The 144,179-nt window shown below is 38.8% G+C and overlaps 1 protein-coding gene across 1 annotated transcript; it reads left to right on the top strand.

The window, feature by feature from the left end:
* Positions 1-31,959: 31,959 nt before the first annotated feature.
* Positions 31,960-112,763, top strand: MINDY4 (MINDY lysine 48 deubiquitinase 4). Its single transcript, XM_005512416.4, has 18 exons — positions 31,960-32,242; positions 34,490-34,609; positions 35,861-36,066; positions 39,433-39,691; positions 40,770-41,188; positions 55,396-55,454; positions 55,792-55,901; positions 56,909-57,025; positions 61,141-61,229; positions 65,340-65,441; positions 66,193-66,256; positions 67,620-67,685; positions 67,948-68,015; positions 85,343-85,406; positions 87,433-87,594; positions 99,378-99,558; positions 104,749-104,821; positions 109,216-112,763. The coding sequence occupies exons 1-18, from the start codon at positions 32,180-32,182 to the stop codon at positions 109,262-109,264; spliced, it is 2,271 nt and encodes a 756-aa protein (XP_005512473.2). The 5' UTR covers positions 31,960-32,179; the 3' UTR covers positions 109,265-112,763.
* Positions 112,764-144,179: the final 31,416 nt, after the last annotated feature.

Genomic DNA, 144,179 nt, shown 5'->3' with positions numbered 1-144,179 from the left:
GGTAAAATAACCGATTTATCATCACCCAAAGCACAGAGGTGACATTGATCCTTCGGAAAGTGCTTCAACAAGGGCTACTTAGAAATTTCAATGCAATAAATAGCACATTTCCCTGGATAAGCCAGAGACTCCCCATTTCTGTGCTCACTCAACAAAAATCTGAATGTTTTTCACCCCAGCAACACTGGTCACCCAAGTTACGGTTGGACCTGATGATCCTGAGGGTCTTTTCCAGCTGAAATGATTCTATGATTCTATGATACACGGATTGACAAAACCTTTTTTTTGAAGTGAAAAATGTGGTCCCAACTAAAACAATTAACAAAAAGATGTGAAAAAGGAAACGCTTCTGCCACTGCTGTTGGCTGAAGGTCCCTTCCAAAGTGCCCTGCAAAATTAAACACTTTCAGAGAAGGTTGTGATGATTTCTCATCACACCCACTATTTCTAATAATTTTGTCAGCATCAGGGGTCTCAGTGAGATGAGGCTTTGTTATGCTAGTTGCTGTAGCATCCTTAAAAGAACAGTCTGGTGCCAAAAACTTGCAAACAAAGTAGAAAAGAATCAAGGAGAGTTAGAAAGGGACAGTTATTCTTGTTTAATACTGGAAGACTTGAGGGGAGAAATGATTAAATGGCTTCTGCAAAGGGTCACAAAAAAATCCATCTTGAGGCTGAGCAAAGTCCAGATGTCTTTGGTTTCTTTGGAGCACAGTGGCAGGCTGTGCTTGAGACCAACCTGTTAAAGCTTTTTACAGTATTTTTGCTCAAGTCAGACAGAAAATTCCCTCTTTTACCTCCGCACTATAGCCTGAAGCCTTCATACAATACGTCAAAGTGTACCACAGCCCCAACGTGCTGACTGCTCACCACCACAGTCACAGCAACGTTATTACACCAGCCCTACTCACGCACCAGCCGCAGACTCATCTAAAAGCCTTCTGTAGAAAGGAATGTCTGCCCACCCACCGAGTGACCATCCAAGTGTTCAGGAGGGCTTGAATAGCAAAGGAAGGGTTTATAACTGATTTGGTGCCAATCCAGTCACTAAATGCAAACTTCAATGGAATTAGTACCGGTAATTTTATCTACTTGTTACAGTTGTTGTTCTCAGAACAGCCTGAAATTTGATCTTCCAGATTTGATCATAAATTGGCCACCAATTCATCCTTGCAATATTTTTTTTCCCCCCGTTATTTCTTTTAATACAACTTGGGATTCATTACATTTCACATCTGCAAAATTTTACTGAAATTTGAGTTATAACGACCTATTTCCACAGAACCATACTAAACATCTGATTATTTTCTCCCTTATCAGCAATTACACTCAGGGCCTCCACAGGAGAACATTTAATTTGTGCCTTTGTGCAAATCCAGCCATTTATTTTCTACATCTACATTTCTACTCAAAAGTGACACACTAGCCCTACAGCAGAATGAAGGTCTCTGTGGTATCAAGAGAACAGTGCTAGACCAAACATTAACAACTCACTTGACCAGATCCCAACATAACATAATTAAAGTGTCCTTTTGTTTCAAACTCATATGACAAGTAGTTAATACGTATTATAACCCTGTCTATCAAGATACAAATTATACAGGAAATATGTATTTCACAAACACAAATGTCATATTTAGGGATGAAACACTTTATTACTGGGCAGCTAAAGAGAGTCACTTCTTTCCCCAATGTCATCAAGTCTCCTCTACTAATGCTGCCATAACCAAATCCTGAAGACGTGATCTGCTTTACAAGATAGTTGTGCCCTTGGTAACAGACAGGTGTGTTTTGGGCTTTTAAAAACTTTTTGGGTTTTTTTCAAGGATTATATCCTAATTTTGAGCTGCAAATTCCTCCCTTGCAGAAGTAAATTAGGAATAATCCACTGAAGTCAATGGGGTCAAACAAGTGACCAGTTGCCAAAATAATGGAAGAGCAGAAGAAGTTGGTGTTATTTGTACTGCAGAATTGTTACAAGTCTGTCCCCAGCCTGGAGTAGGCATAACACATGATAGAAAACATTTCCCCAAAAGCTTACATTTCAAGAGAGGGAGATGACAAAAAGATGAATGATAAAAGGATGAACAATAAAATGGAAACCTAGAGAGAAAACAAGTCCGACTGACCCAATATGACATCAGACACTTAACTTAAAACATCACCTTCTTTCCTTCTAAGCAATGTAGAGATACTGTCACATCCTGAGAATTAGTGTATCCTTCTGTTGACCACACAGACCTAATTTAAGTGTCCAACTTAGCTGTCTACATCAACTAGCAGAAAATCAGGCCAAATAACTCCCCCATATGTATAAAAACAAGCCACTAGCAGGATGACAGCAACCTCTGTCCAGTGGGTTGAAAACTTTCTGAACCGCCAAACTCAAAGGGTTGTGATCAGCAGCATGAAGTCCACTCGGAGGCCAGTCACTAGTGCTCTATCCCAGGGGATTGATACTGGGGCCAATACTGTTTAATCTATTAATCAGTTACTTGTGTGTTGAGATAGTGTGCCTTCAGCAGATTCATAGACAATACAGAACTGGGAGGAGCAAGGGATACACCAGGTGGTTGGTTGTGCTGCCATTCAGAGGGCCAGAGAAGTGGGCAAAGAGGAATCTCATGAACTTCAGCCAAGGGAAATGCAAATTCCATGCACTGGGATGGGCTGGGGACTGACCAATTAGAAAACAAGTTTGCAGAAAATGTCCTGAAGGTCCTGGGAGGCATCCAGGACCTTTGAAGGTCCCTTCCAACCCAAACTATTCTATGATTGTGTACCAAATTAGATTTTCACCAGCCTTTTTGTCCACTATGCTGGTAAGACTGAGGACATGTCCAGAAGCCTAACCCAGAAAACAACTCCCTTATCTAAAACGCCTTTTTCCCTCTCAGAAAAGGGCTTACACTCTTGTGCACAAATGGTACTGACAGGAAAACTTTACAGCCAAAGAGAACCGCTACAACCGTGATGAAGCCTTACATTTTGAAACATTAAGAATGTAATTTCAATAATTCATAACTTCCAAGAAACATATTTTTGTGTTTATGACAAAATTGTTCATAGTTATGCCTCACAAAGGAAGTAATTGATAGGATGAAATGGTTTTACTCCAAGTCATTGCTTTCAGTGGAGTGCTTGAAAATGAGATGACATCCTTCAAGACAAAAAATAAAATCATTACAGGGCAATGAAAGTGCACCTAAGTGGTTATTTACTATGAAAAATTTCAGTACTAATGACAGAATAAAAAAATTTTATTCAGAGTGAGAGACTTGCTACAGTCTACAATGGCATCCCCACTTCTGAGGTTTCTGAGGTTGCATGGGTTAACCTGCTGCTTTTTTATACATGTTGGTAGGCAAGGATGTGTAACAGATTTATGCAGGGAGAACAGCACTGGACACCAATGCCCTGTCACAAAGGACAGCTACAGACTTCAAAAACAACTAAACAGCTCTCCCAGATAAGCACCTGCATCAAAGATCGCCTACCTTCTCCAGGGTCAGTCTTGGCACTGTGTTCAGGGTGTCACACACCTCCCCCATGGTGGGCACGTCCCAAAGAGCAGGACTCAGAGAGATAATTGCTCCAGCCACAAAACCATCCAGGTCCCACACCTACCTCATTACCATGAGTGACAAGTGCAGTACGAAGAGTGTTTATTTTGAACACAAGGCTCATCAAGGCCAGCTAAGGTGACCGATTCTTCTCCCCCATTTCCCCTGCATATGGATGCATTTACACTCCAGTTAGTGTGAAAAACAATAAGCTTTCTCACCCTGGCACTGTCACTTGAGGTGAACAATTATATTTCTGAAGCCTCCCATGGCCTGCACAGCCTCCCAGAGACTCTGTGGTACAGAGCACTGATGGGTTTGGGGGAAACAGAGGCATAAGTGACAAAGTGACCCAAGTGACAAAGCTATCCTAAGCTCGGCTCAGAGGAGAGCAGGATGGCAAGTGGAGAAAGAAAGAGACCAACTGACTGTATTTTGATAGCCTGTGGTCCTTGCAGGTCCTTAAATGGGCTGAGGAGCATCTTTCTACATCCTGTCCAAGCTCCAGTGAAAGTGACAGTGCAGCATCCATTCCGCTCTGCTCTGGCAAGCTGCATGTTAGAAGAAACTTCATTTAATAGATTTTTCTTTCTGCCTTTTTCTCTTTGTTCCACCTGAAATGTCATCAGAAGGGCAAGGGAGCATAATCCACAGCATGACTTTCTCATGCAGGACTGAGAACTGCTCCACCAGTGAAATCTAATCTTACAATTTCTAGTCCGCTGTGCCATATCACAGTTTGAGAGAGTGATAAAGAAGTGCAGGACTCAAGGAGAGAGACTTTGTACATAAGTTAGTGTATCTGAGGCTGTTTTATTCTTGTTTTTACTTATTCTTTTCAATTTGTTTCCTTCCACCTCCTTCAGTTCCCATTGTGATCAATGTGCACAACTGTCAGCTCCATGGGACATGTAGTCCTGAGTCTGGGCAGTTTTCACACCAAATAACAACACATCGAGAATGAGAACATGGTTCCTGAGGCAGCAACTCTTTTCTGTGTCAGGCCCTCCTGGAGCTTCTCACCAGGGCAGAGATTGGAAATTCTTTGTCATATCAGTCCCAATTATTACAAAAAAGTGGCAGAGGGAGGAAGGCGAATTCTGATAACTAAGTCAGGTGAGCAGAAAAAGTAGCTGCTCTGAGTAATTTATCATCTCAGATCACTGGTGCAATCCTTTCCAAATTAAATCACAGCTAATTAAAAACAATTCTCCCTTCTGAGTTGATCACTTACAGTTCCAAGCTACAGTTAAATCCTGCTGTAACCATGACCATAAAAACTAACACTCTAAGGAAAGCTGCAAGGTTTGCTACTGACGCAATGCTCGGGTTGTACCAGAACATATTTAGTTGGTAGCTCTCTGGTGATACAGGGAATTGACAATTAACTAATCAACACTTAAAAAACTAACACTTAAGTAACCCTACCCCACATCACTAAAGACACTTAGAAAGCTAACCCTTTAACCCACATCATTATTGCCTAGCCTTGCTTAGCTCTATGTAACTTATTGTACGAAAAACAGGACTTCACTCATGCCTTGCAAAGATAATAATCCTTGGGTGCATTCTTGGTGCATCTTTGGGTGAACTAGATAACAGAAACTTGGGCACAGGACAGGAGATATGCCAGTTTTAACCAACTCAGCATTCTGAGACCTAACCAACTCATCACACTGGACCAAAGGTGACCGTGTACAGAGAAGAGGACCCGGGGTCACGATTACTGCGCAGCTGCAACCAGGAGGAGCCAGAGGTGGAGACTATGGAAATGGTCTCCCAGAACTCATTGTAAGAAGAAACGCTTTCTTGGGGACAGGTTATGAATATGTACAGGCGTTCCTAAAACTTTCATGAATATGTAACACTTTACTGCATTTAACCAAGCTCACACCTACTGTAATTTTACACAGGTATTAGGTGAAATGATTCCCTGTGTGTCCAGCCTCGTAAATAAATATATACTTTCCTTATAACTTCAAGGGTTGTAAGGTCATTCTATGCCTCACTGGCATGCTGGTTGGTTTTGTGTAAAGCAAGACTGAATTGCAGTCTTGAGTATCTTAATTTTTCTCCTTTTATCTTACGTGTCTGCCCAGTTGACGTTGGGTTGCCCAGGAGCAGCAGAGCTTAAGAAATTGCAGTTGCACTTCACACACAGCTTCACTTAGAATTACATTATCTCATTTGTAAAGAAGTGGTGTTCTGGCTCCTGTCCACTCATTTTTTTAGGTCTGGCACTAGCAGACATAAGGATACATTATTATTAGCACACACTTAGTCTGAGGTCAAGTTCTGGTGACCAGCTCCAGCATTTGGTCTGGATAAAATGCTCTGTACAGCCAGCAATCTTCCTCTGACATTTGGAATGCATATAAAGCTGCTTGTTAGAATAATAAAAGTAAAAAAAAGAGATAGCAATTTTGAGCCATAGGCTCAATTCTGGAAAGGGTTTTAAAAGCCAAGCATCAATTTTTCTTGCAGAGCATTCAGTAGGATTCTCATCCAGCTGTCAGGAGTTAGATGTTCATATTCTTCTATCAATCACTTTAAAACAAAGGCTCAGGAAACAGCTACAAGACATAAAGCACCTTCCTCTTCTTACTGCCCCATGGCAGTAAGTGCTTAACTCCTGGGACTCTCTATTAGCAATTATTTTATCCTGTTATCTGGATAATAAAGCAAGTGCTTACACAGCTTTTACTGACAAGATCAACTGCAGGATTTGCAGTAGCAGAACAAAGTCACTGTTTGCTTTCAAACTGCCAAGGTCAACACAAGCCAGAACATCAGTCACAGCAAGTGGATCACACACAGGAAATACGTAGTTCAGGAGGGAAAAAATTTTCTGGTGTTTTTACCTTCAACTAAAGCAAGACTTGACAATGAGTGACCCTATTACAATATTTCATCACACAGGCTTCCGATCAGAGGCTGGTGATAATTTTCAGAGTGTATCACACCCTCTGTGTTCATATGGGCACAGAAACACAAGTCAAAAAATGTTATTTGCCTAGGAGGATTCATCACTCTCTGATATATCACCTCTTGAAAAGACCAGAATACTATACTTTGAAGAAAAACAGAATACCTAACTAGACCTCCAATCCAAGAAAATAACACTTAACAGGGGAAGAAATTTCCTCTGGCTCTTGTAGAGAACAGTTAAGCCATGTTGCACATGATGTAATTATCCACATTTTTATTACCTTTTGTGTCTTAATTACTATTACAGTATGCTTGGCAAACCGTGACTCAACAGCTTACAATCACAGTCTTTGACTACATTATTTCATTCATTAGATTATAAAAGCAGCCAAAGAAAACTGCAACACAGATGCTGGTTTCTGTCCAGCTACAATCCTCTAAGCTCACACAGCTGACTGTATGGGCAGGCTGTTTACTCATTTTAAATGAATTGCCCTTCAATTAGGCTGCATCTTTTTGGCACATTTCTACAACAGCTGAGAAACTGTATTAGTCCCTGGGTAGATGCTGCTCTCTCAATATTTGTTTTGTTAGGTTTAGTTTGTCTTGGTTTGGGGTTTTGTTGGTTTTTTGTTTTTTTTTTTTTTTTTGATTGGTTTGTTGGGTTTTTTGTGTATGTGTTTCAAAGATGGGAAGAGAAAGTTGCTGCACAATCTCAACATGTTGTGTCTTCACAGCAAACTTCCTCCCGAAAGAGAAACAGAAAAGTAGTCTGCAAGTAGAGGGTCACAGGAAACCTCATTCAGTATGATCTTTACATCTTCCATTCAGGTTGTCCCACTCCAAGCAAGGCTCAGCTCTGACCAAAGCTCTTCTGTCAGGATGTTTGTAGTGTTCCTCTCTCGTGTAGGCTCCCTTGAAGCCAGGGATGGAGCTGACCTCCCTCACAGCACTTGGGGTAACAACTGATGTGGGCTAGGTCCTTGCCACTGACCTTCACAGAATTTGTAGCAACGCTAAGGATTTCAGATCTCTTTCCTGCATTGTGTTCTAAATCACGTGATTCTACTAAGGATATCAAAGGTTAACTGACAGGAAACTTAAAAAAAGAAAAAAAAAGTTACCTTTCCCAAATTACATACCAAATATTGTAAAAATTGGAATCAAATTGAATGGAACAGGGTAGAGTAGAGTAGAGTAGAGTAGAGTAGAGTAGAGTAGAGTAGGGTAGAGTAGGGTAGAGTGGAATGGAATGGAATGGAATAGAATAGAATAGAATAGAATAGAATAGAATAGAATAGAATAGAATAGGAATAGAATATTTCCATTGGAAAGGACTTACAATGATCATCTAGTCCAGCTGCCTGACCAATTCAGGACTGACCAAATTAAAACACATTATTAAATGCATTGTGCAAATTCCTCTTACGCACTGACAGGCTTGGGGCATCGACCACCTCTCTAGGAATCCTGTTGCAGTCTTTGACCACCCTCCTGGTAAAGAAACGCTTCCTAACGTCCAGTCTAAACCTCCCCTGGTGCAGCTTTTAACCATAAATTACTACCTTTTCACTGAAAGAAGCATAATTCTTTCAAAAGACTTGAAAGTCTGTGACACGTATGGTCAAATGAGCTCTTCTCCTGCAATCATACCCATTTATCCATCCTCCAATTACTGGCAGTTTATTGTGGCGATGAAAAAAACAACAAAAAGAAATTCAGTCAATGTTGCTGCAATACAAAAAAGCATCACAAAATGAGCTTAAGCCCAAATTATCGTATTTCTAGAGTACAATGAAAAAGAAGATGGTGCCTAACTGCATCTTGCCTACTAAGTATTTAGAATCATGTTACTGAGACCCCTAGGAGTGGTGAGGTAAGGTAATCCAGAGAAGGACATAGGATCAGAATTTTGCAAGGTATTAAGCTCCCATGGCTGAATGTTTAACCAAGTTGCTGATACTACAAAATATTTTCATACCTCAGGTAGCAACCTCAGCTAACAGCTGATATGTGACCTAGGAAACACAAATGAAAAGAACACCCACACTTTCTGTCATAGATTTTTACACATCTCTACTGTCTTCATTCCAGAAATTGCTCAGTGAGTGATTTTATGTTTCCTTTTTTATTTTTTTGCATCATTTAACCAGGTGAAAGAAGGAAAGTGCAGAACAATGCCTGCCAGTTACACTGAGGTGGTGCAGTTTGGGACAGATAAGACTGGGAAGTCCCAAGCCTGCACCAGCTCATGGTTGTGACATCATGATGCAACTGCCTGCAGGCCACAAGCACTCAAGCCAACCTGTCGGTAGTTCAGAAGGTGAGAAGCCAATGGAAAAATTCCTAAGAAGTTATTATATGTTGGCATCTTTCAAAAGAGGTGAGAAACCCAGAGCAGTGGTCAATGAACAGACTGGCATTTCTAAATAGTTCACCCAGGTCCAGTGATGCCGGAGGTAGAACGGGTGGGATCTTTGTTACCTTTAAAAGTACATCTTTTCAAATTTAACTAAATAATATTTTGTCTATATTATATATTAACATACACCACCATTGTGGTATCTGAATGTGTTTCTCAAAAGCAGGAAAAAATCTGTCAAATCTTGTGTACTCCAAAATTCTGTACAAATATACTGCATCACTATAACGTTTACGGAGCATTACCCACTCTCTTAAAGTATCCGAATTAATATTTCCTAAATTAGTTTATTTCTTTACTTAGCACATCCTTGGTGGTGGTTGAGATAACACTCTCAGCAACACAACTGACCATAAGAAGAATAGTATTTATAAGAATGGCACAGCAATGTAAGCACGGGTGGGATATCTGCTGCTATGCATATGTCATTAGTTTATATTTTATTAATTTCTGTTGCTGGATGTAGTAACTTTTGTTGTTCAGAACAGTAAGTAGTAACAAGATGTTGTTCTTTCAGTGGACCAGCAGGTTCTTATCAGCAATTCAACAGCCAGATGAAACATCACTCTCCCAGGACACACTTGTGAGAAAGTTGTTGAATTCAGACTTACATAAATGTTCTTTCACAGTAATCATCTTGTTAAAAAGTTTTTCTTTTCTTATGGATTGAGCTTTACTACAAGCCCATTGGCATGTGTCTGATGTTGCCATTTAGATTTACGACACCCCTTGATGAGTGTATCTAATTTTGGATGGAGGAGTTGTTTCACTTTATAATGGATCTTAGAAATAGCTACTTCTTTCATTCTCTACCCATCTTCAAAGCATCACAGAAAGCTTCCTCCATTCCTCCCAGAAGATATTTTCACAGCAGACAAGGCTCTGTAAAATCAAATCAGAACATTTTTCCATTCTTTGTTCCAAACTGTGTTTAAGTATGGTATAAATTAATTTTCCAGTAAACATACAGGCTGCCGTCATTGCTTTACTGATTGGGCTGAAAACTAAAAGAGTTTGGAGTCATCAGTTTACAAGATGCATTTTCAGAATAGAGATTCACCTGTAAATAGGGAAATTTAATCAATTTTTCTTAACAAATAGTTGAGAAAAAAATCTGAAGTTATTGGTCTATTCACATGCTACAAATGATTGATTATGAATGGTAATGGTAGTTCATCTTCAGAGTTTCCATGGAGACACAAATCAGCTTTAATTAAAAGATGGTATGAAAAATCACTTGTTGAGCTATAAGTTTGTTAATAAAACAGTGATAAATTACATGGTGGATTTAATTGGAGAGAAAGTGCTTTATCACGCTTAGTTCAGGTCTATTTATTTTCACACAGTATGTCTACACTTAACGCATCTTAAGTATACCTCTGCTAAAATGATTTAAGGAAAGCGTAGCCTCAGTCTGTAATTCAGTGGTGGCATTCAGGCACTATGAGGTGATTTAAAGGACTTAAAGCAGGGCTGAGGAAGAACATCTAAAATGTAGTACTGTGTTTTAAAGGACTATAATTTTAGCAATAGAGCAGAATTTATACAAAGCGAGTCTTCTGTTTAAACGTTTGCAATTTAAAAAGCCTGAACACACCAAAAGGTGTCGGTTTAGTTTTTGTTGTTTTGGTTGATTGGTTTTGTGGTTTTTGTTTGGTTGGTTGGGCTTTTTTGCCTTTTTTGTTTGGTTGGTTGTTTTTTGTTGTTGTTTGGTTGTTGTTTTGTTTTGGTTTTCATGTTGCTGCTTCTATATTGCTAAATGTACAGACACCAGGGAGCAACTTCAGGCTCTCAGAGAAGCTCTTGCCAAATGGGTGAGTTCACTTCAGGAGTATTTGACTCAACTGTGTGGCACTACTGGGGCTGTTAGACAATTCCTGTTGTACTGAGCATCTTTTCACCACTCAAAATACTGATGGCAACAGACTACGCAGCAGACAACCAGATGTTTTCAAGATGTAAACTGGAGGACACATGATACAAGGTTGAGCAAGCAGAGTTTGCTGGGGCAGCACTGGAGGACAGGGGGAGCTCAGGCCTGTCTCTACTGACCATGGAAACCCTAGAATGAACCAAACCCAAGCTTCACACCAGGAGGAGCTGATTTTTGACTCCTACAAAGGGTCTGGGAATTAAATAACATAATAACACGGTAAGTCACAGACCCTGGAAAGCAGGGAGCCAAGTCAGTCAACACTGTAGACATGCCATAGATTAGTACAGTCAAGTCTGTAGTGATCTGTTTTCCAAGACAGTAAATTAGCCCAACAGGGACTGAGTGGCTTGTTGTCACTGCAAGTCAGTTCCCTCAGGGCATCTGGACATCTAGGATCTGTCATTTTGCCATCCGTGTTTTTCATATTAAATGCAATTTTTTTTCAGTTCATTCTGTTCTGAGACTGATAGCCCAAAAATATTCACGAGAAAGTATGCAGTTGAATTAATGAGGGTAAATAAACCTTTCTATGTTTGGGAAGAATTGCTTTTGTGCTTGATTTCTACTGCCATAGCAAATTGCAGTGGGATAGTTGGTACTGGGAAAAAAAAAAAACACTGTTTCAGCAGGGGGACTGCAACAGTAAGCAGTATTAAAAGACCAGCAATCTTAATGTCTAGATATATCAGCGCCCTGTATCAGAGCAAAAGCAAGAAGACATATGTGTTAATAATCAGATTGGTTAAATCAAAGCTTTTAACTTCTGCTTGTCTCCTCACCCTTCCTCACAAAAAGAGGGCTCTGCCCATGTTCATCAGCTGTCCTCATCTTCAGTGGGACTGAGCACAGATCAGGTTCTCTTTTTTCCACAGCCTTTTGAAAATTGCAGTGGTTGTTAGACCAGACCCCAAACAAACAAACAAACAAACAAAAACTTGTAATAAAGAGCAACAGTAGGAAGAAAATAAACAAACAAACGAAAATAAACCCAGCCAAAATACTATTTTCTTTTACAGGAGTTTGTCATTTTGAATTCACTGGTAAACAGTGAAAAAATGGTACGAACAGATACTGCAGACCTTAGTACTGTAAGTGCTACTAATCACTAATCAACATAAACACAATATCTTATTTGAATAAGACAGGAGACCAGGTGTCACTTTTACATCTGCAACAAGCTTACATTCTTCCTTTAACCTTCAGTGGAATATCTTGGGTTTTCTTTAATCCTTTAAGTGTTTGTTCCGACCCAAGTTTGCGAAGTAAACTAGAATGAGACCCAAGAAGGAAAAATTTCATTGAATTTCACTCCTCTGCTCAGTTGGCAGGTGAATCCGGCTACTGGGTCACAGCTGTTCTTCTAGACTCCCATTATCAGTAAACGGAGAAACGGGCATCTCCAGGAGGTGACTTGTTCCACCTATTTGAGATACTCCTCACTAAATGGCATCTTCCTCATGCACTGGCAAGGCAACCTAGCTCAGCCACCCAGATCAGCATCTACTTCAAAACCAGATGATCCCTGCTGCAAGAATAAATTAATCCAGCTCCTTAAGTTATCTGATATATTGTGGTGTCCCCAATCCATTCACTTTAAAGAGAAAGTGCAGCACTTGCTCTCATGGTAGAAGCTCTTAGTATAAAAACCCTCTTATTTTGAAGGCAGCTTTTTTTTTTTCTTATGGTGCAGATTTAGTGAATGTGCAGAAGAGCCCATTATTAGCTCTCCCAGCATCTCCATTCTACAAACAACATAGAAAAGTGCCTGTGAAGTGTTTAAATACAATAAAATTATAATAACACTGACTCAAAGCTAAAGCTGCCTGCCTCCAGAATTCATTTCAGTGTGTTGAAAACAGTACTAAAGACAGTAAGAAATGTAGCTAGGCACTGCTCTGGCTTGGTATCATTGTGAGGGGACAAAATACCACACATAACTGGGACTTCTTACTTGCAAATCTGATTTCCCAGGAAGGAACAGATTGACCAAAAACCCACTGTTTGATTTACAACTGCAGTTATGACATTGTACAGTTGGGAGGAGAGTCAGAAAAATGCTTGAGCAGAGTGTGACAATGACAGGAGACAAACACCCTATAATTTTGGTTTGTGTTTTTTTTCTTTTTCTAATATAGGTACTTCTTCTAATATAGGTACTCTAATATATAGGATTTCTAATATAGGTACTCTACCCTAGTGCTTTAATAGTCCAAAAGTGCTGCCAGTCAATATGAGAGAGGACAGAATGCCTTGCACTAGCTACAGCAGATCAAACTCATCTCAGGGTCGATACTGCTGGAATGAACAGAGCTGTTTTCAACGAGTAGAAGTGAAGAAAAAATAGAAATAGAAAAAAAAAAGGCTGATTTAAATTGAACTCAGCACGCTGACTGGCATGAAGGATTTATCAAGGTCTTTTCATCAGGTTTTCTGTACATGTGTCCCCTCAGTAGTCCTCCTCTTCCCTTATCTCCTTCTCTGTATACCAAGGGCTCTCATGCTTTGTGCATCTCCAGTTCCTCTGTGATGCTTCTCAAGAGCTGGAGTGTCCAGATGCTAAACTGGCTCTTCCAGTGACTCACTGGACCTTAGACAGTGTATTTCTCGGCTGCTATTCAAACACATTCAGCAGGACTTTTCAATCCATGATTTAGATCAAGTTTTCAGTAGTGCTGTATCATAAAATTAGGCAATTACTCTTGTAAAACTGTCAGGGCTCTAAGTAATTATCTAATTTAGAGCATTTAAAATCAAACGCAGGAAAAGTCTGCTCTCTTGTATGTGTTGCTTAAATGAATTAGCCTGGGGGATACGGGCATACTGCTGAAGTCTATTCTATTGGGTGAGTTGGGTCAGCAGTCAAAAATGTTCATGAATATATGGTCATCTTAATATGACTTTTCCTTTAGCTGTATTGATCCTTCTTTTCTGTTTCAATTGCACTGAGTAAGAAGGGTTATTGCAACGAATCAAATTTCTGCCTTGACTTATTTAGTGGAAGGTTATAGGGAAGACAAAACCAGACTATCCTCAGAGGTTTGAGCTGAAAGGACAAGAGGCAAAGGACACAAACTGCAGCAAAGGGAATTTCAGGAGGACATGAATAAACACCTTTTTGAACATGAGACTGGTGCAGCACTGGGACAGGTGCCTGGAGTGTTTGTGGAATCCCTGTCCTTGGGGATTTTCAGCACTCAGCTGATGAAAACCTCAAGCTGCATGATCTGACTTGGAAATGGTTCCTGCTTGGAATAGAGAGCTCGAGAGATCCCTTCCAACCTAAAAGATTCTATAATTCTGTATTTCCAACAACCTTGCCAAGTAGAGGCAAGATTGGCTCAAGCAAGATCACTTCCCCCTGTCAAGCTGAAACGACGTGAACAGGGTCTCTAGTGCTGGGATCATAGAAGTTCCTTTGGCATCAAGTGGGTGTAACCAAGGTGAAACCAACGATGAATCAGAATTTATTAAAAGCCTGGGTAGTGAAATTTTAGGCTCAAAGGCATTGTCCTCTAAAATTGCTGGAAAATGAGGAAGAATGACTAAAAAACTTTAAAACAAGTTATGCACACAACCATATTCTCCTTATTCCCCCCTCCCAGTGTTATATCACACAGAGGGGACGACACCTGGGCTCAAATCTTGCTGCAAATGCAGAATTTGACATCTCTGAGAGCTTGTCTTCAGCAGCGAAGCCTGCTGCTGCAGGAAAGCTGCTTTCTTTCCCACTCTTATCATGGAAGCGCCATGCCCAGCCCCACACTGCCTTCCACACATATTTCAAACCGTCCCCATTTTTCACAAAGCAGATGTACAGTTTCCCAGCCAGTTCTAGTTGAGAGAGTCCCTCTACCTCCCTCCATCTGCTCCCCAGGCCTGCACAGGCAACAAACCGTGCAACCTTGTAATGATGATCTTGGCTTTGTGCCTCCACAAGATAAAAAAATTCCTCCACTTCAGCTAGTTTTAGTATCTATAATTAGCTTCTATCAAAAAACATGAACATAAGACCGTAGATATTTTTGATAAAGTTTGAGTGATGAACCTAAAGAGAGCACAGGAATATTTCAGAGCCACGAATGTTTCAAAGCTACCTTATGGATGTTTGTAATTTATAACAAGCTTCTAATATTGCAGGCATGCCTTAAGTAAGAACGGAAACAGAACGATAAATGAATGCTAAGGCTGCTGGAAAGGCAAGATATAATACAATTTCCATTGGAATTTTACCTTTCCCTTCCCCATTAATGTTTCTCCAGAACAGCAAATTCCAGTATTTTGATGGCTGGACAGACCTCAAGGTCTTCATTCAAATTAGATGAACATGTGAAGTAGGAAGAGACCTCAGGCACAAAACATTTAAAATCCAAATTTAAAATACCTCCGAATTTTGAAGGAGATTCAAGGTTCAGGGACTGTCTGTCACAATAGGGAAGAAAACAACTGACATCGAATCAAAATACAAGTTTGATATTACAGAAGATGAACACTTAACATCCGAAAGTTTTAATTGTAGGTTAGCTGCAAATTACAGACTGTCTGAAGTGGAAAGATTTGACCTTACTTTTTCCACAAAAATCTCAATTAAAAATCATTTTTACTTCTCCCACGTTCTCCTGAATTTCACTGTGCCTAATTTCCATTGAATGTTCTCGTTGTAATCAATTATTTAATTCCTACACAACTTTCCAATCCATTGCCACTTCTATGAAGGTTTCCACCCAACAGTCCTGTAACACAAACAAAACCTCTCCACACATCTGGATAAATGCTGGGGGAAGCAGAGGCTCTAACAATTAGACATTATTATTAAACAACATAACACTAATGAGAACAACTGTTCAAAAAAGGAAAAGCATTGTTAGAGGGAAACGAATGCCCCAAAAAACAGAGCAATCAAAAGAACTGAAATGAAAAGATACATTAGCAACAACCATAACCTTATGGCCTTCTAGCCACACTGAAGTAAATAGATAATTGCTCATGCATAAACATAAGGGTTTAGGTCTCAGTAAGTAAAGGATTAAATTTTGAGAACATCCACAAACAATAGGACAAAATAAAAAGATGATAGACACCTCTTTGGAAGCAAGTATGTAGAACTATGCTCTGACCTTCTACACTTACAGCCCAGTTCTGTGAAGCCTCTATGGTTGAAAGCTGAAGATCCACCCGGCTTTCTCTCTCAGTCGGAATTTAAAACATGGGGAAAGTAATTGGTAAAATGGTACCATCCAAACTAATAATCTCTTCTTGAGGCTCATGTGTGCAGCAAAACCTGTGTAAGCAGGGCTGCTGCATGGGAGATGCTTCTTTTCCAATTAGAAAGAAACACTTGCCATTTATGGACTTCACTAAACCCCTTCCTTATGAAATTTCTGTGAATCTTTGCTTTTAAAATCTTTTAGGCATGGATGGATTTCCCCACCTTCAGAACCTGTTGATGTAAAAGGGAATCCAATCAAAGTGAGGTCTGCTGGGTGCCATTAACAATGTCTTCAGGAACAGAAGTAAGGTTTTGCCAGACCTGACCACTGCAGTTTTTCTTGTAACTTCTTTCGAAATATCCAGTATGGCCTAGACAGATTGAGTCTAAAAAACCCCACAATTTTATCCTCTTGGTACTCCAAATTATGGAATTACCTCCAAAAGCTGGACTCTAAACCCTGCGATAGGGTCTGGATCAGTTAATCCAATTCTGAATCACACATATTTATTAGAACAAGATTGTTTGGGAGTTTGCCATAATCCAGGGCTGTGGTGCAAATATATAGCACAGTTGCCTTGTGTTTGATGGTGGGAAACACTGAGAACTGAAAGAAATGGCCAGGACGGCAGCCAGAGAAACCATATAATTGTTCTTATATGCACATACATGACTCTTAAAGTAAATGCTTTCAAACCTATGTCTAACTTCAGCCTTATTTTTCAATCCAAACATAAACTATTTCCAATTATTGTGTACTTTCTGCAGATCTCAATAAACTTAATTTCTCACACATTCTGAGTACAAAACCCAAACAAGTTTCTGATCTGCTGGACTGGAATTGATCCAAATTACAGTGTAACAAATGCAACGAGGCTCGAATTCCTGCAGGACCTGGGGACAGACATCCTTTTACATTGGCTCTCAGCAAATACCCAAGCATTCCTTTTTTTAGCAGGAATACTTACAAGAAATTAGTTTCAAGATCTCATGGGTACATACTTGGGGCTCCAAAGACTATATCTGTACACACACAAGTATGTTATTCATGCCAGAACTGCTCATCCAATCAAGGAACGGAAACGCTATTATTGTTTGTGGTTCATTTACCCAAATGCTCCCGAAGACCACAACGGAAATTTAGAATAGCTGGGACCACTACGACAGAGAAAATATCCAAAAAATGCATGATAAAAATTCTAACATTACACTAAAAAAGCCTGTGCTGCCCTATAAGAAAACCCTGTATCGAATGGGTTCCAAAACACCTGGAACTGCTACTGTGAAAAAAGCAACCAAACCAAACCCAACGAAAATCCCCCAATCAAGCAAACAAGAAACCAAACCCAACCAAACCAAAGAAACCAAAACTGAAAACAACAACAACAACAACAAACAGTATTTGGATGAGAAATACATCCAAATGTGTTAAAAAAAAATAGAATTTTGTTAATTCATTATTGAAAATATTATTTAAGTCTTGTGTTACATGACACTTCAACCAATGAAAAAAAAAATTGCTACAACAGGGAGTAAAAAGCAACATTTTGTTTAAAGTTTCTCTTTTATTTATCATTCGGAAAACATAAGGAGGCTGGAAAAAAGAAACCATGAATCATGAGCTCACCCTAGTGTTTCAAAACCAGATTGCAGTGAGGAACTAAAAAAATCCTTCAAGTTATACTTCGCATTTTCATACATTTTCCTTATCTGCCTTTTCCATATTAAAGCAAAAAACTACTTGCCTAAACTCTGATTTCATGTGTTAGTATTTAACAAAGGCTTACTCATCCGAATCTCCAACAACAAACTGAACGTACTCCATATTCTGATGTGCATTTTGAATCCAATTAATCAATTAAGGTCGAAGTAGTAAATTACTGTTTATTTTGCAGACTATAAGCATTGCATTATTTATCAGGGAGAATCCCTAGCAACTTATTAGTTAAGAATTTTCTCTATAGTTTCAGCATAAGACAAAAGACAGAAAAAAAAAAGAGGGGGAAAAAGCACACACAAGCTAAAAATCCAAAGTATTTCACATGGGATTTATAAGAAGTTCCCAATTAATTCATGACCTGGTTTTCAGGAACTAGTCAATTTACATAAATAAAGGCTGCATGCAGCTACATGCTGTCTTTCTAATTTTTTCTCATCTTCCTGCCTTTTTAAATTTTCATTCCCAATAAAATAATGCATTTCAAGCATACAGTTTGACGCCATTAATGATGATGCACTTCAAGGAGGGATACAAAACCTTCTGCAGTTTGCTCAGGGCTGAAAAAAGCAAAGACAAACAAAAAACCCCAACAAACCAGCAAGAGCATGTTGCCCACAGCAGGTGAATTCCTTAATAGTTAGAAACTGGTTGCACATTTTAAGGGAAGAAAAGAGTGTTTTGCAGCATGCAGAGCACTATTCTCAAACAGCCACCTTGCAGAGATGGGGGGGGGGCAACACTGTGATTTCCCTGATAGAACTGTGCTTTAAAGACATGCAGTTATTCATTATTTATTACATTTTCCCTTAGGAAAAGCGATAATAGGATGACACGAAGAAGAAAAACTGCTTGACTGTGCCAATGTGACAGTGTCACTGTGTATAAAAGAAGCAGAACAGCAATGATTTGGTATGAGATGATGGTGATTAATTCATACCTGAAGTTAAAAAGCACTGCAAACACACAGCAGGAGGAGAAGCTTGAGATGGAGTGAGAAATTCGAGGGCAAAACTAAAGGAAGTAGAGTACTCCTGTTTGCTGTTAACAATTTTAAAGATGTCTGAAAAGATGCTACGGTGTCCTTCTGATTGCTCCATCTTCTTAAACCGTTCCTCAAATACCATCCTAAAGGAAAACAAAACAATAACAACAACAACAATAACAACAACAGGTGGGAATCTCAATCTCAACTCAAAATCCCTTATTTCAATCTCAATCACAGCAACTGGGTTCTGTAAGTAGTGACCGCTTGAAGGCAAAGGTTTCAGAGAGGAGATATAAGACCAAGGTTGGTCTGGAGGGGAAGCCCTACAGATTCCATAAAAGCAAGAAAAAGCGTGATAGGGTCAAGGCAATTATTTATTTTGCTGACAACAATATGCACAGAAAAATGAATAATCTCCTGCATTCTTTTGATTCATGTGCTTGCATTAAACACATGTTGTATCTGAAGGGAAAAAAATCTTTGAAATTTACGTTTGAAAACTGACTTGACAGTCAGAGCATGTATTTTGTTGCTGTAATTTTATTCTGCATTTTGTTTATTTCTCAGCCTATGTGCCAAAGCATACTATTGTTTACTACTGGTCTTGAGTTAATTATTTTCAAGACAATAGCGCCAATTCCTGTTTAAATAACAAAATATACTCATGATTTCCCACAGAGTCATATTGCTGTCACTAGAGATAATTCGGAAGCAGTGAAGTATTCCCACAAAGCTTAGCAGTTTCTCCGGATCTTTAAAAGGCAGAACTTTGTAGAAAAAGAAGTAAAATATGTGCAGCACCGAATTTACAGTGCTTCTGTTAAGGTCTGCAAGTTGACAACTGGGCACTGGCTTGAGGTTTAGTTAACTGAATAGACCATGAAAAAGTACTGGACATCAATTAGAAACTTCTGAATGCAACAGAGTGAAAAGCTGAAGAAACTTATAGATAGTGCTGTGAAGGATGGCTGAATGGAGGGGGATGGAGGGAGAGGTGTGTGAGAGATGGCCAAACTCCACAGGTAATCAGAGGGACCGTTTGGGGACCAGGATCTTACGAGGCAAACAGCACCCAGGTAATGTCACACCACTGTACTGGGTACTGGGGAGGTCAACCCTTGAATCCTGGGGTCAGTTTTGGGCCCCTCATGGCAAGAAAGCGCTTGAGGTGCTGGAGCCATTTCAGAGAAGGGAATGGAACTCGGGATGGGTCTTGAGGGTAGAGAGAGCACAGAGAGGTTTTCAGAAGGGTTGGAAATATGAATTTACTGAGAGTGCAGCAGCCACCTACATGAATATCCCCTCCTATGGACAAGAGGAATTGCTGTCTTTATATGTGTTGTTTCCATTGCCAAGAAAAATGGGCAATGTTTTAACATAATGCACTTCTTAATGGGCACTTGCAAACACCATGCAAGAGCTTCATACTTTCAAGATTCTAAGCAAGCCATCTAGGTTACTTCAGTATCAAGCCAATGGAGCTTGTTTCCATGGTAGTATAAGCTCAGGAGTGCCCACATGGGCTCAGGAGTGCTTTTATGCCCACACAAGTGCTCCAGCAAACAAAGAATGCGCATCACAACAAAAGAAAAGAGTTTAGTCAAAGTACAGTCATCTAAAATAGTGCAGTGAAGAGAGGCTGGTTGATGAAATGCAACCATCTGTGGCCTCTGTCTTCTCTCTCTTCTCCTGCTTTATAAGTTGTACAACAACAAGGCTCTGTACAAATCTCAGCAGACATCAGGACAGTTATCCGGCCAAACAAGATGAAATGAAAAGGGGAGAATACAAGAAAAATTGGCTATCAGTCACCACATAAACGAAGCACAAAGAATGAGCAACAAAGCCTACTGTTATCAAATGCTGCATGAATGTTCCAAGTACAGTCCCACTGTTAAGTTGTATTGCTTCCACATTTCCAACAGGATAATGACAAACATTCGTTTATAACTATTTTTCAAGAATGAAGGTAAGACTACTGTCTCTGACTCCTGCTGCTTAACATTTTGCATTAGTAAATAGTCCCAAAGCCTTTGACTAAATTCATTTTTAACTATTTCAAATGCAATATTCGCAGGAGTATGACAACCTGATATTAGGAAACTAATAGCAGAATTGTACCCAAAAGATACGCATGTCATTACACACACACATATAGTTAACAGTGAAGTATGCTTCAGGATTTCCAGCAGTCTCTTAACAACAGGGCTGGTGAAGAACACGGCATCCATCACACTCCTACATGAAATATTACAACACTAAAAATTACACAGCTGCTTACTCTCAAGGCCTCAGATGCAATTATAAAACTCAGTGGTAGAAAAGTACATATTGTTTGCTGTCATTAGTGTGCTTCTAAGAAATTTAATTCTTGCCTGTGTAGTTCATGCCTTTTCCATAACAGAACGCTGAGGTTCCCATTAAACCAGTATTCCTTTTTCAGAGAAGTAAGACAAAAAGATGGATGAAGTTCCAAATTGAAACAATGCTATAACTCACACTTCATGAGTTATACAAAGGATTACATGACAGTATTTCAAACTGTGTCTGGCATCTCTGTGATTACTTGCTCTATGTTTGTAACTCTGAAATATGCAGAAATGTACAAACCTTTACAGAAACAGCAAAGCTACCATGCAGTACAGAAATTAAGGCTTTTTGAAGGCTTTTGTTCCAGTTCCTCCTTAAATTGATGGGGAGTGAAGAATGATGAAAAAAAACCCACGGTCCCATTCTTTTCCTTTTATAAAATGAAACAGCTTTTCAATCCCACAACAAAAAAGTTCTTAAGAAAATATTAGCAAAACCACAATGGAGGAATCCAAACCATCTCCAACAAGACAGTTATTAAATCTTTTGATTTAATATGATTATTAAACAGTACATAGCAAGATAAACTTGTGCACCAAGCAGATTCCGCTGGTTTCAGTCAACAAAACAGCAGAAAGCTACCTTGATGCTGAAGTATTCAGAGAGTGGTAATTTTGTGTGTTGTTTTTTTTTTCCTAAGAGTGTATTCTTCATCTATAATTTTTGACAGGCTAATTTCTGCAGCTCTGATGTACAGCAGCAGCATTCCTGAGCAGAAAAGCAGCACAACAGCTTTTGAGCATCAGAGTTTAGCATCTCGCCCTTGAAAAGCTTTTCAAAATTTCTTGTACTTATTGTTTTTTAGTTATTTCTACTTTTGATTTCTATCAGATAAACGTTCTGATAAACACAGGCAACAAGAAGATATTTGTTTCAAGTATCTAAATGACAGATACTCAGGTGTCTAGAGGAAGATGACACTAACAGTCTCCCACCAGACCTGTTACTTACCCACAAACACAAAGGTGTACAAACAGGGACTAACTGGTTAGCATAGTAAGAGGACCAGAGGTGCAGCCCAAGAAGGTAAATCAGTGTGATGGTAATGTTCTGTGTGAATGGAAGAGGTCTTGAATTAGACAGGAGCCCATGAAGAAAGATGTGGTTGCATGGAGTGCTGGGTCCCCCTTCCCGAGTCCAGGGCTGGGACTGCAGCAGCCTCGATAAGGTAGATGTGCTCTGGTCAAATTATTGAATCTGGAGACCTGGTTGGGGGTCAAATGAAATGCTTGACGTCTAATGACTACCCTAATAGCAAGAGACATCCCAAAGACCCAGTGAAAACAGGGTCTTTCAACAATAGAAGTAAGTTATCAATTTTGCAAGAGTATCAGAGCCACATGTATGGTGGGTGTCTTCCAATATATTTTTTAAGAATGTATATGTTTTTAGTGTAACAGCATTGTCACGGGGGCACCCCGAGGTTAGTTTAAGGAACAGGATCCAAAACAACTTTTATTAAATTGGTGAGAAACAGGGTTTTAACACTCCAAAAGTGACTTAAATACAGGTTTGGATATCAGTTGAGGAAAATTAAGGGGCAGCAACTAATACAACATGCGGTCCACAGAGTGCATGCCCATGGTTTCACCCAAAACAATGCTGGAGCCGTCCCTGAGTCCTGGAGAAGTACATACTTGCCTAAACACGGTGTGGGATTATTTTAAAGGAATACACGTACTCGTAGTGAGTACGGAAAGTGTGCACTCGCAATTCCGTGAGGGTAAATTTATGATACGCTCACAATCCTGCGAGGCTTAATTTACTTACACGTGCAAATGTGCACGGAATATGACACGTGCTTATGTGGAAGCACGGGAGGAAAATACACTCGCGATTGTGTGAGGAAATAATTTATACACGTGCTCGTATTGAGCATGGAAAGTTACGCATGCAAATGTGCACAGAAAGTACACGTGCTTGTATTAAACACGGAAAGTACGCGTGCAAATGTGCACGGAAAGTTACACGTGCTTATGTGGAAGCATGGGAGGAAAATACACCCGCGATTCTGCGAGGATTAATTTTACACGTGCTCATATTGAGCACAGAAAGTTACACGTGCAAATGTGCATGGAAAGTACAAATATACTCGCAATCCTGTGAGAAGTTTTACTCACAGCCGTGGCAGTGAGGCAAGTGGAGTCTCCATCCCGGGGGGGCTCTCGGCAGCAGCATCTTGCTCGTGCTCCGAGAGACCCGCGACAACGGGCGGAGTCTCGACGAGAGTCCCGTTTTTCTATTGGCTGATCAGATCTGACTGTAGGCATTCCAGAAGCTTCTCTGCACCCCCACACTGGCTATGGGTGCCCCTGAAGCCTCCAAACATCCCCCACACTGGCCACAGGCGCCCAGCAGCTCAGTGGCACCTAGGCACTCCCTTCTAATGGCCCTGGCCAGGGGGCTCTGGGGCCAAACAAACAAAGCTGTTAGCCTCAAGTAGCAGAGAGAGAGGGAGATGTGCCTACTCCTTCCATAGTGAAGGAGGGAGCAGGGGAAAGGGGGGTTTGCATCCTACCACAAGCATGGAGATGTTACAGGAAAAGAGAAGCATGGAGGAATCTTGAGGTTAGGAATCCAATAAGCTAATTCCAGTTTAGCACTGGAACTGGATACTACTGAACCCCATCAGGGAAATGACAGTGATCACGAAATGCTGAGCAAACAAAAGGTACATTTTGGACCGGTAGCAATAGGACAAGTTAAATTACCTGCACACAAAATCGGTTGGTGATCCATCAGGAGATGCAGAAAGAAAACTCCTTGAAGAACCTGTATAAGAATCCACAGGAGAGACGCTATTTTGGGTTTAGGCCCAAGTGGTGCTTGGGAACCAGTTCAAGTGGAATTACTGAAAGAGATGCTCTTTATTGGTGATCACAGCACAATTAGGTTACTACAGAAAAGAGCAGGTGAGAGAAGAAAACACTGGATAAAATATGTGAAGAAACGGAACAAGGCTTTTAGTCAAGAAAAAGATTAAAATAACATCCCCAAAAGCAAGAAAAATTAAATCTACAAGCAATACAGAAGCTATACAGAATACTGCATTAGAAGCCCAGATAAAATATGGCTGAAAAGGGCAAAAAAGGAAAAACCAAAATGAAATTACTTCTTGCTTGGCTCCACGGGGAGTTAAGAAGGCTGTCAGAAGGAAAAGGTCAGAATTTAAAGAAATGGAAAGCTTGACCACATTCAGAGAATAGAAAAGCCATAAAGCATGGCAGGTTGAATGTAAACAAAAAATTAAGAGGATGGAAATTAATTCAACCAGCACCTTACAATGGATACTCAACTTCATAGTAAAAAGTTCTTTAAAAACATAGTAACTTCTCATTAATAGGCTACGTTGCCTCAGGGTTGGAAAGAAGATAACCAGGACTTGCCAACGAGCATGTTTTCTACTATGCATTTCAATACTTTTCCAGATATCAGCAGTTATTTCCTATATTCCTTCTCACAGCAGGTCTAGAATAGAACACAGTCAACACAAGCTACTTTACATTTTTAAATAAAATGTACAGTTGTAGATATGAAATGAAATTATTTCTAACAAATATCTGCACTAATGAGCCAAGTTCAAGCTAAATGCATCGTTTTGCTCAAACCCAAATTCTATAAATTGAAGTGGGTGTCGCAGCATTCAAGAGCTTAAGTGCTGCTTTGAAAGAATCTGTCAATTATTTAATAGAAATTCCTTCCTAGTACAATGTGGCTGATATATGTCTCACATCCAAGGTTAATTTAATGCTTTAAAAGTAGCATTTCAAGTACTGTTGCATGAAACAATTTGTCTTGGAAAAAATGTAGAGAACAAGGAAAGACAATTATTCATGTGAATAAAAGAACATGAATCACAAAAGAGAGAAGATTATACCTATATAATGGAGACATGTAAAGATCAATCCATTATGTTAGGTGACACAAAGAAAGGAGATTTAAATTGTAGGGTAAAATCATAGCTATGTACAGCACTGTTTTTTCTTTAAGTAGAAAGGAACCTGGTTTACCACTGGCAGGTGAAGGTATGGATCAGGGTCATTTGGGAAAGATTAGATATGTGAAAATAGAAAGGTAAGGAGTTAGAAAGGTCTGGATGCGTGTTTGCTGGTCAGTACCTTTATCTTTCTGCACTTCGCCAGCACAGTTTGTCTTGTCTCCTCATTAAACTCTATTTCTAATTGAAGTCCTGGGTAAGTGTATCTCTAATCTGCATCTATGTGTGTACAGACTTCTGAGTCATCTGTTTCCTTCTCGTGCTTTTAACTCATTTTTCCCCACACCTCTGGTTCGATTAAAGGCTGGGAAAAAAGAAAAAGACAGCAGAAAATGAAACAACAGTGGAGCTAAAAATGCTTCGGCAACAAGGAGCTCAACCAGCTTTCTTGATTAGCACCCCAAAAACCAGTCAGGTCCTTTCCTTTACAAAATAATCACTCCGCAAAAACCTTATTTAAGAGATGCCTTTTGTTCACAAAAAGTTTATGCATTTCACACTCAGAAAATCTTTATGCATCTGACTTTCTCCTTTAATAGACAACAAAATGTTTTACATTTTTACAAAAGAAACACAGGAACATGAACTAGACAAATAAAGATCATTTTGAACAGCATATAAGACATCAGGCTTAAGTGCAATTATGTTCTCCACAGCGCAGAGCAGAAAACAAAGGGAGTCAACAAACCACAGCACATACATAATTGCGTGCAATTGTACAAGTAATACATAACCTGTTCTAATCACTTTACACTGATATCAGACTCTTATTGTATTCCAAATTCTCTACCAAAAAGATATCAACTAACTCCAGCTGCCTTTCAAAAGCCAGATCTCATTGTGCATTACTCATTTTGGAAAATAATGGTATTTTTCAGGCACCACGATGCTCAAAGAATATTTTAAGAACCCTTTCCAGACCTCACGTTTGATGGACTGCTGAACCTGTCACTCACATTACTGTCAGTATTTCCCTTAGCCCCCAACCAGAAAAATGTTTCTAGACCGCATACAATCAGTACCTACTGGTGCTGAACCTGCCAAATTAAACTACACACCAGGCTACCCCAGCTGCTGTGCGAACAGTCAGTGAGCTCAACGTGCCTACTATGACTGTCACCAACTGGGATCCTGAAGCTGGGATAGTGATATTTGTGAGTCTGATGACTAATTAAAACCAGAAACCTGTAAGGCAGCCCCAGTTACTGTTGATTAACAGACCCGTACAGACAGGAGCGTCATTTCCCCGGAGTGTGACCACTCAGCAGCCCTTTACTCAGGCAGAGATGAAGAATATGTGGGAAATTTGCAGTTAACAGCCCCAGGAACCCCTCTGCAGCAGCTGTGGAGATGCTGGGAAACTGGAGCAGGTGGGATGCATCTGATGGCTAAGGAAAAAAGTAGTTAAGTGCACAGGAGGAAAGGTCAGAACTCAGTTAAACCATTGGGAGCTGGTGCCCCATCTGTAGGTTACACAGCTCCCTGCTGCCAAATTGGATTTGCTGCATTAGGAGGGGCTGCAGGTGATACTGATAATCATGCTTATGTGACTATGCAGATGAGGTGGCCAGGCACCCCTGTTCCTCAACAGCATCACACCCTGGCAGACAGTGTCACACAATGCAACCAAAAATCATTCTGAACTCCTTTTGGGAAAAGAAATCTGACACTATTGCTGTCTACAGCTGCCTGAAAGGAGCTTGGAGCATGGAGGCAGTTGGTCTCTTCTCCCAAGTAACAAGTGACAGGACAAGGGGAAATGGCCTCAAGTTGCACCAGGGGAGGTTTAGATTGGATATTAAGAAAAATTCTTCATGAAAGATTAGTCAGTTATTTGAACAGGCTGCCCAGAGCAGTGGTTGAGTCACCATCCCTGGTGGTATTTAAACAACATATAGACGTGGCACGGAGGTACATGGTTTAGTGGTGGACTTGGCAGTGTAGGGTTTATGATTGGACTTGATGATCTTAAATGTCTTTTTGAAACTAATTGATTCTGTTTTAGGATAATCTCTACAACCTAGATTAGGAGGGATGGAGTTTGCAGTGTTGTAGGCTGTAAGAAGGAGCAGGCCACAATAGTGGCCTCTGAGAGACGACATCACAAACCACTGTGTCTCAGGAAAAATTACTCCCAGGCTGCCCTAAAACAAATCAAACAACAGTGGAAAAATCCATTGTGTGCTCAAACTTAATCAAATTAGGGAAGTACTTGAGCTTAAAGATATTTAACAGAACATCTGGAAGTCTTTAGGGAACTCTAAAGAGGAAAGAATACACCATGGCAGGTCAGGTATGCTACTGAGAGAGCTCCAGCCTGTGGCTGGCACCATGCTGGAGCAAGAACCACTATACTTATTGCCTCAAACTTCCATATGGTCCATATTCATTGCAGAAATTTTGATGGACTGAATGCATCATTTGGCAAAAATAAGGTAATATGAGACTGGAAAATAGGAAGAAAAAAGTGTTTCTCTAATTGCTTTCTCTTCTCCTCACCCCACGTCCCCAAATTGTGATCAAAGAGTTGTGAACAACAAACGAGCTAAAGTAAAACATCCCAATTGATATCCACACCACGACCCATGTGTATGTAATGATTGTGTAACCCATGTGTATGTAAGCCATATGTATGTAACAATTACCTTGCGAATATAATAGGCCCAGGCAGGATAACTCAGCAAAGCATATTTATTAACAATTTTGCAAAACCGGGTGTTCTGCCTGAAGATAGACACAGAGAAACAGGCAAAAAGCCCCTATTTATCACCCCAAATCTCAGCTGCAAATTCCTTCCCCTGTTCCCCATGGGTTGGTACTGCAGGCTTACAGACTGCCCGACGCCTGCCTCAGTTTACCTGTCTCATTCATCTAATTCTAAGAACCCTCTCCCCTTATCAAATTATTTACAATACGGATTCCTGGCTCTTTCACTACCCTTCCCCCAGTTTAACTTTTTAAATGCGGTAGTCAGTTTGCATTCTGGGATTAGTTCAAAGAGACTTTTACATTAAGGATTCATAGTCTTATGTCTCTCAGTCCTTTCCCCACAACAGGGTCAGGTACCAAGTCTCTAGTTTTGTAAAAATAACATGCCTCCTTCAATGGCTCCTTACAGGTGGAGAACGCTGTGCTGGAGTGGGGAAAGGTGTGAAGGGTGAGGAGCAGCAGAGAAGCTGCTACGGACTGACTGCAACGCCCATTCCCCATCCACACTGTGCCACTAAATGAAGAGGACTTATAAAGGGGTCAGGAATGAAGGAGCTGAGTCTGGGAAGAAGGAGGGGGAGGGGAAGCATTTCTGTTTCTCACCATCATGATCTATTTTTTAAATTGAAAATAAATTACATTAAATTTCCCCAAGTTGAATGCGTTTTGTCCGTGACAGTAGTTGGTGTGTGATCTCTCTGTCTTTAATCTAGACCTACCCACCTTTGCTTCTCAATTGTTGTTAGCAAAACCATGTTCCAATTTCACTTTGCACTATAGTCTCCTGGAATGAAGGAGGAGACAGAGGCATGTATACCATAACAAGCATTCTTTCACAGGCCCCATCATGTTCTAGGAACACATAAAATGACACTGAGTTAATGCATGGCAGTCAACAAATACTGACAACAGTAAGGAACAGTCAGACCCTTTGCATGTCCAATTTTTTGAATAGATGGCAAATTACCTCCCCTGATATCCTGAAGGTACATGATAGTTAAAAACCACCACAAGGCTACTTTCTTTTCACCAGATATCCCCAAAAGACTTGGAGAAACTAACCAAAACTTTTTCAAAATAACGTTTCCTCAAGCACTCCAAGAGCCTGTCACAGCTCAAAACCTTCTGACCAGGTTCTTTGAGATATTCCACACACGGAGGGTATAATGTTTAATACCAAATGTACTTATTTGAAAGTATTTGGTGTTACATGAGATTTCTGATTTAGCAGAGTAATATACTAATGCCACGTTACAAAAGTAAGCAATTGCAATATGCAGTTCAATCACAATACTAGTATGACCCCCATTACAGGTCTGTATATGTTCATAGTTATGTACTGGGCATCCCCTGTAACTGAGAAAAAATAAGGGTGTTGAAGCCAGGTCAAGCCCGTTGCTCTCTTCAAAATCCTTTTGCTAAGTCGTTTAGTTTTTATAGTCCCTGTTGGGCTGATCCATGTATACATTCCCCTCCATGCTGGTCTGGGTAACTCAGGGAGACATTCACACTCTTTTCATGAACTCAGGGAGGAACACTCACACCACCAGCTGATCCACTTAGCTGTTGATAGCTCTTCATCTAAAACAAAGACCACCTGCCCCGGTCCCCTTTGTGTTGAGATAAAGTCAGCTTCTTTGCATTATTCCTTGAGCTTCATGGCCACATCTGCCTTACCCATCTCCACCCACCATTTTTCCATTGTAGAGGTTCATTCAGTGAGTCACATTCCACCCTTTGTCAGTCACAGAGCTGACATGCATGTGTGGCAGATTTAAACCTGAGATTTCAGCTGATGCCTTACCAAATAAAATTATACAAAAACCTGCTAGTTGTTCTTGCAGTTATTATACTATATGTTACCTCTGGACATGAAGCTAACCCATAAGCAAGCAAAACACATGGTCTGGAAGCAGCTAAAAAGAGCTTACCTGAATGGATGGATACAGGTTTTCAAGCAAAGAGACGCAGGGAAGAGGGGGAACTGTGCTGGATGCAAAGCAGCGGCCTGAATACACACAGACCTACTATGCAAAAAACTGATGAGCTTATGGGTCACGACCAAAAGGAAGGTCAACAAAAGAGCCATTGCTATGGAGATCTGCCATGGTCTGCCCCATAGAGAAGGAATGACAACTTCTTCAGAGAACTGGAAGAAGCACCACCATCACCAGGTTCTGCTTCTTATGGAGGAATTGAAGCACCTCAGCATCTCACAGAATAGAAATATGGCCTGGCGCAAGCAAACAAAGAGAATTCTGGAGTGTGTTGACAATAATGTCTTAAAGTCGTGTAGGCAAATCTGTGCATAGGGTTGCTCTGTTTGATCTGCATAAGGAAAAAACAATGGGTGACATGAAGGTCAAATGCAAAGTTCTGCAATAAGAATGAAATAAACCTCCACAATAGCACAGCCTAAGTGTGTTGGTTCTGAAGCAGCTTTGCAGGAAAGGATTGTGGAGAGCAGGTAGACAAGCTGAAAACGAGTCAGTAGGATGCACTTGCAGCAAAGGCATCTAGCTACATACTGGGCTGCACTAGTAAAAGCACAAAACCAGCACATCAAAAGAAGGGTTTATGCCCCTCTGTGAAGTACTCCGGAGGCTACATACATATACATACATTCCCCTACTACTCAGTTCAAGAGAGAGATTAATAAAGTGGACCAAGTACAGCAAGGCACCAGGGAGGCAATTAAGGTGTTGAAGCGCATGAGACAAGGGGAAACTGAGAGGGTAATGTATGATCAGATTTAAGATGAAAGGACCAGGTGAGGGTCTAGATGCTACACATACAATTATTGAAGGGGGTTTAAAGAAAAGATAGAACCAGACTCATCTCAGAGGGCACATTAAAGCGGTAAGAGTAAACAATCAGGAGCTGTAGCAGGGTAAGTTTTAACTAGTTAAGAAAAATAGGTAACCCACCTAAAAGTGGTCAGACAATGGAAAAGGTTACCCAAGTTGTGGAATGTCCATCCTTGGATAATATTCAGCTTTGAGCAGGGTGCTCTGCTACATGACCTCTCCAACCTAAATCAGATCTCCAAACCCGAAGTGTCACCACAACCCCTCCCGTCAGCGTATTGTGTAACTGGCTAACGTAGGTACAATCTGAAAGGGAAGATTCAGTTGATGAATACTTCCACTCCAGACACTGCTAGTGTGAGAGATCATGCTTAATTTAGCAGCTGCGTTTTTTGTTTGTTTGTCTTATAAAAGAGTGCAATTTTACTAAAGAAACATACAGCGTTAAAAGCTGCATGATATCACAGGAGTAATAGGTTGCAAATGTAAAGGGCCATTGAAGGAGGAATGTTGCTTTTACAAAACTGGGGACCTGGCACCTGACCCCGGAGTCAGGGGGGGAAGGGCCAAGAGACATCAGACTGTGAATCCTTAATGTAAAACAAAGTCTCTTTGAACTAACCCCGGAACACTAGGTTGCAAATGCAAGAAGCCATTGAGGGAGGAATGATGTTTTTACAGAACTGGGGACCTGGCACCTGACCCCAGAGTGGGGTGGAAGGACCGAGAGACATCAGACTGAGAATCCTCAGCGTAAAACAAAGTCTGTTCGAACTAACCCCGGAATGCTACCTGATTATTTAAAACCTTAAGCTAAGGGGAAGGGCGATGAAAGAGTCAGGAATCCATATTTTAAATAAATCAGTGAGGGGAGGGGGTTGTTAGTATTAGATGAATAAGACAGGTAAACTGAGGCAGGTTCGGTTGTCTGTAAACCTGCAGTGCCAACCAATGGGGAACAGGGGAAGGAATTTGTGGCCGTGGTTTGGGAGGCTATAAGCAGGGGCTGTTTGCCCTATTCCACATGTCTGCTTTCAGGTAGAACACCCGGTCTTGCAAAATTGTTAATAAATATACTTTGCTGAGAGATCCTGCCTGAGCCTATTGTATTGGCAAGATGATTGTCTTGTACAAAGTAAAAGTTGCATTATACCACAGGAGTAATTGGTTGTGAATAACTACGCTTCTTGAAAAAAAAATATAAGTTAGAAAATTGTCCCCTGTCTCAGATTTGGACATTGCTTTCTCAAAAATGTTCTCGTTTTAAAGCAACTCCCGACTTGCTTGCGGCAGCATTGCACCATGAGCTTCCTTCCCAGGGGGAGGAGTTCTCTCCGTTTCCGATGACATGGTCTCCACAGCAACATTCCTCCCGCAACTGGACTGCACACAACCGCTCCGCCACCGTCCAGCCACCGCCGCTTCAGGCCCGTGGTGCTCCAAAGCCACCCCGAAGAGCTGAAATGTCTGATTTGAATGATTTGTTAGGTGAAGCAGAGAATAACCCCCCTAAGCACGCTTTGGGCTAAAAAAAAAATGGACAACTCCTTTGTGGAAGAAGTGGCTGCATCACTGGTGAGGGAATTTCTCAGTAGAAAGGTAATTTGTCTTCATTTTCTCCAGCTAGTGCAAATGAGAATGACACGTGAAAAATGTAAAGCGCTGTAATGTTGAGGAATGCTGGGAGGGGGGGGACTTATTCCAGCTTTAAAGCAGCGAGAATTGAAGCGTGACGAGCCTGGCGGGTAAGTGTCTGCACTACATTTCCCACAATGCTTTTTTATTGCTGAATATAAACCCAGCTTCCTCCTCCTGTGAGAAATCCTGATTCTCACCCACACACCCCTGCAAAACCCAAGATTAAATGCAGTTTCTCATTAGCTACATGTCTTACTATTATCCTTGTTTTTACAAGAGGCACGCACAACTTTCCAGGAAAAACTCCTAAACCAATTTCTTTTTAAATTGTTTTTTTTTTTTCTGGTTTTCTGTAACAGCAGATTTATCTGGGGGGAAGAATTCAGGGAGAAGGGGAAGAAAGAGGTTATTGTACTTTTCACAAACTTAATGCTGTAAAGGAAACTTTGTCCCATGCGTAGGTGAGGGGGGCGTGAGATTGAGCAGTAGAAAAGGCACTTTCATGTTTCCAGGTGAAAGTACCTACCACTTTGTATTTACGTTCAGTCCTAAGGAAATATTGCTGATGTCCAGCCCAGTCAGTCCCCAAGTGTCAGGAATGAGCTTGTATCAGAAATTACACAGCCACTATCTTACGAAGTGCTACACAAACCTCAATTGTATTCATCTGTTTTGCATCCAGTCTCCAAATGCACATTTTCAATGTCTGTGAACAAAGCTGAAACATTTGCCAACAGAATTTCAGATGCGGAATTTATTATTTGCCGTTTACTGCCAGAAGTATGAGAGGCTCAAGTCTGTCAGTTCAACTGACTGCAAAGATTTTTCAAATTGAAGACATTTACATTTCTGATTTAGGTATCTATAAAGGTAAAACTGAATAAAAGCATAGAAAGAACGGAAATGCCTTGCTGGGAAAACAGACCGTACAGCTCATAATAGTAACTTATACTTGAATTGCCACATCTGTTTCATACTATATACTCAGGAGTTGAAACAAGGGGCACTGATAGTCCCTCATGCTTCTGTCCAAGTGCCCCCTGCTTCCCCCAAATCTTTAATGGACATCAGAGCCAACTGTGATAAAGACCTATTATTTACTACGGCTTGTCTCTAGTTCCCTAAATCTGAGCCAGACAATCCACCTGCAGATGTGACAATAACTGTTCATAGAAGGAAATGGGACTTTCTCCAAATGGTGGTTTGGTGTTGTACCACTTAAATTAGTTGTGGGAAACTGCAGCGGGTCTGTGGAATCCTTGACAGAAAGTATGGGAGTAGAGATCAGCCTTGAAGATACTAAGGTTTACCCTTGAGAAGGATGGGAGTAAAGAAGTATTCGGAGATATCAAGTTGTACCCGTGAGAGAGAAGGGATGTACCCGTGAGAGAGAAGAGAGTAGAAGAATAACATGGATGATAGCAAAATTAGCCAATGAGATGTTAGTGCTGTAACTTGTAACTAATAGTGAAAAGACACATGAACTGGTAGAATTGTATAAAAATGCACTTGTAGCAATAAATGGCATCTACTACTTTCATCCTGGAAGAATTTTGTCCATGTTGTTTGTCCGTCTCAACTGCGACAATTAGTTTGGGATCTGATTCTGACATTTCACAATGAATCAGTCTCTCCCTCCAAAAAGCGAGATGCTGACACATTTTGTCTCTGAAGCGGTAGAGTTTGGTTTTAGTTTAGTTAATGCTAGAGTTAGGTTTTAGTGCTAGAGTTAAGTTATGGTTTAATGCTAGAGAGCTAGAACACATCTGACGAATCGCCTTTGCAATCACCCAAGTCAGAATCACATTTATGAAAAGCTGTATCACATCTTAATGGAATAAGCAAACAGTGTTTCTGGAACTATTTGAACCAGAAGCCTCGGTATTAGCAGGGCCCTTCATACAGACCAGTCAGTCTTATGAGGCTGTTTAGCAGCTGAAGTCACCTGCATGAATGTCTTTTTTTTTTAAAGTTCAATAATTTCAACCTCACAGGCAACATTGACACCTTAATTACTTTCACATCTGTGGACTTTAGTAATGCAAGGTTACACCATTAAAGTACAGGTTCTGAGAATTAGCTTGTCATGAATTACGGTCATTTTAACGTATCCAGACATTTCATATTACATTCAAGAAGTCAAAAATAAAAGCTTTGGTAAGTTGTACTGTCTCAGGTATTCTGAATTCTGACACTTTTCCTTCTCAGGGTTTGAAGAAAACCATCACTACCATGGACCGAGAGCACCCACGTTCTGCACATAGCATCAATAACAGGAATGAACTTCGAAATGTCCTACATCTGCACTCCTTGTACAAACAGAACAAGGTAAGGAAAGGGATTGTGCTTCCCAAAATGTGCTATCAGATCCTATGAAACCAGGTCAAGACTGTGGTGCATGTAAAAGGGCAGAGAACTCTGCCCTTTGTCTGGTTCTGCATTGCTGTGGACACCCTGACACTTCTCTGAGGAACAGAGAGCTTGAAATTTAGGTGGCATTGCAGCTCATGGGACAAAGCTGAGAACCTGGCAGTTCATGAACCCTTGTTAAAAACCGCAACCTCCTCCAATAAACCAGGAGCAGTTATTCACTTTAACACCTTTTCCATCATTATGGCTAGATTATTCAATTTTGGGAGTGCTCCTGCATCCCTTCTTCTACTTGCAACTTTGTATAAGACCTGGTAGATAAAATTACACTTTTTAGCATTTATTCTTTGAAACATAATATAGACCACAATCTTTAATGTCAGGGAGATCAATGGATAATTTTGATTTAGTCCTTATACCCCATCTTGTCCACTCATGACTTAAGACATTTCAATTTTTTCGGTAAGCAGCAAAAGACTGTCCAGTAGTAAGTAACTTGTAAAACATCTCCCAGTGTAGTTATTTCACTATAGCAGACATTGTAGAATTTTCTTCTTAAGCTCTAAACTTTTATGGTGTTTGGTTTGATTTGGTGTGTGGGGTTTTGCTTGTTGGTTTGTTTGGCTGGTTTTTGTTTTGTTTTGTTGTTTTTTTCCAATTGAATGTTTATATACACAGGACACATTTTCCACCATACTGTTGAAAAACAGAAAAACAAGTGTTGTGGAGTATTGCCCTATAAGGAGCTATCTCATGCACATGACTAGAGTTCCAGACTCAATGCTTTTCACCAAGTTCTGATAAAACACAAGTACTGAAGTCAGGTACTAAAAATACTTGCAGTTCAGTCTACATTCTTCAGAAGTGACCAGGTTAACAGTAGAAAAGGTGTATTCTAGCACAGTTATGATACTTTGCAATGCTTATCTGAAACAAGAATAAGGAATGAGCAAAACAGGTTGTTTCTTCTGTATCGATGGCTACTTCATTTAACACACCTTTGAGCTCTTGACACTCCTTAGCTGACATCTTTGACCTTCCTATACTGTTTATGCAGTCACATTTAGGGTAAACCCTCAAGCTGCTATCTCTAGAAAGCAAATAACCTGTTCAGCTACTCCACAGCGTAAAATGAATATCGTATTTTAGGCTGCAGCAAGACTAACAAAGAGTTTCAATAGTCACCAAGAATGTTTTATTTTTGGATAGGCAAAGGAGAACCCACTGAAAACACTCCTTGAAATTATTACTAATTACTTCCTTGAGCACCGTGGGACTTCCAGAAACATCAGTTCAAGTTCTGCTCTGTCAGCTCCTCAAAGTAAGAGCTCAACATCTCGCCCACCCGACTTGGATGAAGATCATGTCCGTGGGAGTTCCATTGTGCCTAACGAGAGCGAAACTCAAGTTTACAGGTACAGTCCTATTTCCTTCTCTTTGCCCTGCCTAGTCACTACTTTTTAATTATAAAATAAGGGTACTAGTGTTAAAGTTTTATCATTTATGCCATCATCTACACCACCTTTTATTAGTTACCCTAGTAACACAAAGCTTACATCTCCAGATTATTAAAACAAACTATGCAAGCTACCAAAAATGCTTTTATGCTCCCTGCCAATTACAAAGTTTGATAATCTCAGTTGCCTCTTTCAGTCACTGAAGCACATAGAAATCTGAGTTTTATGCCTTGTAAATTGGAAAATAGTCAAATGGAAGTGTATTCTGATGAGAAAGTAACACCTGCACTCAAACTACAAGGATATTCATGCTTTACATAGCCAAAAGCAAGGCCTACTATCTTAAATTCACTATTGTTACAAACACTATAGGTTCAATTATTTCCATGCTGCAAAACGTCTGAAAGCAGCATGTAGCCAAGACTTTCAATTGCATTTATTAGTGCCTCAAGGTGGAGTAACAGCCCTGTGCTTCAACAGAAAGCCTTTAAAATGAACACAGAAGAGTAATTCACCTTCCCAGCTTTGACTCTTGGGGAATTAATCAAATTTTATTCCTCATCCTAAACACAGCATGCTTATAGTAGCTAAGTCTGAGAATCAGTGCTTGCAGCCCCAGAAACTCCTTCTTAATAGGAGAAGAAAACCAAGATTTTTGATGCTACCAACTGAGAAGCAACACTTGAAAAGGAGGCAGTGCAAAAGAAGAGTTATTTGCTTCTCTTTTTCAGATACAGGATTTTTTAGCATGTTGTCAGTGATCTCTTCCCCTGTCACTATCCCACCTCACGCTGCTGCCTCAGACCTGCCTTATTTTCTCCCTCTGCCCTACAAGACACTGCAAGTTGTCCCATTCCACCTTACAAACCCTTCTGGTGCCTGCAGACCTTTCTCACTACAGCAAAAAGCTTTTTCCTACAGAGCAATCCACTAACGCCCCCCTCTGACACTAAATACTGTTGTCCGAAAAAGTGGGATCATTACCCGGTGTGCAGATACCAATTCATACACAGGGTTGAGGCATTTGCTTTATCAGCACTTCTACACAGGAAAAGGTGCTAGGCAACCTTTCACAAAGCTAGCACACTAGAGGCAAACTGAGTTACATATTCATACATTTTAACTCTTATCCACTCCTAACATCTTAGACGTATTTATGCCTACTCAAAGTTTGTTGGTCTAAACTTTTTTCTCCTTGGTTTAAAAAGTACAGAAAACATAAAATATTCTACACACACTCACTGAGTAAGGGCCTTCTCCTGAAAGCAGGTAGCCTTTGATGTGGAGGTGTGCTTTTTGTATTAAAATGAGTGCATAATGAGCATAGTTCACTAAGTTCACAATATACAACTAGTCCTTGCCAAATTTCATGGTTTGTTACTCTGCATATTCTTTTGCTTTGTCTCTGGGTTTGTCCTTCAAGTTCCTCTCATAAGTAACGAATTCCTGTTCTGTTTGAATCATATTCTTTGTTTTATGGCCTGCTTTGACCTTCTGCAAAATTCTATTAAACTTAATAGAGCCGTCAGTACCATCACCCAGCAACGTTAACCCGCCTCCGCACTCCCCCTACTGACCTCCAACAAAATGGAGGCCCTGCCCACCTCCTGCAGCTCACAACAACCCCATGAGCGCTACAGGCTCGGGAGAAGAGCAGCTGGAAAGCTGCCTGGGGGAAAAATACCTGGGGGTGTTGATTGACAGCGGCTGATCATGAGCCAGCGTGTGCCCAGGTGGTCAAGATGGCCACCAGCATCCTGGCTGGTACCAGCACTGGTGTGGCCGGTAGGACCAGAGAAGTGACCATCCCCTGGACTGGGCACTGGTGAGGATGCCACTTGAATCCTGAGTTCAGTTTTTGGCCTTTCACTACCGAAAAGACCTTGAGGAGCTGGAGCGAGTTGAGAGAAGGGACATACATACACTCGTTATATACACATGCATGTACACACATGAGGCAAAATAAAGCCCCACACATGGAAGCAACATGTGTCGGTGATGGGAGAGGGTGGGTGCTGGTGTGGTGCTGTGAGGAAGAGCCCCTCACCAACATGGTGCAGGCACTGTCCCTAAGGGGGTGAAGTTTTCCCCTTTGCTGCCCCAGCCAGTGGGGCAAGAGGGAGCCGAAAATGGCAGATTAAAGGAAAATCAGAAAACAAAACCCAGAAGTGCCCAAATTTTTGTGTGTATGAGCTTGGAGATGTTACTCAGCCACACACTGAAAGCTGCCAGCTCTGGAGAGGGCAAAATCCCGTACTGACTTGCAGGTTTCCATTTAAATCCTGTGTGATTTTGTAGTAATTTTCATGCCTTTATATGCACCAAACTCATTGCTTACAGGCTACTTCAAAAAACAATTTTTACCTAGTTAAATAAGGAAATGTTTTTATGATTCAGGATGCTTCAAGTCACAGAATTGCTTCACTATGAAACAGGTTGGAGGAAAACAAGTTCAAGGACAGTTATCCTAAAGAAGGCCGGCATTTGCAGGTTACACAGGATATAGATTTATCAACTGACACAAGAGGTATCAGTGAAGTGCGAACTACTCAATAAAACTTCAGTTTAACAGTGATCTAATATTGTGCAGGGAGTGAAACAGATCCTGATGAAGAAAATTTACTTGTCATGATTTCTTATTGACACAAATTGTGACTTTTTTTGAGAAAAAAATGCACATTGTGGTGTACAAATGGAGTCACAGATCCAGGTGAATCTCACTTCCATTTCAGAAAAGCTTGTTTATAGCATTATATATGTGTAGAAAACAGATGCAATTAACTACACCTTGTGTTGCTACCTGGAGGACCATGCTCAAGAGGTCAAATGACAGCAATGTAGAAATGCATTAACAATGAAAAGCCCAAATACAAAAGTACCTTCCATTTTGAACTAAAATAAGTGTCCTACATTTGAATAAAGAGTGAAAGGGGTCAGTAGAGTCAATCTAAGTTACGCAATAACAGAGGATGTTGGCTAAAATGTTAACAAATTTTCAAACTGCTAACCAAGTAGATGGAGAAGGAATGGGAGCTGCTGGTGGTAGCTTAGGGTCTGTCTGGTATGATACATGTAGTATATATCAAAATAAGTAAGCATAAGATTAAAGTGTTACACATATTATAACCCATTGTGACACATAATAATAATATTGAAATAATGTCCTGAAGACCTACACATAGATATTTAAATGAATAGTGATTATATTTTATTGCCATCAGTAGATAATTGACAGCAGTGCTTTAATGAGTCAAGCAGCTGTTTTCATTAATTTCATTGTGCATTACTTTGCTGTTTGAAGTTTTACCTCTTTCTTTCTTGTAGATATGATGTTGAGAATCCACCAGATAAAATCCTTCCATCCAGAAAACATCAGCACAAAAGTGAAAAATGCCACACAGGGACAATACACAACAGCCACGTACCCTCTGATGGGGATAAGAAGTTAAAAGATAGTCAAGAAGATTTAAAAACAGCTATGACTTCTGAGGAGCTGAAATCCACAGTGAAGGAGAAGACCAAGCCCAGGTCTGGTCTTGTTGTCAGAGGAATGATGGCTGGACCAGTAACAAGTTCACCAGAGGTGATTTCCAACACTTACAAAATATTTGTCTTGGCTGTGGATTTTATATCTAACCTTCTGCAATAAAGTCATTTGCAAATAATATTAAAATGACTCCTGCATTCTAACCCATTAAATCTGTAGTCTGAAAAGATGTGGTAAGTTAGGGAAGTGGTTCTGGTTAATTCAGAAATTCAAATTGTTTCAGTTATAACCACTAAGTGAAATTTCCACTGCATGTCTGTTATCTTTGATCGCAGATTTTCTTTATAAATCTTGTCCATTCTTCATATCTCTTGACAGATGAGATTTTCCATTTTCCTAGGAAAATTGTTTTTTATTTTAGCACTATCTACAGCTTTCAAAGTTTCCTTAGCCATGGGTATATATTTTACTCAGGTTTTCCCAAAACCTCATATTTAATCATGAGTAGTTTGGAACTGAAAATCACTTTCAGTTAAAAATATGTTTCTCAGTTGATCTAATCAGACTATATTCCATGAATAAATGTTTTCAAAATGCAGTTCTGGAATTATTTCCTCTTTTTTTTTTCTTTTCCCTTCATGCTGCTTTTATATAGACAGGAATTTTCCCTGTGTAAAATTAAGCTTGCAATAATGAGAAATTAAAATATTTTATATGTATAATTTAGATAATACTAAAGAGAATATCGAAGTTAAATGAATTAGCTGGATTTTTCTAAATATCTCTTATTTGGAAATAAAGACCAAATACGTGTAGTAGGCCGCAGTCTTTCCAGTAGAAGGTCTTATATGTTTTGGTTTCCTGAGTTGGGTACAACCCAAAATGAAGCTTTTAGGACATATTTTGTTGATGTTCTTGAAAGCAAGCAAGCAAGCAAGCAGTTTTTAACCATATAGAGCATCTTTAATACTGTTCAAATTGTGAGGAAATGTATATGTCTGTGTTATTTATTATCAATTTAAAAAAAACCAAACTGATTTACTATATAACGTGATTACTAATAATGAACAAATTGCTTAGCTCAGAAATCAGTGACAGAGCTGTCCTTTGCTTTTCATGTTTATTTAAAGATGCTCAAATTTTAATCTATGGTTTTAATGGCCCTTATTTCTAGGATCTTCAAAAAAGGAGGCTTTCAAAACGATCCACTAGCACATGCAGCACTGCACAGTTCAAGGGTGAAGAACATGAAGAAAATGACCTGAGTGTCCCTAGTACTGATATTCAAGAAAGCAAAGGATCTTCAACACAAGTAGATACGGAATTTGCACCAAAGACTATGCCCAGCTCACGCACAAGTTCAACCTCTGAAAAACTAAGAAACATGCCCAAGGATACAGGTGACTCTTTTGCCAAACTGCTGTCTGAAAGAGAGAGGACCAGGACAGAAGAAAGAAAATCAGTTCCAAGCTTTGGTACAGACAGCAATGAAAAAAGCCTTAAAGTCAGCACCTCCCACAGGCACTCAGGGGCTGGAAGAGAGAAGAGAGAAAGATCTCTCAAGAAAAATGAGAGCCGGTTGTCAGGTCACAGGTAAGAATATTTTAAAGAATATTATACTAAACATTGAGAAAATCTCATGCAGGACTAGGGGTGACTGAGATAATACCTTCTGATTTTGTTGAGGGCAAATAGCTGGAAGAGGTGAAGATACAAAGAGAAGTTTTAAGCTTTAACTTGCTAACTTTTAACATCCCAAACTTCTCTAGACTCCTTTCTTGGTCAGTAGAGAGATCCTACAGGTGTTGGTTTCTCTTTGCTGCTTCAAAAGTTACTATTAACAGTTCAGATTTAGACCACTTAGACATCTAAGCAGCACAAGTGACTCCTACTTGTGGAGGTTATCTGCAGTGTTCCATGGAGATATTGCTTGCTCCTTCAGAAATATTCTCTCAATATTGCAGTAGTACATCCAGAAAACCTCAGAGAATAACAATTAAAGAACACTAGCCGCATGCATACATATCTCCATGTGGTTCAGTGTAGTGCTGTGTCGAGATGTCCAAGTCATATCCAAACAGGCTGGTTTAGTTACCAGCACAGGGCTGTGCCATGTGGAGACGCTGTGGTGTGTCTTTGAGGCAGGATGACCCCTCTCATTGCAGTATTTAGACTGAGTGTAATTAGTGTTCTGTCCACCACGATGCTGCAGCCACACAGCTCTTGTATATCAAAGTATTTCACTCAAATTTAGCTCCAATTTTTTTTTTTTTTTAAGTTGTGCTCCATTGCTTCACATCAATATAAAAGAATAGAAGAGCCTCCTTCTGTGAACTCCAAATATGCATTTTTGGCTTTTCTCTGACTTATCTTCTTAATTGATTATTTTTTGTTGTTTTTTTTTCTGTGCAGAATTTGATACGAGTGGAAGGCAGGGAATTTTGTTTATTTGGGGGGTTGGAATTCTGAACCACTAAAGATGCTCTAGGTTTGAGCAGTGCAGTACAACTCTGCGCCCCATTTTAAGGATAAGGAATAGCTGGAGGGAATCCAGCAGCAGGCTACAAAGATGCTGAGGGGTCTGGAGCATCTTTCTTACGAGGAGAGACTGAGAGATCTGGGGCTGTTCAGCTGGAGAAGAGAAGCTGAGAGGGGATCTCATCAGTGTTTATAAATATCTCAGGGATGGGTGTCAAGAGGATGGACCAGACTCTGTTCAGTGGTGCCCAATGACAGAATGAGGGGCAACGGGCACAGACTGAAACACAGGAGGTTCCATTTGAGTATGAGGAGAAACTTCTTTCTTTTGAGGTGCCAGAGCTGGACCAGGCTGCCCAGAGAGGTTGTGGAGTCTCCTTCTCTGGAGACATTCAAACCCAGCTGGACACATTCCTGTGTGATCTGCTCTGGTGGACCTGCTTTATCACGTGGGTTGGACTGGATGATCTCCAGAGATCCCTTCCAGCCCCAACCAGTCTGTGATTCTTTGATTCTGTGGTTCTGTCCATTCATATACAAAATCTGCATAATAAAAACTACCGCCTCATTATCTAGCACTTCTCATCAGCTGCTCTCAAACGACTTTAAGCAAGGGGTGAGTATCACTTTGCCCATGCCCCAGATTGGAAAATTGAAGCGGTTAGAGAGAAACCTGCATGCTACAGGTCACACAGCATGTTAACCGTAAAGTCATGCACAAGGCTCAGCACCCTGAGTGTTGGTCTTGTGGTGCACCCCCAGTGCCAGAGGTGAGCATGTGTCATAATTGGTGGAAACATTTTCAAGTTCGTATCACCTGCTGGTCCATAAACTAAGGTACATGCCCTTATCCCTTTCTGTGGGCCATGTGGTGTTTTTGTTTTACTACATTTAATAGCAGCCAGGTTTGTTGCTTCTTTTAAATTGCTGAAAAACCTCATTAATATGCTAAAACTAACCACAGATTTTTCTTTTGATTATTATTATTTTGTTTTCCTGTTTAATTTCTTATAAATCTTGAGCCGCAGTGTGTTGCAGCCCTATTGATTTCATGAGGAAGCAATGTTATATTAGGTCTCTCCACACTGATGTAAGGGCCGTGACATTTAACAAACTGGGGATTTACTGGAGTTGCAGGTGGGCCAAGAGTGGCACTTGATTCCTGTCTGGAACCAGAAAGCAGCTGAAAATAGCCATCAGCATTATGCAGTTATTTACCTGTGTTATCTAGCTTCATTTGTAGATTATTGAGTAACAGGCCAAAGTGCTGCAGTCTTAAATCTTAAAATCCACAGGAAATCAGTTCTCCATTATGTATTGTACTGGAAAGCTGAGCTATGTCAGATAGTGGCTGAACCCAGGCAATCCAGATTCAGTTGTTGCTGAACAGGTGCCTTCAGAGTCACCTTTGATATTCTGCTTCCAGAAGGATTTATGAAGTCTTGTGTGACTCTGTGTGAATGCAGACCCAGCTCATAAGCCACTTTGGAAGAAGAAGCAACTTCATAAAACTCCTTTTCCTATATCTCGACAGAGCGTGTAAGGCAGTGCTAACCCAGCACTTCATCCTTTCCAGTTTCAGGATTGAGTTAGAAAATACAGCTTCAGTGGGCTTTTGACAGCTCCCCAAATAAGCTGAGAAGAGTAAGTGTATTCCTGGTGTTTGATAATCAGTGAATATACATCATTTATGAGTGTCAAAGGCATATTGGACTGGATAAAATTCTTTGGGAAGACTGTTTGACCAAGAAATCTCTTGTGCCTATTTCACTCAGCTGGACGTGGTGACACTTTACAACCTTATGCAGTAATCGTGGAGTAAGAAGAAAAGGAGATGCTGGATTGAAAGGGGGCTGTCCCAGACCACCATTTAATGCAATGTACTGTGCTCCAGTGCTGTAGCAGGTGGTTTGAAATAGTTTCCTTCCTTCAGAGGGCTGGTTTTATTCTAGCAAGAACAGAAGAGGGAGCTATTTCCTAAGCTTAGCCCATGTAATCTGTTTCCAAAGCAAAACGGGGACATTCATGCCAGATGATTTGAGTTAAAGCCAGTAGAGCATTTGAATTCACGCTGAGCTTTGAGCTCCTGAAAACTCTCACTGAAATCAGCAGGACTGGTGATACTCCTGAAGTTAAGTGGAAGTAACAGTGTGTGAGACTCCAAATAAACATTCACTATTCCAATATAAGGCCTGGCTCTTACGAGACTGTTCTGTCCCTTTGGCCAAACCCTGCGGTGTTTCAGAGTCTTTCAGCATTTGACCAGAGTGCTCGAGCATTTTGAGGGATGAAAAATTACAAAGTAGGAGCAGAGATTTGTCTGGATCCTCTTCCATTCTCTGTTATTGCTACCTAACGGCTCTAAGTATTTAGATAAGTAGCTGAAAAGCTGTTTAAGATTAACCACAGCTAATTCATCCACAGGCATCTGCAATTCTTCTTTTGTTTCCCATGGAAAACTAAAGACATAAAAATCTTATTTTCCCTTTCCTTTGCTGTACTTTTTCATTCTTTTTTCTCGTATTAAAAAAATGCTGTTGTTGAATACCAGCTTCAGGCATCCATTGTCTACATACGAGAAAAAAATATGCAACAAAACCACTGCCACGCTTCAAAAGGCAAGCTGAATGTTATCGAATAAATGCTTACAAACTGAGCAGGCAGAAATACCTAGATATAAAAATATCCTGGGGAAATATAGATCCGCAGCATTTTGACTCATATGTTTTAATGAAAGAAAGTATCATGCTTTTTTTTTCATCAATTAATTCTTAGCTACTGCATGCAGTGTGCGCAGCAGGGAAACTGTGTTGACAGGCCAGGTTTGTGACTTGCTATTTCAATCTTACAGTATCAACATGAAGTTAGATCTCCAAGTACCATATTTCCCCATAAAAGTTTGTCCTCATTAGGAGCTGACAGTTCCGTCTTTGCTTAAATAGGTACCATTTTGCTATCTTGACAGTGAAGAAGCATTTGGATTTCTGTGATGATCCAAATTAAATGTTTACCTGCAAAAAGGGCTCTGTAATTCCAAAGGGAGCACTAAGTTTTCCAAAATGATAGACCAATGCACCCACCACAGATAGGAGGAAAAAAAATGCAAATTCATTTCTTTGCTATGCTATTGCTGCAATTCCTTGTTGCTTTTTAGAAAAATTGAATCAAGTTAGCTAATCAATCAGTTGGAGACTAATGATGCAGATGTAGTCTTTGTTTGTTTATGGAACTGCTAGTGCTGAAGTAACTAGCAATGGTTTAAAAGGCCAGTGCTTAACTGCAGTTATCACTTAATTGCTCATAACTGTAATAAAATACTGACTTTTAATAGAAAACCACATTTTTTTTTTTTTTCTGCATCCTCCAGGGTTAATATTTATCCCCTTACAGGCATAATGAGTGCACCACATTCCTTTAATCACAGAAAGGTAGAGGTGAAGAACAATTTGTTCACCTGCATCTTCATATATCTGCACAGTCCCTGGCATTATGATGTCTGAATTCTGCCACAGAAAATAATGATCACAAAGAATTAGAACAAAAGGATTATCTTCTTCCTTGTATTACAGGAGAATAGGAATTTTTGTTCTGTTGGGTCAATGACAGCTCCCTGTGTCATGATTGTATTCTGCTCCATGTCACTAGGAGTTGTTCCATAAAGAAAGTATAATATGTTGTACAATTTGCATACCTACTCAAATGTAATTGTGACTGCAATCTATATGCCTTTTTTTTTAATTCCTGTATTTTTAGTCTATCAAAAAAAAAATCAAAACAAAACAATATATAGGTGGCAGCAAATCTTCATTTATCCTCAGCTGTAAACAAACAGCAGCTAATTTAATTTCTTGATTCATCTTGGTTCTTTTATTGTACAGTATATATTCTGTTAGTAATGATAACCGTGCTGGTTGCTGGAAGCCCTAGGTACAGGAGGTTACTATAAGGACAGTATTCAATCTGAGGTTTAAATTTAATTTTCTCAGGAGTTTGACATCTGACTTTTCATATTCCATGGCTTTAGGTTGTAACAGTTTAGATGCTTCAGTGGCCACAGTACATTTCTTCTTTTCTACTTAAACTATAGAATAGTAGTTCAGTCATTGGTGTATCAATAAGGAAAAGTAAAGGTTTGCTTTGAAAGAGAAGTCATGCAGCAAAAGTAATTAACAGTGAATCTGTTTGTGGTACTTTCCTATGTGACTTTACCATGCAAAGGTAGATTGTTGATGAATTTTCTTGTTGTATAAACTCATACAACGTATACAGCACTCCTATTATTTTACTGTAGAACTTTCTATTTTAAGCAACTGAAAAATATTTATCCAAGAACATATGGAGACAAGTACATAATCCAGTATTTATATATTGATACCGAACTACTCACACACCTGTATACAGCATTATGTCAGTAATTCCTCCATGCCCCTTCATAGCAAATTTATTTAACTGAACAAATTCAAGAAGACACTTATGTCTCAGTGCCACTTGGAGAATTTGAAACCCCATCTGTCCTTTCAGGTTATTTTGTTGTTGTTGTTTATAGCTCATTCTCAAAGGTGTATTTCTCATTATTCTCCTTCTCGTTGAGTCCTTGTTCCTCTCAGCAGTGTTAGTTGAGTGCAGGGCACAAGCAAAACGTGGATGGCTCACTACTTTCTTTTTTTTTTTTGAATTTTGAGATTTACAATGGAATCTGAAATTATGTTTAAAAATACACAACCCAAGATCACAACTAAAAGGTTGGTGTGTCTGTAATTACGATTTCGTTAAAATGCTTCAAGTTCCACTGGAACTTGGGAGAGACTATGTTGAAGGAACATACTCAGATCAAAGGTAGTAAAATGTTGATGACTTTCCTGAGACTTTTAGACTGGTCAGAGCCTTGAATGGCGGTAATGAAAGGTTCTCTTCCACCTTTAATACCTTGAGGTAAGGCCAACCATCCCTTGAGCAGGGGGCTTGGACGAGAGGCCCTTCAGAGGTCCCTTCCAACCTCAGCCATTCTGTGATTGTCCTTTATGCTGAATCTCGTACAAGAAGGAAGTATTTATCACTAAACTGAACATGCAGGATAAACAATGAGGGTCTATAGTGGAATGGAATTCATGATCTTTAGGAACTGTAAAAAATAAATAGCTGTTGAAGTTTATGCCTGACCTTGATTACAATCTTTCTATTGCTTTTCCAGAAAAACCATCGCAAATAATGAGTTATTTGGAAAGGTGTATTTGACATTAGAAGGTCAAGATTTCACCATATTTCATGGTTTGAGCAAACAAAATTGGGGAAAGGCAAGCAAAAGCACTTCATAACGGTTGAGAAACAGTTCATCTCGGCTGCAGAGACGTACTAAAGTGGTTGCTTATGCAGCTTCTGAAGTTGAAGTGCTCTCCTAGTTTTCCATGCCCCTTAATTCTATCAGTGTAAGGTGTGGTAGTGATGTGGAAACCCTTCAGTTCTCAGCTGAATAGTTTCTATATGAGTAAATCTGAGCTGGCCACCTGGTTCTAACTGGGTGGTTCTGAAGTGTAGTAGAACCACCTTCTGCTGAGTGAGATGGGCAGATGCTGTCTACAGACCTCAGTTTCACTTCTGGTAGTTAAGAAAAACAACATATTGAGATTTTTGAACTTCTCATTTACTTGTATAAAACCAACTATGCAGTCCACCCCCCCAAAAAATAAATCCAAGAAAAATAGCATAGAAACTAAAATCAGAGAAGCAAAAGAATAAAAAAATGCAAAAACGGAATCAAAGACCCAAGGGAACAAAAGGATTTGGCATGCGGAACCTGAAGTTAAGGATATTATATCTTTCCTATTTCATAGAAACTGAAAGGGAATGTCTATCAGGCAAAAAGAAATGGTAATATCATTACATCAGAACAAAAATTTCTTCCTGCCATTAGTGAGCAGAAGGATACAGCAGTGGATCCCATTGTCCAAAGGCAGAGATCTACATTACAGTTCCAGGAGCAAGGAAGATAATTGATTCTCCACTCGTTCTTTCATTGTGAACAATCACCCTAATTATCCCGTTCTTCTAATTGTGTCTGCCGTACCCTCCCTTGCCTTGCCATCAGTCTTGGCTTCAAACTGAATGTGAGCTAGTGGTTTCCTCTCAGAAGTCTGCCAGTACAGATGGATATTTCAGACAGCAAGGACTGTTTTATGAGTGTGTAGCTTGGCTTCAGACGCCTTTTCCAACCAAACCCTCAGTATCTCTGGTGCACTTCATCTCCACCACCAGGAAAGCAAGTGCCAGTGAGTTTGGAGCCAGAATTTCTCTTCCCGCAATAGCCTCTCTACTGAGTTTGCCTTAGCTGGGCACTTTTTAGTGGTTTCCCAAAATATCACTCATTATTTGGTAATAAGCCTTTTTCTAGCAGTGCTCTGCATTCTAACACAAACAGGGTAGGGTTAGTGAATTGCCATAGATACCAAGTTCCTTAGTGGAACATTACTCATATTTCATAGAATCTTAGAAATTACACATGGAAAAGACTTTTTAAGGTCATTTGCTTCTATGGAAGATTATTTGTTACTATATATACATATTTGCTGTAACGCTTTTTCCAGGGTTTTGTCTAGTCCAGTCTTAAATGACTCAACCAACACCTCTACCCTGAGAATATATTCCAGTGTCTAACAGTCCTTACTCTTAGGAATTTTTGCCTTATGTTCTCCTTGCATTTGCTTTTTTCTGCCTTTTTATCCATAGCTGAAGCTGGTTTTGCTGATCTTTCAGTTCATTGCTACATATTGACCTCTATTAAAATACTTCTAAATATTTTTCGTGCTCCTTTAGGCATTTTTTCATCTAAAGCTTGTATTGTCTGCTCGTGTTTTTATCTTTCTTGCTCTGAAATTTTGCAGTTGTTTTTCTGTTAGGTTTCATTGATTTGTTTTATATTCCTTCCATGTGTCTAAGGACTGCTCTAACTTTGTCGCACTGAGACTCTCACTAATACAGGGTAAGAACAGTCACCTGCTGCTCATGGCATGATTCTCAGCATTATAAAATCACATTAGCCCATTTGTCACTGCAGTGCATCACTGGCATATGGCTTAGTTTCAGTTTCAAGCACGTAGAATGTTTCCTCAGTGGTTTAGTGTGTTTTCCTCCAAAATCACCTTTATAATATAATTATAAGCTCAGTCTAATCTTCTTTGGTAAGGCAATATGTGTCCCTATGTACTGATAGAAAAAATGCCTCCTTTCAGCTCCCTGCGTTTCTATGTAAGACTGACAAAGAGTGAATGGCTTTCTTTTGCTTTCTGAACCACCCATGGTTTTCTTCATCATGAACAGAGACCAGTACAGGTGAATCTATTGTGTTACTGAAAATTCCTGCCTTTTCCCTTTCACATGTTCCAATAAAAGACCCCTGAAAATGCACTTTTATGAAGCTAGGGCATCCTTAGATGAAAACAAAATATTAATCTTATTCAATAAATCCTTTAATTCCTGCAAAAATATATGTAGGGTTTTTTATATTCCTTTAGATATCTGAGACTTTCAAAATAATATTTGAAAGTGCAGTGGTCCTTAAAGGATTAGTACTCATGCTTTCTGTTATTAACAGGAATAAACCATCTTATTACCTATGTGAGGACCAAGCCCACACCTGTCAGTTATATGTGACTGAATGCTTAAAACTGCCAAGATCCTCTCAACACATTTTTCCTCTGCATCATTCCTGGCTACAAGCTGTGCTGATTTACATTAGAACTTTGGCAGAGAATGTTGGCCATGAGTTTCTGAGAAAGTTCAGAGCAGGATTTGACATTCCCCAAATCAGTATAAATAACAGAGGAGAAGGAGAAGGAGAAGGAGAAGGAGAAGGAGAAGGAGAAGGAGAAGGAGAAGGAGAAGGAGAAGGAGAAGGAGAAGGAGAAGGAGAAGGAGAAGGAGAAGGAGAAGAGGCAGGGCAACTCCCCTATTTAAATATGGGCTGTCACTGAAACAGGAAAATACAGTGCGTAATGAAGGTTAATAGATAAATGTCAGATTTCATAAAGAATACTAATCAACATTACAGTTTTAATTCTATTTTTTAAATAAAATTGAGTTTCCAACTCAAATGAAAAATAGTTCCAGCAAAGTTATTTAACATACATAATTTACCCAACAGGTATGATTGGCTTCAGTCTTCTCTGCTGTGCATTTTGGTGTAAAAATTGGTTTTCTAGGAGTATTTTTAAGTCTGTACTGCTTGCCCGGTGGGCTGTAATACTTCACTGTTATATACAAATTTGGCGTGTCAGATGAAATTGCTTTCTCTAAAATAATATCTGGCATTCTGGTAAGTAATAAAGTTTTGCTCCTATGAGATGTTGAGCAGTTCCTAAAAGTACTCATCACCTATTCTGTGTAATGAGGTCTGAGCTCAGATGGCCATGTTGTTATAAAGTAGAGCCTGTGTAAAATCAGTCAGAAAATCCCAACTGATTTCCGTATATGCAGCATACTCAGTGACAAGCAGCGTGAATGAGCAACGTCTGAAGAATTCATTAAATTTTTCCCACTATGAGAGGAAGAGGATGCATTGGGCAATAGTGCCATTTTTAGGAAATAGGAGTTAGTCAGAGTGCAACATTTCAGATAAAAGAATGGGAAGGAATGCAGAGTTGGAGCAGCCTAATGGTAAATTGCCTTTGCATGTTTCCTTCCATCTTTGTGATCTGTGCGTAGCATCAGGCGTTGTCCTTAAAAGCCACACGAAGAGGCACATGGCGTCATCTCAAGTTTTCGTCAAAGCTTCGGTGTGTCTTTGTAGACAGGAAGAACAGTAAGAATAGTGCAGTCGGTACCATCCCTAAGAGACCAACCAAACCTTCCTGGAGTGTGTTCGGCAGCCAGCCAGGGGATAACTCTTTATTTGACTCTTGCAATTGGCAATCAGAAGAATGGCTGCAAGAAAAATGGGGCCATCTTTGGGGAATATGAATTTAGCTAGCCCATATACAAAAGAGAGAGATTGTAGATGCCAAATCACTCAGCAGTGAAAAACTTCAAGTATCTAGGGTTGCATAACACCTTTTCTAACATAATGTTTGGACCGGAAAAAAGAACCTAAAATAAAAGTAGCTGTTGGGACTTTTGTTTTGTGCCAATGGATTTATGGCATCAGAGCCTTCGACATAACATCTGTGTGTGCTGCCATTTGCCCTTTTAGTATTTTTCCAGCACTCCATAGGAAGAAGCACTTTGCAATTACTGGAAATGGCAAATGGCATCTGTATCATCTCTTTATTTTTGGAAAGGACGCAAAACTGGAAATGTCCAGCTCATTGCGTAAAACACATTCAGTCAACTGAGACTTTGCCTTGTTCATGCAAACATAGAGGGACTCCAGATTTTCTCAAATGTCAAACAAGAACAGACAGCATACATCCTATTTTGCTGGTAGAGTTTCCCACCAGTTCCTTACACCGTGTCTACATATGAACATCTGGGGGAGCATAAGAAGCAGCGCAAGAAATTACCTGGTCCTTAAAACCAATCCATTGTTTGTAGGTAGCACAAGGAATTTCTGTCCCCCTATGTGTTACTCTAAGATTACTTTAGCAGGAGTGGTAAATCTGTACCTGTGTTCACCAATAGGCTGTTATCTGTATTCATATTTTTTTTTAAAAAAATAAGAGAACTACTCACTCCTCAGTGTAAGCTTTTGTCTTCTTCCAGTTTAACACTTGATATTAGCTTTCAGGAAGATAATCTATTTTGCTGAAATCTGTCAAGTAACAGTGATTTGGACTGTTGAAAATCTGAGCTTTCTGACAGGAAATGTAAGGCTGTGAATATTCCACATCCTTAAAAATAAATGGCCTAAACATTGAAGGCCAAAACCAGACAGAGTGGGTACTTTATGTAGGAAAAACAGAAAGGAGGGTTGTATTCATTGTTGTGAATTGATGGAATCTTGACATCTGGGAACCCTTCTCAGTGCTTTACGTAGTGTCTCGTAGCTGGTGTCGTGTAAACATCTTTATTTAATGGAATTTTATCTCCCTGTTTTATTTTACTGACATTTGTTTGGCTGGCAACTGTTTTGAGTTGCTGAATGTAATGGTCAGTTCACACAAGAGATACTGTGCTCCTCGAAAATGCCAGCGTGGGGGTGTTGCACCAAAAAATCTTTGATAGAGTACAATATGACTAAAGGGGCTATAGTTTTGTTATAGTAGGTTTGGTTTTATAGCTGGAGATAACCATTTATTACTTATGAGGCAGCATTCTGTTCAGATGAGCCCAACTCATCATGCAGTTCAAACCATCTTGTAGCTCAACCTGTGATTAACATATTTTTTTCATATACAAACCTTCCCAACAAAGATGTCATTTTCTCCTGAGTTGTCAGTAAAGTTATTATAAATCAGCAGGGCAAAAGCAGATTAATGTGTGAGCTTATTAGAAATAACCCTTTCAATGGCAATTTATTTTATATATATATATATATATATATCGGTCAATGAGCCATATGTTTATGAATTAGTTTTTCGTACTGCTAATGTGCCAATCAAACCCAATGCAGTGCTTAACTAAAAAGGAAGTTTGGAGAAAGTAAGTGCATGAGCTCTGTTACCTTTATCAACCAGGCTTGCAAACATGGCAGAATTTATATTAAATCTTCTTGACAAGGTCTTTTTCCCATCTAAATATATTGCCTGGTATTGATTATGATAATTTCCTTCACATCTTTACAACAGCTTTTAATAATTCTGTTTTTTGAATTTTGCCCCAAAACAGTGGCAAACGGCATCACATACACTGGCCTTGTTTACTCTTTTGCAAATAGTAACTTTCCTACTCACCAGTTCTTACTCACTATACCAAGAATATTATATATATCACTATATGGCATAACAGCTCACTTACATTTTGGCTTCTAGGCATCTTTCTGACACTAAATTGTTATACAGAAAAGATATATGTCCAGTAGAAAAGTTATTGCAGTCAGGCAGTGAAAATAAGTTTTACCAACACAGTCACCTTAAAGCCATTGGTGATCAGTGTTTATTTTTTCATCCTCTTTGTTTATTTGACCTTTTGTATATGGTACTATAAGTAGGAAACAGTGGAATGTACATGTGTTATTGTGCTGAGAAATGCTTTCTCTGCGAGTTCAGCTATTCTGCGTTAATTCAGTTTTCTGCAATGCATGAAGAGCAGATAGGAATGTTCAAATATTTAGAGAAAGTACTGTATAGTATGTTTATAATGAAAAATATTTTCTTCCTGTCCTGTTTTTCTGCCATGATGGATGCCTTCCCCCTTCCTAAGTGTTCTTACCGTATGGTTTTACATGTACAATAAATTTTCCTGGAACAGTAACTATCTGCTGAAATGGAAATTGCAATAAATGTCCTGACAGTGTTTTGAGAAACACAAATTCCCCTTAAGGAGGGAACTGACACCTGCGAAAATACCCCACTTAATGAGAAAACACCTACATCAATCTTTGATGTCAGCACTTCCCTCAGCTTGATGGGAATTTCCTTGTGCATTGAGAATTCAAAGCACTTTGCATCCTGGGCTTCGTTTTTCCTGGAGTGGGTGTAGAACCAAGATCTTTTAGACTTTCCAGGAAGCAATAATGTTACAAAAACTGGCTCCAGGTGAGCTATGTATGAATTGCACCATAGTTAACTTTATTTTCATGTGTAGATCTTTCAGATGAAACACTACTAAGGAGACTAAGTGTTTGGGACAATAATGAATCAAGGGAGAAATCTGAATGTAGGGAGAATCTGAATGTAGGGAGAAATCTGCATGCCTATACAGGGGCATATAGTGCTATTTGAGAGTCTAAGATATCCAAGACATCTCATAAGGTTGGGAGATATGATATGGTACGTATAGAAAATCCAAGCCCTTCTGAAGCAGCAACTAAGGGCGATGTTGCAACCCATGGTGCTGCATTCATAAGAGCTCTGTTTTTGCAAAACTAGATCAAAATGAGTTGGCCTAGGAAGAAACACATTAACCTCTAGGAAACAAGAGACAATAGGGTGCAATCTCAGGCAAAACAAAAATGTGGATTGGGATTAAGTCTAAGTGCAGTTAAGTGACATGAGTACTTGGCTGAAAAACATTTTATTGGGAAATTTAATATCATTGAGACCCTTTCCCTGAGCAAGAGGGATGAAAAATACTAGAAATCAGCTAGCTGAAAGAAATCTCAGCAGAAATTCAGTATTAGCAAAAAGCAAGGGGAGATCTGTTTGTATTTTAAAATGTACCACAGTCAACTATATTAAACTCTCTATCACAATAAAAGTACTGTTATATTGGGAGCTCAGTGCTACTTATGTCGCTATACAAATTTGATCTTGCTTCTCTTATTTATATTGACCTGCTGGGCATATGATTTATTTTTACATTAAGTTCCTAGTAATGTGGGTGATTCATTTCCATTATGTCTTTTCTGAATTGTGGCCATCCACATTTCATTGCATAAATCCTTTAAATTGTTTATAGAGAAAAAGGGAAGTGTTTCTTTTCTCATAGTATCGAATACTATCGGTGAGAAAGACACCAAAATGCTTTTAAACTGTAAGTCTTGAGCATGATATGTCTGTGTTCTGTTTTTATTCAACTTTCACACACTGAAAAAGGAAATTAAATTAATGGAAAGTATGTGATATGACAGTAGTTGTTGCTATAATAATATCATGCATACAAAGAGTGTTGCTGAGGAAATTATTCCCTACTATTTTTGAAAGGACTGTCAGTGCAATCCCTTTTTTCCAAAACCAAGCCCAATTCTGCAGTATTGCTCTTTTGAAAAAAAAATAGAAAAAAAAGAAAAAATATCATATTTTTACAGTAGTTATTTGAAACTTTTCCTTGGTTCTGAATTTATTTTGGTGTGAATTCAACAGGAAGAATAAACTCATCTCTGAAAATCTAACATTCTATTTAAGTTCTGAGTCAATTTCAGTGCATTGCTCAGTTCTGGCTGCTTTTCCTGGTGAATTCCTGAAGTTCAGCTTTCTTCCACTGAAAAGTTTTTGCTCTAACATCAATTATTTCTTTATACAAAGATGTTAGTGAGACTGAGATTCTGAGTACAGAACATTTTAAAAGCTAAAGGTGAAAGCCATTGAGTATGGTTTTTATCTATTTGCACCTTTTATTGTCTGTCTCTTACACACTCACTCCCTCCCGTATACATATATGTACAATTATATATATATACATACATAAAAAAATATATGTTTGTGGCCATATACCATATTTCTTCTTGTTTATTCAAAAAAACTTATTGAAAGTGAAGATTTGGTCATTCATTTTGTGATTAATGTTTAATGCAGGAAGTCTCCAACATCCACTTGCTGTAAAGAAGACCAGATGAAAGACGCCCTAGAATTACGTAAGTTATTTCAAGCTTCAGTTTGTTTTTTGCCATCATGGTCTTCAGAGCAGCTGTAGCCAAATATGAGTTGCTTCTTTTGTAACTCTTAGTTGATTTAGACCAATTGCATTTGCTATTAGCTTTTTGGGTAACACTGTCTAAAGAAGTCATTAAGAAGGAATCAAACAACGGGTGACTTGTGTATTATCTGTCCTTTCTGGCCAAAACTACATTTTCTTTTTTATAAAGATGGATGATAAGTGTTAATTGTCATACTTATGACCCCCTGGCACTGAGCCTGGGGGAAGCAATTTTTTACATCCACCACATTATATGATTTTCTTTTGTCCTTCAGTTGATATTGAGGATGAAGAAACAACTGGAGAAGTTAGAAGGAACCCAGATCTTTCAACATTGTGTATGCTTCAAGTTGAATCAAAAGCAATTGATTTTTCCCTTGCAAAAGTAAGACTAACTGTGATGCTAAATACCAATAGATGTGTGAGAATGTTATTTCAGATAAGTTACCCAAAGCTGCAATGGATTGCTCTGTGTTGTGTGTGATTCAAAATGTGACACATTCATTTCTGAGTAAATTCTCTATTAGGTAATCAGATGAAAAAGTAATGTAGGGATGCCTGTCCAAAATTGCAAAAACTACCAGAAGAGTATATCAGAATGCATCAGACCATTTAAAGCATTAATAATATTTTTCATTAACGAAGCTTGTGTTGTTTTATTAATGCTTCTAGTCAGTTATCCATGTGCTTATTCTCCATTGCTTTAAACTGACAATGGTTCAGAACAAGTTTATTATTCCACTATCACTGTTTCTAGACCAAAGAAGTCCAAGTAACTATACAAACACTGAGCAATCTGTTCTTATTTACTCAGCTTTACTTTAGCATGAATGCAATTTCTTTACTTTAGCTATTCCTGAATAGTAGTGGTCTGCAGTTGTTCAAGGTCAAAATCTGAATTTGGCATATGCTGATATTCCATCCGACACACAGCAGTGAAACATTTGAGTAACATTTGTCTCATAGCAGCAACTTTGATAGGCAAATCAGGCTGCCTTTTCTCCATACGGTGACCAGCAAAGTCCTTTTCTCCCTAATGTAACCATTAGTAGGCATTCCTCTTCTAGTTGTTAAATTTACGGCAATATTCTGTAATGATTTCATGGGAAACTGTGCCCCAGACAATCTGCATAAAGAGTTTCCTACCCTGAGGAGGACACAGCATTATGAGTTCAAGGAATATTGCAGGAAAAGGAAAAAATTGCTCCTTTTCATTTGAGTGTTGCTATTTACAGTATGTATAAAACAGAAAAGGGTAGTTACAGTGAGTTAGTCATTACTCTTCCACACTCCTCCTTTCCTTTCTACAAATTACTGCAAGAAAACATACCCGTGTTTTGGTTTTGTTGTTAAAATGAGAACGTCTTTCCTTCTTTCTCTTTTTTTTTATAGGAATTAAAAAACCTTTTGTTTGGCTCTAGTCTATGTTGCTTCAGTGAAGAATGGAAAATACAGAGTTTTACATTTAATAGCATACCACAGTTAAAATATGGCATTGTGCAAAAAAAGGTACTGTAAATTACTTCCTTAAAGTGATCTTTGCTTTTTACTGGGTTTACAAAGTCTATGTATTTCAGTAGGAGAAAAAAGAGAAAAGTCTTCTAAAGACTCTTCTCTTTAACTTTTCTGGTTACCACTGAATGATGTCACCTTGTCAAGTCTTCTAACAAGACTTGAGATGGATGGATTATTTCTGAGGGAAAATTAAAGTAGCTACAGAAAGTGTGCATAATGTGTGTGTGATGGGGAGTTAGAGGGAGGAACACAAACCACTTTCAGCCAAAAGCTGGTGATGGTAAAAGAATCAAAGGACATAAATCAAGGGTAGAGTTTAAGAGGAAAAGCATATGTGAGGGCAATGTTTAACAAGTTTAAGATGGAGCTTGATCTGTCTCAAAATGGGGGTAAATAGCAAGAATTGCCTGTAGTACCAGGGAAATCACAAGGAGACTTTTGCCTCTTAAAGATACAGAAGTCCGAGGGTGGGGCTCCTTCCTAAATTAAAAGGGATCACATGCACCTCCAGTGTTTCTTAGACGGCTGATGCATAGACTCAGACCAAGGACAACATGCAAGGCACAGGATATGTAGCTTTCTGCAAAATCAAACAGATCAACTATAAAAATGCGCCCTCCTCAGATGCACCTTAATGCTTTTGTCCCTGACCTGTGACGTGCTTCTGGGATATCCATGCATCAGGTCTCTTCTGAAAGCACAGATCTGAAGACACCCTCACAATATCCTTCTCTTTAAATTGGAGAGATATGGATTTAATGGATGAGGGATTGGCTGGATGGTCATGTCCAGAGTGGATGGACACCAGTGACAAGTGATATCCCTCAGCAGTCCATAGTGGGACCGGTACAGTTTAGTATCTTCATCAACGACGCAGTGGGATTGAGTGCACCCTCGGCAAGTTTGCAGATGACACCAAGCTGAGTGGTGCAGTTGACATGCCTGAGGGACAGGATGCCATCCAGAGGGACCTGGGCAAGCTCAAGAAGTGGGCCCATGTGAACCTCAGGAGGTTCAACAACTCCAGGTGCCAGGTCCTGCACCTGGGTGAGGGCAACCCCCTGTATCAGTCCAGGCTGGGGATGAAGGGATGGAGAACAGCCCTCTGAAGAAGAAATTAGGAGTACTGGTGGATGAAAGACTGGACATGAGCCAGCAATGTGCACTTGCAGCCCCGAAGCCAATGGTGTCTTAGGCCGCATCACAAGGACCAGGACCAGCAGGTCAAAGGAGGTGATTTTGCCCCTCTGCTCCACTCTGGTGGGACCCCTTTGCAATGCTGGTCCAGCTCTGGTTCCTCAGCACAGGACACACATGGACCTGCTGGAGAGGGGCCAGAGGAGCCACAGGAATGATCCGAGGCTGGAACAGCTCTGCTGGGAGGACAGGCTGAGAGAGTTGGGGTGTTCAGCCTGGAGAAGGCTCCAGGGGGACCTTATTGCAGCCTTTCTGTACTTAAAAGGGGCCGATGAAAAAGATGGGGACAGACTTTTTAGCAAAGCCTGTTGCAATAGGATAAGGGGTGATTGTTTTAAACTAAAAGGGGGAAGATTCATGTACATGTGGGGAGGAAATTACTCACCATGAGGATGATGAGGCCCTGGCCCAGGTTGGCCAGAGAGGTGGTGGATGCCCCATCCCTGGAGACATCCCAGGCCAGGCTGGACGGGGCTCTTGAGCAACCTGATCTGGTGAAGATGTCCCTGCTCATGGCAGGGGGGTTGGACTGGATGACCTTGAAGGTCTCTTCTAAGCCAAATTATGCTATGATTCTATGACTTCAGTTAAGAGTAGGGAGGAGTAAACTCCTCTTAACAAAACACTCATCAAGCTCATCAAGCTTCTGCACTGATGCAGAAAATCTTTATCTTGCCCGAGAGAAGCAGACCATTATGTACTATACAGAAATGAGAGGAAGAGAGACTTTGGGGCAAGGACAACGGCTAATAAACATATCATCAAGATGTTTAATCAACTTACCATGTCTTGTTAAATATTTTGTCTAATGATCTCAGAAGAAAGCCGCTTATGCTTAAATAAAACTTAGCAGAAAAAAAGATAATTAATTTTAAAAGTTAATTTAAACTTCAAAGGGAACCGTGGCAGTAATGTTCACTGGTCCACAGTAAATGTTACTTCGGTGTTTCCAGACCCTACTGCTAGAAAGAGAGTGTCTGATCACTTCTAGCAACTCACTGGCCATTAAATTCCCTGTCATAAATTACACAAGAGAAATGGTAAACCAGAGTGTTTTGTTTAGGTGTGTTTATTTCAGATAGTTAATATATTCCTCCTCACTCCCAAAGTTCATTTGATCTGAACAATTGTTTGGTTCTTCCCTATGTTAAATTTCTCTGCTGCTATAAGAAGATATTTAGAATGATTCCTTTAATTTTTTTTTTTTTTTGTCTGGGAGGCTTTCCCTGGTGGACTGAAATAAACCTGATTTTTTTCTTAATACATTTCAGGCTATTCACTCATTAGTTATGTAAGTAATTATAGAGAGGTAGTATGTGTGTAATATAAATGAGAAGATGGAAGGTATCAATATCTAAGCTGTTTTCTGACTACAGGACCTTTATTTTCAAGGCTGCATCCTCTGCACACTTCGTGTGCCTGCAGGTCCCATTCCTTTAGGTGTGATGCTGCACTTAGGACAAACTGAGAATTAAACTGATCACATTGCTATTTGAAAATAGCAATGCTGGCTGCACTTTTCATTCTCCTCTAGGGTTTTGAATGGAGTTTGACAGGTCCTGAACTGGTTCACCACAGCCTGGTTGTGATTTACAGAGGAAATCAGGGGTGCGACTGTAGCAGGTGACAGTAGTGTTATTCTGGGTTAATCTCATTCTATGGAGAGTAACAACAGCGTTTATTTGGCATGGGTTAAAATCAGGACACACGCTCTCCAGAAAACCGGCTGAGTGGTCCATATTTTCTTACCCTCAGTATTTTCTTACTTTACCTGGGTAGAAAAAGCTAGCACTCATACATCAACCTCTATTGGATGCTGTTTTAGGTATAACCTCTGTTAAAGTAGTGGATTTCCCAATGTTAAGAAAAAACCTGTTTCTGAGAATGGCAGCAGGAGCTGACAGACACATGGGACAGCATCTGTGGGATTTAATATGCTGAATCCTCTGTTTAGTTGCAGTAATTCCCAGTACTACCGATGTGACGTGTTGTATCTGTAATGTTAGTCCCATGTTCTGCGTAGCCTGCTGCATTCATGCGTAAATATTCCAAAGAAATGAAAGCTTTTCTCTGTCTCTTCAGCAAACTACTTGAGTAAATAATATAATATGAGCCACCTGGGGGAGAATCCAGTGATAAGGGAACGAGACTTATGCTGGATTAAGTTTTCTTGACAAGAAGAGGGTGTATGTTTTGCTTCTCAGGACAACTTGTGCAGCTATCTCTGCCATATAGTGAACCCATAGCAACAGGTCTTGGTCATGCAATGGGGTCAAGTGGCTAGTTGGCTGGGAATAAGCAAGGAAAAGGAAATACGTTACTACCCCATCCCACAGTCTTTCAAAACAGCTGTAAATCTATTTTCCATGAAGTTTAAAGTTAGCAAGGTATTTGTTGGTATTGCAATTTTTTTTCCAACATTAACATAATGTGAGACAGCTGCCTAGTGCAGAGGGCTATACATAAAACTGAAATCTTTGTTTAGTGATGTGAGTGGGAACATCAGGGGACACATAGTGCTCAGAGGAGGTAAAAGAGGACAGCTTATTTTCACCCTTTGGAAAACAGTCAGATTTGACTTCTCTCTGGAAGTTGAAGTAGACTATGGGTTGGTAGGGATCAGGAGATATTTCATTTGTTTGCATGATCACAGAACAGAACAGAACTTTCCTTGGATGTTATAGATGTCTAGGCATTTTCGGGAAAAAATGGGTGGGAAGCACAATAGCATTTGGTTTTCATTGGCTTGCAAAAAAAAATAGCAACACAGAACGCTACAAAGTCATGGATGGAAAGAAAGAGATGAAAGAATGGCTTAAGCCTGAATGGAAACACATGACTTGCGAAAGTTTTCACCAGCATCAAACAGTGCATATTGTATTGCTCATGGAGTGTCTCATTGTTCCCCTCAGGGTGGTCCATGTGGAGTTCTGGCTGCAGTTCAAGCTTGTGTTCTACAGAAGCTTATCTTTGCAGACAGTAACAGGAATAAAGACACTCGGTAAGTCAGCAATTGACATCAGAAATCAGTTGCATACAGAAGTAAAAATTTGTTTTCTCTGATGCAGCCACTCAGGAGCCTTTTGAGTTTAAAGTTATTGAACTTCTCTTTGTCTCTGAGAGAGAAAAAAAGTAGCATTTGATTTACTTGTATTTACTTCCCTTTCAACTGTAGGAATTTAGAGGCTGGTGTTTTATTTGTATAATTACTTGCTTGTGAATAATCCAAGAACTTCTAAAAAAATCCAACAGCTGAATTGAAGCCAATGAAAATTATTTAACCTTGAGATCCCATGGAGATATGATTTAAAAGAAAATGCAATCAAGGTTTGAAAGACCGTGAAATTCATGCAGGTTTTGACACTAACCATCTCAGGAAAAATGAAACATTTAAGTTACAGCTATAATGGTTTGGGTTTTTTTGTTTGTTGGGGTTTTATTGTCTTGTGTGTGTGTGTTTGGTTGGTTTTGTTTTGTTTTGTTGTGGGTTTTTTTTGCTGCTGTGTTTGATCTTTCAGACTTAAACTCCATAATAGAATTGGTATTTAAATTCTGTGTGTGTATTTTCTCCTTACTTTAAAGGAATATTGTATAATATTGCTAGTGTAAAGGAAAATTGCTTGGACTGCTGTAATATTAATGTACTTGTCATTATGCTAAAGAAAGAGCTTATTCAATCAAATGCTGGAAAATAATGTCTAAAAAAAAATCATTTTCTATTTACCTTTGGTTTTCAATAAGTAATTAAGTTCATTACAAAAGAATAATTTCAGAAAGCTTCCCTAGGCTTTATAGATATAGTTCGTTGAATAGGGATAACAGTGTTTTACTGCTTTATGCTGTCATCAACTTGTATTATTTGTGGGTGAAACACTCACTCCAGTTTAGTGAGAAGAAAAGCTTTTGTGCTGAGATTTTTCTTGAACTTCATTACCTTACAATGTAAAAATGTTCATCATGTATAAAAATTCGGCCTTAAATACACACTTTTCTGCTTGTGACTGTTTATGAAAACGACAGAGTCTCTGCTGATTTTCCTTAGTTTTGGCTACTGGCACTTAATGGAAATTCATTGTTCGGGCTATTTTCATCAACAAAGGAAAGAAAAAAGCACCTGTAGAACATCATTATTTGTCTTTAGCACCCAAGATGGGATGTGACAGTTAATCGAAGGATTACCAGGCCCTAGATGGTCCACTAAGGTGCTCAGGTCCAGTACATATTTAGATTTTATGACCAGGAATCTCTACAGAATTCACTGAAGAATTATTTCTGGTTGTGAAAACCAAGAATTTACTTCAGCTTGGAGAGCAGCCTTTGATCTTCAGCTCTTCATTGCCTTTGAGTCTCAGGTCATCCTTAGTAAAAAACAGAGATGTTAACCTTTTCCTATTTCAGCATGGTTCAGTGATCATTAATGTCATAAAATTATGTGACACACAAATAAATGGATTGCAGCCAGATTGTTTAAACTGTAAGTGTCCCAACTCAGGCCAACTACAACCTATCCTGCTTACTGGGCAATATTTGCCTCTCTTATTTTTCCCCTGCTATTATCCGCATGATCTTAAAAGATTTTGGTTTTATGTATTTATGTATATATGACAAATGCTGCTGAAGTCTCCAAGGAATTTCAGGTTAGCAGGTGAGCTCTTTATATTTATGCACAGAAATGCCAAGAGCCGCCAGGCTTCTAAAAATGAATAGCAAGATGGGCTATTTTATTCATGAGATAAATACGTTTTTCTCATGATATGTTTGCCATGGGCAGGAACTCTTAGTCAGGCAGAAGGGAAGGGAAGGGAAGTCTTGGAGCTTGAAATGAGAGGATTAATATTTCTTTCTAATTCTAACCTGATTTTTTGACTTATTAGCCACTTCACAGTAAGTGTCTGACTTCAGGCTTCAACATTCAAGAAATAATGTCCTGTCCCCTTGCTCCGCTGCCTCTCTCAGGCACATAAAGTGGTTGCTCTTCTTCCCATAAATTTTGGAGTGTCTGTATTAGAACAGAGGCAGAGATAAGAGAAAGTTGTGATTATATTTTTTTTTTACTTGAGAACTCTCACCAATTATTTCCCATATCTCACATCCTTCAGAGATGGAAACATTTGCTACATGAACATTATATTCAAGGCAGACATTGAACTTGAAAGTCTGTTTAATTTTTTGATGTTTGGTGTTTCTTGTTTAGTCTTTTGCGTTATTAGATCTTTTACTCAAATGCTGGGAACAGGTTCTGGCATCAACTCCCATGCTGGTAACACTCTAAAACTGATAAGATCTGAATTTCAAAGACTGCCATTCTTGAAGCCACTAGACGAAATTCCAGTTCTGTGCTTCCCAGGGGCATAGAGCTGTTGTCCACATCTTCAGGCTCATGGATGTGGGGTTTTAGTCTTAAATCTACCAGCTTTCCATGATGTGACTTTTGGCCTCATATTCCATTTTTTCTCAATTCACATCTTGGAAGTTAGAGGAACAGGAGGTATTAGAAGACTTCGCATAACACAACGTGTAGGAAATGTGTTGCCAGCATTGATTACATGTTTGGGATCAATAGATTCATGTAAACACTTCATAGTTTTGCACATCATTGTGTAAGTTCCAAGCCAAACATTTAAGTGAATTTTTTTCAGAAACAGTGGGGCTCCACAGACCAATACCATGTTAGTTACCATAATGTTTTATGTCACCACTTTGGGGCTCACCTCTTAAAAAGACTGCAAGCATAGTATTTATTGCAGATGATACTTCAGACAACGCTCATTAGTAGGTAAGAACATTGGGGTGTAGATTTGCAAGTTAAGAAAAAATAAGTATGAGGGTCTTTATAAACTGAAAATCATGTTCAATATAGAAAGCAATCCTGTTACAGAATCTTAAAACAATTTTGTTACAGATTCAAGGATGAATTAGTTTATCATGTCCATTATTAACCAATACAGTATTGTTTCCTAAAGTACATCTACCTGATTTTTGCTCAGTCAATTATACATTTGTATTCTGAGAGAACATCCACTATTTCTTTTAGAAGTTTAGTTTTCAGTGATCAGTTTCTGTTGTTGGTCATACCTCATTTAGTCCTTTCATGATTTTCATCCATTTTCACAATGAGAATAATAGTTTTAATTGTTCTCATTTAATCAGACACCATCTTTAGTATTAATCTTCTAGGAGTAGAGATTGTGCATGTCATCTCTTAAATTAATCTGTAGTACAAGGGTATTGCCATAGAACATACAGACATAGGCTAGCAAGATTAAAATTGCTCAGCTTATGTACCCATCACAACAGTCCAACCATCACCGTGAGCAACATAAGCTCATCCAGATCCCCCAAATGCAACTCACTGCTGTTTACACTTGACCTAGATGAATTTAAATTCCTGAAAATTTCCATGTTTGTTCTGATTGGAGAAGAGACCTACCCACTGTGCCCAGAGTTTGTTTTACTAGCAATCTAAAGGGGAAATTGTTCTAGATACAGCTCTATTGACTGGATCTGATTATCCTCAATAAGATCAAAGACCTTCTTAAATGCCTACTACAATGATATTTAAGGTGGTTCACCTCAAAGAATGGTTCCAGAAAGCCCAAATTTCAGTGGTGACTTCAGTTGCTTCTCCCTCTTAGACCTCTTTTGGTGCTCAATAGCAGCACCATGTCTTCTTACCACGTCTTCAGTCCAGTGCTGAGAACTCTTCATCCTGCCTGCCCAGTCAGTGTTCCCATGGCATTTCATCCAGATGCTTCATCCTCAGAGAAAGGTCAGATTCCTCTGTATCTTTATACCTGGTATGTCTTCTTGGTCACAATACTAGCTCCCTCTTCAACTCACAGTATATTTTTGAGATGGCCATCTAAGTTGTGTCTTTCTTGACTACAGAAGGAACTGAGATACCTAAATTATAATTTTCTGAGGCAACTTGCTGGAGCCTTGCTATTAGGCATTACGATATCTAAATTGTCTTTAAAAATATGCTTTTGTGCTTTTAGATACAAACCTGCTATGAATCTGTGCATGATATCTAATGAATGTCATATCTAATGAATAAACTCCCCAATACTCATTTTGGTACTCTCTGTTTCTTGCACTTCCCACACTGCAGTTGCCTTCAGCCTTCAGAAGCTCACAGGACCAAATGCCTCACCATGGCTATTGCAGACATATTGTGGCGTGCAGGGGGCAATGAAAAAGCAATTGTGGCACTGTAAGTAGAAGAAGCAGTTTTAGTTATCGTACAGTGCTCCTATACTTGTGTCTGTTACATGTGTACCTATTTTATAACATGAAAGTTTTGTAAGGTGCATTTATGCAATCTGAAATGGCTTAGGGAGAAACGCAAAACTGCCTGTACACAAGACATCTAAGTTTTAAATTGCTGACTTCGGCTATACTGGTTCCTGCATATTTTTAAGTGAGTCAGGTTTTGTGAGAATAGGTCATTTCTTTTATTAAATCAACTAAGATAGCTGAAAAATAACACAGAAGCCTTTGGGTGCAGAAGTCTTTCTTTGAACCTGAAATAGAAGCAGCACATTCAAAGACATTTGAGTGATATTTTACGTCCATAAAATGTTTCCTGTGATGATATGGTACATATGTTCTTCTACTTGCTTTAATGTCATTGCTCTAATATTATTTTCCATTAAAAGTTGTCATTAACATCTTAAAAATATATTTATCCTCTTTCTGTATAGAGAAACTTGAAGTTCATATTAAATACTCTGCAATAGCACAGCTAAAATATAAACTTAATTGATAAAAGTCTGTTTAATATTTAATATAAGCCTATTATGCTAGAGGTCCTTTTTTTAAAAAAAAAAAGTAGTTAAAAAAATAATACAAAGTCTTTGGCTCATCATTCAGTTAATATAACATGTTGATTTCTCTTTAATGCCATGATTTCTCTTTTTGTCCTTTTAACAAGATCTTTGGTTTTGTCTGAATCTCGTTTCCAGGCTGTCAGGAAGGCAACGGTTCACTCCCTTGGGAAAATACAAGGCAGATGGAATCTTAGAAACTGTAAGGCTCTGTGGGACTCACAGTAACGTTCTCCATATATCCTCTTTTTAGCTTTTCTTATTTCAGTGCAATTAATTTGATTTCCATTGCTCTCTGAGTGTTTTAAAATCTTTTATATCGAATTCATTAGTTGTGGTCCAAAAACCAATAGGAAATAACAAAATCCCATAGTCTGACTGGCTCTGACTCGTCCCAGTGTCTGTGGGCAATTGGGCTCTCTGAAGTTATTTTTGTTCCATCTACCTTTCAAGCTTATAAACTGTATCCGTTTTTATGGATATGCAGCAAAAGTGAATGTGGATCTTTTCAAGTTAACCATCATGGCCGTGAGCATCAAAAGAAACTATTTTCTTCTTGTCTTACACAGAATTCTTTGCCTTTTTTTTTTTTTTCTTCCTCTAGAAGCTCCAGATGGCAAAATACTTTCCAATTATGCCTTTATTTCCATCTCAAATGGCTTTGCAAACAGTGATGCCATAAGCCAGGCTTTACTGGTTTAAGGAAATATTACCGGCCACCTAAATAGAGGAATAGATGTGTTAAAAACTTTTCAGAACCAGACAGTTTTGAAACCTGTATAAATACGATAAATGCAGCATACAGCCTTGGTTATAATATACTTGGCTATAGACAGATTATTTAATTAATATGTTAACATAATTCTGAGCTTCTGGCTAGTTCAGAGTGCAACTAAAACCATTGTGCTGCTTCTGATCATCACTTGTCAAAGATCATGTGGATGTGGCCACAGTGAAAATATGATGGAAAGGAATACAATCCAGACTGCTTGATCTTTCCTCATATGGTATCTGCAAGACAATAATTTCTGTCAAAATCTGAAGATAGAAAAATTAAAAAAGGAATGTTGAAGTCAAGGCCTGGATCTGTGAACTCTCCTGTAATTTGTGTTAAATAGGAGTATTCAGGGGACAATTTATGAGTATGATAAGAAGTGCTCCTATACATGCCTGCTGTAGATTCCTCACCACATTGGTACAAACTCCTGAGCTACCTGCCCATTCTGTGTCCTTTAAAGCTACAGAATTCACGTGTTTGTTCTAGGAATTGTTTTTCATTGCATAAACAATGCTTAAAATTGAGCCACACTGTCTGTTCTATGAACTTAAAACCAAGAAGCAGTATTTAAAAGTTCAGAATATACGAGGTTCTGAGATTAAATACTATACTATACTGTAGCATGTAAGAACAATAAGGTAGATTTTGTTAAATCTTTACTCAATTTGTTACTTGAAATCTTTCCTATCAGATCTAAAGCTTTGGCTACATTAGTTCAGATTTCAGGTTATAAAAATTAGTTGTTACTGTTTCAGTTACTTATTTTCCTTCTTACTTTTCTCCCCAGCTAATACTACACAGTGTCACAAGATACGAAGATCTGATTGCGTTTCTTCAGCAGAATATTCACCAGGTACTGTGTATAGACAATGTACTAAACCTGTTACAGTTCAACTGTCAGTCTTTCTGTGCTTATCAGTCTCATATTATGTCTTCCGAGCATTGTTTCAAACACTTTGTGAACATGTCTCGCATTTTAACAAGCAAAGCAACAAAATCAGTGTTTAAGTAAATAAGAACAATTCTTTCTGCTTCCAGTTTGATTTGCTTTTTGTTAGATTTGGGCAAAAAATGTACAGGACAAACAAGATAAAACCAATCTTTTTCTTTTCCAGTTTGAAATTGGACCCTGTGGGTGCATCCTTCTGACTGTGTCTGTCATCTTATCAAGATCTATCAATCTGTGAGTGTCTTTGTATTCCCTTTTCATAAACTGCAAAGCAAACAAGCTCTACAAAGTGAGGAAACAAGCATGATGTACTTAAGTCTCTGTCCTTTTTAATCTATTTTGATGTTTACTCTGATAAGTATACAGAAGTTATGCAGATTTACTTACCTAATCTTGGCTTTCTTTTTGTTGCATACACATGCAGACACACATGCCTATATATATATATATATATGTATATATATTCTGTTAAAGTGATAGTGATCAGTCTACCATTTCTGATATAAATGACTCCATCTAAACATTAGGCATTGCTTATGCTCCCTGTCTTGATAGTGGAAAGCAAGACTTATTTAGAGGGTTATTTATTTCATATACTTCAGGTATCTGTCTTAAGTAGGGATGAGTAACTTGTTTGTGATGCTCCAATCTCCCCATCAATGATAATGATAAAAAAAAGCCTAGTATAAAAAGGAATAGACAGCTAATTTTAGATGTTTAAAAGTAAGGTGTGACAAATCTGGTCTCAGTTAATCGGTGTAATAAATATGCTGAGTTCTGGCTAAGCCTCACCAAGGCTTGCCCAAGCACAGTTGTGGTTAATTGTGCTTTTATACAGCTTAAATATATTCCCGTGGTACTGTGAATATCAGAGTGGGTCGGAATAGAAAAGCTTTCTTCATTTTGTCAAACTCCACCTTTATAAAAATCTCCTAGAGTTATCTGCAAGTGAAAAGAACTGTTCCCTGACAACTTGCAATAACAACTGACATGAAGAGAGCAGCTGCACTTGAAAGCAGCATGGGGTTGATTTGTGTAAGCTTTTATTTCTTACATCTCTGCATTGTCTTGAAAATAAGTAGTAACTTAGTCTGAAATTGTGATATTCATTTAGTAACCCACTGAGAATCCTATAAATGTGTACAGATTGGGGTTTTTTTGTTTGTTTTGTTGTCATTTCTTCCTTTCTTTTGCTTACAGTAACACTACAGGCTGCTGGCTTTACTCTGCTTCTGCACTCTAACAAGAATGATGTGATGATGATTTTATAACATGTCATTTATTCTCATTTTGCTGAGTTAGTTACAGTGGAGAGGTCCAGATTAGTAAAGGTATTTGAGCAAGTAACGACAGGTTTGGCATTTGGTAGGATCACCCAAAGCAGCAATGTTCCTAATTGCTATTGATTGCATTGCTTTGCTTGCTGTAAAATGGTCAACATTCCTTAATAAGATAAGCAAGGAGCTTGTTTTTTCCATCACCTCTCAGTTCTTAACAGATGGATTAAGACAAGGCAAATCAATCATCTCTGTTTGTATTTGAGGGAGCAAAGTGTCTAAAGTGAACATGAACATTCCTTGTGGTGCCTATTTGCATTTTTATGTCTCTAAATATTTTTACAATTCTGGTCTACAGTGTAAGAATTGTTTATAAAATGAAGCTCTATTTTGAGGAAGATTGATGACTTACTCACAGAACTTCATTTTAAAGTAGAGTTACTCTTCTTGACTAGTGTATAATACACTGCATCGGTACCTATCTTTTGTTTATAAGAAACAGGAATTTTTCTCTATCACTAGATACAGTGGAATGTGTTTCCAGATCTTTGTGTAAATTTTTTTAGAAGTGCCAACTAAATTTCTTTTATGCAATTTTCAGTAACAGATTTGAATGTCTCTGCCATAGTACTTCTCTTAGGTTATTACAAATATCAAGACAAATAACACACTGTTCATATTATCAAGAAATATGTACCATCTAGTGGGTGTTACAAGCATTGTAAGCAATTATTTACATAACTGGCATAGTTTTGGATGAATAGTTGAAGACAAATAAGAGTCATTTTATGTAATGGAATTTTCATCCAGTAATAGATCTCCCTGGGACTTTTTTTTGTCCCAGTTTCTAAGTTTTTATGCAGAAAATCAGTGGGTGTTTTGTGGTTTTGTTTTGGTTTGGTTTGTGGTTGTTGGTTGTTGTTGTTGTTGGGTTTTTTGTTGTGGTTGTTGTTGTTTGTTTTTTATAATATATATATATACATAAAAGAAAAATCCATGGAAGTTTCAATTGTGCTCATTTTTGTGTGCATATTCTACTGAAAAAACTAGATAGATTATTTAATTTTAGTTGAGAATTTGACATATTTCAGTTTCTGAAATCATGTTGAAATGCTTCTGTTTGGATCAGTTTTTCACCATATGCCCACAGTGCTGACTCTCTGGGTTCCCTCGGTAAATATCTCTTCTATAAATAATTGACATTTCTTGGAAGCAAGTTGAAGACGAAGGATGAAATAGTTTTGAACTGTGGTTATCAAAAACCAGCATTGTGTAAGATGCAGAGGTATGTCCAACAGAAGCAAATAAAAAAATTTACATTGGGTTAAACAGAGAGAAGACTGATATGTTAGAATCATAGAATCATAGAATCATTTTGGTTGGAAGAGACCCTCAGGATCATCGAGTCCAACCATGACCTAACCTAACTCTAGCACTAAACCATATCCCTAAGAATCTCATCTAAATACCTTTTAAACCCCTCCAGGGATGGTGACTCCACCACTGCCCTGGGCAGCCTGTTCCAATGCCTGACAACCCTTTCCGGGTTGATTGTTGATTAATGAATATTGAAATATTTTTTTCAAGCAAAAATATTCTTCCCAGTGTTTTCTGTTCCATAAGTAATTCCAGTGTTTATTGAAGCTTTCACTGCGGGATATGATTAGAAGACAATAATTATACCTTATTTATATGGTGGGGGAAGCATTAATTATAAAAGACTTTGAATGAGGACTAAATGATGAAGTCAATTAATTAATTGAAGAAGTACCACCACTGTACCAAGACCAGTGCAGTTCAACCCATCCAGAACTGATCTAGAAGGAGCACAGGATAATGAGACCATGAGGCTTAGAGACTTCCTCAGAGTAGTCCCAGCTGTGGACAGATGCTGCTCATGTCTGTCTTGATGGAAGATGCAGTTGTGACCACAACTCAGGAATGACAGCTGCTGTAGTTGATGTGATTCAGAATGATCATGACCTGTTAGCACCTTCTTAAATCTCTGACTAAGTTCTAGCAGTCTGGAGGCATCTCGTAGTGCCAAAAATGGAATAATCTCATCTGAGTTTTGCCTTCTAAAAATTACACCAAGTCTCAGCCCTCTCAGCTCTATAGTCAGTGAAAAGAGAGAAGCCATCCCATTTGAAAACAAGTGTCAAGAAAGGTGAGGAGAATTGCTGTGGGAAGTACCTATCATTTTTCTTTGATTTTGGAGAGAGAACTACGAGCTAAGACTCCTATTTCTTAGATGTTCACTACTTTGAGAGTGCTGATCTACCTTATTTATCTTTATTTACTTTCTATGGAAATATTTGTATCTAGGCTTTCTTTGTGCTCAAAAAAAAGAGAAAAACATCATGATTCATTTGACTTATTTTGAATATCTGCGTCCTGAAGCACCTCCTGAAATGGTTACTTATCTCCCCTATATAAAAAGAAAGTTTAAATGACCTACTAATTTAAATGATTTACACTGTAAACATCGAGTGGTGAAATGAATTCTGTCTTATAGTGGTTGGTCAATAAATGGGAGATGAAATGTTAATAATATGAAACATAATTCATGATTCATGATTCAGCTATACTTAATGTAGTGATGAGCTTTAAATAGGCTACTATAAAAAAGGAGACAAATTCTGGCACCACTACTAGTAATTTAATTATCTGAAGATATCAGTTCAAGTTTCTATGGCAGACAAAAAAGAAATAATATGTTGGAAGTTGTGGTGAAAAGAAACCAGAACAGAATAAAAACATGGTAATGTCTTTGTACATATATATATATATATATATGTATATATATATATATATATATATATACACATATATGATCTTCTCGTGTCTTTATCTTGCATGTAGTCTTGTCCTGCAGGTCAGTAAAGAGACATTAGAACTAGAACACACTGTTTCCCTTTAGTGTGGACTTGCTTCTGCATGGGCACAGATTAAATCTTTCTTCTTCAGCACTGAAGAGGAATAATTTGGATGTGACAAAAATTTAGACATCCATGATAACGTTGAATAAGGAGTCATTATACATTTTTTATCTAAACACTTGGGACCTGTCATGGAAATGCTCAGACTTTGGTTTTAAAACAAATGCCAGTACTTTTTTTCCACAGCATAAATAGCTTTCAGTGCTGGGAGACGAGGAGGCCAGAAGAATTAAGAGGTTCAAATAAATTTAGACAAATTACTGGAACATACATTCTTCAGTACCGTTAAACACACCTGTCTAGATGTAATCTCCTTGTGCCCTGTTTTTGTGTTCTGCTTTGATGTCTGCTGATGCTGTTGCTGACTGGATGCTGGGACAGGCTGACTTTTGATCTATTTGGCAGTTGTTCTAAACCACTGACCATCTGAGTATTTTTATTTAATGGGAATGCGTGCGAGGAAATGCAGGGGTTTGCACTGCTTTGTAGATTTTGGTAATGAGTTTATCATACTCCATGCACTAATGATCATCACTGGTAGAACTGATAACAAATGGCCAAAGAGGAGTGAGAATTCCTGAGGAAGTTGCCGAGAACGTGTTGTTGCTTCTGGTACAGGAAGGAGTGCTGGTCACTAACCATTGTAATATCTTTTTTTTTATTATTTTTTACAACCAGTGTCAAATTAAAAAAATAGTGGGTGTATTGTACTAGCTCAGGGGACTAATCTTCCTGAATGTGTACTAAAATCTTCATGTTTTTAAGAGCTACCAGATATTTTCCACGTACCTGGGAGAGACTGAACTTAAAGGTGGGCTGCAGGTCCCCGTGTGGGTCTCACCATTGCATGCGAGAATGGCGCATTGCATGTAGGAAAGTTGTGAATGCTCAGGAGTTTACACTAACTCAGTACTGGCAGATTCAGTAAACCCCCCAGTCTTGCCTAAGTTACAACACATGCTGGAACTGCAGCACAAACTTTCTCTGCTAGACGCTGTTTCATCACCTCCAACACTTTGCACCTTCCCCACTGTGCTTGCTCATGAAAACCGTTGCTATACTGGGATGTGGCTGATTCCGATCCATTCGTTGAAAAGCTGCCTTTAAATTTCAGCTTCTTACCAACCAGTCACACTGTCTTTTTTCATTGCTGTATTTTTCACAATCAGTGCAATAATTTTATTGCCTAAAACCATCATTACCAGAACCTCTTGTAGCAAATAACATGTTGAATAAGAAAATTCCTTAGGTCAAATTCCTTTGTGGAAAACCAGTGTATGGCTATTTTCAAACTACCCAGAGAACATAAATAGAGCCTCCTCCCAAAAACAGACTCATTGTGTAACTCACAAATTAGAATAGAACCGATAGAATTAAAACACCAGCATCTGCAATCTCTTTTGTCAACCTAGGGACACTTTATCACCCACTGATAACAGAGCACAAATGTAATTCTGCAGCCAATGTTGGTCATTCGGGTATATTTTCAATTTATTCCCTGAGGTGTTCTTGTGAGAATAAAGGAAACAATGGCTTTATCTGTGGAGAAAAAAAAAAAAAAAAGAAAAAAAGGAGAGTGATTTTTTATTTCCAAAAGCCATTGCCTTTTTATCAAAGGGAATAAATCACATTTTGATTCCTTATCAGTCTAGGACTTCTCACACCAAATAAGTCTGCCATTAGTTACAAGTAATTTGTCTAGTTCTCTGGAATCTTCTTCAATTAGCTAATGTTTACTAAGTGGAATAATACGATTAAAACAATGTTGTTCTGTGCCATGGAGGACTTATTCTTCATTCGTGAGGCACCATTTCACTGCACTAGGGCAGTTAACTTTCCTTCATCTTTCATTCTAATCCATCCTTGAAATAAACACACACAAGCATCAAATCATGTTAATACCTTTCTAGTATAGCTATTCCATCTCAAAAATCATCTTTCCATAATAAATTAAGCTGAGCTACACTTGGCATATTATAGGGGAGAGAAGTTTTGACATGTTTGAACTTGGTGTGAGAGGAAAGCCTGATCAGATAGGCAAAAGGACCAGTGGCTTCAATCCCACTCTGGCTATGAAGAGCGTCTACCTTCAACATATATATCCACATGTCAACTTGGTTTTACTTCTGTAATTATTTGATTGCAAGCCATATTGCAAGAATCTTCCTGCTTTGGTCCACTGGCAAACTATTTTTGTCAATTTTTAAAAACACATAACAGTTCTGTCTTTACTTATCTCCATAGGACAGCATTTCTACTGTGAGACATACTGTTATACATGTACATTATCTATTTATAGTGCAGTAATACCTATGGACTGTAATAAAAATCAGAAGTTCTCCTTGCCAAAGAGTCAGAAAGAGTAAATCCCCATCCAGAGACACCTCAGCCTGCCACTGGCTGCTCCCCAATAGCTCTGACCATATGTGCATTGACGTATAGGGCAGAGAGATGTGTTCATCCTTGTTTCACACAGGAAAAAGTTATCTCTAAATTACTGCAGGGTAAGACAATGTATATATTCAATTACTGTGGGTCAGACTCTACCTGACCTCAAGATCAGCTGTTTGCCTATGCCACTCAATTCCTGCTATACAGAGTTTTCATAGAACAGGGGGGACATGTGACAAATGGGAAGCAGAAGCCTGTGGGAATTGATTTATCAAGGAGCTTCCAGATATGTATAATTTGTTGGGCATGTGCTATAAACACTTGAGCACATTGTTTTACTGTGGCTAGAACGAGGTGCCACAAACCAGAGAAGAGACTGTAAGCTGAATGCTGTACTTTGGCATCTCTAACCGTGATGTTACCTGCCTTTCAGACATGATTTGCTGGTCCATTTTCATCTGGATTATTTTATACTGCTGCAAGGATAGAATAAGCACTCTTAATTCACCGTACAATTCATTACAATTGATAATCTTATATAATCTCAAATAACAATATTAAAATGGTAAAATACTAGTGCAGTTAAAACATACTGAAAACCATGCTCTGGGAGGACTACCTTTACTCAATATAAGATTTTATTGAGATGTGTAAGATAATCATCATTTTAGTAACCTGTATCAAGTAATTTTCTTCTGTGTCCTTTTCTGTCTCATTTCTGTGTCCTTTTCTTTATCATTTACTGTAAAATAACTGTGATTCTGATGTATGACTTGATTTTAAGCTCTCAGTCACGTAGAACATTGAAAAGGAAAGTGATGCTCTGTTGACATATGAATTGTGGGTGGAACAATGGGTCCTCCACCCTCAGTTCACGTTTCTTAACTGACATCTCTTCCTCTTTCAGAGCTAATCGCTAATTTAGAGTTCCCATAAAATGCACCTACTCTACTCATGCCATTTGGCTGGTGAAGAAAAGGTTTCTGTGGAATAGCCATTTGGCTTGTCCAGCAGTAAAAGCAATTACAACTTCACATAAAAGATCCTATCACACGGAGCATACTTACTACTTAATGGAAATATATTTTTCTATGAGCCAGTTTTCTGGGAAAACTTTTTCAGATGTGGTTCCCCACACTTGAATACGCCTGGGAGACCAACAGCAAGGGGAAATTACGTGTTTGAGCAGGTTTCACTCAGTGTTTACAGTTATGCAATATAAATACATGTCATCACGTATTTTATGGCTTAGTCTTTTGGTGTTTGAAAAAGATAGGGAAGCAGCTATTTTTAAGGGGAAACAGCTGTCAACTACGTTACAGTGCTAAAAAATGGTCAGCTTGGCCTAACTGAAAAATCCACAATTGAGTCTCAGACCTCTCCAAGACCCATTTGTGATTTTACAACATGGAGGAAGCACAAGATTAGATTTACCCAAAACAGTAGGAGGAGAGCAAACAGGAGAGTTGTGTGGGATCCAGTGCCTGCTAGGGAAGAACTGAGTCCTTGTATGTTTGGGTAAGTGAATTTCTGTGGCTCCTCTTTGATAGGTTGCATGCAATTCATAACCTTCAGGATCTTTGTCTTTGAGGCTCTGTTGTGTGAATTAGGCAGAGGCCCTTCTAGTTGGAGTGTTCACTGGGCAAAAATTGCTTGCTACATTGATAATTATATGAATAAACATAGAACCTTAATGAAGCACAGATTGCAGCTTCAGCTGCTAAGAGGCAATAAAGAAGAGAATTTGCCTGAAATAAGTGAATGGTTTTCCTTCAAAGAAAGACAAGAATAATGAGACAGTCTTAGCAATATTTGGAGGAGGATGTGAAACTAAGGTTTGAAACTATGAGGTTTATATTCTTTCAAAAGTGGATATGCAGTGGAATATATTGATATATAAAACATCAGCTTATAACACTTGAGAAAGAGGGGACCCAGGGACAGAAGATTAAAGCTAGAGATGATGGTAGAATGGGATTTTGAAGACAAGATACAGGAAAGGAGAGTAAGGTCTGACATAACACAAATATGTAGGCATCTAATGAATAAGATATGAAGATAAGGAAGATACACAGGCTGCTAGATAACGAATGTGACCCAAGTGGAAACATAACCACAAAGGCAAGGAAGAGGAAGAGCTGAATTAGGTTTGAAGAAATTATTGCACAGAAGAACAAGAAATAAAGTTTAGTCATAAAGGAAACAAAACCAACAACAGCAAAAAAGAAACCAAACTCTGCAAAAAAAGAAAGAATCAAGAAAACGAAGAGGTCGTTACAGTGATTCTGTTTGACATCTTCCTAGGTAAGGGATTGGTATATTGGGAAATAATGAAAAAAAAGGTGGGAGAGGGGAGAACAACTGGGATTTGCACAAGTAATGGAGAGAGATGTGTCACCATTGTCTCTCTGTTGAGAGAATTCAGGAAGCCTGTTACTGGCAGACAAGCAGATTATATTCTGGGTGATAGGAAATTTCTTATGAGTATGTACCAGAAAGATTTTTTATGACAACGGGAAAAAATCCAGATTGTTCTCCTGGCACATCCAGTTCCTTCTAGAACAGATCTGGATAAATCATAATGCTGGGGAACATGCCTGAAATTAAGGAAGGCTATTAGCTCATTCTCTGGAGAATTTTCTGATCTCCAAAGACAGAGTGCAATGAAATGAGAAAAGTGTGGTGGGGAATGAAGAGCTCTAGCACTAGTGGTCTGAGTCTTGGTGTTGGAAAACAAGGAAAAAATGCGATTCAGATGAGGTCAGACCCAGACCTTGAGTCACAGAAATAAATAACAAGCAATTTCCTTATCGTATCAATAAAAAGATATCAGGAAAAGAAGTGACGTGGATGTGGCTGATAATGAGGAATAATGTAAATATTGTTTCAAATCTAAATTCTGCCTTATATTTCAAATGAGGAGAACAATGTGGTGCGAAGTCATTATGGATAATTGGAAACTATGCATAGAAATTGAATTAATTTTGTAGGAGGTAGAACTGAACCTGAAAAAGTGGTGGCTACACAATATGAAGGAAAAAATAAACCAGGTATCATTTTGCCTAGATCTCATTCCTGAAATTATGCAAGACTTTCTGAGCTCTCTTTTGCTTTGTCAGACTTTATGGACTTGATCCTAAAAGCTTACATGCTTTGTCATACTATAGCACTTGCCCCATTGAAACATATAATAAACTTGCATCTCTGATGCAGTAAGTCTGGAAAAATTGATGCTCTCCATCTCCAAATACTGAAATAACTAACATCACAGATATAATGACAATGATGCTTAATACTTCTTCACGATAGAAGGCATCATATAACAGTTTAATAGCAAACAATATTATATTTAAGAGAGATGGAAAAGCAGACCAAACAGCCTTTAGTCTCAGCAGGTTGAAAAGCCGTAGGCAAACTTCTGAAAAGTGAGTAACTAACTACAGAGGTAAATGGAGAACGGCAGGGAATGCACTCTGATTCTAGAGAAGTTATGCAAGACTGAACTAATATTCTTCTTTGAGAGGAGAACAGCTTTTTCAAATTGGGAAATGAAATACATGAATACTATCTGAACTTCACTAAAGCGTGTAATTATAGTAGTGAACAGACAATTGCTAGCTGAACTGAAAAAAAACAAACTCCTTAGAATAAAATTAGTTAATGGAGAGGTAATAACAGGTTTTTGTAATTGATATCATGCAAAATGAGAAGTCATTTGCTAATGTGAAAATAAGAGATCTTTTAAGAATTGTAAAGGTGATATAGGAAAGGGAAAAGCATTGTCAGTGTGGGGAAGGTTACTGATAGAGTTCCTCAGTGATCAGCCTGGGATTAAATTTAGTTTTTATTCCCTCCAGTAATGCTGGAAAAAGGGAGTGGTGTGCTAATGAAATGTACTGATGAGTCGAAAGTTGAAAGGCACCGTCAATACAGAGAATAAATCATGTTGTACAAAAAGCGTTGGCTCAGCTCCAGGATGAGGGTGATAAAAAAAGGAATTTATTTTAACTGCAGAAACTACAAGGTCATGCATAGACTACTCACTAGTGTACTGTGGGGGTTCATAAGTTGTAAATGGCAGGATGAAGAGATGAGAAGAGTAGTGGAGCACACAGTGATTCTGAGACAGCGATATAAAATAACATTGGACCTGTTCTTAGTGTGTATCAGCATAAATATTTTTAAGAGGTAAAGAAATATTAATAGATTGTGCAAGGCACTAAGATGTCCTGGTTGAAATGCCATGTCAAATTGAGTTTGCCCATTAAAACTGGAGAAGTGAAGGGAAAGAGAAGACCAAAGGAAAGAGAAATCTGTCTTATAAAAGAATAACAGAAGTTTTTATCTTTCCTAGCCTAAAGAACAATTTCTGAGAAGGCGCATAACTATTTTCTAAAAAACTGGAGGGTAGCAGTTGTAATTAAACAAGAAGGACTGAGAAGAGCTACTTAATTTAAAGGACAATATTAATACAAAATGAAAGTGTGTTAGTAAACTTACCCTGTGACTCAATAAACACACCCAAGTTAGGGCTAGATTTCAGGTTCTACCACTGTGAAAGGTATGGAAGCCAAAAAAACAATGGAGAAATGTAGTTTTCTATGAAAGAGCAACTGGGATGGCTGGATTTCACCTGCCAGATGCAGAGAACATCATCTTCCTTTCTTCCCCCTCTCCACAACTCAGCTTTATCCCTGTATGGGATGTGTCTGTAGTCCACACCATGGTTAATATAAATTCAGAGTGTTGTTCTGAGAAGTATCTGAGATACATGGATTCAATTGCCCCTCCGTTCTTTAAGACTGTCTGTATAGGATCAAAGGAAAGGTCCATCTAACCTATTGGCCTGTTTTTGGTAGTGGAAAGCTGTGGCTGCTTGAAGGAAACTGCTTAAGAAGTGGGGTGAATATAGAGCAATTTTTGGCTGGTATATTCTCCATGTTTCCGATAGTCAGTAATTAAGAGACTTCCTAAGCTGGCAATTGTATCCGGACCACTGAGTTCATGAGCCCTTGATGAACCTATCCTCCATGAATTTTTCTAAAACCTTTTAGAACCCTTTAATTCTTTTGTCTTTCACAACATCCTGTGGCAATGGGTTCCCCAGTGCCCTTATGTGTTTTGCCAAGGAGTTTTTCCTTTTGTTTGCTTGAACTTTTTGCCCAATAAGTCTATTGAGTGTTGCCTGGTATATGTTATGAAAAGCAGGGAGTAAATCTGCTCCTTACCAATGAGGAGTTTTTGAACTTCGGTTGCAGTCCATCGGGCGTGCTCTTTTGCAGTGAAATGGTCCTTGTCTTTGCAGTTTCTTCTCATAGGAGAGGTGCTCCACCTCTTGACTGTGGCTTCTTCTGACCACCTGAGCTTCCTCTGATCCAACTACATCGAAATGCTCAAATCCTCTTACTTTTGAACTAAAACTTATAACAAAGTGACTGTTTGAAACTGGTATTCATGCATTGCTTTTAATTGCCTTGTGCAATTGAGGAGTCTTTTTTTCAAGGGTGGCTACAAGGTGTTGTAATTTCTATAGCAACCTTATTTCTCAGCTTGTAATCTACAAATATATATATATATTCTGCCTATCTGAAGTCCCCACATATTTGTGAGTGTAATTTATCTGTCCAGTCCCTGGTATATAACAATTACGTGGCTATGTCTGAGTCAGAGCAGACTCCCTTTGCCTTATGTTCTTCAGATGGAGAAAAGGCATTTTCCAGTAGTTTCTTCCTCTGCTCTGCAAATTATCTAAACAAAGTCATATAAATTACCTTTGGGATATACCAGTTTCTCTCCATGTACAAAAATGTAAAGAAGCCCAAAGTGGTTAGCTGATGTTTATGTGGCCATCTTTAGACATAAAAAAATATTGATGTGAAACCCATCCCTAAGTGATAGATTAGCTTTGTCTTCTTCCCAGTCTTGTTTTTTTGTTTTGTTTTGTTTGTTTTTTGTTTGTTTGTTTGTTTTGTTTCAATTTGTTGTTTTTGTTGTTGTTTTCTGTTTAGTTGGGTTTTGGTTTGGTTTTGGTTTTTTTCCCTTTCCGTCAGAAAATCAAAGCATTTCAGAAATGTCCTCTTTTGATTTTAGGGATATAAAGTATATTTATTAAAAAGACTCCAAAGATGTGAAAGAAGTGTCATTCTACTACAAAACAGAGCAGTAGCAAAAATGCTGTCATATTTTTGCCAATTTTCAGCCAGTGTACTACAATACTATATAGTATTCAGCTGTTTGCTGAATGTAAGGCCAACATGTTTAGGCAGATCCTGGTTTAGTGTCTTTGCTTAATGTGCTGAGCTCAGGAAGACTTATTGCATTCAATGAGAAAGATAATTTATTTTAAAAAATGAAACAGTGGATTGAATGTGCTCATAGATTAATCCCTTTTCACATCAGAACTGTCCTCCTGAAATATAAATACTTTCTAAAGTATGTTAGCACCCTGTAGAAACAGAGCTGGTATATTGAATGTGCATTATTACCTCAGTACATATACATTTTAAGATCTTTGTTAAATTAGCAGGTATGTGAAAGAAGTGATAAATGAAGAATGAAGCCACTTTCTTGCTTTCACTGGTTTGAATCCCAAACAGTATTTTTTTAATATATTTTCTCTTTCAAAAGGGCTCTTCCCTTATTTTTTGAACGTTCACTTGAAACCTTTGCAGTATGCCAGTATAAAAAAAAAAAAAAAAAAAAAAAAGGAAAATTATGGAACATTTACACAATAAGCCAGTCACCCATCCTGTCATTTTCCACATCCCCATTGTAATTATTTGAAATCCTTATGCTTGAAGACAAGTTTTTGTCCCTCCCAACCCAAATTCTATTTTTGGACTAGACTTGTAATTGTGTGTTTGTTAATATAGCTGTCTGTTGCCATGAACAAAATGAGGTCACCAATTTTTTATTACAGCCTTGCCACAGAGTTAAGAACTGTAAACCAGCTAGCCCTTACTTGAATACACCACGTTTTGTTTTATATTGTTTTATTTTCTTCTGCTATCAATCCAAACAATGTCTAGGGTAAATAACTGACATGAACCAACTCATATTTTGATGGTCTTGTGTCATTCCTAGCGCTACAGTTTGTATGTGATTTATATATTTAATATTCAATGCTCAGATGTTTTCCATTTAAGACTTGGCAAGATTTTTCCTGGAAATAAATTGAGAATTTAATGTGTATGAAGCATTTTTAAAATGTCTTATTTATCTAGCTCAGCGTTATTGGCTAAGAAAAAAGTTTGTCTGATTACAGATTATGCTGTATTGTAGCATCCAGTGCTTAAAATACTTACATTTTGTATTTATGCACTTTTAAAACTTTAGTAGAATCCATTCAGATCACTGTAGTTTATTTTGTTGATGCACCATCAGTGCTGAGGTTTATACTGCCATTACAGTTTCTTATAACTCTGGTATTTGTCCCTCTGTCTTAAACTCTCAGAATAGTTCAGGCTGCCCAGGGAGGTTGTGGAGTCTCCTTCTGTGCAGACATTCCAACCCGCCTGGACACCTTCCTGTGTAACCTCATCTGGGTGTTCCTGCTCCATGGGGGGATTGCACTGGATGAGCTTTCCAGGTCCCTTCCAATTCCTGACATTCTGTGTGTTAATTTGTACATCCCAGAATGGATGAATGAATTGAAAACATGGGGCAGATCCCTAATAACTGTCAAGTCTACCTTGAAGTCACCAGATTATGTCAGGATGGCTGTGACAATTCAGAGCAGTCAAAGGTTTGGCTCAGGACACCTATACATCTTCAGTGTTCTACATCCTTAATGTTACATTATTTGTAACTTGAAACTAACAGTTTTAACAAGGCTGAAGATTAACACAGAATCACCAACACGACCATGGAGAGAAAATGAGATTTTAAATATGGAATGATACTTTTTTGGAAAGGTTATTTCAGGTGTTCTTGCCTTAAAACCAGCACCATTAGAAAACGTGAAAAAATATGTATAATTCACACCAAATGTATTTTGCTGATTTCTGGCATGACAAGATTTCTCCACTTCCTAAAAGTAAATATTTGCCCTGAAGCCACCTTACACATCTTTTGATTTTGACACATAATTAAGTTCATTTTATGCAATAATAATATGAGAAAAAATGTTAGATTGCATGCTGAAGGAACAGACAGACGAGCTCTAGGATACAGGTATCTCACCCCGATCACCCTCTTATGGAAAAAATATAAATATTTTTTAAAAGAACAGTAGAAAAAATAATAATCTATATGGAGATGAGTTTTGCCATGTTATTTAGGTTCTGTGTGCATATAAAAATACCTCCACATTTTCTCAAGATATCAGAAAAGCTGGACTAAGCAATTCCAGCACAGCTGAATGGATAATTCAGCAATTCAAGGGTCTTGGGGCAAAAACTGAAACACAGCAGAAGTAGAAACTTTATGCACATTAGGAAGTATGTTAATCTGAAGGTATTTGCTGCTGAAGCCACAGCTCTACTCACTCCTTTCAGAATTCAAACTCTTTCCTCCCTGGTTTCAGTACAGACATAAGCAACATCATATTACACACAGCACAGCTAAAATTAAAATCAAGATGGGACATCTTAGAGTGATCTGAAATTTAACACATCTCACTGTCAACTTTTTAATTATATCAACTCAGGAAATTATTCCTGTGGAAGATTGTGCTTAAGCATATTGAAAACATGCTTAATTTTAATATTTGTTCAGGAGATGTTAAAAACCAGTGTCTTGCTCTCTGAATGAATTGTTTTGTTTTGTTTTTCACAGACTTTACAGTGTTACTAGGTGAGGCAAAACCCATCATTCTTCAAGTTCACTCTCCCGTTAGAATTATGTACTACCATGACACTGAAAAATACCAATACTATAGGATGAGGAAGAACTATTTACCATTAAAACTGTTCTCTTTGGTCATGTCTTTTTATTGACCTGTGATGTTGTCAAAGCAGCATGCAGAAGTAGGGATTCAGTAAAGTCAAGTCTTTAACTCATTGTCTGATGATGACAGGGATACCTAAAAAGTCCCTTGGCTTAAAATTAATGGGATTTTCTGTTTTAAAGTGATTTAAAGAGTATAAATGGAAAATTTCACTCAGGGATGAAATATTTCAGTAATAATGATTTATTCATTATGTCTGTTTTGACGTCTGATAGCCAAGACACCAGAATGAACAAATGCTTCAGATTTGCTTGTCATCAATTAATGCCTTCACAGCCTGGCAAAAAACAAAACATATAGTGCTATCTTTATCTGATATTTTTGCATTAAGTGTATTTGCACTTAGAAGGAGATGCCTTTTATTATAACACAATAAATACACCTGCACAGAGGCTGGTAAGTCTTTGGCAGGTATGAATAATAATCTTAAAACCATTTAGAATAGGTGTAAACCTCTTAACTATATACCTAATGTTTATTTCCTCATTAGCAGAGGTGATTTGAATGGCAGATGTTCCTCTTGAAAATCTGAGATACACCTCTGAACTCCCATATTGTTTGTACCTACAGATGAAATTAGAACTTCCTCCTATTGTCTTTGTCATACGTCCCATTGTCCCTAACTGACGCATATTGTATAGTCTACTCATTTCAAACAAGGCTATGGTGTTTTCAAGATGAAACTGTTTCTAAAACTGAAAAATGGCCAAAATCCAAAGATTATTATCACCTCATCCATTCCTTGCAATGTTGCATGAGAGAATTTTCCATATCGCAGGCACATTTTCCGTGGTCTTTTCTTTGATTTCACACTAGCAAGAGATGTTATTGTGGCCGTTTGTTATGACTGAGACTAAATTATCTTTAAAATAAAATTTTAAATAAGGGAATTGTGATTCAATGGTGGCCACTTGATTTAAATTATTATTACATTCTTATTTTAGCATTCAAAGAAAACCCATGAGAAACTAGTTATGTAAAGTTTGGGATGAAAACTGGTAATGTCCCAACTTTTTACTTAAGAAATAAATTTTGAACATAGCATATATAGCAGTGTTGAAGGGAAATTTCTAGCCAGTTGTACCCTAACCACACCAATTCAATTCTTATTTGTCACGAACAAATCTTTATGGGTTTTGTTTGTTTGTTTGTTTAATAATTGTGCTAATTGCAAGGAAACACGAACATTTGGGTGTGTTGAAGATATTACAAGTCAAATGGGAGTGAGAAGGCTAGGTATATGTAGAATAACTATTAATAATTCTTAATTGATGATCAATCAGGCATTGTCTCTCCCTTTGGAACAATGCCCAGAGAAGGATATAGCCAAAACAATTTAGATGAACTTATTTTATATTGAAGGGAAATAACTTTTTATGAACCATAGAATGAATCTGTAAGGTTTACTGCCATAGCTGTCCCGAATTATACTACACTATTTTTTCACAAAAAAATAGATTAGACATTTATTTATGTATAAAACATTTGCAATTACATTATATCTGCAGGATAAAAATTATTACACTTACAACCTTTATTTTTGAGGTCATCAACAAATTACTAATTAAATAGTTCCAGGAGTATGGGAGAGGGAACTTACTTTGGGGATATATTACTCCATATTCATCAGTAATGCAATTTCACAGACTTTTCTCTTTGATGTCATAAAATAGAAGAAGGGACGACACAGCAGTATTGTAAATGTGTACATGGTCTTTATATATATATATATATATATATATATTCTTCTTTGTTTCATGGACAAGTAGTCCGGTAGTTCTAATTTCTAAAGTTCTAACTAGTAGTGACAATGACTTCTTGTCTCCTCTAGAGCTATTTTCGTTAGTCTAGCTCTAACAAACTTTTGCTTGGCACAGGTTTAGTTGATATATACACTTCCATTTTGCCCTGCAAATAATGACCTTGAAAGAACTGTATTTATGGTCGGAAAACACTTTAACTGTATTCTCCACTCTTAATTTAATTGTATTCTCTACTCCTTTTCAGGGTGCGCAATGATTTTGATGTACTTACAAACCGATTGATTGGCAGCCACGGCTATTGTACTCAGGTAAGTTGAGTGTGCGATCTTGGGGATGTTCTGCAAGAAGAGCTGCAAACTGATCTCTGGGAAGAGATGGCGTATCTTATTTTAAGTTCCTTATTTTTCTTTTTCCCCTGTAATGTAAAAACCTTCATCCTTTTCTCTTTATCCTTGTGTTTCAGTATGTTGTTGCTTCTGCTTTTTGGCTTGGTTTTCTGGTCCACGTGTGTCTGTTCCTGTTTGACACTTAGGACCACAACTTTATGTAGTCTAAATTTCATCTCGTTTTCTGTACCAAACATCTCCCACTGGCTCTAGGACTGCAGAAGCAACCACGCAGTTGGAAACCCTTTGCCTTGGGTACATAGGTGGAATGTAGATCCTAAAATTCTGGGACATGGATTCCCCCAAATCTGGGACATGGGCAGTTTTGTGTTCTGAATATGGTCCACAGCTATTAAATATACTGCCATTTTGGCTGCAAAACACAAGCTTCATGTTACCACAGTATCACAGTATGTTTGGGATTGGAAGGGACCTCAAAAGATCATCTAGTCCAATCCCCCTGCTGGAGCAGGAATGCCTAGGTGAGGTCGCACAGGAACATGTCTAGGCAGGTTTTGAATGTCTCCAGAGAAGGAGACTCCACAACCCCCCTGGGCAGCCTGGTCCAGTGCTCTGTCATCCTCACTGAGAAGAAGTTTCTTCTCAAATTTAAGTGGAACCTCTTGTCTTCCAGCTTGATCCCATTACCCCTTGTCCTATCATTGTTTGCCACCGAGAAGAGCCTGGCTCCATCCTCGTGGCACTCACCTTTTATATATTTATAAGCATTAATAAGGTCACCCCTCAGTCTCCTCTTCTCCAAACTAAAGAGACCCAGCTCCCTCAGCCTTTCTTCATAAGGGAGGTGCTCCACTCCCTTAATCATCTTTGTTGCCCTAAACAAATGTTCTTCTCTTTTATACTGTGGTTACATGGTGATTCCCCAAGAAGGTGGTGGAACATCACTGGTGGGTTAGAAGTGCTAAAACACCAGTAAGAACCTATAAACTCCAGAGAATCCAGAAGAAACAAGTGGCTATAAATGTGCACAGTCATACATTACATACATCATACATTAGGTCCAAACTGGCAATACCAGTGTTATTCATGTCTTCAGGCATGGTAGTTTGGACTCATTTTTTCCTGGAAACTTTCTTATTATTATTTCACCTCAAATTTCTTGACACATGTTGTTTATTAGTAGCTAGGTGGTTCATTGCTGTAACGCAGTCTGCTGCTAGATATTGTTATGCGCTCTTACATCCTAGCTGGCCCTTGGAAGATCTTATGCCAAGCAAAATGTCTGATGGCTCTGCTCCTCTAACTTTAGCCACACTCACATGTGCACATGCAAACACACCCACTCTCTCACATGTATTTACCCTCTGACATACCCATGTTCTTGTTCAATCGGAGAGGAAACAATCAACAATCTGCTGCAGCAAGTATATTAGTGATATGGACCAGATGTGAAGCCATATGGTTGACTGTCTTACTGAATGAGACTTAAGTTCATCCAGAAATAATCAGTGAGAAAATAAAAAATCTTGTAACAACTCTTGTCCAACACTCAAAATACATCATCCAGCACATGCAGAAATATCAGATACTACTGTACAGGCTTTTAATTTCTATCATTCATGCTGTAACGTTCATTGTAGAGAAAAAGAGCTACCAAAATGTTTTAATTAAAAAAACACACAGCAACACTAAGGTTGAGAGAACATTGATTATCAGCAGTTTGTCTGTGGAAAAATGAACATTGAAAACCCTGCTAGTAATTCTTCAATTTACTTTGGGAGTAGACTTTCCCCAAAATATCCAGAGTTTTGTAAGCAATCCTAATCTTAACCCTAAACTTAAAGTCACCACATCAGTTTAGGATCTTATGTATGTGTAACTTTATCAATCCTGAATCAATCTTGTACTGACATCTTTAGAGACAAGTTGTTTAACTATGTGGTTTGTTTTTTGTTTTGTTTTATTTTTTTTTAAACGTCACAAACAGGAACTGGTGAACTTGTTTTTGACTGGCAAAGCTGTGTCCAATGTTTTCAACAATGTGATTGAGCTGGACTCTGGAAATGGCAATATCACGATTTTGAAAGGTATCACAAGTCGCAGTGACATTGGTTTACTATCCCTCTTCGAGCACTATGATGTTTGTCAGGTATGCTTTCCGTTCTTCTGATTTAAATTAAAAAGAAAACAAGCAAATTTAAATTTGGCTTGGAGTGAGTATAGCAGCTAGTAAATTATGGGCTTGATTCAGTTGCTTATTTGGAGGCATCTAGTGCTGGTGGGACACCGCAAGGCAGAGTGTTGTCTCCCTTTTGGATGCAGATTCTGGGTCACAATTGCCACCCCTTGGTAAATGACTTGGGTAGTCTACAGCATCTCAGATCTCACGTGCCTGTTTCATTTCCTGAGCGATCTCCTGAAGCAAAAGTCAGTTTACAGACTAACAAACTTCTGTCTAAGTGACTACTGCATAGATCTGTGTATATGAACTGCGCAACGAAATCTGTGGAGCTGAAAGCTGTTTGTCTGACTAAACATAACTGTCTACTCCACGCTGAGCTGAACAAGTTCCCCTGACTGTATTTGCTAGATCTCCACTGATTATAGTGAAGTTGAGACACCCAGCTCATATGTGGACACCTATATTTTAATTATGTATATATAAACAACTGAAGCTGGAGCTGAAACTCACTCTAAGTATTCAGTTTTCCATGGGTTCCTATGTGGTCGAGAGCCAGACTGATTGAATCCTGTACTCCCTGCTGTAGTGGTGGTCATATTTTATTAGCAGGAAAGAAAATAATAGACAACTAAAAAGCTTTCAATATAATGCGAGTGTTCCCTTTAACATCTTTGAAAATAGTATTTTAGTTGTAGTTATCATGAAAATTAAAAGAGAGATTAAAAATGTCCAAGGAGTGACAACCATTAATTTACCTCTGGAAAAACTTGTGTAAGGATTTCGCTGGTTCTCCATCAACAGACATTGTTGTCAAGCGGACATCTTTCCTGAAGGCATGTACTATCTTAAACAGACAATCCGGTTTGATGCCAAGATATTATTTGAAATTCTCTTGCTTGTGTTAGATGCAAGTGATAGAACAAGAGGAAATGGCCTTAAGTTGTGCCAGGGGAGGTTTAGATCGGATATTAGGAACAAATTCTTCACGGAAAGGGCTGTTGGCCATTGGAACAGGCTGCCCAGGGCAGTGGTGGTGTCTCCATCCCTGGAGGGGTTTAAAAGGTGTTTAGATGAGGTTCTCAGGGACTTGATTTAGTGCTAGACTTAGGTTAGGTTATGGTTGGACTCGATGATCCTGAGGGTCTCTTCCAACTGAAATGATTCTATGATTCTGTGCTAGATTAGATAATTGTAACAGTCCCATGTGGATTCTCAGTCAGTGCCTCTGTAAAAATTTGAAAGTGATTTGCAATGTATTCCTGTGTATGGGTCTAATATAAATGTGTCACTGGAAACAAAGCTTGATTTTAACAGTTTCCCATATGGCTAAAGTCAGTTACATTTTCCTACTGCTGAAAAATTGTAATTTTTGTTATTTTTAATTAACACAACTCTATACATTAGTCACAAGATAATAATAAGGCTTAAATTCAGTCAAGACAACACATCAGTGTATCCAAAACAGATTAATTTAGAACAAGCTGGGCTAAAAGTAAATTAGCTTCCGTGGCTAGTTCAACTCCATGTCCTTTTCTATAAAAAATGTAGCACTTAAAACCTCAAAAATGACTGTGCATCACTGTGGCATTTTTTTCCATTCTCTAGTAAGGAAAATGACTTTTAAGTAACAAAATGGCAAGCGAGGTCAGTGCAGGTAGCAGATATATTTCTTTCCCATCTGCCGTCTAAAGGGAAAATACAAAATCACCCAGAGAATCAGACACTGCCTTCCACTTATTCTGCAAATTATTCAGTGGATGGGATCTGTTTGTTCTACTACTGTGCTCTCGCATGGGATCTGTTTTCCAAGCCAATGACTTAATCAGTTACAGAAACTCCAGGAGATGTAGTTTCCTTTTTTTCAGTCTACACTATTTAGCCGTCTGATGCAAATTGTCTTGTTTTTTATTAAGAACATCTGTGAGTGCTCCGCATTTCAGTGCGTACGTCTTGATGCATTCTGCAACGCCTTAGGGCAAAAGTCAGATTCTGGTGGTCTTTGGGCTCACATCTGGGGAGTCTCCACTGTGGTTTCAGCATGATGGGCCAGATTCTGATTTCTGTTAGCAAAGGTACAAGTTTAGAACAATTCAGAAAAAGTAAAGGTCACGGGTAGTCTGCAGTAGTGGAACGGAGAATAGCATTTGCCTCTAAGTCTTTCAAAGTGACTCTTTTCTTCCTCTCAGTGTTTTGGTAAGTGGATGCAGCATCCAATTACATTGTGGCTATGAGGATGGCAACTACAACCAGTAATGGAAAAGGACTGTCATTTTTGATCATGTGGGTTGGTTTTTTTTGTTTCAAGGAGTAAGAAAATCCTGAGCGTGACATACAGTGAATCATAGACATTTGAGTTGGAAAACTCCTTTTAGGTCATATCCAGGCAATTTCTCAGGGGATAATTCAGGATATTTTTATATCCTGTTATATAGTAGTCTTTCTTTTAAAAATCCTTATCCATAAATTTTCTGCCTTTTTGTTCTGATGGCCATTTATTATTTAATTGTAGTGATCTTACCTTTTTTCTCAAATGTCTCAACTTTAAAATGTGAGGAAGTGCAAATACAGATTGGTAGATACCTCAAATGTGTAGATTTTAATATCTAATACACAGCTTGTGCTTTGAATATGCTAATATTAAATCTGACTGCTCATTTACTCAGTTTCCTCTAATTACCATTCTTACTTCTAATCCAACCCACCCCATAAACCATTCATCCCCATCCGCTAGACATTTGCAAGCTGATGTAAGAGTTCCTCCCTTTTTCATCAGAATATCCTGTCCAAAGCTTATTATTGTTGCTCTACTCTAAACTTCTTCCAAGTTACCAATGTATTTAGGAAGCTATATGCAAGATATCAGGCTAGACGAAGTAAATCCACATGGAGAAAGGTTTCTAGACCATTTTACCTTCTTTGTCTAATATGTGGTGTGTTTGTATATAATCCACAATTTCCTTGGCATATCTTCTGAGTTGAAAATATCATGAGGGTGTGAGAACTAAATTAATCCATCAAACTTCAACAGGAGCAAATCAAAACAAAATGATCAGTCCCATTTTCTTCAGTGGTTGCCTGAAGAATCCCTCTGTCACTGATCCATTGATCTCATTCAGTGGGTCATGTGTTATTTTTACTGATTAGAAAAATGTGTGCTTCATGTAATTGGCCTGGAATTGTTAATATCTAAGCATCACTTGTAGTCCTAACATATCACCACACTCAGTATATTTTTTTGTAGTGTAATTACTTGTCACAAATTGTTTCACAATGACAAATGGGTTAATTCAATCAATTTCATATGCAAATATTTAGTTTCATTGTGAGAGTCTGTATTGCAAAGCAAAAAAGCTGAAAGTCCAATTCTGTTACTTTTCAGTAGGCAAGTTAAGCGTCTTTGGATTTCTTTGTGCTAAAGCCATATTTAGGCTGTATTCCATTTGATCTCACACATTTAACTAAGAAGCCTGAGTTATGGTTTCCTGGGATTTCTTTAGAGCTCTTAAACAAAAGAAAAATTTCCAAAAGCTGATCAGTCCACATAAAATTGATACAGGTTTTCCTCTGTTTGCCGGGCTGCAGCATACAGCAGTTTAGCAGCAATCTCATGGGAACCAAATCATTTCTGCAGCAGGGACAAGACCTCAGAGTAAGGGGTGAGGAACAGAAGCGGGCAGGGCCATTTATAGCAGTCGTGAGTGAGAAATTCCCTGCATTTGAGTCAGAGTCTTTGGCCTAAATGCCACACTAAAATTACAAGGCAAAAAGCTTTGAATGATGAAATACTCTTTTCAAAACTTATTGCACGTTAAAAGCAGGAACAGATGGAAACAGATGTTCCTCATATTTATACCAGATCACTTAAGAGACTAACAGTGGCAAAAGGGAAAAATAATCTGCCTTGTCATCTGAAAAATTGAAAAGATGCTACTATTACCATGATTATAATCAAAATTATAATAACAATAGCAATCATAACATATAATATTGATATGTCATTTCCTACTAATCAATCTGTGCTTTGCAATAGAAGCAAGTGTCATTTTGATTTTATGGGCCGGGGGGGTAACAGATCACAGTATCACAGTATGTTTGGGATTGGAAGGCACCTCAAAAGATCATCTAGTCCAATCCCCCTGCTGGAGCAGGAACGCCTAGGTGAGGTTACACAGGAACAAGTCCAGGCGGGTTGGAATGTCTCCAGAGAAGGAGACTCCACAACCTCCCTGGGCAGCCTGGTCCAGTGCTCTGTCACCCTTACTGAGAAGAAGTTTTTTCTCAAATTTAAGTGGAACCTCTTGTGTTCCAGCTTGATCCCATTACCCCTTGTCCTGTCATTGTTTGCCACCGAGAAGAGCCTAGCTCCATCCTCATGACACTCACCCTTTATATATTTATAAGCATTAATAAGGTCACCCCTCAGTCTCCTCTTCTCCAAACTAAAGAGACCCAGCTCAGCTCCCTCAGCCTTTCTTCATAAGGGAGGTGCTCCACTCCCTTAATCATCTTTATTGCCCTACGCTGGACCCTTTCCAGCAGTTCCCTGTCCTTCTTGAACTGAGGGGCCCAGAACTGGACACAATATTCCAGATGTGGTCTCACCAGGGCGGAGTAGAGGGGAAGGAGGACCTCTCTCCATCTACTAACCACTCCCCTTGTAATACACCCAAGCATGCCATTGGCCTTCCTGGCCACAAGGGCACAGTGCTGGCTCATGGTCATCCTGTTGTGCACCAGGACCCCCAGGTCCCTTTCCCCTACACTGCTCTCTAATATGTAATTTCCCAACCTATACTGGAACCTGGGGTTGTTCCTGCCCAGATGCAGGACTCTAAACTTTCCATTGTTAAATTTCATTAGGTTATTCCCCGCCCAATTCTCCAGCCTGTCCAGGTCTCTGGATGGCAGCACAGCCTTCTGGCGTGTCAGCCACTCCTCCCAGCTTAGTGTCATTGGCAAACTTGCTGATAGTACACTCTATTCCCTCGTCCAAATCGTTAATGAATATATTGAATAGTATTGGCCCCAGTACTGACCCCTGAGGCGCTCCACTAGATACTGGCCTCCAACTGGACTCCGCACCATTGACTACCACTCTCTGGCTTCTCTCCTTAAGCCAGTTTGCAACCCACCTCACTACTCTATTGTCCAGACCACACCTCCTCAACTTAGCTGTGATGAACAAAAGTCCAAGTGCTTACCTAAATAAGTCATCCAGTGAGCTGGTGTCTGTACTGGGAAGAGAGAACAGATCTTCTGAATCTTTCCTTCTGTGTTAGTATGATACTTACTGGCTGGTGAATTTGGCCATCCTTCAGAAATGCTTTTTGAAACCACTTTGGGTATGTGCTGTTGTACATGAATTAATGGAAGTATTCAAGGTTACTTGTTTCTTTTGAACCTTGACTCTGATTCTTTGCCTTCACTGATTCTCTCCTGCTTTTAACTTCTCCTGCTACAGTAGTTAAACCTCCAAACACCTGACCTCCCAAACTCACCCTACTCTTGATTCTTGTCAATGTCCAAGTCTCTGCCCGAGCTGTCAGCATTTCAGGATACCAATGCTCTTTAGTTTTTGCATTTCTGAAAATGAAAAAAGAACATGGCATTGACAAAGAAGTTACACTCATTTTTCCTGTTTCCTTTCAAAAAGAGAGAGAAACATAAATAAACAGAATTTATTCATTAAAATTCCACAGATGGGAAATATTATCTTTGGTCCTTTTGATAAAACCAGCATGCTCTGTGCTATAACAAGACCTACTTGAATTATTAAATTCAGCACACGTACTCCATCTTCTGGCACCTCACCTGTTTATTTGCCTTGTGGAAAGTCCTTCCTGTAACCTTCTTCGCTGGGAAATATGTCTGTTAAACAGGCTCCTTCCCCAGTCAGATAGGCTGGATTTAAGCCAGGTCATTGGTGGGGTTGCAGAGGGGGAGGTTTAGAAAGAGGTTTTTTAACCATCTCGTTTAAGAAAACAACAAGAAAAATACACATGTGTAAAATAGAACCTGGTGGTTGGTTTTAATTTCCCACTTATTTTTCAGTAATGGCCGTGCAGTAGATATCACGTCATGTAGATGTGAGCGCCACTATGGGCAAAAAAACGTGATACATACAAGATTGACTGAAATAAGGCTGACAAAGCATTGGCCATTTAAAAAGATCTGTATTTCATTCCTTGTTTTTACATCTCTCTTTCTAGCCTGGAATTGAAATATTCTTTAATGAAGTCCTATTGTCCTCTTACTTATCCATGGACAGTTATTTTCCCAGAGGCCAGTCACTGTTGCTGGATATTGCCATTGCTTTCTTGTCAACGTCCTTCCAAATAAAACAGAACCACAGAGTTTTTATTTAAGACAATAAGAATAACAAACCCCACATGTTTAAAAGAAATCTGCATGCTTTGCAAACACACAAACCAGAAAATGGTAAGTCAAATATTTTCCATGTGTCTAGATTATCAATACCTGCATTTGGACCTGGATTTTTCCCATCTGACTTTAGGTCCTTCACAGACTGAAAATCCTCTGTGTAAGAGTCCAGCACTTTATAGCTGATGAACAGGGGGTCTAAATTTCTGACCTGTCAATACCCATCTCTGCCTTCTTTGATTTTATAGACAGTCAAAGCCTAGGGGCCAACCTAAGTTAGAGGGCCTAGAAATAGATGCTGACGAGTTAAGTGGACTGAATCTTGACGTTTGCCATCAAAGTAACACACTGAAATGAATTATAAACTCCTTCATGTGTATGGAGGGAATGGTAAAGTGCTGAAGTCTGAGTGAGGGTCTGAATCTCCCTCCACATTTCTTCACTTGATGGGACATAACAGAAAAGCAGCAGAATGGGACAAAGATAAAGATCCTGAGGGTATCTGGTGCTCTGATACCTATTTACTGCTATCTTCTTTTATCTTGTGGCACCCTCAGAGAACTTTAGTCAAAAGCCAGTGCTTTCCAGGAGTCCTTTCTTTGGTTTGATAGTTCTGGGATTGGACACACATCTCTTTCTATTCTTCCTCATTAATGTTGCTCCTTTTTTCACCCCAATTCATAATCAGAAAGACTTCCTTTTCTGCAACAAAAGGTCTTCAAAGCTTCAGAGAAATTATCTAGGGTTCCTGTGTAACAGTAGTGTTTTCTATGACAATTTATAAATATCTGACTAAAACCTCTTCAATTTCTGCCTAACCTGGCATAGTCATTAAATTCTGCATGCTCTGAATGTTAGATCTTGTGAGCATTAATTTTCTTTTTCATAATCTGAAATAAAGTACAGAACAATGGCAATAACTTTGCCCACACAGTGTCCCTTAACTATATGCAAATATAATAATAATGAGGCTGGCTTGCTGTTTTAATGGTGCTGGTGGAATTGGTGAACTGAGTCACCCAAGGGCTATTGCAAGGGTATCTGTTTTTACACCACTGACACATCAGTTTTAACACTGTTGGAACATTGTTTAATTTTAATTCAGTAAAGGTCATTGCAATTGCAGGGGGAAAACATTGACAATAGGCTGTGGGCTGTAACTGTGAAAGCTTTGTGTAATTATCCTTTTTTCTATCAATCCTATTGGATTCAGTGCAAGCAGCTATTACTCAGTTTGACAGAACCCAGACCTCTCTGGAATCGCATGGGTCTCAGTTCTGCACTCTATGATTACTTTAGAAAATAAGCATCTGTAACAGTTGTATTCAGCCAAACAAACATAAAGCAAGAAATGTGTGAATACAATTTTAATTTTTAAAAAATGAAGCCCAACAAGCAAGTAAGTGAAATTATATTAAGTGATAACAAAACTCCTGAAGGGAGATGTCATCACATTAGCTATATCCAGTGATCCCCTTGGTTTTGATATAATCTTTTCTTCTTTGAATCATGGTCACTGCATAGGAGTGATAACACAATGTTTGTTTCTGTTCAAGGTAAATTGTGTGATGGAGTCCAAGAAACAGCGAATTTTGGTTATAATTCTTACTTTTTTCTTTTAGTATACATATGGCAAAAGACAGCCTTGTTCAATGAGCATATGAAATCTCAGTAGTGAAGTACCATACACTCATTCTGGCAGATATATTGGAATAATTCTCCAGTAATAAATATTTGTCTGTAGATTTGATTTCACCATTGTGCGAATACACACTAAAGTCAGATGTGGAAAAAGACCACCCGTAGTGTTGAAAATGAGCCCTTTGAAGGTGCTTGGTTTTGAAAGGGCGACATTTTCCAAATATGAGAATTGTGTCCCTGAAATTTATGAGCATTCTTAAGGGATTTCTAAGGGAGAGGATTAGGTTAGTGAAGTCTCCATAGAAACAGAAAACATGCAGCATGAAAAGATGCCTAATTCATTCCCTCCTTACATTTTTTTTTTCTGAAGATTAATGAGCATGTTTGAAAACAAATATTTGAATAGTAATGCACTATTTTTAATGCATTATGATTTTGCAAGCAGAAAAGAAGAAAAAATATCCTTTTTATGTTCTGAAAAGTAGAAATACAACCGTTGAGCCCTTAACAAAAATAATAATATTATTTAATAATATAGATTCAAGTCACATACCCCTGATTTACTTTTGGAAGTCAGAGCCAGCATTCATAGGGCATTAAACAACAGCTGGAAAGAAGGGCCTCATTCTCTGGCAAGCCCTTTTTGGATGACTTTGAAGGGTTTCCTGAGGAGTCAGAACACTGGGTGTTCATGCTTGTTCTTCTCTGTCCTGCTTCAAGGTCCTGTTATATTCCAGGATCACTACCAGCGACCAACCTGGCCAGGCAATGGAAGAAGCACTCAGCAGGTGGACCAGTTAAATCAGGACATCCTTTTAGTCCACTCAACAATTGATGGTTGAAGAAGTGAGCAAAGGAATCCTCACAATGAGGATTGTCCTTACTTTGCCAGTAGCGTAGATGCTTATTTTATTTTGCAGAAAAACTCTAGACATATTTTGGGGAACACTATTGGAAAGGGAAGTTTCTTATAGGAAGTCTAGACAAAGTAATATGTTTAGGGAGAGGAAAGAATTTTAGCTTTGTAGATAGAAAACCTTCCAGGCTGCTTGAACTTAAAACTGGAGTGTCGGAACAACCTGAAGTATCTGGAGAACCAGAAGCTGCTGGAAGGTGATAATAGTGGGATGGAGTCAGCAGTAGTTTTGGGGAGAAACAAACCTGCAGTGATCAACCAACAGCTGGAACGCAACTTGAAATTAGAGGCAGCAGCTAATCTTCAACCAGTATAACTGATGCAACTGAAATGAACATTTTTTCCATTTTATGGGAGATGAGGATTTGACCTGCAATGTTTTTATGCTCTCCTTATTGTCTTAAAGTTCATACCCTCACCTTCTTCAGCAAGCATTTTAATTAAAAACTATACGTAACTGGAAAATGTTCCTACAGACCTTGCTCATCTGAACAATTTATTCTAACTTTAATAGGACTGTTCATGTGAGTAAGAATGGGAGTGAATGTGTGCTTTGAAACAGCTTTCTATCTCTCTCATCTTGTTTTGCCAAATGTTGTTTGATGAAGCTTGGGTGTTACTTTAGCAGACATATGTGGGAAAAACACGTTTTTAGGAGAAGACTAGCTGTTCCTTTTTGGCTTTGATCAATCTGCGTATTAAAATATGCATGTCTGTGAGACCGAATCTTTTCATCCATATCCCTCTAATTTGCCGTCTTTTGTTGCATCTGCGTATTTCCCTTTTGATAACTCTGTTATGAGTATTTTTGTAAGCTTGTAACAAAATTTCTTTACTTCTAAGCCAAGAATTCACATAAAAAGCAAAACTGTTGTATAAAAGGCCTGTCTTAAATAGATATTAGCAAAGTAATGAGTCAGGGAACAGTTACTTAATAGCTAGAGACTTGTTATCTAACATCAGAAGTAATTCTCATTAGGGAAGATAATTGATTTTGCACTCATATAACATTTCAAATATAAATTCTAAATCTTAGTAATAATAATAAAAAACAACACACTCTCCTTATCATTTAGGATACTGCTTAGATTTTTAATTATAACAGCATGTATTATATGTTGGTTTCTGCCTTTTATCAGTGTATTAGGTGACATTTGCACTGGTGTCCCCAAGGTGGAGAACTGAGGACTGCACTGTAGAATCTGTGTCTGTCAATCTATACCTGGAAAACATGTATAAGGTTTTTTCTGTTAAAAGTCTTCCAGTTTCCACTAGCACCTACCACACGTGCTGAAGCATCATTTAAATCTGATAGTGGTAAAGGTAGCAATAGGTAGAGATGATTTCTGTAGATTACTTGCATATTACTACACAAACCTCTTCAGAACTACTTGAGCCCCTAAATCAGCAAAATTTCTTTGATCCATGTGTCTATATTATGGAGACAGAAACTAATCAAGTGTACCTCTGGACACATATTTACACACTTGGCTGCCATTCCTTGTTTTGCAGATCGATAGCACACCAGCAGTGCATCATCTCTTTAGCAAAGGATACATAAATCCGGGGATAGAATAAAGATGGTTATATATAACATCCTGCATAATAGTGATTGTGTCTACCAGAATAATAAGCGCAGCTGTAGGCAGAAACATTCCACTGAAAACAGAAAGTTCTATTTTGGTTTTTAATTTACCAAAAATACAAAACCCAACAATTCAATGTGGGGAAAAAAAACAGTATTATTTTGAACTTAAAACACAGCTTTCAATGACAGCAATATAGCTAATATATGTATCTGTTGTAGCTAAATGTTAAAATCTTAGCTCAAAGAAATAAGATATCTTTGCTACATTAAGCAACTTAATCACTATTTTTACTCTGTTATTTACTACTCAAGTGGCTTTAAAGTAGATGCAGGCAATAGGAGGATGGGATCTGTCTCAGAACACGTTAGATTGAGGTGAAGAAAATAATACAAGATATTCACTGACATCAGGACATGCAGGAAACTTCCAGGACTCATTTTGTATCAGCATCTATTACATTTCAAAACCATAGAGACACTCTCCCAGGTATTAAAGCACACGTATGTCTGCCTTAAAGCAAAAATTCCATGAGAAATACTATATATGTGCTTACATATACTTAAACCTGGCCTCAATCTATTGCTGAACTTGAACCTTAAAGACTATGGGGTGAAGCAGCAGAAAAAAAGTTATAAAAATGATCAAAACAAGTGCTTCTGTTATTGCTTTCTTCCAGTAGATGAAAATATTTTATATATCTGGACTATGAAGCTAGAAGAAGATGCTAAAGTGAAGGGAATGTATTATATTCTTAAGTCAAGAAAATATTTTTGGCTCAGTTTAGTTGCCCACACGGGGGTGTCTCATGTCATCTAAGATCCTATGAAGTCTCTTGCTTGGCTCCCAGGCACTGTTGCATAAGAGCACGGTCTCCTATTGACCTAGTGTAGGATTCCTGACCTGCATCCACTGTGGTTTGATAGCTATTGCAGAGGAGAGAGCTCCTTTTGTTTCAGATCATCTGGTATGTGATCTTTTTACTCTGAGGATACTACAGCTGGATTTCACTAACTGCCTATAACTCAAGGACAAATATTTGCTTTATATGTTCTGTGACTTACCAGAGCTATCCTGGTCTGTTTGATGAGCAGTATACAATGAGCCATCATTAATGTTTGCAGACTGTAATAAATAGGTGATCTTATACATCTCATGTTTTCCATAATGATTCGTTTCTCCCTCTACCCCTCATGATGTCCTAATGTTTTGTATCTTTCTTTTAGGTTGGCTGTTACTTGAAAACCCCTAAATATCCCATTTGGTTGGTATGCAGTGAAAGCCACTTCAGTGTGCTGTTTTGTTTGGAGAAGGATTTACTAGGTGACTGGAAAACAGAGCGGAGATTTGATCTGTATTATTATGATGGCTTGGCCAACCAGGAAGAAGAAATACGGTTAACGGTTGGTATGTATGACTCAGTAACTCTGCGTTTTGTCTCTGGTGGTGGCAACAGCATGGCATCAGAAAGAATAATCCAATAATACAAGCAACGATGATCTCAGCCATTAAATAGGATATGTGTGTCTGTTTCCTAATTTCCATAATTAATTTTGGTGATTAATTGGGAAATTAGATTTCACAAGGAAATTCTGAGGATAAGTTCTTGAAAGTGTTGAAAGTGAGCATGTTCTGCTTTATACAGACTGGTAGACGTTTCAGTAACACTGATTTCCAAGGAGCGGATTGTGATCTGGCTGATTCATGCTCCCAGGACTATAACTCATATTTAACTACTCCCACCCTCCTTCACATCTCACATCATTTCTACAGACAGATAGTGCAAGTCTCTTGTTCCACAACCCTGCATGCCTGTAGTAAAATGAGCAGAGAGGGTGAGGAAGCACGAAATCCTTGCCTACAAAACCAGCTACTTCAGAAGAGAGCAGGAATCTGCTAACAGAATCTAGTCCCTTTATGTGCTTGTCAGCATACCTGGAAACACGGGCATGCAAAAGATCTGACTTGTTAAACTCATTCTTTCAGGAAATCATGCCAAGTTATGTGCCTGCTTTTACAGTAATCGCATATTTCTCCAACTCAAGGGCATGTAGACAAGGAGTATTCTGGTGCTTAGAGAGCTCTACTTATTGCCATATTAAGATACTCTTGACCACTAAATTCTTATTTGCTAATAATATACTACTTATCTTTTGTTTTCTTTCATTCAATATATTTATACAATCTAATCAAATTCCTTTTCAATCTTAAGGAGCCACAGTACTGTTATCCACTCCTTAAAAATAAGCTGTCTATATTCTTGTTTGAACCTACATTCTGGTTCTTGAACAGGATGAGTTATACATAGGTATTGTATGTTCTAATTGAGTCAATGTGGTAAAGCTGTTTGTATGGTAGGAGTGCTGGGGCCTTTAGCATCTCACAAGGTTTGGTAGTGAGTTCAATTGTCTTTCTGCCTGTTATTTATCCTCTTATTTTAACTGAAATCCCTGTCATTCTATTGAAGTGATCACATTATATATTATCTCAAAAAACTGCTTAACCTTTCCAGGACTATAGTTGCCAACTGATTCCCACATGGTCTGTCCCAGATAGAAGATAATTTGTAAGTGACAGATGATGTAGTTCAGCATAGGACTAGAGAGATCATGACACATTTTTTCTGTTGTGTTGTACCATGTAACATACAGTCCAAACCAGGTGTCCTTATCTATCTTTTCAACATTAATAAATCAGGAATCTTTCCAAAATCCACAGCTACCAAGCACTCTGAGAACCCTGGATGAGAAGGTTCTCCGAGTCTGTATAAATATCCCTGTTTACTGTTCAACCTGTCATGGCATATCTCTATATTTCTCCTTAAAGACTAAACTTGCATTGAACGGTAAATACCTTTTTCTTGTGGCTATAGCCTCTTCCAGGCATGTGTCCTAGTAAATCTTTTGTTATCTGTGAAATTCTAAAAAAGGCTGAGAAATGCAAATAATTTCAACATTCCAAGCAAACACTTTCCTACTTCTGGCTGTACAGTAATCCTTTGTTAGGTCAGGACAAAAACTGGAATTACTTTACATCCAAAAGGTAACATTGATCATGCATCTCAACCATGTATACAGTACCAGATGGAAATCTCAGAAGGATAAGTATTACTGGTATTTCCATTATGGAAAAACGAAGAAGCTGTGATAGTTAGGCACTGTTGTCTAAGGATACAATAGCAGCTTCTGTGTACTGCACAGACACATCTCACTGGTGCTGGTTAGCAAAGTTTGCTTTTCACTAGCACCAAGGTAAATTCCTTGAAGTGGGAATCTTGTTTATAGTTAGGAAGATTACAATCAAGGTGAGATTTCAGGAATAAATTACACTGGGCAAGAAAGGTGAAAAAGACAGAAAGAAATTACATTTTAGAGGTACTATCAATGGACACTTTATATTGAGAATTTGCCCTTCCTCTCATGCTCATAACTATTTGCTAAAATGTAGACAAGAAATATGGAGTCTCTTTGTAAAAGCAGGCAACGCCTGCTAGTGAATACAACACAGAACACTATCCTAAATACATAAAGGTTCTTCAGTCCTTTCCATTGGGGTAGGAATTTCTGATAGGCAGGAAAGGAAACAAGGCTGTGTATCTAAATTAATAACCTTCTCCAATTTGCTCTTCTTTTGTCAACTGTTTAGGGAGTGAGTGGAGATTCTGGGATTTTTGGTGGTTTTCACAGGGAGCACTTGTATGAAAGAGTGTGTTGTAGTGCTCAGAGAGACAATGCTCCTTCTTTCTAATATATACAGTTAACACCTTAATATTTACCATATATTTTCTCCAACTGAAGATGCAGGGAATTTTTGTACAATCTGTTTTAATAAATCATTCTCATATCTTCAACCCAATGTCCTTTTAAAAATGTTTTCAAAAAGCAGCTGAATAATTGCTGAGAGGAATGTAACTGAATTTCTCAGACGATTCTGCCAGTCATATGAACCATCCTCAGCTGCTTTGCAGAGCCCACAAAAGGCAGGGCAAAAAGTGGAATTAGCAGAGATCCAGATCGTGGAGGCAGCTTCTAGGGAAGGCTGGTATGTTGATTATGACTCTTTCATAACAGTTTTTTTCTTGCACCGTTAAGATGAGATTGTGCCACTGTACAAAAGTCTTCTGGAAAAGTAATTAATAAAGCATCCCTTCCTAAGGTTGCCATTTAAATTATGAGTACTATCACTTCTGTGAGTGATTGTCTGTACAGATTCCACTTTTCTGAACCTGTACTGATCATATCTCCGGAACAGAAAGTTTTCTGTAACTGTGGCGGCACTCAGTTTCTCCCTATGTTTAGCTTATGATATAAGGGAAGATATAAGAGATCATATTCACATCCTTTTTGTTGGTGATGACTCCAAGATGGAAGAGAGTAACTTCAATATTTCTTGCTCCACGTGAGCTGTATGAAACACTTTAACACAGTTTGTTAACTAACTTGGCTAATTGTTCCTTGCCTACTCCTGTAGGATACACCTTTAGTCATACTTTTTTTTTTCTTTTGTATGAAAAACCTCCATTCAAACCTTCTTGATGGAAGAACAGAAGCCTAAAAATGACTACATTCAGCAAGCTGGCAATGACTGGGAAAGGCAGCCAAGCCATATGTCTGTCCTCCTACCAGTACTACCACCAGGACAGTGGTTGGTTGTTCTTGCTATGAGAAGATCCAGAACATCGATATCAGGATTTCCTACAGGGATCGAAATACTGTAGGACACCTCTAATAAACTGTTATAAACTCTTCAATATTAGGATAAAAGACACCCTTTGAAACTTCAAAGATTCCTGTGTACCTCTAAGTTCCCAAGGATATAAAAGTAAACCACGAGTATTTCATGTGCTTGTAAATACTGTCCAATTCCTACTGCTCCAGCCCTTACAGTCATTTAGAGTTTTCTCCACGTATTTATACTGACTAGATCAGCAGCCAAGGGAGAGACAGGTTCTCTCTATGACACAAGGAAGCCAGATATCACTGGGACTGGCAGCTATGAATTTAAGAGCAATTGCCTCCCATCCTGTCTGCACCAGTCTCACTGAAGCAGATCCGTATCCTACACCCCATCTTGGCATCGTTTGTTGCTCACAACCTGCCTGTTGGCTGGATGACAGACAGAAAAGAAGAAAAAGAACAAACCCCCTGATCTACTGTGGTTTAAAGTATTTTACTCCAAAACAGGAAGCAGCTGAGCAGACTGACATCCAAGCTGGTCGCAGGATGTTTTTTCCCTGGGAAGTTCAGTGACTACTTTCGCTGTTGACAGATCCCGTGTCTGAGACACCGATCTCTCTGTTTGCCCCGGAACAGTGCAATTGCCTCTCTGTCCAAAAGGAATGCTCAGAGCCTATGGCAGCTCTCTTATATCTAACACAACTCAGTCTTCCCTGCCTGTGTGCTGCTTTCTTGACAGTCAAGGGACAATCTTCTTTTCCAGGGTGAAAGAATCTTAACCCAGTTTGGACTGGACTTGGGCTTTTATACTCAACTACTGCTGTCCTTATTATTTGAGGAATGAAAATTGCTTTATTGATAATTGTGACATCAATTGCACAAGAAAAACTTCATGACAAGCCTCCAGTATATTCTCTCACCTTCTCATCCATGTTTTGCTTGAAACTGTCTAAATTTTAGTAAACTGACATAGGTCAGGGCATGAGTTTGCACACTGCCCACAATCATTCTTACTGTTAAGTAGTCAGCACAATTCTGGGCAAGCTTCTGACCCAGAATATCTAATACTGGGCACTGTCTGGTGATCATTTCCAACAACAAGTTTGCATTCAGTTACTTTCTTTCAACCTTTAGCTTGCCATCACATGAACAGGCAGTAGACCCACGAGCTAAAAGGGTTTAAGAGATGGCAAAGAGGTGAGTGCCAGACTGTCCACTCTAAGGTCAGCCATAAGGCCCATGACAACCAATGGCAGGACAAAGGGTAATGGGTTCAAACCGAAACACAAGAGGTTCCACTTAAATTTGAGAAGAAACTTCTTCTCAGTAAGGGTAACAGAACACTGGACCAGGCTGTCCAGGGAGGTTGTGGAGTCTCCTTCTCTGCAGACATTCAAACCCGCCTGGACACCTTCCTGTGTAACCTCATCTCGGTGTTCCTGCTCCATGGGGGGATTGCACTGGATGAGCTTTCCAGGTCCCTTCCAACCCCTGACATTCTGTGATTCCATGACTCTGTGATATTTTCAAAGAGCTGTAGTTGTGGTATCTACTCTGGGCATTCCTGGTCCTGTCTAGGGCCACTTGGTTCCAGTGTGGGAACGAGATGTTGTTCAAGTGTCAGTGATGCTCATCTTCCAGGGTATTTCAATCACAAACCCGCCTGGACATGTTCCTGTGCGACCTCACTTAGGCGTTCCTGCTCCAGGAGGGGGATTGAACTAGATAATCTTTTGAGGTCCCTTCCAATCCCAAATATACTGTGATACTGTGATATGTGCCTAATGTAGTCTAGAAGATTTACAATGTGAGTGTTCACCCATTGCTTTAATGGGTGGAGTTCCTACAAGCTACTGTGGTATTCTATATGAACAGAGACGTAACCCAGCCACTAATTATTATATCTGATATGTCTCTGCAGACACGGCTCAGATGTGCACTGAAGATAAAGAAAATGATCTCACTCCTCCACTTGAGCACTGTATTAGGACCAAGTAAGTGAAACTACAGTTTTTGATCCAGATATATACAGTTATTGACATAAAGGATATATGTAAAGCTGGAATGTGGGAAAAAATATTGCAGCAAGTAATCTTACAAAATTACTGCTTAAAAATCAGAAAGGATCTGAATAAGCCAAGCTGTGGTACTTTGTATTACACATTTAAGTGTGTGTTATTGTAGTTAACATCAAACTGGCTAAGATGTTCACTTCATTCTTAAAGGAACCTTCATTACATGATGAAGAGCTGATTGAGCCAAATTCAGTTTGAGAGCACAACTTGATTTCCATAGATATAAATTTAAATTTCCGAAAGTGATTGATTCATATTGCAGAGGTATGGTGAGAAAAGGAAAAGATTTCTTCTATTTTCATCAGTGTTCTCTGAAAAATATGTTTGGACTGAGGTACTTGGATACCGTTCTCGATGCATGAAGGCCTGTCATCCATGGTCTCAGTTTTCTCAAACATGCCATGTGTCTATGAGCAGCACAGAGTTGCTTAAGATCACAGAACAGTGTGTTTTGTGAAATCATTCTTTACAGTTCTTGGGTCACGTTCTCTCCTTAAATACAAGGACAGTTCCTGCCATGTTAGGATTTTCACGACCATTTTCAGCTTCTATGCAATTTATCCAAGTCATACTGAACTTAAGGAGAACATTTTCAATTTAGTGATACATGAAAGAAGCAAAATGGAGAAATTTACTTGGGCAGAAAAATCAACTTTATATCAACTCCATCAGCATGACTTCTAAAGCTGTTTTCTGAATATCTTTGGAGCTATTGTCAAAGACCGTAGCATTTGTCAAATCAGCCAGACAAGCAGCTTCAGATTTCTCTTGTAATTTCCCTCCTATTATTGCCACAATTTGTCCTGTAAAAAAACACCAAAAAAAATAAGGCAAATGGCATGAAACAGTGTGTTCATGCAGGGCTGCCATTATAAAGTTACAGAAAACTAGAAGAGGCATCCTGTAACGTGACAGCAGTGACATTAGTCCAGGCTTCCCGCACATGTCGACTGTATTGATTCCTTTGATTCCTCTGCTCCACTGACACATAAGCATGGCTAAATACTAAAATAAATAATACGTAGCCTCAGAAACCCACACACGGCGTGTAAATAATGCATGCAACTACTTAAAATTGCTCTTAGAACATCTTGCATTCCTGGCATTTTATCAAAGTAATAGGTTTTTTTGTGATTGTGAGGTTTGTTTATTTTAAATTCCCTGCTTTGATCTACTGGAGAAGTAAATTACCAGCAAATTCCAGTGTCAATTTATTTTGTTTGTACCCTTCTCTGGGCCTGTCTGATTTACTCTGATCAGTCTGGTTCCTTGTTTTCAGTGTTCTCCATTTGTTTTGAGGGTATTTATTTAAGCATGGCCTTGCTGCTGAAGGTTTTTTGTGTTATATTTTTCCTTTTTGTTATAAGAAGCTTTTCTTTCAACTATGAAACAGTATGTAAGGAAAAGTAAAACCAAACCAAACTAACCAGTATTTTAACAAATTGGGAGATAAAAAAAGAAATGTTTTCTATTGTACATGCATAGAAAACAGTCCTAAACTAATTTTTAGTAAAGCAAGCAAGTTAGCAAAGAGCTATGACTTATTTTGACAAAACATGCATGATGAGGCTTCTTATCAAACCTTTCTCATCAAAAAATGCAGGAGAATTGCTTAGGCAGTGTGGAGAATTTCACAGTCTGAACAATCAGAACTGCTAAGTGTTGTTTCCAAATGTTGGTGGGAGTTTTTCCTTTCATTCACATGATTCAGTTCTGTTTTAATCCCTGAAAAGCCTTACCCATTGTTTACCCCAGTACCTGAACACCACCATCCTGCGATGCATTGCATTATATGCCTAACATCTGTCTGCTGTTTGTTCCCTTATCCTCTCCCAAAGGGAAAACTGCATATGTAATAGACTGTTTCTGTATTTAGGTTTTTTCATTATTATTATTATTATCAGAGGAGAAGGGTTGTTTTGTTTCTGCAGGACAGGGAAGCTCATGTTCTTAGTCCCTATTCTACAAAATGTCAGAAGAGCAAGATTTGAGGTTAGAGCAGGTAACACCTCAGACGGGTAGAACCTGCAGGGTCCCAGACACAGAGTCAGTACAAGTACATGTGATTTTATCGTGCCTTTCAGCCCTAGACATCTGTAGAAGCAGCCAGATTCTGACCAAGAGATGTCTGGAATGTGCATCCCTGGGTTGTTTGGGAGGTGCCGTGCAGACGTCTTGTCCCATTCTCCCCTGAAGAATACTCTTATATCACAGTCACGATCCTCAGCATCTCTTTGCACCGGCGGAAATAACTTCTATTAGCTCTGCCTGAGGGCAATAAAACTTTGATCTGATATTTTAATCCAAATTCAGTGGTATATTTTGTTAACCCTCTAGCATCAGCTTTCCTCTGTGGTAGTGGGGCTGTGTGACACATTAGTTCATCTGTTTGGCTTTGAAGTGAGACGTCCAGTGGAAATTTAGTGACTAAGAACAGAGGATTGGCATTTCATCCTGAGTTATTGGTGCGCTCTAAAACAATACCAAATGATTATTACAGGAGATAGATACACTCTGAATGTTATTCCAGACTGAGCATTGTTCAGGGTTTTAACTAGTTCCTCTTGGGTTCCCATTAAATGCATGGCCCTTGGGTGAGGTTGCAGTTGAACCAAATGCATGAAATGTGTTTGCTAATCTGGTAAATTATAACTGAATCAGCAGTTACCATCTGGGTTCCATTTGAATTTCACTGTGGTGGGATAGTTTAGGGAAATGATCACACTGAATTGTCCAGAAAGTTTTATTTCTGTCTGAAAAGAAAAGACTTGTTCATCAAGATAAGGGATGATTTGATGGCATCACCTGAAAAATCTGGAAAAAAAAATAAAATCAGAAGGTGGCAATTTCGCTTCTTACTTTCAATGATTTGTTCTGGGGCTGGTATTCTGAATCTCTGGCTCTCACCATTGGCAAATGCCAGACTAGGTCAAGTATCCCCAGCTAGAACATATTCTGTTTTTAGCTTAAGATGTGAGGCATCACAGTTGTGTACCCCTACTAAGTCCTGGGATGGGGAAAGTCTGTCTGTAGTTTGGTGTTTGTTTGTTTGTTTTAATTTTGATTTTCCAATAAAATAAAATTAAAAGAAAGGAAGGAAAGATTTCACAGCAGGCCTCAGATGGTCACTTCCTTTGAGACTTTGCGCTGAATACAGCATGAATTCAACTTTTGGTTTTGTTTTACACTTAATTGACTTGCTCAGCAGAAGGACTGAGCTGCCATACCCTTGCTGACACATTCTTTCCTCGGTGACAGGAAGAATGTGGCACTCTGGCAACTCGCTGTTGTCTCCACCCCCTCACCAACATCTTACTCCTGTGCACATGCACTCTGAGACAGATTTTCAAACTGAATGGAAATACTTGACACTGGGAATGCAATAGGGTAGTTCTCAGAAGATACGGACCATGAACTTCTGAACGTGAGCAATACCACAGATAAGGGTGCAATTCATGCAGTGAATGACTCTGACTGTACATTAAGTTGCCTCACTTCAACCCAATGAGCTCACTGGAGAGTATCATCCTGCTTTACCAACTCCTGGTTCAGATCTTTGTCTTGTGCTGTGATTGGAAGACATATTTTGATGCCAAATGCAGGACTGATTCCTTCTTTGCATTCAGGGTTGGACACATTCCTGCAGTGGGCAGCTGCAGCCAATGCAGAAACAGGAATTAAAAGCATAGAAGGTTTTTGTGTGTGGACTCATTTGGAAACACTGTTCTCAGTAGACATCGCACATGTTATTCTGAAGAAGGAATGAGGGCAGAGAAAAAAGAAAAACCTTTGCATAAGAAAAGCAAAACATTGCCATTAAAGTGAACCCCTGAATACTTCAAAGGCACCAAGGTCAGGAGCAAAAATTGCTCCTAAATGAAATGATCCAGTCTAAGGGTGAGTCACAGAGTTCCTAATCAGAGGCCTGCCTATACAGGAGTGTGCAGATTGTCTAGTACCAGCTGAGACTGAGCGTTCTGGTTATTTAGAGTTAATTCTGTACCCATCTTGGGGCTTCCCTACAGCCTTTGCAACACAAAAGTACTTGTTCTAAATCAGCAGCTGCTGCTGAGGACTCTGTTGCCTAGAAGCGATTGGAGGAAGGGTAAGGGAATTGGCCTCCAAACTTGGGCATCTAAAATCAGGGAGCAAAAGTACCTCACTTCCATTCCTTTCTGTCTGAGATGTGATTTGTTACCTGAAATGAGTCCATCCTACTTTCCATGAAGTTTGCCTGGTGGTTGGGTGGTGTTGGGTTACCTTTCCAATGACACGATTACCTGATGGATGTAAATGATTGCTTTCATTTATAGGTGGCAAGGAGCTGCTATTGACTGGAATGGCACAGAACCAATCTTGTGACTGACCTGACCTGCACTGACTGAATTAGCACATTCCTATTCCCACCAATACAGGAAACAGGGCAAGAGTTCTGCAGTTTATGATGAGGAAGAACGACATGTTTTGCAGGGTGGAAGAGTTTCACCTCAATCACCTCGTGCTTCAGATATTTGCTTATAATATAAACAACACTTACGTAAATTCCTTGTCACTGCCTTTAACATACAGCTTCTGAGAGCAGACTGAGTTCCCACCACCAAACCAAGGTTACAGATGAATCAGCGAAGTTGTCAACGTCCCCTTGAGGTCTCTTTCTGGATCCACTCTGTATCCTGCAATTGTTTCAAAAAATCTGATAAAAGACGCTGAACCCAGATTTCTGTCCCTGTTCATGCCTTCTCCATGCTGCCTAATTCTTCACCTACAAAACTCAAGTGCCAGTATAAGATATCATCCAATAAATCTATGTTCACTACTTTACTTGATATTAGTAAGTCTCATTTTGCACTGAACAGATTGGTAACCATATGGCCTTTCGGATAAAGTCTGACCTATACAAGTTTTTTGTTATGTCATAATATTTGCAGTAAGGATTGTGGTTTTGTGTTACCAGAATAATAACACTAGTACATTCCTTATACTGAGTGCAATTGGTGTGTGACAGTGCCTCATACTAATGTAGCTCATTTTTCTTTCTGGATGGGAGACAGCTGTATCAGTGTCTTTACATTTATACTATGGCAACTACTTATGTACTAGGGTTTATTTACACCAAAGTAATAGATAGGATCTGTGGTTTGCTTCTTCATAATTACCACAAAACAGAAGAGTTGTTAGGTTTGAAATTTAAATGGTGCCTATCTGTGACAGATATCATTTTTCATTATTAAATAAAGTGCATGTACTGAAATGATGCACTGTGAAGATGTATCACAAGGTACTGAAACAGCAGTTTGTGTTCTGAAATGAATTCTTTAAGTGACATATTTTGGCAACACTTTACCCTAATTGGAACAAGTTACTGAACTGAAGATTGGAAAAAATGGCTTGGAAAAAAAGGCGGATAAATGGTGTTTCTAGAATTATTTCTCTCTCTTGAGAGTGAGTATTTCATGAGAATTTAATAAAGAACTTCTACTTTCTGATATTTTTCATAGCACATTCTTCCTAGTCAGTACGCAAACTCCTCCGAGTCCTGATAAACTAGTTGCTCTTTCCAAAATCAATTTCCAACAAGAATGCAACGTCCTAATATGTGTGTAGTGTGGACATACCAAGCTCGCTATGCAAATGCAAATCTCGGGGATTTAGCGCTTGAGCTACATTTGGAAACCAACCTGAATATAAGCCATAACGGAGTACCAGAAAGGTTTAGATAGTCTTCGAATGAACATCTGTCTCCCACTTTGCTTTCCATTCACGTCGAACTGTCTGTATGCAGTGAAGCATCTCAGAGTTGCAGCTATTTTAATTTTACTTAATTCAGTGTAATGTAATTTGGTTCAGATCAGATAGGCAAAGTTCTTTAAATTTTGTGAGATTAAGATCTCCCATTCAGCCTCTGAGGTAGAAACCACATCAGATTTGAGGTCATTCCTGACTCTACTGCAGGGATCTTACATGGCCTTTGGCAAACCCTTTAATCCCTGTGTATATAGGGATATGTTTGCACTGTCAGTTATAGGTGGACTCAACACTGCCTTTAAGATACTCTCATCTTCAATTCTTCAAGCACTGCAGATTCCCCTGGGAGAGCTTTGCTCAGTGTGAGCTTCAGTGTTTCTGGGAGTGGGCGATTCCACTCAAAGATCCCAGATCCAAAACCTTTGTTCCTCTTGAAGTTTCTATAACCTACAGTCTACACTTTATTTCATGAAGCAAATGTAGTTTGATTTCCCCACTACCTCACAGGGCATCTATAACATAAAATAAGACTTTTTGCAGAATGCATTTGAACAGAAAATAGTGTAGAGATGAAAAACGGGGAAAGATTTTTGGAACCAGGTTTAAGAAAAAATTCCTTTCTAAATTTTCCAGTCAGGCAAATGTGCACCATTTACTTTAAAGCATTGGTTTTACTTTAAATCACTGCTTTAAAGTATGTCAGTTTGGAGATAACCTTCCACTCCCTGATAGAAGGGCAGCAAAGATAAGCATTCATGTGGGGAAGAAGGGAGCTGCTTTGTGACAGGCGAGATTTCATCTGGCTAAAATATGGATAACTACAGTGCAGACGTTGTTCAAAGGAGCTGTTCTCCTCTGTTCAGAGAGGAGATATCAGGGTGTGATGTATCTTTGCTTTAGGATGAGAAGAACTACGCTCCAGACTGTGGGATGGTAAGTATAAAGGGAGCCCAAGAGTATCACCTCAAATGGGTTTCACCCATGAAGATGGGTGAAGGATTTTTCAGGGTATAAGAAAGAGTATAGATTAGTGCACATGGCTTGGAAATAGATTGTGGTTTATGGTTTATTTTAGAGAATAAATGACATCGAGGATTGGCCCTGAACTCTGACCTTCTTTTTAAACAGGCTCCAAAGAACTTTGAGGCTTCTTCCTCACTGGTGATGTAGAGTATTTTTGTTGAAACTTAGTTTCAGTGACAATAGTATCTCAGAGATACAGATCTTTCTTACCCATTATCTGTAATTATGTTTACGAGCATTTGCTCTGCAAAGCCCACCTGTTGCCTATTTAAGATTAAACAACTCCAGATTCACCTGTGTTCTCACCCACAAATGAAATAAAGCACTTGGATCACTTCAACAAGCAAACACCTGTGTAGGGTAATTCCACCAAGCCTGGTGGAGCCTGAAACCAGCATGTTGAACAGCAATGCCCTTACTCAGCAAGAGAGGCGGCTGCTGAGATTTGCTAGCACATTCTTCCGTAAGAAGGAAATGTGCAACCAAAACGTTCATTAAGATCTCATTCTTCTGCAGAAAAATGACAGAGCATTACCTTGGTCACTGTCTCCATCAAGAAGACTTGCATATTTTCATTTGACATAAAGCACCAGAATTTATTTTGCTTGAGACTTTAAAGGGATTTTTAAGTCAATCAGATAAGGCAATGCAAAATGTTATACAGCAATGCAAAAACATTTGCACAGATCAGTGTAGAATCGTATCCTGTTCCAGCAGCATGCATGTATTTTTTTAATTATGTTTTCCTCTTCATTGTTTCTCATTTTCACTGCCCAATGAATGTGACTTCCTGAGATAAACAAAGCAGCAACTGTTTGATTACCGAGCGTGAAAAGACACCAGTGACATTGGCACTTGGTCTGCATGATGTCTTAATTTAATTCTCTTTTCCTCTGTGGCATAAATAAATGTACTCTCTGCTGAAAATTGATCCCATAGCTAACAACAGACATGGCATATTGTGTTAGTAGATTAATATCTAAGCAGAGGCACTGTTTTGGTAAGGTGTCATATGTCACCTTTGTACAAAATGTATGTATATTTAACTTTGTCTTGTACAGAATGTCCCTTAAAAATAAAACATTTAAAGCAATGTTAGTAGCAACACCTCTCATTTTTAAAATAATTCATTTGTTAGTGGAAATTATTCCGGGATATTAGAGTGTATGTGTTTCATGGGCCTCATCAGGTCAGTGGAATAATAACTACAGGTAAACCTTCTCTTATTTGAGAGGAACCATAGTGGTGTTTGTTTTTCTACATATCTGCCCTTATGCTGGTCAAATCTGGGAAAACTTTGAGATATGAAGACTATCATGAATGAATCTCTGCTGTCACTATGTGTTTTGTTCCGAGGTAGAGTAAATACAACCGCTTGAGTCTGTTGATTTTCAAGTCTTCTCTTTTCTGAGGCAGTTTTGTTTTTGTTTTTGTTCCTGATCTATCTAATGGGCTCATTTGAAATGACAGGAAATGGTCACTTCAGAAATCAGAGAAAAGCTGAAGAGCTTGGAAAGATGACACAGCCAAAACCTGATTTTTAAGAAGTGATGACTGGCTTGGGGGCTCTAAATATTTAGTTGCTGAGAAGTACTTGAAGAAGGCACAATTTTCTGGGGGTGGTTGGGACCTTAATTAAATCACGAGGACCTCAAATCACTGAAAATGCTGGTACCAATCTTTCGAAGGCTTAAAATAATCAGTTCTTCGAAGTGTCTACATGAATTTGGGTATGTTTACAAAAATGTAATGTGACACAAAATACAGATTTATATTATTTTGGTAACTCTGTTTTATTCTCCTGTCCCAGGGTAAATTTACTATGGAGGAAACTGCCCTGAATTATTTGACATTGACCACACCTGGTATATGAACAGTTATTGTGGAGTAGGTGATAAAAAGTTAACCCACACCAAAGTTTATCTTGTATTTTTTTTTTCAGTTCATATTTGCAGAAACATAAAACTTAAGAATCAAACACCAAAGCCTGTATCACTGATGTGCATTATTTTATTTTTCTGTTCATCAGTAAGATAATGTAGGAAATAGAGAGGTTTCTTCATGCAAAGAAAATGATTCCTCCTGCATGCCTGTATGATCCAGGGCCCAGGCTGCTGCATAAGCTAAGGAACACTCATCCTATTAAAAACACTTTGTATATACTAGCGCTCTTCATTTATTTGTTTTCATTGGCTAAAAGATAGTAAATCCAACATTAGCTCTGAAATAAGGAAGCAGTTTCTCCTTAGGAGCTTTGTTTATAAAACTAGAGAAGGAAAAAGGGCACTTTCAATGACATTTTATTTGTCATTTCAACCCAGGTGGGGGGGGATTATTGTTACAGTGAAAAACAACCTATTTTTGTGATGTCCCTCGTTAACAATAGCTGTTGGCTATATCAACATGGAAACAAGCACAGATTTTAAAAAGAAAAACCCTCTCAAGAATGCAAAGTGACTTTTTTCTAAGGTAAATATTTATAAGTAGTGCAAGATTTCAAGTTTCATCTGCTGTAGTTCTTTTTTGTTGTCGTTTTGCTTTTGTTTGCTCAAAGGAATTATGCTAAATTGCAAAATTTTAACAGCTGACATTTCATGGAAGTTGTGCTTAAAGCCACAACTCTTAGGTATTCACAAGAATGATAACATCGAGACTTTTGCTAGACCCCCAAACCAGAGAACTGTTTTGTTGGTCTCTGGCTCTTGACATCAGGGTTTCATCTCGTGAGCTTGAGATGTGCAGAGAATATGGATTCAGATACTCAGAGATAGTAAACCTGGAAGCAAGAGCGTGATATTAATACAGGTCTGAAGCTGAACTTGTAGACCCTTATTCTTTTATGGAGGCTAATTGGGTGAGATGCAGCAAGGCTAATGAGTTCTGATGCTACATAGTTCATTTTCACAGCTGGTCCATGCATCACTTACTAGGAGATGTTTGTAACACAATTTGTTTGGTTGATGTACCATTGCCTATAAGGGCATGGGAAAGTCGTGAGTATCCACAAATCTCAAAACAAATGTCTTTCTTGTGTCTGAAAATGGTCATCCCAACCCAAAAGCTTCCAGCATTGTCAATCAGTCTTGGCAATAATAATTCTGCTCAGGCAGCTTCCTGCTGCAGGAAGTTCAATCTCATCTGCAAATCTCAGGCAGGATCCATCTAATCTAGTCAGAGGTGTCTACAGGGTAGATAAATCCATGGAAAGCAGTGATCCAGGACTATCTTTAAAGCTACCGGTGAGAAATAGGCACAATATGGGCAAGAACCATCTGGCCTGTTTTAGGTGTCTACTAAGTAAATTGCATTTTTCAGTTTCCAGCCTGCTGCTGGCTGTATCTCCACTGATTACACTGACTATCGGGGCCCTGGGATGACTTGTTCAAATTAATCCCCCCGTGTATGAATGGTGAAGTCAGAGAAGAGGAAGAATGTGTTTATAGACCCATATCCTTGACAAAACAAGGGAATGAGATGATTGGTTTAGAGATTCCTCCTGGCTCCTGCACCATTCTTACCTCTGTCTTCCACTTCACAGCTGTCAGATAGAGAAACATCTCCTTTTGAAAGAAATCACAGGGTTGAGCAGCAGGAATTTACCAGTGTTTGGAGAAAGAGCTGCTGATAAAATTTGGTTGCTCATGTGGGCACCCAGGAGGTATATCAGAGTTGAGACCTGGAAGGTGTCCTGCACATGAGACTTTTCAAGCATAAATGTCTTGGATAACAGCACTATGACTGTGTCCACAATCCTAAATCCTGGTAAAACACACAAGATATCTGCACCTTGTGGGGGTGTTCTGCTTATTTTCTTATCATTATCTTATCATTTGGTAAAGGACTTCCAAACTAATCTAAGAAAAATTCTGGGCATTTGTAAAAATACTTCGTGCACTGGAATTCAGCAAATATTTATTAATTGAAAAAAAACACTAGCAAAGAACGTGTAACCACAAAAAGTATAAAATTGCTCACCTCTTCTCTGTACAATACACAAAGACTACGAGGTTAAAAGTTACATTCCGCAAACATACCTTCTGCTGAAATGTACTTAGTTTGTTAAGCATTGTGGATATGAGCCAAGGTCTCCAGACCTCGAATTCTGGATCATTGCTGCAAGGAACATGGAAAAATATAAGTTCTGGCTAAGAGAAGGGAGTGGTCCATGGTCTCCACCTGTGCAGATCTGTGTGGCGTATTTCCCTGAGGATGTCTGGGTTTCTTCAAGGTTATTTCCAAAGAGAAGTTAAACCCCAACTGAAAATCACAGTTACTGAGTTGCCACTCAGTCAGCTGTGCATATGACATGGGCCACGTTACTGTAGTTTTGATAGGGATTAAATCCTAAACATTAGAAAGGCATCATTATAAGTGGACATGCAAGGTGCAATAGTAAATGAACTTAAGTAACACAAGTAAAAAGGAAAAATCCATCTCAAGAATTGAACATGGAAGGGGCTACTAATAGTTCTAATCTGGAGGTACAGGACATCATGAATCACTGATTTTTGTGTTACTCAGATTTTTTTTCTTCTTTGTGATGCACTTCTAGGCCTATGTTTAATTTGCTTTATTGACTGTTAGATTCAGGAGAAAAACATAGTAAGGGCCAAAGTCATGCCAAGTGCGAATCAGCTAAATACTGTTTTCATTGTGCTCCATATTTCCATTTATCTCACACAGAAGATAACTGTCTTGCACGCTATTACATTTTGGCTGAGAAAAAGGTTCACAGTTTGTGTCTTTATGTCTTATTGTCTATGATACATCTCCATATTCCTGTTTTTAAGTGGCTGTAATACATTGTTGATACGATTTCAAATCTGCTGTCATATGTTGTTTGCGCTTGGTTAATGGAAGTAAAAGGGGAAAATATGACAATAGCAAATTATGGCTGGTAAATGTCAGTCCTAGATAGTGTGACAAATGAATAATGCTTTACAATGGCGTGTGAAGAAAGCCTTTCTTTTACGAGCGCTTCAATACAGAACAGATTTATTATTACTGACATCCTTCTCAGGGCTGAATTCCTATCATGCACAATATCCTTCCTGAGTCACTCTTGGTCAAGTCAGTTCTGCAAGAAACACTCCAGTTTTATTAACATTATGATTCTAGTTTGCAAACCTGACAAATACAACACGCATTAGAATCTGCCCTGCTTTTATGGTATTATTTTTCAGGCATTGTAGATGAACATAGTAGGTGAAAATCTGAAAAGCAGGCCTTTTTTTTCTTTACAGTATGAAACATAGCCATGGGAATGCAAACATTTCATTATCTAGGAGAGAAAATAGGTGTCCAACGGCTGCATGCCATACACTTTGAGAAATACCTGTGTGAGTAGCAGAGGACACAGAAAGATGAACTAGAATGATAATTATTATGTTGCTTTTAATTTTGCGTGGAATTTGTTAGGCTTTATGCAACAGTGCTGAGGCATCCACTAGTTTTTAGCAAAACAGTGAGTTAAAAATACAGGGCAGCATCCTGAAGAGTGAGAGACTGAATAGCCATTAAACCATGTTAAGGGCTCTTAGAATCTAGTTTAATTGCACCAGCTTGGATCTAATTTCTTCTAAGAACTTGTGCTCTCCAAAAGCACATTGCTGCTGTGCTCCTTTTGAACTTTCTCAACTGCTAAGAGCAATGAAAGGCATCCATAACTTACAGTATAAAGGCAGCATTAATTTTCACTCTTTTCTTGCTCATTTTGTCCACTTTACATATCCTATGTCTAATGTGTAGCTGAATTAGGAAGTCTCGTTCTTTTGTGGACTCTGACAGCAAAATGTCCGTGTGGTCTGAGAGGAGAAGGGTGATTTATGAGGTTTCCAGGATGCAGGGAACAGGTGACTTTTGCTTAAAGGAAAAATTATGTTCCTTGCTTTAAAAAATAATAAAGTAAAAGTAAAGCCATGCGGAGAATATGTTATCTACAATCATTCCAGAAAGAGTTTCCTACAGAACAACCATTACAAGTCATTGTAAGTCTCTTGGGAACAGCAGTCAAAAACATCAGCAGTTAATTACTAGAACTTCCTAAATCAACCTTCTTTGGCATGACATGAAGTGAACGAAAGCAATAAAAGCGAGGAAGTGCATTGTGCTTTGTCCTGTCTGACTCCTGTTCGGACAGGCGTAGGTCACAAGCACAAATGTAACCAGGCATGAATTGTTGTTTTTTATTTTAATTCCTGGCCTTGGGTTAAATTAAATCAGCATGTTGGAAAGGCCAAGGTGAAATGTAGGGCCAGGTCTGCGTAAATCCTCTGACTTCAGTTGAGTTGTACCGTTGCCACACCTCAGAGCATAGTTCCTGCTTAAGTAAAGATTCTAAGAGTATGGAAAAAGTATGCCCTACAATGGCTGGTAAAATAAAGAGCGAAACTGAACAATCTGTTCTTATTGGGGTCTTCAAAGTGTTAGCTTTGGAGAAGGTATGTTGGGGTGCTGCTAAATTTTATGATACATGACTCTGGAGGTGGACCCTTTTCTTTGCCTTGCCCCAATTGTGGTTGGTCTTGGGGGCAGAAGAAGGGTCGTGTGGATTCTGTGTCTTCTGGAATGAGTCTGGAAGGAAAAGAGAATGTACCTTCGTGTTCGTTACCAGGTTTGGGAAAGGGAAAATGATTCATGTGAACCCTGCTTCAAAACTGATTTCTTTGCCTTAAAACCAGTCTGTGAAATCTACAAAACCTGTTTGATCTAGTTTTCACTGATCTACTCATTCTTGCCCTTATATCTCACAGTGCGGGGGGAGAAGATGTTTCGCTAGCTGATTTGGTGAGTCTTCCAGGGAAATGGTGTTTTGAGTAGGGATGTGAACGAGGCAGAGTTCTAGGAGTCACACATTTTTGAGCAAATGAGAAGGAAACCCAGATGAAAGACTAGTGTCTCGAATGGAGGAAAGGAGACAAAGGGAAAGGCACAAAACAACAAATGAGACAGAATTTGTATACCAGAATCTCAAAACTTTCACAGAAGTGGGTGAGGAGAAACTGATGATTAACACAGAGTGGCTGAAAGAAAGAAAGCACAGTGAGATGGTGACCAGACAGGGTTCCCCAGACCTTGGAAGCTCAAAGGAGCCTGGACAATGGGAGGGGGCAGAGCATGATATTTTTGGAGCAGCAGGTGGGCAAATCATGCCAGGCGCCATGCAAGGACTGGCCAGAACAGCAATAAATTCATCAGCAGGCAGGATGTTTCCCTAATCCATTAGCATCTGTGATTAAGAGCTAATCGCCATAAACACAAAGGCTCATCAAGGATTTGAGGAACTATAATAAGTAGAGAAACCCCAATAACGTAACTCATGCCAATGGAGTTCTCTGACTCAGTCACTCCTGGGGCTGCCCAGGGAGGGTGATCAGCCCATGGGCAGGGCTGAGCCCCACCTAGATGGCTTGGCTTGGCCAAAGAAACGTTTCCCAACTGGCCTTGAAAGCCACAGGGTTTACTGACTTCATCCGAACAGGACGTATGGTGGGATGCAGGGGAGGAGCATTTGAAGACTGTGTAAAACTTATTGTGAGATGTTTTTACAGGAGTTGTGTGAGTGTGTGAGGCTTATCATAGCATGTTTGGGGGAAGGACCAATCAATGTGGCTTGGGGAGGAGCAAGTGTGGGAAAACAGAGGGATAAGGGGATAAAAGCAGCTGAACATGTATAAACCAGGGCTGGCCATGCTCTGTGCTTGCTCAGCTCAGTCTGTCCTTTTTCCTTGTTAAACTCTATTTCCCAATATTTTCCTGGGTGAAGGGTTCCCTGTGCCCTGGATACATGTGTGTATGGGGTCTGGGTGCCAGAAGCTGGAGAAGGGGCCGTAGCTCACAGGGCTCATGTGTCTGTGGGCCCAGGAACTGGAGAGACCAGGGTGGGTGAGTGTTTCCCTAAGGAACCACAGTCCTCTGTGTGTGCATGTGGGTATGCCCAATATTTTAGGAAGCTTCAAGCCAGAACAGGCTGCCTAGTGAGGTGGTAGATGTCTCATCCCTGGAGACATCCCAGGCCAGGTTGGACAGGGCTCTGAGCAACCTGATCTGGATGAAGATGTCCCTGCTCATGGCAGGGGTTGGAGTAGATGAGCTTTGAAGTTCCCTTCCAACCCAAACCGTTCTGTGATTCTATGAAACCAGAATAGCTGGAGAGCAAGGTTAAAGGCTTGGGAACTGGGCATGGGAGACACCATGGCCATGGAGACCAGCAAGTTGGCTACTGGAGGGTGCTTTTTAATGGCATATAATATAAAAATATTCTCCTTACCAGAAAACTTTCAACATCTAGGCAGAGTCAAGCAAAGAGAATTTATGTCAGGGCTAACTTTAGCCTATGATCAAAATCCAAAGTTAAACCACTGCCCACGGTCTTACAGTAAATGCACATTTGCTTTCTTCTTCTGTTCTTCACATTCAGAAATATTTTATGCTTAGATGTGCCTATCTGTTGTTTACCAGTGCATGACCTTTATTTCATCTGTGGTTTCTGCTTTACAGTTTATTTCTAAGGATTTTGAATGAACAAACTCAGAAACACATCTCAATCATAGTTTCTCAGGAAGGCTCTTATGGTCAGTTGTTCTGCTATATAAGTCTGTGAATCATATAAAAACATTAGGTGTGAAAACAGAGAACGACTGGAGAAACAAACCATGCCAAGAGGGAAAGTGATAACTATACAGAAGATTTTAACAATTTCTGAGACAAAACCATGTCTATCACGTTCTTGTAATCACTGCTATGCTTGAAAATAAGTGTCCCTTCAAGTTAAAATTTCATTTTTTTTTACTACAGCACTAGTCTACTTTCTGTTGTATACCAAAAAGGGAGCAAAAGGAGGGAAAAAGCTCTACTTATTCATCCCCTTATGAAAGAAATATGGTTATCTTGGGCTGTGAGTGTGTGTGAACTGACGGTCTGGTCTGGAGCACCCCTAACAGTGACTGACACACGAATAACATAATTTTGTTAAATGCTGTTTTCTTCTTGAGGTGGAAGCTGTCAATCTCAATTTTATCCTTGAAATGTTATATCTGAACTCATCACCTTAGACATCTTTTAGGGTCAGATGAATGGATCCCTCCTCCTGACCTGCCATTTACAGCTACTTTAGCAAAACATAAATACCTTTTTGAAAGTGAAGCACATTATACAAGACAAATCGTTACTTCAGAGGATGTTTCAAGGGACCCTCTGCTTGCAACTATAATGGCTATAGAAGACTTTTTTAAAATCTTCTCCCTTTCTGTACAGGGATCATAGCCAGTGGCATCTGTGTGCAGAAAACAGTCGGGTGAAAAAAATATATATATTACAAAATCGAGTGTAATTTTCTGGGCTTTTTCTCCGTGCTCTTTCTGAGCTTGTAAAGGGTTTAACAACTTGTTCCAGCATCAGGTTCTGCCTCATTTACGCACGAGAAGCCCTTTATGATCTCAGGCCTCAGCGGGCTGTTTTCCAGCTGAGATTTTTGAGCAATTCCAGTGCCTGGTGTAGGAAACGGCCTCTGGTGACATTATTCTGCTTTCAGTGGTAGTGCCAGCATGTGCCAAAATGATTGCTACTATAACAAATAAACTAAACCATGCTGCAGTTGCCCTTTGTGCAAATTAGGAGTGAGAACCATAAAAGCCTGCAACATTCCTCAGAGCTGAAGTATAAAACTGTTGCTTTATCCAAAATTAACAACCTGTGGCATGCCCACTTAAGATTGTGCACGTGTTTCTGAATGCACCCGTGTTGTAGATGACACTACAATTTATTATTAACTTGTTAATACTTGACAGTTTATTATTAACTTGTTAATAGTTTATTAAGCTTGGGGAAGCAAGCAAGAGAAAAGACATCTGAAATTAACAGCTTCAATACAAAGACCTAAGTAGATAACAGCAAGCAGTTGTGCTAGGATAGTCACAGTACACAAAATTAATCATTTTGTCCATCTAGCCCTCTGTACCTGAGAAATTCAGGGAGAAGAAACTCTTAATGATCCCTGAGCACAGCAGGTCACAAAGCAGAACAGCTCCAAGCAAACACCATTTGCTTAGAGCACTGGAGCTCTAAGCTGGTGGTGAGAAAATGAATAAATCTCAGAAATTTTTAAGCAGTTCCATACTACCGATTTGAAATCCCATTTAAAATGAACAAGCTGTGATGTAATGGTTTTCACTCCAAAACTCACAGTAAATGTGCAAAAGGAAAACCAAGTCTGTGTTGAATATCAAGGAAAATATTGCTATATGTAAAATAAAAAAGCAAAATTACAAGCGAATAACTAAAACTTCCTGGTTGCATTTCTGTACTTTGAAAAATACAATAAAAAAATATAATTACAATAATAATACATATGATTCCAGTAAGGTGAAGGGTAATTGAGAGAAGAGCCTAACTTCAATTCAAGGACTTACAGAGTACTATTGTTCAATTATCTTATGTTCATTTTTGTCCTGATATGCTTAAGGATATCCAGGAAAACCTTTTTTGGCTGAGTTTGTTTTTTTCTTTCTTATTTCATGGAGTTTGAGAATGAAACTAACAACTTGGTACTCTAACAAGAAGGATCTCATTGCAAAATAAAAAAAATATATCCTGTGTGAATTTGAGTAGATAGTGTAAAATTTGAAATTGAACAATTCTATGAGAATTAATCAGAGAACTTCTGACTTATGTTTAAGTGTTCATCAGTATCATCCAGTGTTCATCACTATCATGATGTCTTAAATACCTCCTGTCAATATTGGCATAAGATGTGTAGAGTAATTCATAATAGAGCCTTACAGGCCTACACATTTTAATGACCAGCTAGTGAGGCTGACTGCATCTCTACCCATATGCTTCTTTGATGAAAACACCACAAGTTATGACAAGGAATGAAGGAAACTAACTCCATTTAAAGGTTGAATGTTGCATTAAAAGGCTTTTAACGTGAAATTCCATTCCTTTATGATTTGATTTAAAAATTAATGGGATTTCACAAAAAAAAAATCAGCTATGAGGTACATGGAATCAAATACAAGTATGTAACTGTGAGTAGGTTCTTAATTTGGAAGCTCCTGAAGCATGAAATAAATAAAATAGTGTGTAAGCCAATTGAAGTCAAAGATCTGTGTGTTAGTCTGTTGGTCTAGTCTAGTTCAGATGAATTCAGTTTTATGGCCATGGTGCACTGTCAGTGCTGAGCTGAGGATCCTGATCAATGATGTACGGTTCCCCACACAAATGGTCATATGGCTACTTTTAGATGGATTAATTAGGTGAGCGAGCAGTTACAGATTCCTAGACAAAATATAATCTTGATTTAAATGGAAAAATCTGTTCATTTGACGTAAAAAGCTCTGGCCATTTGACTAAAGAAAAAGCTACACCAAGATATTTTTTTTATCCTTTAATTAGAATGAAAACTTTTGCAACAGGGAACACATTGCTACCTCTGTGCATTTTTTACCAAAGAAGGAAAAAAAGCAGAGTCATCAGCCAGGTGAAAATAATCAGCCATGACTTGACAAATGAAGGATTGTTTACCAAGGTTCACAGGAAAAGAAAAAAAAACATTAAGAAAACTTGGAACTGAAACAACCAAATCACTGATTCAACAAAAAATAGGGATGTGAAAAAAGGCAGTGCTGCTACCAAGGCAAATGTGCGGAAAAATTAGTCTGGGCCAGAGCAAACGGGACCCTTCCCTGTCCAAGGAGGCACATGAGAATCATTACTACCTAAACACTCAGTTAATGTTCCATGGGAAGCAATTTATAGAGAGCAATGCATGTTCTCTCCTTTTAGAGAAGCTGTGTGGAGTGGATGATCCTGAAGCTCTCTCATGGCAAGGAGCAAAAAGAATCATTACTCTGTATCTGCTGCATTTAATCAGCCTCTCCCTGGGTTTATTCTGTAAGAATAAGAACTGAGAACAGAAATCTGTCACACATGATTCACTTTAATACCAGAATCCCCAAGACAACCCAGCTCCCTCCTTTTTAAAGATGTTTCTGGATAAATTAATGACTTTTAAAAATTGTTTTCAGAACTTTAGAGCTGTCAAGATTACGAGAGCTATAGTGGCTGTTGTTAAAATGACAGGATTCCCTCGCTTTCCACCTTTGTGCTGAGAAACAATGGACCAGATTGATCCCATTTCCATTTAAACATCTGATTGAGCTGTATAAGTTACGGTATAGTTGCCTTATGCTTCCAGTATTATGTCAAAAAAATGATTCAAATATCACATTCAAATATCACATTCAAATATCACATTCAAATATCACATTCTCAATAAGATTGTTGCCAGATAATGGAGTCCAAGTGATCAGCTTCCATGCTTTGAATCACAATGTCATGGGTTTTCCTCTAATAAAAACATAAGTAAGCAAAACATTTCACAGAATTCCCTTATTTCTGTCACCTGCAGCAAATTGGGTCAGTGGTACCTGAACAATTTTCTTAAAATACACTAATAGCTTAGGAAATGCCACAAGATACATTTTGTAAATGATTGAAAATTGTAAGGGAAAACATGCATGACAAATATCAGCAAACACTCCATGTCAGTGTTAAATTGCCATCAGGAAAAACAAACAACAAACAATAAAACCCCACCCACAAACAAACCCCAAACCAACCAATAATGAAAAAACCAAAAACACTGACCAAAATTTGACTTCTTGAGTTGGATGCTTTATTCCAAACTCAAAACTCTCAAGAAAAGTGATATGACTTTCAGAAGTGTCTTTCTTCCTGAACATTTACCTACCCATATATATAAGGCTCTTACTTGACATATTTGATAATGAAAATGTGGTAACCTGCTTTGTAATTTTGAACCATTAAGACTTGGTAGGTAAATAACAGTTAAATTCATAATGTTTATAAAAATTCTTCTGGAAACTCAAAGTACAGCAAGCCCAGAAGATGCCTTGTAATTATTCCTTCTCCATGTCTTTCTGCTGATATTATATAATAACCAACATTCCGTAACCACAGTATAAACTGTACATCACAGTATCTGGCACAAATCATTCTTGTTCCTTACAAGCTCCACAACAGCTTGGAAATTAGATACAAATGATGATCTTCTTTCTCTTCTCATAAATCTATGGTAACTTCTCATTAGGTTTTATGCTACATGTCAGAATAAAACATGGATGGGTCTCCAGGGTGCACATAGTCCTAGGCAACAGTTTAGTTTTATTAAAATTACTTGCATCTATTAAGAGCCATATGGAGCTTACTCGATTTTTTTTTCCTTTCCAAAATCCCTGGCGCTACACCAAAGTGATGGAATTGAGAGTTCCGACCCTTAAGACTCCTGTCAGTAAACTGAGGATGTAATTTTCTTTGTGGTTATTATAGCTCTGAAAAGGCTGAGTCAGATTTAACCTGATACTGTTTGAATGAGTTTATAATCGAATACAAAAACATAGAGTAATGACTCATGTTTTTTAATGCAGGCAACTGAGATTTTTTTTTTTACATCAGTGTACATCATCTTTCATTTGCCTAAGAAGCTTGGTTGCAGTTGTTGAAGCTTTTTGCTCTATATTTCTCATAGAGAATCTAGATAATGCTGAAAGTTTTAATTTTGCATTGATGGAAGAAGATCTTACAGGGAGGCCTGAAGCTCAACAGAACTCTGTGTGCAGAAAACATCTGTCTGTTCTCAACAGGTAAGTCTTGTCAAAGACCTGGAGGTTCAGCTCAGATGATTCCTTAGAGGTTCTTATTTGTGTTCTTATAAATGTTTTGGACATCAGCCTGGAACTAGCATGGTTTAAGAACAAAACAAACCAAAGCAAAACAAAACAAAACTTTCTGGAAGTTGATGGACATGTTCTCTGAATTTAAAATAGAACAAAGCTTGCTTAATTGTGTTGACTGGATCTGAAATACCATGAATCCTACGCCTTCCGCATAATTCTGGCAGATTGATGTTCTGTCCTAGCCAAATCTCAGTTGTACCAAAGAAAGAAAACATGTAAGAGAAAACATTATTTCATGAAATGTGTCAATTTTTCACTTGTCAGGAAAGGTACAGATGAAAACTTAAGTGGTTTTTAATTTGTTCAAAAGCAGTTTATCATCAAAAGGATGGAGCAGAAAGGAAAGTCTATTTTTTCTCTAGGACTGAATCTATACCTTGTGAACAAACTGTTGACAATGTTTCAGTTTATGTTAAAGTGATTCAAATTCTATGCTCAAATTTTGTGCAATATTTGGCTTCCAGAAAGAGACAGAGAGTGAAAGTGAGAGAAACATTGACAGACAAACCACAGACTGCACCCAGAATTTCAGGTTTCTTGTTTCTTGTTTGTGAAATTTCCTGCTATCAAGACCATGTTACCTGTGGGCAGTTAGAAGAATTTGCTGATGAACTAAATTAAGATTTTGAAAATTTCATCTGGGTTTGGGGAAGAGTACTGTTTTAGGCAGATTAAAAGGAATAATAGAAGACAACAAAACAGCAAAAGCAGAGTAGACTGTAAATGAGAAATATAGCCCAACAGAGCTCCAGCAAACAGTGTTATAGGCAAGTCTTCAGCCAGACTGGCTCTGACAAAACACTTTCCCAACTGTTCAGCAGCTATGTGCTTTTCTGCCAAGGCACATGAAATAGTTTGTTACAAATAAATGCCTTTATCTATTGGCAAAGCTATTGAGAATGTAGGTGGGGTTATGGAACTATGTCCTACCAGTCAGAAGCCCCCACGAGAGGTGAGTTTGAGGTTGTGTGGATGGTCCTTCCTGTGCTCTCCATCCTGAAACCCACCACCTTGACCTCTCGTGTCCCTTTTCCCTCTGGAAGTCACCACCAGCTACATCAGGAGGTAATCGGATCTGCTTTTCTGGTTACACAGCTCACACTACATAGCAACATTTCATCAAAACACATTTCTAATTAATACGTCCTGGCTCTGATTCCACCTTAGAGAAAAAGTCCAACTTATTTGAGTAGGAGGAGGATCAATCTTTGTTGTGTTCTTTTCGGTTAAGAATGTACCAAGATCTTGTGAAGCATAATCAAATAAAGCAATTTGTCTCTGACAGTCTCTCTGTCTCTCATGAGGCTTTGAGAGGCTGTTCAGTTCACTAAAAGCACCTTGGAAAATGTTGCTCTTGGCGACAACAAAAGGTGCAAACACGATTAGCTGCAGATGAACAATTTATTTTAAAAAATGAGGATATTAGAATCAGGATTTGGACATATTTTTTGCTCTGTGGCACTAGCAGTTCCTTCTCACTACACTTGGGAAGGATTATCTGAGTGATGCTCTCTCAGAGTCCCAAGTTTCAAAGGCATCAATGGAATGCACCATAGCCAAGCCAAGCAATACACACCTCTACCTCTCTGTCAAGAGAGCCATGTGATTAATGGCATTTTCCTCTCGTGCACTGGTGTAACATATTGTGCTGATTTTACAGAGCTGGAAAACTAGCAGAGAATTGCTGGGAATGGCCAAGAACATTTGCTAGAGGAGTGATTATGTAGAGATTTCATATTGTCTTCAAGTTAGTATTTTCCTTCAGGGAAGTGCTCATGATTAGTGATTTGAACTAATAGAAGTCAAATCAAAAACTAACTTTGAAAACTACTGGTGTTTCTTGTTTTATGGTAGTACCTACAGGCCCCCAATCACCCTTGTGGCCCTTTGTCTTGGGTATTGTACACTTAAATTGTGTCTAGGCTGTTAAAGACCAGGGCTGAACCTGCACTCTTCCATAGTGATCAACGATTAGCTCCCTCCCCAAAACTGTTTTGCTCCATGCAATTTTTCTTCTTTTCCAGGAAATGCTCAGAGATGGTTCAAGTAATATCACGGGTCAGAGACTGTTCCCAATGGGCGGTATGGGTGAGGCCACGCTTTTTTCACATGGAGAAAAGTTCAGCCATACAGCCATGAGATGAATCACGCCATTCGCTTTCAAGGCCAAAGAAGAGGTCTTGGCCTGTTTGTCCTACTTGTATTCATGTATCCTTGTGTAACAAGAGAAAGAGCTTGACTTTTAATACTTGTAATCTCAACAGAAAAGAAAATAGAAAGGGAAAAATCAAAGAAATATTATTATCCAGATGGTACAGAGAGATTAAATAGATGTTTACTTAGTACAATGGAGCATTATACAGACATGCTCAAGCTAGTGCTGACCTGTGGCTAAAACATGTTTACCACGATAATAGATAGAATATCTTTGTAGGCCCACTGAACCTTAGAAGTTGGCTCAAATTACACATTACCCAAAGACCACTGAAAAAACAGTCAATAGGAGTAGCAAAAGGACGGCTGACAAGGACATAAAAGGAGAGGAATTTACTGTAATCTCTGTATTAAATCTGGAGTGTGACTGTATTAGATGTGTTTCCATGCAAAACACCTACTTCTACTGAGTAGCTGCCAGTGTCATTTTTGATGACATCTTGCCTCAGAGCTACAAGTCTCTTCAAGCTTTGACAGAAGAACCATCAGACTCTAGCAGCGCCTGTGAAATTCATTCATCAGTTTTTGCCTCCTTGAATAATGAATTTCTTCACCTTTTTAGAGATTTGAAAGAGTTTGAGTCTTGATAAAACTGGAACATGATCTCTTTCATATGATAGAGGACGCCTCTTAGGCTCTTTAAAATTACACATTTATGCTTATCATGTGCCAGTCCACACCTTCTACAGAAGGGCATTTCCAATCAAAATATATCAAGGCATCCTAATTTAGCTTTCCTTTTCCATGGGTGAATGAGTTGGCTTCCAGCTTTCCAGGAGACACACAATGAAAGTATGCCATTAGCTTCATATGCTCAGGAAGCAAATCTAATCATTTACGGTACCAGTTTTCAGGTCTCATGTTTTAGTCTATATTAATTAGTTAGAAACTTGGACTATGAATTGGAAAGTAACAGGAATATTCAAACTCCCCAATGTATTCCTTGATGAAAAGCTCCAACCTTTTCTTTTTTTTAGGGTACAATAAGCATCTTGAGACCTGAGTGCAACTTCTCATTAATATAATAATAATTTCAGCAAGGTCATAGCTGTTCATACATTGGTCCTGGACATCTTCATGTTAATAGTATTATGTTATGAGCAGAGAACCAAGCCACAGAAAAGCTGCAGTGAATTTGTCAAAGAGGAAGTCTTGACTGGACCAGGAGACCTGGGTGGAATGCATAAGTTAAATTCCATTGTGTTAACTACTACACCGTCTTTTCTCTGAAGGGATTTATGACCTGGTTCTATTGTAGTTTTAATATCAACCTGATTTCCTTGATTTTTGCCCCTTTGCTTTGACCACAGGTAGTTTTTCCTAAAAACATGGTTGAAGACTTGTTCTATATCTTGGTTGTCCACCCAGCAGAATACTTGTGACTAAATTTATCTGCCTTTTAAGTTGTTTTTAAATTGCCTTTAGTGTGTGATGTTTCCTTATCTTGGACAAGAGAAAGGAAAAAGGAAGGAGTCTATTTCTGCCATCTCTTTCCTCCTGCAATCCCCCTCCCCCTTCCCTTCTCTCTGCCTTCCAAAGCTTTTGTTAATTTAAAATTAGCCCTTTGAGGTGTTCTTGGGAAAATCAGGCTCCACACAGTAGAGCAAGTCCCTGTGGAGAAAGCTCTTGAAGTAAACATGGGGCAGAATCTCAGTGAGTCACCTGGCTGGCGTTCCACCACTGCGTGAGGGAGAGCAGCGTAGGAAGCCCATGAAGAAACATGCCACCACCACCAGAGAATCCACATGGGATACTTCAGCCAAATCATTTCCCATCCTATCCGGGCCGCCTACCAGCTATTCACTGCAAGCGTCAGTCCAGATAGTAATTAGCGGGCACTAGATGCCTGGCTCTGATCTCACTACCATTGTTTGACCAAAGGAAGGATTCAAAACAAGGCTTGGGGCCAAAAATAAGTTCGGAAATGCTTTTTTAATATTCAAGTTCTCTTGCCCCCATGCTTTTTTTTTTTTTTTTAATTTCCCTTACAGCTAATTTTTGGTGACACCCACTGGCCAAGGCTCAAATGTAATAAATCCATGTTAGCCCTAGTTGGCTTGTAGAGAAGGTGTTGGCTTGCACTGGGTCAGAACAGTTTGATATATGTATCTCCACACACATGGTGTTCAGGCCAGCCACTGAGAGCCTGGCTCGGGAGCACTGCTGCTTCCAAAAACGCCACTCACAGTAGTGACATCGCAAGAGGGATGTGACAGTCAAGCCATTCTTTGTCAGTCTTTGGATGAAAAAGAGAAAGCACATGGGATGTTTTATTCAAACCACCTGTCATGTGTTTTCACAGAAGCTGTGTAAAATGGGAAGAAAAAAAAATTCAGAAAATAATGTTTCTTGGCATCTTTACTATCTGTTTTGTTGATGTACAGTGGAACAGATGGATGGAGGGTTTTTTTTTTTGCAGGAGGAGAATAACAAATGATAGCAGCCTGTTTCAGGGGCTTTGCTAGGTGGAAGGTTTATAGGAGCTTCTGGCATTTCATTAAGGATGGAGGTGAAAGTCTTTGCACCCATGAACAGGAAGGGCAAGTCAAGGATGATATGTGGGCAGCTTGGAAAATAAACTTCTTTCACATTTTCTTTTCCCACTTTCCACTATGTGTAGATCGAACTTGAGATTTTAGGAATCCCAAACCTCCCTTTTCTGATGCAATAATGTAGATCTTCAGTTCCCACTGTGAAATGTTGGTTGCTTAAATCTACTTCCAAACAGCTTCCTTACATTAGTAAACCCCCGTTTGCAATGCATAAATGGAAATTTGACCCTAAAGTCTTCCTGTGCACTGTAAATGAGACACATCTGGTGTCACAGCACATATTTATACCCTATACACTCAGTGTAGCTCACACCTTCAACCAAGCCAGCTCTCATTCTGGAGGTGAAGCAGCCATGAGCCCAGCATAGGGTAATTATTCTGCCAAGGGATGTTTTGAACTGGTACACCACACACCAATGCTGCTATGCTGGCATTCACTGCTCATAGAATCATAGAATTGTTTCAGTTGAAAGAGACCGCCAGGATCATTGTGTCCAACCATAACCTAACTCTAGCATTAAGCCATGTCCCTAGAACCTCATCTAAACACCTTTTAAACCCCTCCAGGGATGGTGACTCCACCACTTGCCTGGGCAGCCTGTTCCAATGCCCAACAGCCGTTTCCATGAAGAATTTTTTTTCCTAATATCCAATCTAAACCTCCTCTGGTGCAACTTGAGGCCATTTCCTCTTGTCCTATCACTTGCTACTTGAGAGAAGAGACTAACATGCTCCATGCTGCGACAGGACATTGCTTTTACAGGCTGTAATAAATGTGTGGACTGTTTCCAAGCAAGTGCCCGTTGACACTGGAAGTGCCTGTGACACTGGAAGCTTACAGCTCATGTTAGAAATAGATAAATGTTTTCTCCTCCCCCTCTACATCACTAAACAGGAAACTTTTCTTCAGCAAAGGTTGGATATTTTCTTGATGTTTTAGAATTGTGTGTGTTTATGGCTTAGACAGTTATCATGAAGTAAAAGAAACACAAAGTCAATGGTAGGTCTGATATTTTATCCAGAAGAACATAATTGCACAGAAACAGGACATTTCATATTACGTTTTCATCTTATGTTTTCATAGACATCTTTTACATTTACATTTTTAAAGCATCCTTAAGTTCATTTAAAAAAAAAGAATCCTAAGACAAACAGGGCATATGTCACCTGTCAGAACTAACTAATCAGTCTTTTCAAATAAAAGATTTTATCAAAATGAATGAATAACAGTGCTCAGAAGTGTAGCACATGTATGCCACCGGGACAGTGTCTTTTTTTTTTTTCATTTTTTTCGTTTCTAAATCAATTTTCATTAAAAAAAAAAAAAATAGAATAATGCAGAACTCAACTGACTATGGCTGATTTATGCCATATTTCCATTGTGATGACTAACAGAATGTGGACTTTTATTCAAAATGAAAATGTCACTCTACCCTAAAATAATTCTCCTTCTCCTTCCCATATCTGGCAGAAAGAGGACAAATAATATCTCTGTGTTTCTTTTACCTGAAGATATTTTACATGGAAGAGCAGTTTGCAGCTATTATTCTGATGATCTTGACATTGTGCATGGCAAATATTAAGACTGTTCAGGAATTTTAAAGGGGAATTTTCACCCCCTTTTAAAGATATGATTTCCTGAGCATTGAAATTGAGTGTCACTAGCTTTCATTGCCCAGAACTGTACAACCCTGTATAAGCCAACAGGGAATTCCCTTTATTTTACATTTGAAAACAAACAAACAAACAAACAAAAAAACCCAACTTTTACCTCCTTTCAAATTTTGCTTAGGGTAGAGTTTCCATAACCTTTTCAAGATGCCAAGGCCCAAGACAGACCAGTAGATAAAACTTTTTCCTTTAAGTCCCTTAGGATCTGTATTCTGGTCTCTCTAAGAGTCATGGCCTTGTATGGGGTAATTTGATATGATGAACCTTGTACTTTTGAGGTTCAAGACAAAACAGAGATGGGTTGCTGTTGTTATCTGCATAGGAAAGATGGAGCTGTGAGCCACGATTAGATTCCTAATGGCATCACCTAATGCCAGCAAAAGTCATTGGTGGCTTTTAAAGTTGCTGTTCATAGATGGTCTCTGGCCCCAGCTCATCGATCTCGATGTGAGCACCTTTCTCAGGTCACTGTCTTGCCTTTGGTCATGCCTGGGTCTTGACAGCAATGTAAGCAGCCCCAGTGAGCTCTCTGACACCTTCTTGCTCTGTCCTGTCTCTCTGGTTTGTATCTCTTGGAAATCTTTCTAGCAAATGCATGATAGTTCAATGAACTGTAAGCCACCCACTTAGATTACCTTCAGTATGCTCCAAAATGTATTCAGGACTTGTCTAACAACTCAATTTCAGTGTTTTTCTAAGGAGAACAAGGAGTTTAACTAGCTTTTAGAGGATAACACCTTACCCAGCAACGTCTAGCACAGACTTCATTTTGAAGTTAAGTAAACACAGGTGAATGCTGGAATCTGGTTGTAACAACACATCATGTTGGTGTCCTTCCAAAAACACTTAGGCAAGAGGAACTCAATGTACTAGAGGGATCTTACATATACTATCCCCATGCGTGCCTCTGATGTCACATATAACATACCGTGAGTGCATAGTTAAAACAAGCAAGCAGGTGACACCTCCATTCCTTGTCTGTCATGATTCCTCAGGATGCTTTGCTGTACATGAAGGAAGGAGTGGAGAGAATCTTGAGGACTGTCAGGAAAAATCAGACAGGACAAGAAAACAAGCCCTCTAGGTACAAATAAGTTATTGCTTTATTTTTGGAAAATCATGATAGATGTTCAACCAAATTGAAGAAACCTCAGCAGCAGCTTGTGGAATGAAATCATGTATTCCATTAGTGAAGTTTGTTTGCTTTTTTTCAGCCCCAGAGAGCATTTAAAAATGGTTTAAATTGTTTACCTTGACTTAGGTCAAGATTAATTAAGTTTTCCTTGGCTAGAACTGGGCATGTCCAGAAACTACGGGATGAGCATTAGATGAAAGCTTACATGGTAGGTAAGTAGGTTAACTTTTCATATCACTCATAAATCCTGAGGCATATCCCTCCAGATTGTAACATTGACTTGAAAATTATTAAAGGAAAAGGGAATCTTTTGTTCTCTTTATGCTTTTAGGCTTTTCTTTGCAAACACTTTTCTGAAAATAAGGTATAACTCGACATTGTCCCATGAATTCCAGAGACGGAGTCAGCAAGTTCAATAGCTGCAAAGATATGTGGATTTTAAAGCTAAAAGAGACTGTTTTAATCATGTGGCATGAATGTTTCTTAACACAGGCCAGCATATCTAAGCCAGTAATTCCTGTGGTGAGTTTAATAACATCTGTTTGAGATAACCCAAGTGTTTCTTAACTGGGTTTCATAAGAGGCCTCTTCATCTCAACCTTTGTGTCTTATCAGTATATGTTATTACATGAAATATTCCTGTTTTATCAATAGAATAATGGAAAGAATTTTCAGGGATGTCTCTGAAAGGGAAGCCCCTGAATTTCAGCAAACAGAGAGTTTGATATTTAGAAACATGAAGAGCTTTAATGCATATTTATCAGAGAGTGTCTCCACAATCATAGAGATGAGGAGGTGGATAATGAGGAAAATCTCCTCTCGAGCCTTTCAAACTAGCCTGGGGTGCCCATTTTCCATCCATTTGAAAACCTAATGCGTGGTGAGAATATCAGCGTGGCTTGCAAAACAGGAACAGTTTGTTCCGAGCCGTTCAACACTCAGCTCCCTCTGTTTGCTTCACGTTATCAGCACACTGGCTTTGGTTTCAAGATGCTCAAAAATTAATCACTTTGCAGGCAAACAGGCTGGCTGTAGAGGTTTGCAGTGTTTTCTTCGGAGGGTGGGTTTGCTTTGGAGGCCAAGTCAAGAGTTGCCAAGCAGCTGCCAGAGCTGATGGATCGAAGGCAATTGCAGGAATGTCCAGAAATGTTTCATTGTTCTTTGGTTGTTTAAACAAATGGACACAGGATGAACTCCAGGTTGTGCTGGGTGTGGTCAGTGGCCAAAACGGAGGAGTTTGCAAATCTACATGCTTTTTCTTTGAAGTAATTTTGTTATTATTTCCTGTGTTTCTGCGTTACTGATTGTTGGAGAATCCCAAGAATATTATAACGTTACTTATTGTTGTTTTCGAAAGAAAAGATTCATTCAGAAATTAGTTTGAGAAAGGATTTGTATGAAATTGAGACACAGTGGGCATAAATTACTTCACTTTGTTATTGTGATTGCTGAACATGCCGCTTATACCACACACACACAACACGACTATTACTGTGACCAAACAGTAACTACACATATAGTGGTGTCTTTTGAGTTCAAAAATTAAATGGGCCAAGACATAAGGACACACAATGTGAGCACTTCATATAGATAACAGTATTTTCCATTCACAGCCTATGAGTTGAATAAGTTTCATACCAGACTGGTTTGTGGAACAAATGCCCATCCAGCAGGAGAAATTAATTGGGAAAGAAGGAAAAGTTGTAAACCTGGAGTTTCTCATGTACATAAACTGCATGTGAATCAAGTAGTTTATACGTCCATTGTGCCTTGGCAATTAATTATTTCACGAATATTAATTTACAAAATGAAGAAAAATAATGATGATACAGGACATTTGGAGTGCCAGGTATTTAAACATTACAGATATTACAAAAAAAATTTGTTGTCAGCTCAAGAAATTAGACTTCCAATTCTGTTTCGAAACCAGCTAACTGGCTGTGCAATTGAAATGAATGGTGTTGCCCATCTGAAAAATCAGACAGTGTTCAAGTGACCAAAAATGGCAATTATGTTATGTTTTAGCTTTAAATAAATGGGAAAACATTCCTTTACCCCACTGAGACAGCACCAGATCATTAGACAGATTAATTAAATGTTGGCAGTGGCACTGGCAGATTAAGGGATAACTTGGCTATGGAGTATTTGTTACTAATAGTGATAGCTGGTACCAGTTATTACAATTTTAGTGAGGCTGAGTATTACCTAAATAAGACAGTGAGGTCCTATGTAAGGCAACTCATTCCCTGCTATCTTAAATGCTATTTGCAAACTTTCTCATGTGGTTCTGGTGTAGCTGAAAAGGAATGCAATGACTCCACAACCTACAGTATGAAATATTCTTCATTCTGACTTTTGAAAAGGTTTTGGGAGGGTTTTTTTTGGTCTGGCTTATTCTATGAAAAAAAAAAAAATAAATAAAAATTAAAATATCAGAGAAAGAAATGTTGAGCATGAAAAATGAAGTTCTCCAAAATATTTGCTTTGTTAGAGACAAGAGTCCCTTTCCTACCTCACATTTTGTGCTTCTGGGCCAGATTGTTTTCTTGGTCTCAAGATGCTTTGATCACATTACGCAGGCACAGAAAATCACCCAAATAAGGCAGAATCAAGTCTTGCCATGGGAAAAATGCTTCTTTGAGTGTCTTGCTTTTCTCTTATTGTGTTTGTAGAACAAGGGCCATCCCTCAGTAGCCTGCATAATACAGGGAAAGAGAATTTGTACTCCTTGAAGTGTGGGTTAGAATTTTCTGTCTTCTATCAATATTTGAGTGTGCTGCCAATGTTTCAAGTATTCCATACAACTGTGTCACCTGGACCACTATTTTCTTGACGGAGACACTCTCTTCCACCTCTGTGGTTAAGGATCTCAGATTTTCTGGGTCCTTATGAAAACTGATTGTAACAGAGACACTGTGGAGAGGGAGATATTCATATCACTTGATTTTCAAAGTTTGGCACAAAAGTCAGCAGTTTAGGTTCCATGTATTTCTCCCTGTGTGAAGGAGAGGGATGAATATTTGGTGACAACCTCAGGAGAAACTTCTCTTTACACCAACCATCTAGGAGACAAGTCCAACTAGTGTCCTCTTCCCATAATAATTAGTCCCTAGGGACTATGGTATAGAGATTTCCAGGCCAGTCAAGGGAAATTTCGAGGAACAGATTTAGTCTCTGTGAAGATTATAACTTCCCAGAGAGGATGATTTTTCTTCTGCTGACATCAGGTTGGACCCAGTCTTGCCAAATCAAACGTTTCACAGATCAGGGAAGTGTAGGTTAAAAATGCTTTTGAACAGGTTTTCTCATAGAATCATAGGATGGTTGGGGTGGGAAGGGACCTCTGGAGATCATCCAGTCCAACCTACCTGCTAAGGCAGGTTCACCAGAGCAGATGTCCAGGGGGGGTTGAATGTCTCCAGAGAAGGAGACTCCACAACCTCTCTGGGCAGCCTGGTCCAGGGCTCTGGCACCTCAAAGGAAAGAAGGTTCTCCTCAATTGGAAAGACGTTTCTCCTACATTACAGGAGCTTGGGTTATAAGTACAGTCTTGTGGAGGATTTCTGACCTAAGTAAACAAAATGCCAGACCTCTTTGTGTCTGGAGTAAATCCTTGTGTTTGATACACGAGGGCTGTTTACTCAAGATGTGATACTGTGAGCAGATTGTGTGCACTGTGGAACCTGGATATTGGGTTGTAGAGTGAAAGACATTTTAGTGAGCAAAAACTTGCCTTCCCCTAGTCTATACTTAATGCAGACAATCCTGTGCCTGTGGTGTCCTAAGAGCCCCAATACCTTCCCTCCTTTCTTCTTCTTTGGGTAAAAATATTTTGTCTCTCAAGTAACTTGCCTATCTCTATTCATCCAGTAAAAGTGGCTTCCTTTGAGATTTATCCCCCTCCACATCTGCCTCAGTGACCATTGCGGTCCCACATGGCCAGGACACTTGTTGAACTTCCAGTGAAGCCAGCAGGATCCATTTCATGACCTCCAGTGGTCAGCTTTGATTAGCCTCTGAAGACCAAAAGACAAACATGAACAAAAATGCTAAGCTATCACCCCATTAGCAACACAGAGTGAAGCATCAGGAAGACATTTATTTCACATTAAGGATAAAACTGTCAGAGAAGCCAGAGTCATTAAATCTGACAGGACATTAACAGCTAGAAATGATTTGGAGGAGGTTGTCAGGGAAATCCCAAGACTGAAACATAAATTACGTTGAAACAGTGCCTATTCGGTGATAAGTTAATGCTTGGAAATCCAACATCTGTGCCGTTGCCTCAGACTGATAAGTCCTGAAGCAATTCCATATGAAATTACAGCTTTTTCTACCAAGCCTTCTTTCATCTGATGTCCATCCCAGTCTTGGAATAGTTTTTAATCAATGCGCAGAAAAGAACTGGAACAACATCAGTAGGTGATTCATAAGCAAAACACACATGCAGTGGGTACACAGCTTGTTTGTTGAGCAGAGCTACTGCCCTTGGCTATCTGGTTGCAGACCAAGGCCTGGAGATAGGGGGGACAACAGAGATGCAATGGAAAGAAAGTTTGGAAAAAAAGTAAAAATGTTGTTGCCATGCCTCATCAGGTTTTATTTTCTTCATCTTTGTTTATCTGAATTTTCCTTATCAAATTCATAAGGAATTAATGAATGTCTTTGTTAATGACAGGGCATAGGTCTTTATAGAAGGCCAGTATGGAAAGTACAGCCAGATATTACACGGTATTAATCACTTCCACTCTAGGCTCAAGGTGACAGGTTGCTTAGTCTTGTTGGGAAGGTTTCCCATCCACCTTGATAATTTGTCCTAGATCTTCTCTTCCTATGGATGTACATGTATATATCTATATCTATCTATATCTATATCTATATCTATATCTATATCTATATCTATATCTATATCTATATCTATATCTATATCTATATCTATATCTATATCTATATCTATATCTATATCTATATCATCTATCTATATCTATATCTATATCTATATCTATATCTATATCTATATCTATATCTATATCTATATCTATATCTATATCTATATCTATATCTATATCTATATCTATATCTATATCTATTTATTTATATACATGCGTATATATACATTTTACTAGTTCTGTTGTTGTGTTTGTGGGTTTTTTTGTTTGTTTGGGGGTTTTTTTAAGTGCAGGTCTACTTTTCAGCAGCACTGTTAATAGAAAATGCTCTAGATAAATAAATGAAATACTGTTTTCCAGTTTCTAAGTTTAAACAGTAGGAAGCTGTCAGCAAATTACAAATGGGTTCTATAGAATCTGTTTTCCAGTTTCTAAGTTTAAATAGTAGAAAGCTGTCAGCAAATTACAAATAGGTTCTATAGAATCTATCTTATGTCAATAGCAGAAAAGGAGGTCTAAAACACTCTGAATGCTAATGATACAGTTTATTTCTCACATATGCAACACACTTAGCAATTGGCTTCATATTCCTCACAGATTTCACTTCAATATAAATGTCAGAAACTGTGTCATAGTTGGGAATCTTAGATTAATGTACTTTCCTGTGTGACAATTTGCATGAATTACCAAAGGGCTAATGGTGCAATGAGACGTTAATTTAAAGCAAAAAAGTACTTGTTCTATGAGCAGCAGAACAGATAAAGACTGGTTTGCACCCATCGTGTTTGTATATGTTTCCTTATATATTTTCCCCAATACATAGTTTTTATGAGGTCTAGAAAGATAGTTAAAGTTCACTAAGAGGACTTTTATACCCAGCTGCCTCTTTTAATAAGTGTTTTAGAAATTTACCATCTCTGAGTTTTCCACTTTTCTTTTAAATTTGGTTGAAACCACATAATGCATGTTTAGATGAACAAAACCACATGCACAGCAATTTATACACACTCTCATATGGCATCAAAACTACCCAAAGAAGAAACGGGTAAAATGGGCTTGAAGGATCTGTTTTGTCCACTTGGCATCACAGCATAGTACACAAAGCTGAAAAAAAAAAAAATTCTGAAAAAGTTGTTTCAAAGAATAATCCCATGCAGTTTGTAATTAATCTTGTCTAATAGCAGTGATGAAGGACATGGAAAAAAAAACGAATTTGGTAAATGACTGACAGGTGAGAGAGAAGTTGTGGTCAGATGTGCGTCTTCCAGCATCCTCTGTCCACTCAGCAAAAGACATGCCCATAAGGGCTATTGCTGCTTATGATGACTTACTGAAGTGTCACCTTTATCGGTGTATATGCTGGTGCCCCTCAGTTTGGCACAGCTGGATGTCTACCCTATAAACTATACCTACACCATTGAGGTGTGGAGGGCTAGGAGAAGGACTCAGTAACCTTCTAAAAATTCTCCACACTGAGTAACTTTCCAGCACAATCCCTAATTGTTTTTTTGGTCTGGGATGAGCAGCATGGATACGCTTTGGGTGTGGAACACAAACCACAGGTTCACAAGGGGTGATAGAGATAAAGTCAGCTGGGGAGCAGAAGGACGATGAAGATTTTAGCTTTGGCCATATCTTGTCCTGAGAATGATCTCGTAACCTCTCTGTTATTCACCAGTGTGGATGTGACCAATGAAGACATGAGGATGATCCAGATAAATCAATGGGCTGAGTGCACATTTGCAGATTAGAGAGATGCATGCTGAGAAAGGTTTAAAATAATGTAAATGTTTCAAATGAAGTCCTGGCTGTGTTTTTTTAACATGTATCCCAAAGCCCTGCACAGCCTACAGCTTGAATAAGCAGTTGAACCTTATGAGTCCCTTATTAATATTCATTAATTTCTCCAGCTTGCTTCTGGTAAATCCCATGGCTATAGTAATAATGAGGCTTGGGAAGACCTAAATTCCTTGCTTTGCCAAATTCTTTCCATCAGACTCTGACAATTCATTTTTAGTTCTCTCTGTTTCTTGTCAGTGTTAATGTTTTGGATTCTTTTCTTTTCCCTGGTCATCTCAGCTTTATCTCTGTGTCATTTTCCTGTCTCTTTTCTTGTGCCTGTTTAGAGTAGGTCCTTCTTGAATTTACTTTGTGTGTGTGTGTTGGTAGCCTTTCCCATATTAGTTCCTCCCATACCTACATCTGCATTTAAAGGCTACCGTTCACATTTGTCTCTCTCATGTTCCAGACTGAAGTTTTTTGCACAGCAAACATTGACAGTTCTGGCCAACAAGTGGTTCTCTAGTGGGGAGTAAAACTTTCTTGTCTTTATTTGTAGCATGTTTTTGGTACAGGAAACACCCCACTCCCTTTCTTCTGAACTGATTCATCCAGTGGTTTCAATGAAAACAACAGCAGATGATTTGAAAGGAATGATGGCAATTTCTGCCTGATGTGCCTGAGAAATTTTGCAGTACCTTTACTTTTGATGAAAACTCTGAAGGTTTCTGTGTGGGGAGAGATTGGCAGGTTGTTTTTGTTGTTAAGCTGAGATAGCAGTGTGTGGGTGGAAGAAGGTTTTATTTGATTCAGTTCTGGGAGATGGGGGGGACTTAATCTGGACTCCAATATCCTGCTCCCCTGCTCAGTGGAAAACACTTGCTCCAAGTGAACAGCTAAAAGTCTTTGAGACCAGCAAAGTGCTTCACAGTCTTGGTAATCATCCAAGGACAATACCCAGAGCACATCTAAAAATTATATTCTACATGTGAGAGCCAAGGAAAGAAAAAGTCTGAAAGCTGTGGCTATGCAAAGTTATGCAAACAACACATAGATGGGGATATTTTATCCAGGGGAGCATTAATGGGTCATCACCTTCCACTTTATTCTGCCCAGTGTGCTTAGACTGTGCAGGTCCAAAATCCATCATCTGGCTCAGATCATCCATGAGGAATCTGCTCCAGCAGCCCCTCTCTTATTGGTATTAAAAATATGGAAGAAAATTGATTTATTCACCTCAAAAAAAAAGTAGTACCAGGCTAGGCCTGAAACAGGCCACCTAATTTTCTTAGTTTGGGGCTAGAAAAGGCATTTTGCTGATAATTTAGTTCAACTGTCTGAAAAACAAGAGAGAGAAATACATCTCTAACCTGCCAGCAAAGAGGTGCTTCTCTGGACACAGTGAACCCCTAATATCACCAGGAGCACGGGCAGCAGAAGGAAAAAAGGAAGAAAACAAGGAAAGTTTGTTTGCTTGTTTGTTTTCCCCAAGCATATTTTTTTTTTTCATATAAAGTGTAATCCAAACTGTGTAAGCACATTGTCAGGCTCTTCACATGATACCAAAGGATGCCCTGTATGGAAGCAGCTTAGATTAGCCTGAGAAACCAGACTGACTGCTGAAGTTCAGTGCTAGAATACTTGATAATCATAGGACTTGCAGAAATTATAGGCAGTTTGAATGGATATGTGAGCAAACAGGATGAACTTTAATAGAAATACAATTTAATTTGAGGCAAAGCTCATGTTTACAAATTTTTAAATCTTGCAAATTTAGAAAGCTCCTCTCCAGAGCATTTCTATGTCTGTTTTAAATTGGTCAGAGTGGAGAGTATAAAACTTAGGTAAAAGAAATTACTGAGAAATGCTTTGGCTGTTTTTTGCAATTACTTTGAGGGAAGATGAAAGAGAGAAAGAGAAGAATTATTTAAGGTAAAGCATGGCACAGGAATAGTGGGGATTATCTGAAAAATTGTTATGTATGTATTTTTAAATTAGATGCTCCTAGCCATACTTCCACTGAGGTTCAAGAACAGCATTCTAATGGGAGAAACAGAGGAAGGAGAGAAAGAGCTAACTGCTTGGAAGATGGAGCTTTATGTATTTACCGAACCAAGAACATGGTATGGATTCTTTTCAACAGTGGCAAATTGAATTGATGATGGAAGAGGTCATGCAGCTCATTTCACTTCCAAGAAACAGATGCTGACAAAAGCACATGTCCTCTTTGCACATGGGCTAGCTGAGATATTTTGAACACCGTTCACATCCAGGCAGAGGAAGCACATGGAATGAAAATGTATCTCCCTGTTTTTCTCTAATGTTTGTGCTCGAGGGTAGAGATGGTTTAGGAGATTAGGGACAGGATATGGAAGATTTCAGCAGAGGACAGCTTTTGAAATCAGGCTGCAGTTCTCAGCAAATGAAGAGGCTGTTTTATGTTCTGTAAAATTACATAGTTATCTCAGTCTAATTTATGTGGATGTATACCCTAGACTATTGCACCATAGCCCAATTTATTGCATTCAGCAATATCAGAGCCATTTTTTCAATCAGCTCATGAATTTGAAATAGTAGAGTAAAACTGGAAGCAGGTTATAAATTATCCCATTTTGAAATTACGCTACTCTCTCCTCTATGCTAGATACCACTGGTCAGTTCCAAGGATGGTGGCTTTTAAGTCCAATTTAATACAGCTGTTCCTCTTAGAGTCTTTGGTGGACCTGAGGGATTTAAAGCTTCATTATACTTACATGACTTTCAAGGCCAGACTCTAGGATCATTTATTCCTATCTCCTGTACTGTACAAACCTTTTGCTGTCATCATGAACATTTTTTTAGTTCTTTTTAATCGTATTTCTACCTTCACAAGTAGGCTACTTCTAGTATGCTGCTAGTATATATACTGCTAGCATACTAGTACTGCTATATTAATCCTGTATTTCAGAAAAGTCAAACATTGAGGAATTTTATCTTCATTTTACAGTGTGGAGAGACTGTTGTTTCTTGCTTTTGAACACTGAATACAATACAAAGATAAAGAATCTGGAAATAATATCTCAGACTAATCTCTTCTCTACCCACCTCTTTCTCTAATGCTCCACACTGACTATCTTAGTTAATAAACCTAAGTGACAGGTGTCAAGCCACTTGATCTAACTACCTGATATTCTTGTTGCATAAAAGAAAATGAAAAAATGCAGAAGGCCTGTGGCCAACCCAACTAATGGAAATGGAAATACACAGCAGCCTACTCAGAAGGATGAGAGACTATTACAGTGCAGTATAGCAGAGATCCTTCCCTTGAGGAGTTAGGAGCAAGCCTTTGGGGCAGGAACTGCATAATCTACCCTCAACTGCAGAAGTAACAAGAATCCTACAAATCAAATGTCTGCCCTGAGGATGTTCATCCATTATTTCTTTTGCTGCTGATGCTATCTTGGTCTTCTCACTGTGGCACAGATACTAGAATGGGGAATATTTCATGTCTTCCTAATGCCTGCTTAGGTGAACTAAAAGATTGTCCTGCTGAAAGTCCATAGAGGAGTTCCAGCTACAAGTTGCACCACCTCATCTCCTGTAACAGTACTATCTTGATCCACGTGACTGAAATTGCCTGTGTTTGTACCGGCAAACTGAATGGGTCCAGGTCCTGGATTATGCCTTCAACAGACAACCATTTATCCAATTAAGTTACCACCATCATCTCCAGCATGATGCAGCTGAATTCCCAGACTCCCCACTGGAAGAGGAAGGCTAAAAATTCTTCGGAAACACCAGAGAAGGATTTCAATCTACCAAACTTCTTGGCTGAAACACTGAAGATGAGAACCTTGTTGTTGCAGACCCTACCCATAGTTGTGAGAATGGGCTGTGTAGGTCACTGGTTTCTCACCTGTATTGGTGGAAGGCATCTAGCTAAATTTCTAATGATATCTTGGTCTTGGTTTCTCCGCTTAACATAGAGAGAAGTTGAGCCTACAAGATTGTGGTTCATGTATTATTCTCTTGAACAGCTCATGATGTATACATTTGTATAGGTACATGATTTTAGTGTGGCACTGTACTCTCAAAGTTACTTTTGCATACAGAAGAGAATGCAGAAAAGTAAGGAGCAGAAAGTCAAAAATATGCTTTTTTTCATCACATGGGGTCATGATCAGTTGAACACTCACTACTTCTAATGTGTAGTACGGCCCCAATAATACACGTTTCCCAGCAGCAATAAATTAAAATAATAGAAAGTGACAACAGATTATCTATCATATTTTTCTTTTCATGTGGACAATTAGTGTATTAAAAACTGATCTGCATGATTATTAGCATATATCAGTGCATTCTATCTGTCTCTTGGCACTGACAACTCAACCAAAATCGATATCTGCATCATCTACCTTCATATCCTTTTTGGGTTTTTTTAAATACTTTAAATTATTTTCTTTTGAAGAATAATTTTCAGGGTTTAATTCTCTATACTGAATAGAAGTATTTAGTAATCCTAGAAAACAGTGT

The sequence above is a fragment of the Columba livia genome, chromosome 2, assembly GCF_036013475.1.
Source record: "Columba livia isolate bColLiv1 breed racing homer chromosome 2, bColLiv1.pat.W.v2, whole genome shotgun sequence".
NCBI classification, from domain to species: Eukaryota; Metazoa; Chordata; class Aves; order Columbiformes; family Columbidae; genus Columba; species Columba livia.
Note: the sequence above shows the minus strand (reverse complement) of the source record. Positions and strands in the feature narration are given on the sequence as shown.

Bases quoted from the DNA above. Each gene is read 5' to 3' on its own strand.
- MINDY4 (XM_005512416.4), top strand. From the start codon at position 32,180: ATGGACAACTCCTTTGTGGAAGAAGTGGCTGCATCACTGGTGAGGGAA. The intron at 32,243-34,489 runs GTAATTTGTCTT...TTTCCTTCTCAG, and splicing joins GGGAATTTCTCAGTAGAAAG to GGTTTGAAGAAAACCATCAC. The intron at 66,257-67,619 runs GTAAGGCTCTGT...TTTTCTCCCCAG, and splicing joins CAGATGGAATCTTAGAAACT to CTAATACTACACAGTGTCAC.